General features: G+C 39.5%; 5 protein-coding genes across 8 annotated transcripts; 3 read left to right on the top strand and 2 right to left on the bottom strand.

Annotated features, from left to right (window-relative positions):
- The first annotated feature begins 6,860 nt into the window (after window positions 1-6,860).
- Window positions 6,861-62,159, top strand: tmtc2a (transmembrane O-mannosyltransferase targeting cadherins 2a). The gene is made up of 12 exons (XM_028570781.1): window positions 6,861-7,254; window positions 31,449-32,064; window positions 44,330-45,164; window positions 45,698-45,812; window positions 46,589-46,674; window positions 47,423-47,607; window positions 47,758-47,836; window positions 48,995-49,116; window positions 51,977-52,058; window positions 54,537-54,651; window positions 57,313-57,376; window positions 61,269-62,159. Exons 1-12 carry the CDS (start codon window positions 7,172-7,174, stop codon window positions 61,461-61,463), a joined length of 2,577 nt encoding a protein of 858 aa, XP_028426582.1. The 5' UTR covers window positions 6,861-7,171; the 3' UTR covers window positions 61,464-62,159.
- A 5,135-nt stretch (window positions 62,160-67,294) lies between these two features.
- Window positions 67,295-69,547, bottom strand: parp11 (poly(ADP-ribose) polymerase family member 11). Its single transcript, XM_028571293.1, has 7 exons — window positions 69,233-69,547; window positions 68,998-69,103; window positions 68,838-68,907; window positions 68,640-68,703; window positions 68,302-68,435; window positions 68,060-68,211; window positions 67,295-67,969 (listed from the first exon to the last, which is right to left on the bottom strand). Exons 1-7 carry the CDS (start codon window positions 69,332-69,334, stop codon window positions 67,671-67,673), a joined length of 927 nt encoding a protein of 308 aa, XP_028427094.1. The 5' UTR covers window positions 69,335-69,547; the 3' UTR covers window positions 67,295-67,670.
- Window positions 69,548-69,601: 54 nt separating this feature from the next.
- On the bottom strand, window positions 69,602-74,345 carry LOC114550185 (protein mono-ADP-ribosyltransferase PARP11). 3 transcript variants are annotated; one of them, XM_028570792.1, is made up of 8 exons: window positions 74,240-74,345; window positions 73,798-73,922; window positions 72,834-72,954; window positions 72,567-72,642; window positions 72,142-72,214; window positions 71,664-71,791; window positions 71,269-71,420; window positions 69,602-71,173 (listed from the first exon to the last, which is right to left on the bottom strand). In XM_028570792.1, exons 2-8 carry the CDS (start codon window positions 73,912-73,914, stop codon window positions 70,857-70,859), a joined length of 984 nt encoding a protein of 327 aa, XP_028426593.1. In that variant the 5' UTR covers window positions 73,915-73,922; window positions 74,240-74,345; the 3' UTR covers window positions 69,602-70,856. The 3 variants fall into 3 exon arrangements, with proteins under 3 accessions (XP_028426593.1, XP_028426591.1, XP_028426592.1); XM_028570790.1 differs by having other exon boundaries at window positions 74,158-74,345; XM_028570791.1 differs by having other exon boundaries at window positions 74,013-74,345.
- A 509-nt stretch (window positions 74,346-74,854) lies between these two features.
- LOC114550184 (sodium- and chloride-dependent betaine transporter) lies at window positions 74,855-91,888 on the top strand. 2 transcript variants are annotated; one of them, XM_028570789.1, is made up of 16 exons: window positions 74,855-74,938; window positions 75,282-75,480; window positions 76,122-76,256; window positions 76,625-76,765; window positions 77,015-77,135; window positions 77,806-77,859; window positions 78,518-78,647; window positions 81,030-81,164; window positions 83,158-83,261; window positions 83,356-83,480; window positions 84,189-84,301; window positions 84,373-84,510; window positions 85,190-85,292; window positions 88,211-88,311; window positions 89,736-89,882; window positions 90,437-91,888. In XM_028570789.1, exons 2-16 carry the CDS (start codon window positions 75,291-75,293, stop codon window positions 90,599-90,601), a joined length of 1,902 nt encoding a protein of 633 aa, XP_028426590.1. In that variant the 5' UTR covers window positions 74,855-74,938; window positions 75,282-75,290; the 3' UTR covers window positions 90,602-91,888. The 2 variants fall into 2 exon arrangements, with proteins under 2 accessions (XP_028426590.1, XP_028426588.1); XM_028570787.1 differs by having other exon boundaries at window positions 74,872-74,938; window positions 75,277-75,480.
- A 10,752-nt stretch (window positions 91,889-102,640) lies between these two features.
- On the top strand, window positions 102,641-112,281 carry LOC114550498 (sodium- and chloride-dependent GABA transporter 1). Its single transcript, XM_028571295.1, has 14 exons — window positions 102,641-102,881; window positions 104,069-104,200; window positions 104,929-105,029; window positions 106,016-106,125; window positions 106,263-106,395; window positions 107,915-108,049; window positions 108,137-108,240; window positions 108,330-108,454; window positions 109,065-109,177; window positions 109,696-109,827; window positions 110,166-110,268; window positions 110,623-110,723; window positions 111,683-111,850; window positions 112,186-112,281. The coding sequence occupies exons 1-14, from the start codon at window positions 102,641-102,643 to the stop codon at window positions 112,279-112,281; spliced, it is 1,794 nt and encodes a 597-aa protein (XP_028427096.1).
- The last annotated feature ends 5,476 nt before the right edge of the window (window positions 112,282-117,757 follow it).

Below are 117,757 nucleotides of genomic sequence, written 5' to 3' on the forward strand. Positions count from 1 at the left end.
CTTACAAGTTAAAATATACTATTTGAAATGCTACAAGTGACAATTTCTTGTAATTACCTTACCGACAGAGATAGAGATAAAAAGAACCGGAACTGGAAATTCACTCAGTTACTCTTCTGTTATTGTCTTTTACACTACAAGGAGATGGCCTAGGTCAGTGATTCCCAACCAGGGGTGCTTCTGCACTAGCCAGGGTAGTTTAGATAATAAAAAAATATAAATTATGATTCAATTGAGAAAATACATCCGCTTATTGAGTCAGCTAACACTTTTAACACCACGTATTGCGGTGAAGAGTACATGAAAAGTAGTTAGCGATTAGAGATCACTTAGCTTAAAGCAGCCAAATGGATAGATAGAATAATCCTGCTAAAGTGAAAGACATTACTGAAATACTGTAGCCAAACTTAATGGATAAGGAGTTAAAATAGTTAGCTAAAATGAATGGATAAATGGATGAAATAGTTAGCTAAAATTAAGTGATAAATGGTTGAAACATCCAGCTTCTGCCACTCCAAGCGGTAGCATGAATGCAGACTTGACCAAACCAGCCTAAACATTGACATTTCATTATATAAAAAAATCTAACAATATTTACTTTTATGTCATTCATAGTTAAATAACAAAAAGTTTAAAATAAATTCAAATGGGTCTGTCTGACAACAAAGATGATCTCTTTTATAATGAACATAATGCTGTCATATTGTGCCCTGTGTGTCGCTCAGTACCCAGCAATGAGTCAGTAATGGTCATGGCAGCTGTGCATGTGAACAATGAATTAGCCTGAAACGAAAAGGAATATGATGCACTTTCCCACTGTGCCGTACTTGTATAAAGCACATCTTCTACTATACTGCTTCTGTTATTTATTTTTATACTATAGCTGCAGCAGCCTGCACATCTATAGGCCATCCATAGGTCTGACAACATTGTCGGTGTGAAACTGTGTCCCAGAGCTTTATTTTTATCTCGGTAAAGACAGACGGAGAGGCTCTCCTCTGCGTCTGGACCACGTATGGATCCGGCACTGTTTTACACTGACAGCCTGCTCTAGTGGCCAAACCGGACTGAAACGAATGCAAGCAATTCAAGATGTGAACTGGGCTTGTTTTGGGATACAAATGTTGCCGGGTTTTGTTGTGGCCGAGTGAGTCACGTCCTGTCGATCTGTCTCGTCCTTGGTACTTGCATGCGTGCTTGCGCACATATACAGTATGTATATATAAACACACCCTGGCACAGTCCTCTTTCATGTGCCCACACTGAAGACAAGAAAAATGACACGATAAAAGCCCTGCTTCCAATGCACACAAACAAACATGCCAACTTGTGGGAAAAAAAACAGCAAAAGCTACCCAGGCGTTGCAGTAGGTAAACTACAATTTCCTGACTTTGCACTTAAGGCAGGAAAACGGGTTACAGGACGTGATGAAGGATTGGAGACAGAAATAGGCTGCATCATGCAATGCATCCCCACCTCAGATGACTTTTCATTGCAAGGCAGGAATGAGAGGAAGTGGAGGGGAAGTGAGGGGAGTGCGTCAAACACTTTGGTCCTATGCTGTGATCTCTGTTTCTCACGGTGGTGTTAGGATATGAATCAAGTTCCTGCTACTCTCCTTGATTTGAAAAATGATCTTGGGGTTTCTCCTACATTTGCAGTTTGTATACTTTTAAACATCATCCAATCAAGTAGTTCTCAGCTGGCCGATGTTATGTTTTGGATTTAAAGAATGCAATTTCTTCCAACTTCTTAATCAGTGAACTCAAAATAATCAAAGGGTAAAATTTGGAAGGGAAGTGGGAGGCTTAATCAAACAACACCATTTGCAGATTAGGGAAAAAGGAGTGAGAGAAAGACGTGGGTCGGTTGAAATGATCAATTTGGTGATGATGAAAAAGCCATTTAAACCCGCACACTAACCACCTTTACTTGTACATCCACTCTCATACACAGTGTCCTAATGTCGTCCATCTTTCAGCATGGTCATCATGTTGTCCCTTTTTAACTGCCCCTGGGGATTTTGTGTTGGGCCTGGGCAGACAGCCATCAGAGAGCAGGGTGCCAGGAAGTAGCCCTGGCTGCCATCATCATGCCCCTTCAGTCACAAACAGACTACACTTCTCTGCCAGATGCCCTGCTTGTGAGGAAGAGTGGATTTGGCTGGACATCTCGTTTTAGATTGAAATCTGCTGTTATCACATCAAGTCACTGCAGATTTATTCTCTGAAGAGCCACATTTACAAAAAAATTTTTTTTTTACACCTGTCAGCGATGTATCTGTGGATGCGTAAACAGGCGTGTCAAGCTGTGTAATTGTTTGATTCTGAGCCTCAAACAATGTCACCCTCAAGAAACACTTGACGGAGAACGGACAACTGCTGTTTTCAATGTGACACACATCATCACGTCATCACGTATATATCCAAGAACAGTACTTGTCCTCCTTCTGATTCACATTTTCCATTAATCTTGTCCATTCTTTTGGAATGTTATTCAGATAAAATATCAAAAACAAGTCATGAAAAACAGTGGGAGATAAACTAGAAACCCTGTCCTGTATGGTTTGTAGAAAGTAGTACTCCAATTCTACAGCTTCAACCTCTAATACAATTGCAAATTAAATGTAATGCTTCATTTCCCCATGGCTTAATGTGATTTACATGATTAAAACTTGCTTTGTTTGTATGTTGATTAAATCTAATAACCTGGATGAAGAATAGACATCCTGAATCTGTAAACATCTTCAGTGAGCTGTGATTGAAGGGCAACTGAGACATTTTTACAGTACATATTGTAAAATATATGTCCTGTAGTAGGCTATTTACATCATGTTGGCACAAACTGCAATGTGTAATGGATGCGACAGAAGGAAACTGATGTGGACCACCACACAGATTAAGAATTTCTAAAAGGTTTTTCCTGTCATTTTGAGTAAACCACTCAGTATTTGTATACTACCCTTTGCTGTCATTGTGTTTAACGACTTTCCTGAGGTAAGAACATGCTTTGAGTTGTATAAATTGGTTTTATTTTACAGTATCGCTGAACTAATTTAAGCAGTCAGGTTTTGCATTCTTCCCCGTTTTTATTCCCCCTCCACAGGGCAGCTTCAGACTCTGAAACACATTGAGTTTATTGCACACAGTAGTGATAAACAGTAAAGGGCATTTGAGCTGCTGCATTTGTGGTTATGATATGGTGTTTTATTTAATATTTTTATGTTGTTTTATTTTATTTTATTTTTGTCTATTCTGAAACAATGCAATACGCTGACCTTTTAGCCACGATTCAAGCCATTTCACAGTCCATCATTAACAATAGCACTCATTATCCTTTCCTAATTCAGCGCCAAACCCAAACAATCGTTCCCCCCCCACACACAGTTATATTTCTGATCTTCCTGAGCAGAACGAAGAGGTGACGCCCTTGCGGATGTTTCACAAACTAGGGTGGATTTGATTTGGTGTGTGATGTCTCCTGATTTTAGGTTGCCGAGTTGATATTAATACCATGGGTGTGCTATTTTGTAAGGGCAGGGCCCGGTCCTTCCTACTGTGATTATCCGTTTCCTGCGTGATGTTTATCTGCTGCGGTGAAGAAGCAGTTTTTCCGGAGTAAATAGCACAGGAAAATTACCATTACTCGCTTTGTGTCACTTAAAGGGGAGAGGAAGTCTCCTAATAACCGGGTCGATAGAATTACAGTTTGTTGTTAGAGATTGTCCTGTTGGTCAGTTTTGTCTCTTCAATTAGATGAGTGAACTTAACAGGAGCATTATCTTGTAATCTGAAAAAAAACATTACATATAGAACCATGCCATTAGGTATTTTGCATAACAACCCTTGCACAATGCATAATAATGCTTGAGGGAATGGTTTGACATTTTGGAAAGTTTGCGCATTCCTTTTTTGCCAAGAGTTACATGAGACCACACTTGTATCTGTGTATGTGTGTGTGTGTGTGTGTGTGTGTGTGTGTGTGTGTGTGTGTGGGTGTGCATTAAATAAAGCTTAGCTTAGCATAAAGAATGGAAACAGGGGGAAACAGCTAGCCTGGCTCTTTTGGAAGGTAACAAAATATCCGTCCGTCTGTTCATTGGTAAATACACTGACCATGGCATACATTTGCAGGCATACATAGACTAAAAAAGGCACAAAAATGAATTTGGACAAAATCACTTGTACATGTAAATGGACTGTAAAGTTGTACTTCTTACATTTTTCTGTTAGATTTGTGTGTATGATTATTTTTTACAATCTTCAAATGTTTTATAACAATATTTTGAGTGATCATCAATAAGGATGTGTACGTTTTTATAAACCTAGCCAGTGTCTTTTTTTCGTGTATTTTGGGTTCCGGACGGTTTTATACTTTGCCAAATTGACAAAATGGTAAGTCAGAGTTGTAGCTGCGTTTGTTCTGAAAAAAAGAACTCCATACATGTGGTGAGAGGACAGATTTAAAGTTTAACAAAGACAAAAATGAATGCATAGAAAGCTATGCCAAATTGACCCTAGAATCCAGATGGCTAATAAGAAGTCCTGTTTCCCCTGTTTCTGTATGCTAAGCTAAGTGCAACTAATACTCAATAAAAGCATGAAGGCCCGTTCTGAAGGCCTCAACAAACAATAGTTTGGTCATATCTCAAGTCAAATATGCAAACATTTGCTTTGTTGACGAGCAAAACAAAATGTGGCTTGAATGAGAAAAGCCACATGCTTTTAATTATAATGACTAAATGTCACTGCCATAACAGATGAAAAAATATCAAGAGAAAGAAGAAAATGCATTCATCTATGAATGTAAATAGAGCCCTTAACTGCCCCTTTTAGACCTCTTCATCTAAAACCCAAAAATATGTTTTATTTAGGACCGTTGCCTGTTTACATCTAACAATATATTCATTACAGCGCACAGGACGTAGCAGGTAATCAGTCAGAGGGACTAAACACTTCTTCTCCTGTGGTTGTAATGTGTTTGTTTTTCCCTGGGCCTGTTTATTCTCTCTACAGGAACATGTTTTCCCTCTTTTCCTCAGCTAATCTCTCTCATCACTTGGGCCGACTCCCCATGGGGCAGAGTAACGGCGCAGTATGTATCTTGTAGGCTTTGTGTGGGTTTGTTTGGGTATATATATGTTATGATAACGTTAGTGTTAGTGTGCATCTATCCTAATCTCACAAAAACAACAACAACAACAACAACAACAACAAGGCTGTATCTTAAGGTTGGCTTACAGATAAAGTGTCAAAAGATGTCAAATGACTGAGTGTCTTCCTACAACCCAAACACTCATTTGTTGCCTCTGGACACTGATGAATGCTATAGAAGCGGAAGCACCTCATAAGTTTCAGGTAAAAAAAAAACACAGCAGTCTGCCTTTCAACAGGGTTCCGTGAGGTCAAGGCCAAGTTTTTCAGAGTCAGGGTGGCTGGGTGCCTCTGTTACAAATGACTACTCTTGCCCCGTAATGCTCCGTCACTGTCTCACCCATCAGTGGCCGATGCCCTTGTGCTCTGCTCTGTTCATCCCTCTCCAACCATCTGTTTTACTCTCTCCACTGACCGCACTGGATTTCTTTGCCTGGAGCCCCGACTGAGGGCCAGGCATTGATCCAGCTGGTAGCGAGCAGGACCAGGCTGCACGCTTCCAAACTGACACCCATGTGCATCCCCACCATAGGGCGAGGTACAACAGTTCATCAATCACACCTCCCAGTTCAGTCTCCCTGTAGAGACGAGGGGGGGGGGGGGATATTCCAATGTATTACACAACCAGACATCCAATGTTCATCTTACCAGTAAAAAATAATTGTGTCTAAAACAGCCAGGGGTCCTCAATGGAATTATATTTGGTCATAATTGCACATCCCCTGGTCCTACAGAAGATATATATATATATATATATATATATATATATATATATATATACAGTACAGGCCAAAAGTTTGGACACACCTTCTCATTCAATGTGTTTCTTTATTTTCATGACTATTTACATTGTAGATTCTCACTGAAGGCATCAAAACTATAAATGAACACATATGGAATTATGTACTTAACAAAAAAGTGTTAAATAACTGAAAATATGTCTTATATTTTAGATTCTTCAAAGTAGCCACTCTTTGCTTTTTTTGATAACTCTGCAAACCCTTGGTGTTCTCTCAATAAGCTTCATGAGGTAGTCACCTGAAATGGTTTTCACTTCACAGGTGTGCTTTGTCAGGGTTAATTAGTGGAATTTTTTGATTTTGTTGCCTAAATCATCTCCTCATGGTGAAGGCTACCTCTGGTAAAATTGCCTACATCCTCAGTTGAACAGGTCATGTGATTCTACACCTTTAGTAAAATTGCTTATGTCAAGCATGTGACTTAGGCAGTTTTATTTTTTGTGTTTTCTGAAAAACCTGAAAAAATGACTTAGGCAATTATTTTATGAAGGTGACTATATATATATATATATATATATATATATATATATATATATATATATATAGAATATTAGTTGTTTTATACATGTTATATCATAATCTATTCATATATTTTTGACATTGTAAATATTGCTTTAAATTATTTGAGTTGAGTTAATTAACCAGGTTCTCTTTGTGCGATGTATGTTTAGGTCATTTATTTTAAATTTAGCAGGTGAAAATACATTTTACAACTCAAAACTGAAACTCAAGGTTAATATGAGACTTACATTTCATGAGACTTCCTGTACACGATTGAGTCTTATATATTCTGCTCCATCAGTAACGCATAAAAACCACAATTACTTATCGCCAACAACTCCCACCTTTTCCCCTACAGTGCAGAGCCCAGTGCGCATGCTCAGCCTCCCTGAAAACCACATGCGTCTCCCTCGCTCTGCTCTCTCCAGTGCCAAGGCGGAGAGATGCGCACACTGAGGACACCGCAGCACCGAAATGCGCACAGCTCCGAGCCATACCCGGCTTTAGCTTCACCTCCCAACACCCCTGACCCGTCTCTCAAAACAATGGGTTACAGGGAATATGGCTAACTTTGACACACTTTTGCATGTCACGGGAAATGTGCTGCCGAGCGGCTGAATTGAGAGCACAATAACACACACAGAGACTTGAGAGAAGAGGGGGACCTGATTCCAGTCATTTCTATCCCAGCTCCTCTCCCACTTTGGTTTTGAGAGATGATCACGGAGCTGGTGTGCACCGCCGTGGCTGTGGGTCTCTATCTGAATACGCTGGACGCAGATTTCTGCTACGATGACAGGTAGGTTTCGCCTACAGAGCGCAACAACATCCCCATCCGCTCCGCCACTTGTCATCTCCCCTTGTTACCTCCGCACAGAAGCGGAGGGGGGGGGGGGACGACGGCCGGGTCGTTGCGCCTGCCCGCACGGTTTGCATGCATGCTTTTGTCCGTAGCCTGCAATAAATCGCTGCTTATTCTTCGGCTGTAGTTAAAGACACAAAGACAGCGAGTGTGAATCGAAACGTAGGCTACTGAAACATGCGCGGTACAAGTGTAGTACTGTGACCAGAATATCCCTGCAGTGGTGTATTCCTGGAACTTGGACTGCGCTGCTCATTGACTTCATGATGCTGTATATTGCTCTTAAGTGTAGCCTATGTTTTGTCCCTAATGTTGTCCTAATGTGTAGCATTACTTCATGGACTTAAAATTAGTATTCTTAGCCTTTATAGGCCTACTTTTAAAATGAGATTGACAATACCATACAGCGCACATCACATGGTCCGCGTCCATATACTAACTAACAGCAAGAGGTGAAATCCAACACGTTGTGAAGTCCCCTCGCCTGCTGCGCACATGCAGCGGCTCAGATGCTCTTTGTGTTGATGATGAAGCACTCGTGCCTGTTGGAACAACGCCCCGCATCCCGGGGGGAATTCAAGCTAATTTAAACCGGGAGTTCCATTTTGCAAACAGCTGAATAAACATGTCAACACTGTCATGCTGTGTGGAGGAGAAAACGGTGCTGCCCTGATGGAGGCTAGGCCTACTGTAGAGGTAAAGGGAAAGGGGATCATCATAAGAAACTTTCACTAACAACAACCTAGTTTTTAGGTCAACGTGTTTATGTGTCTTACAAAAAAAAGAAAATACAGTTTAGTTATATCATAGGCTTATCATAGACCTGTAGTTTCAAACCTGAGGGGTCAGGACCCTCTGGAGTCCCAAGACGAACAATGATAAAAGAGAAAAAAGCATACAATGTTTGCTACTAACAATTATTTTCATCATCAATTATCAAATCAATATGATCTGATAATTTAACCATTAATCGATCAGTCATCTATAATATGTCAGAAAACGGCAACAATGTCCCTCTAGTGTACAATGTGACTTGAGTTTTTTTTGGTTTTGTCTGACCAACAGTTGAAATCCCAAAGACATTTAGTTAACAATGATGTGACAGAGAAAAGAATTAATGTCTGTGCAAACAGCTAATCGTTTTGGCCCTATAACATGCACATTTCTTACACAAAGAATTTTCTCTAATTGTTGGCCTCATCTGTCTGGGCCTCTGGACATCATTCAAATGAAACAATCACTATTTGGTCAGGTTGCTGCTCCGTGATTCATGTCCACACTGAGGGCGTATAAACTGTGACGAGTTGTCACTGAGCCAAAAGGGTTGGGAAAGATTGATATCTATATGGCTAAACCAGCCTGTTGTGTTTCACATCCACCAAAATAAAAATATATATTATAAAATGTTTGTTAGGTGAGTGTGTCTGCCATACATCTGTGCTTGTGAGAATAATAACCCTTCATGTAAAAGTTCAGCACCACAGCTGGTCCCCTTTTAAAAAAAGAGGAACTGGACAGGTAGTTCTTCATCGACTCTGAAACACTGTATATGGGCATAAGGGGTTTTGGCTCCTGCAAGAGTTCTGTCAAAACTGATATGAATTCATCTTTCATTATCAAGTATTAAATCACAGGTTAAAAACTGGAATATGCAAGGTATGTGCTAGATCTCTCTGTGGATACAAAGAATGAACAGTGAACAGTTCGCCTCCCTTATTCGTCCACAGCTCCGTCAGTGGTTGCTGTCTGGTAAGGATCTCCAGACACCCCTCAAAGGTCAAAGATCCTCCCTCTTTACTTTTCAGCACCATCAGTGACCCCTCTGTGTGTTACGCGTGAGCAAGACAGAGTGTGTGTGGAAGTGAAGGAGGAGGAGACGCTGTAAAGAAACATAGGGTGGTGGGAGAAATGAGCTCCGTATGCCGTCTCCAGTTCCATCACACCTTGTCAAGTATCCCTGTAAAGCGGCCAGCGGGGTCATTCATCTATCAGCCTTGTCTTTACGTGTGACCGGGACACCTAGAGGTTGTCAGAAAGCCCATCGGTGACAGATTATCCGCGGCGCTGCCCTGCCCGCTTCGGCCTACGCTCGCACTCCATCCCCTTAGTGAAAATTCAGTGTCCGCCAATGCTGCGTATCTATCAATGTCACAATGGTAATTTAGGCTCTTGGGGACACACTTTGGCGTTTTGGTTCTGCGATCTCAGATGGAGGAGGTTGAATACCAATCAGAGGTCTGACCTTCCCTGGTCGTTCATCAAACGGCATCCTTTCTCGGGGTCAAGAGTCATGTGCTCCCGGTCTCTTCCCTCGGGGAATAGAGGAGAGTTATGAGCAAAAGGTTACAGCGAGGGAAAGATTAAAGTGGAAGAGCGTTGCACTAATCGTGTCTGGAGTTGTTCGAAAAGATCGTCTTGGTTGTAGACAAATTCCTTCTTCTACGTTTGTCTTTTCTAAAGCTGCGCTCTCGGGAGCCGAGACAGTCCATCTGGCCTTTCACCCTGTAATCAAATTCTTGTCACATGCAGTTCTTAACATCGAAGACAAGATGGCGGAGCAGATAATTCTAGGCACTCCGACTTGTGGGGATGTTCTGGTCAGTCTCTGCTTTTTCAATCATGTCAGGTTTTTTTTTTCCTGGGCACGGCTCAGGACCTATCCTAGCGCTCTCTTGGCCAGTAGTAATCCCAATGAAAAGCCTCTGTGTGTGAAATGACTACGTTTTATGGGAGCTGGGAGAGAACTTGAGCAAGGCACATTTTTGATTCGGAGAAACAATTAAGACATGATCTGTTGGTTTACAGTTTCTCAGGTTTAGACAAATGTAAAGGTAGACTTTATCCTTTTTTGAACACGCTATTTTCAGTGCTGATATTTTCACATTTGTACAGTTTTAGATTGATTGCTTGAGAGTTGTGGTCATAGATTGGAAAATTTATTTATCGTAACCTCTGGACTCTCCTTTGAATACATATCATCGAGGGTTTTGACAGGTTAACAAATGAGGCTCCGCGTGATGCCGACATTTCAATGATATTGGTTTTTAACAACACCTTTTGACGAATCGACCCAGTAATGGATGTCTCTACTAGGAATACTTGGACATTATTCTCAGACACCAGTAGTGCAGGAAGGACAAGTGACAATGGAGGCAATATTGTTAAATGAAATGCATCCTAAGTGGCTTTCAGCATTCAGAGTCGTCTATCCCAAAAGATCTGTGACCCCAATCACGGCACAGTTCCCTCTGCGTAATAAATGCATCATGGTCTCTCAGGGGATTGAAGTGAAAACATCTTCCCTATTTGTTTCAAAAGAGAAAAACAATTTAATGTCTGGGCAAGGGCCTGGGTTTGGAGGATTTTAGTGAGGTTAAAATGTCACTGACTGGCACATTCCCCTCTATAATTTGAGTTTAATTTGAGTTTTAATTTGAAATTTCCTCACCGTTAAAACTGAAAATGTTCATCCCTAGTAAGGGTTTAAACAATTAAATATGCCACACAAACAACACAGAGTAGTGACTGGAGAGAAGGACCACAATGACACAAAGTCTGTTGGTTGCAACATCTGTTACTTTTCTAGCTCAGTTTCTGAGGTTGACCGATAAATGCATCAATATGGGATTGTCTTTAGGTGGTGCCCTTTCATCTTAGTGCAAACCATAGGGCTTTGAGTTGAAGTGCTAATGATTTGCCTATATGGATGGTGCACACATAGTTTAACCCCCTGGATCACCTATAAATATGAACAATATCTTCCTCCAAAGAGCATAAAACAAAAACATGGAAAGAGCTGTTCTTGCTTCCTTCTTTTTGTCCTTCATGTAACTGTCAGTTATCCCACGTATGAATCTATACATAGCACGTATGTTCCGTAAATAAGGAGCATTGTTGTGTCAGGAATATCCACGTGCTTGTATCAACTGAGATAAGAAAAGCAGTAAATTAAATCAGTGTTTCTAGTTGTTTCTTTGCCATGACCACTAACTTTAGATGTATTGTACCATTTAGATTTATGGTAATATAACCACTGTTAGGCAGGTTATATGAGAAATCTAATCATTTTGTAATTAGGCTACTTATAAGATAGATAAAATAATTACATGACTTACTTATTACTCAACATTACTTTTGTTACTTGGCCAAGTTCCGGTAAAGTTGCCCTTCAACTCAACACCTCCAAAGCCAAAACATCTACATGTAGCATCTTCTGTATCTTTAATGCTTTAATGACTATTTGTATGTTCTATATATAATTTACATGGCTATGCGGTTACCCTCAGCTCTGTGAAGCATATCTATATATTATATATCATTACCCCTGCTCTAAACCTAAGTTTATGCGTCGTAAAAGGGTTGTAAACATATCCCATATAAAATATGGACGTAGTCTCCATGATGTCACCCATAAGTTTATACTGAGCCAAAATGAAGCTCAAAGTGGGCTGGGAACCGACAGCTCTGGCCATTGCCATCTTGGCAGTGCCTGGTGTCGGCTAATGCAAAAATGAGCAAAGAAGAGGAGCATGGATGGAGCTGAGGCAGGCTTAATCAAACCTAGAGTCCTGCTCGCCTCCTGTGACGTCAGCCACCTGTCACTCAAAGCAGAACACCCTAAGTATGCAGAACCCCCCATAATTGTCATGCTATAGAGGGATTTTGTACCAGGCTGTTTAATTCTGCTGTAAATTTGGGAATTTTAAAATGGGGGTCTATGGGGATTGACTCCCTTTTGGAGCCAGCCTCAAGTGGCCACTCGATGAACAAAATGTTTTGGCTTAATTTTATTTTTCCGCACTGGAGGTTGCAGCTTGGTTGTAATGTACATTTGTTAGCTTGACAAACATTTGGTACAATTCATGCATGTCTTTGATTGTGTTTCATCAAAAGGACCCACGTTTTCTCTGTTTATAATAACTGCTCATAATTGTTATCGCTTATGGGTTGGCGCGCCCAAGGCTCACTGTGATGGTTTTCAGCCCACTGTAGTAAATGTTGCCAGGAATCTTTGTGCCTCGATCGGAATAATTATCTACAAAATGTGCCCTAGTTGTTTTGAGGCTGTTTAATTTACAGTATGTGCTCGCAGCAGATCAATATTGAGGGAAGATATAGGCTAATGAAATGAGTGTGACAAATCTCTTTGACTGTGTGCAGTAAGGAATACAGTTGAGGTGAAAAAGCTTGTGTCTGTAAAGAGGTATTTTCACTGTAAACATTTTAGATATGAGTAACACCGCCTTAAGGAAAGTAGAGAATTGAAGTGAACAATGTGGTGAGTGAAAGTGATGAAGAAAATGTTTATGAAAAGTAATTTGAGATGGTTTTAAGGCATTTAATCAGATTTTCATACATAAAGGATAAACATAATGTTTTTTTAAGGAGAAATCTCATGAAAAGTGCGGTTTGGCTGCGAATAAAAGATGTCGCCATCTTATGAACTATCCCGATGTAAGCAGTAACACGTTTTTTTCCTCATTGGCCATGAAAAGAGTTTTGCTATTGATGTCTTGTTTTTGCAGTCCGTAGCCTCTTTAGATTTGGTGTTTGAGGGATCGAACTATTAGTCAAACAATAGGAACGCATGAGCAAACAGTCTCATTTTGATTACTTGCAGATTTAAGTCACGAAAGCACTTAGTGGTCAACTCTGCAGATGTTATGGCTTTGAAACTGCTTTAAAGCCAAAAATGAAGGCTTGAACCCAGTATGTTGAATAGGGTGAATTAAAATGTCTTTTTGGGTTTATAATGGTGTTTGGTTCTATGTTTAAGAAAAGAAATGGCAGTATATGTGTTGAAGACAGAAGATGAAATAATAAAGCCTATCCTCTTGCGCTGGGATGTGCTCCAGCTTTTGCAATCCTTAAAGGGGCAGGAAAAACAGTCTTCTGGCAAACAGAAGAGCTTCCATGGCTTGTTCCTCATAATAAAAGGGCATTGAGGCATGCACAAGGCAGATTTACTTTTATCAGAAAACATTTATGAAAGGTATTGTCATAATAAACTAAATCTCCTTCATTTTGATATCACAGTATTTTTTTATAGCCAAGGGTCAGAGTTTGAAATAGCTGCTGCCCAAGGTTATGCTGAGCGATTTTGTGTGTTCTTAATTGCTATTAACATTAGTTGTATTTGTTTTGTGTAGCCATGTGATTAATTCTGGCGGTACTATTGTGCGCTAGTCATCCATACATAGATATAAACCCACTTTTGGAAACGCAAAGGCTGGTAGGTATGAATGTAAAAATATGTCCAACACAGATGGCACCATTCTTTATTAGAGCGATTAAATCGATCGTCGTTCGACAGAAAATGAATGGTTAACATTTTGATAGTAATGGTTTAAGTTATTTAAGAATAAAGAAAATAAGTACTTTGAAGACGTCACCTTGGGGTTTCCAAAATAAAAAATAAAACACAGTCTTTGTCAAACACTTAGACCAAATGATAAATCAAATGAACGTAAAGAAAGATTACCAGATTAATGCAGCATGTACAAAAGAACAAGTATTATAGGCAACTGTTTGGTTAATTCCTCTGTTATCTGCAAGTAGCAAGCATACATGACATACTTAATAACTATATAACGTAATACCAAGCTTGCCTCTGGTAATCACTACTCAGACTTGGAGAAGAGATGGGCTATATTTGTTTGGGTTTTTCCTCCTCCCATTGGGTCCCAGTGATGCACGATGCTGGTTGAGGCTGCTGCTAACCTTTGGCTACCCCTTATGCCTCACAGGCCACAGTCAACCCGCCCAACTGCTAATACATGACCGCCAAACCTCAGTCCCACGACCCTCCCTGTATACACACCATATGTGGATCCCAAAACACTGGTATCCACGGACAACCGGGCTTACAAGTTGCCAGCGCCCTGCAAGATATACTGTACATGTCAAAGCTGTAGATTTGTCATGGAACACCCATGCTAGATTTGGGAGGATGACAACCACAAACCATAGATAAAGGGGTGAAAACATAGCCTCGCAAGTTTCTTATCTGGCCAACCGCATGCATGTTCACATGCTCTCCTCTAACTGAGCGCCTTCATAACGGTTCAGCAGCATGGGGTTGAATTTCTCCCTCAGCGCAATAAACTCACTTTGTAAGCAAAGCTCCTTATTGTGGCGTTAGATTACACTTAGAGGCTGGCATCCACTTTCTCTCTTTAAACTACAAGGTGGACTTCTAAAGCAACTTACAGCAGTTGTGGCGTAATACAAAACCAAACCCGAGCAGGGGATCACACGAACCGCAAACAGTTACCCATTTCTACCTTTTGTAATCAATAGCCATTAAGTATCGTCTTTCAGTGACTGTGGAGTTTTTTTTTTGTCTGTAGCCCAGAACAGCTGTCAGAACAGAAAATCAAACGTGGTTTTTTTCCCTGCATCACTTGACAAAGAACTCATATTTCGCTACAGCTCGTATCAGTTCTGACTGTGAAAAGCACTCTGAAGCGAGCTCTGAGCCAGTTTTCGGGTTTGTTGGTGCCTGTGGAGGGGTTTGTGTTTTTCATGTGCACATGACAGCCTTTACCTGGTGATGGTGAAGCCAGTAGTTGATGGAGTAGATGATCAGGATGATGTGTTGACAGATTGTGTTAGTTTTTATTTAAATGGGTGGGTAAAATAGTTTTGGGCGAGCTGTGATAATTTGGGCTACTTTTGTACCATTTGGGCAGTTTCCACCAACAAAGTTTGGCTATTTTCCAGTAAATCGACTGTGCCGTTAATTGTATCATCATTCAGTAGTGTCCTCTGTGTTTGCCTGGCATGTGACATGCTCATTTCTTAGCTTTAGGTGCTGGTAGGCAGATTTCATAACCTTCGAAACAGAGCCGAGCCAGCTGTTTCAACTGTTTGTTGTACTTTACAGACATGACAGTGCTATGCATCTTCTAATCTAACTCTCAGCGAGAAAAGGAAATAAGCATATTTCCCAAAATATGGAACATCTCTTTTAATCTGGCTTTTGCTTAGCATATTCAAAGTTTCGCAAATAAAGACCCCTACAGCCTGTTGGATTCTTTGAACTTTAGAATACACCTAAAGTAACTGCTGGTCGAGAATGAGCTGCACTAACATTTTAAGCTGCCTGCTGTTATCATAACCTGAAGCAATAATCCCCCCCACCCCCAAGCTCTATGCATTTAGCTGAGTTGCGAGAAATTGCTGCTGAAGATAGTGTAAGAAATAAATCTTTTTGTATTGCAAAACTAGTTTTTGTTTGTTTGACAAAATTCCTATAATATGATGAGGTAAAAATGAGTCCTGCAAGCTGTGATAAAACTCCCATTGATCTCAGCATGGTATACTGACACTGTGTTGTTCCGTAATTGTAATATAAGTACCAGTAGCTTCACAAAACCAATAGAAATTCATTAGATTGGCAATCTCGGCGCTGAACCCTAGCTGAGCACTGCACACTCTCTTTCCATTTTCACGCATGGCTACTCCAGCTAACTCTTGTAAAATATACTAATATGCATAAGGTTTTCTGGCTTTCTATGTCAGAACAGGGCCAACAGTGTGTGGGGGTAAATCGGTTTGTGCTTCTCACCTCATAAAAATCCTGAGCGGGGGAGATTGAGAGAGATGGTGTGAAGGCTTGAGGGAATTAAGATTCAGGGGAGGTCAGATGACAGCCCTGCTACCTTTACTCAAGGGAACCGTTATAGTGTTTGGTATTGAGATGTAGGAGTAGTGAAGTGATTATACTAGAAGCTTTGTTGCCCAAGTGCGCTACAGCTGGTATTTTGTTTGCCGTCAATGTCTTTGTAGCATGAAATTGGAGACCTTACAAAGAAAATAGCCGGAAAATAACCTGCAGGAGGTTATCGTGAAAGCGATATATTGTGAGGGATTTTAGATGCAGTGATTTATGATCGTATCTTCATTTGTACATGTATAAAGTTTTAAAATACTGTAAAACATGCATTCTTTGGGGCTATAGTATGTTCATATTTCATTCACATCCACATGATTTATTCTGCGGCGGGAGATAGCCTTTCTCCTTTTCCTGTTTCCTCTTGATAAGCGCCCAGAAGCACAGAACTTCACCGGATAATACAGATAGAGGAAGGGTGGCGGTCTAAGTACAGCTGTGTTGTTTAGAGGTTTTGTCATTGTGGCACAATAGAGTGCTATTTGGAGGAGTGATGAGGAGATGATAGTGATTATTACAGAGAGTTGAAAATAGAAGGAATTGGCAACAGTGGTTGAAAAACTGTTTTGTTCAAAAACAGGGAATCTGCATGGCTTGATGCTAAGCTGTTGAGTTTGAATTGAAATTGTAATTTCCTGCTTCACCATACAGCGTTTGGTTTTGTGGTACACCATTTCCAGCCCAATCGAAACACACCAATTCACTCAGGTTTGGCTCAGTAGCAAGGTAATTATTCTGTGTTTAGAACCATAAAGCACACCATCCTTCAAGTTAAATATCCTCCTTCATTATCTAGGCAGGGTCAGGAAACATTTAAGCCAATTTTCCCATTCTGATGGCCTGCCCATGTAAGCATTGCTCATTAGTTAGCTCCCCCATCTCACGGATGGGAACTGAACTCCTCATTTTTGCACAGTTAGTCTCAGGTACTCTGAGCTTGCTGGAGATAAGGTGAATCGCTGTTTAAGTAAACATGGCGGTCCTGACTGCTAGCAACCCACAGTGGAAGTCAGCCTTGATAAATGGGATAAATCTGCATTTGATAATTGCTGTTTTCCCGCTTCTGTCAGCCTGAGATAAACCAGCCACCTTATTTATCTTTCTACAGAATGTAATTTGTTTCTCACCATCATTTTGATATTTATGGATTACTGGCTATGGGGCAGGCTGTATGGTTATAGTGCTTTCATGATGAGCTATGACAACACTGTAATGCATTTTTGATGTGTTTTCGGGGAAACCACTCAGTTTAAAATATTTTTTACCCTTTCAATGTATTATTTTCATATTTTAATCTGGTGGATTGTATTGAAGGCCACTGAATTATGCATGTTTTGCTTTTGATACATGGCCAGTGTACATGAGCTCTTTGATGCATTTTCACTTTCATTTTGATAAAAAAAAAATCCACAACAGAGAACTTGGACTCTGTCAATACATTGATTAGTTGCACCTCGCCTAAAAGAAATTCAGCATCCAAGTAATTCTTTTTCATGTGGATTTGACTTAAGGAAACATCGATAGGCGCTGTCCCTTTGTAGATTGGTATCTCTGCTCTGTAGACATGGCGAGCAGACAGATTAGCGGTCACCACTGAGTGCGACGGTGCCAGCTCATCCACCACGCTGGGTGCATTTCATCAAAATCCACATTTTTTCCTCCAAGACTCGCTCATTACCGTGATACCACATCCAGTCAATCCATTACTGAGGTGGCTGACAGCGACAATTTAATCTACACTCTGTGGTCTAGCTGTTTTTTTTTCAGTGAGTAGATGCTACGACCAGCAGCATCTACTCACTGATAGCGTTATCAGCACAAGGAACAATCCATGTGATATCCCTGTTGCACACAGGAAATATGTTTATCCTATTCCACTCAGACATGGAGTCGGAGATGCATGCTTTCTTTTATTTTCTGGAGAGATGGCCTCATAGAGGGACAATACATCAACTGTTTTGGTTTCGCAGTAGGGAAGTTACAGGAAAAGCTTGACATTTTGTGAAATATGCTTATTGCTGACAGATAGATGAGAAGTTTGACACCACTCTCATATCTGTACCCTAATGAAGCCATCACCACTAGGTGGTTTACCTACCTTAGCACAAAGGAACTGGAAACAGGGGGAAACTGCTAGCCTGGCTCTGTCCAAAAGTAACAAAATCTTCCTATCAGCATCTCAAAAATTTGGTTTGTCGGATTTTGTTAGCTTCAGACAGAGCCAGGCTAGCTGTGTCCCACTGTTTCCTGCCTTTGCTAAGCTAAGCTACCTGGCAGTTGAACTTTTCCTTTAAGCATGTAGCCTCGTGTCCTTTTTAACTGTGGAAATGTGGAGGAAGTGTTCTTTCCATCAGCGCTCTATAGTTGTGAATTATGTATTGAATACCAAAAAGAACAACTTGGCTAAAATCACTTGTAACCCAGTCATCCATACAAATGTCATGACGTTGTAGCATGACATCATGTCTGTCCCTCTAGTCCATCTCAGAGGGGAATATGGTACTTTTATGATGTTATACGATGCGTTTTATGGTTTCATAATGGAGTTTCCTGCAGCATTTTAAACAGGGCCGTATATTTTGAGACCCCTGCTGATTGTTTAAAAACTTGGATTATATTAAACCTTCTGCAGGGAATTGCATCTGACATATTTTGTTATTGCACTGGATTCTGTTGGTCTAAATTCATACGCTATAATTATTTGCGCTCGCCCTTGGACCATTGGTAGAATTTGTATTGCTAAGGTGTTTCTGAGCTGAGTGAAAACGTGGCTTGAGTTAAAGTACCTTTGAACCCCTTTAGCCAACTTTTGCATTGACCTAAGTTAAGGGTCAAATGGATGGGGTTTGACTTCATTGGTTCCAATTTGAGAGTCGAGTACAGCCAAATGGTTTCGTTGTACCAGCTGTGTTTAACAGATCACAGATCAGAATTTGAAAAGATCTTAGATAATTAGCACGGATCCTTGAAAAGAAGACAGATTTGGTTGGGGTTGGCCCCTGTGGTACCCCTCTTTAGCTATAGTTTCTCTCTGGCTAATGCTGGAATGTGACAACTGGTCACGGCAGAAGAAAGGAGGGCCTATTCTGGATTGGATATAGTGCTGTATGGCCTGTTAGTGCAGCATACTTGGCCATTACAAATGCTGCATGTGAATCTGGCCACTGAAAGCTGAAAACCTCGCTGCTCCTGAATCTGCGGGGTGTTTTGTTTTCTGTACTCATACTCATTCCTTACGTACAACATAAAGGCACAGATCCTCTAGATTCTCAAAATAGCTGCATATTAAAAGTTTTGATCAAATCACAAACCAATACTGGTGTAGCATTAAAGTATTTTTTTCTTTCTAATCAGAGACAGAAGACTTTCCAGCAGAAACAGAATGCTGCTTTGTTTCTCCAGCTGCTCCCTTGGCAGCATTGCAACACTCGGATCCTCCACTGGCTTTGTGATTTGTCATCAGCAATTAAAGTTGTCCTCATTATAATCTCCGCAGCAGGTCAAAATGATCCTATTTTCTCAAAGGAACACCAAAGTTTGAACAAAAGTTTGGTCTACAAGGAACAGACGTGTACCACAAAAAAATGGACTCTTCATATCCACATTTGATTAGCCTTCAGCAAAAGTACCCTTTACTATTTATTAATGGGGGCTACTTTATAGCAGAACAAGTGTCAGGGGAACACAAAAGTTCAAGTTCCAATGGTTTTCAGGGTCTGATACACAGATATAGTGAGCCTGCAACACTCTGGAGAGGGTACTTGTGGGTAATGTTGATGCAGTGTGTCCATAATAGGGCTGCATGACATGAGTAAAAATATCTAATTGCAATTATTTTGACTGATATTGCAAGGGCGATATGATTCACGATATTGGAGGGAATGATCATTTTTGTATCATTATTCTCATTTTCATTGAAAAATATTAAAATACAATAAAATAAAATGATTATAGTGTGATTTTTGCGAGTATCTGTACCAAACAAAGAATTTTTCTTTAGTCTGCAGGATCTGATTTGTAGGATGGGACGTCTCTGCAGCACGACAACACTTCATTCCGAATGGTTGGACACATATTTTGCCTTTAACAAATAATATGCGATTTCGATAAAATTGTGATTAATTGTGCAGCCCTAGTCCACACCTGGTGCTCTGCAAGTGTGTGAGTAAATTGGAACGTGTGTGCACGTAAATTATACAGCTGGATTAAGGTGAAAAGTGGGCCAAGAACATTGGCTGTCCTTTCTGAGCCGTGACTCCTCACGACCCATCAGCATTCATCTATTCCCTGTAGAGAGAAAATCAATGCCAGGCAACATTTTTGTCCTCTGTTCAAGCCCCCCCCTTTTTAATTCAAGTGTGGAAGTGGGGCTTCCATAATCATGAGCGTAGGTGGCTGGAGGTGCACGGTTTTATAGGCCACTGTGCCAAAGCCGCAGCTTCTCTGGAACTAGGCCAGTGGAATTGATTGTAAAAGCAGAAAGTAAGATAAATTAAGGAGGTAAGGGAAAAGGGAATTGGAGTTGTACTTGGTGCTAAAAAATAATACTTGACCATGTGCTGGTGATAGTGAAGTAGTCATGCCACTAGAGATACCTCAGGAGTAACCTCAGGAGAATATTTGGACAAAAAAATGACGCCCATTAGTCACTTTTTCAAAAAAGCTGTATATGCAGTATATGGAACAAAATGGATGGATGTTCATAATGGAACAAAAAGGTACTATCCATGGCATGTGGCCAAGCCAAAATTAAAGTTGTAATTTTTCATGGCATTTGGTCTACACCTCATAAAATGATGATGATGCAAATGTCCGAAATCTCAGAAATGTACTGCTCACTATTGAGTGACCATTATATAGGGAGTAGTGAATGAGTGGACAAAGGAAAGATTTCTGACACAGCCATGTACTAAATAGTACATTTAAATATTCAAATTCTAAAAAAAAAACCTTTATGTAGGCTGCATGCTAACAATAAGATTTCCCGGATTGAGTCCATGAAATTTAAATGTACTGTCACTATAGACTTAACTATTTCGCATTTTAAGATTGAATATTAGATTTTTTTCCTCATTCAAATAGTAGATGGAATTTTGAATGAAAGGTATCAGCCCTGTTGCTCATTTTTGCATATTATAGTTAGATTGTAAAAGTAGCAAATTAGGGCCCCAGCAAAGTAGCATAACTTTGCATAAATTCCTCTAGATGCAACAATGTTGTATCTGCAGCAGCGAGCTGAGATAGGGCAACATCTGTCTGGCATTTTAACATATCATCAGCCTACACACAGCTGGGATTTATGTATTGTTTGGCAAAGTCAGAGAATAGCAGTCAATCCGTTTTTTAATCAAGCGTCACATTTATCACCGTGGATGCAGGCGACTCAGGGAGGCCACCCTAATTACCCATCCACAGTCAGACACTGTAATCAACTGCCGAGACCATACTAGATGCAGAATTTGGACAGACTGATTGGCTGCTCATTTGTTTTGTTTTTTGTAACATGCTGGAGGTTGTTTTCTGGTCCCACTGGTGGGATGGATGGATGGAGGGTGAAAAAGTTGGCCACTGTTTCTCTGATAAGCGCTGGATGTGTGGTAAGGCCAATGATTTTAGAAACCCTATAAAAGTCTCCACATCCAGTGCTCCTGGATATTGGCTAATTTAAATGTGTTTCTCACTGTGAATGCTGCTGGGCACAGTACCATACTGGTTTTTATTTAAATACCTATGCATTTCACATTAGGGGCTCTACTGTATCCAAATGTATAAGGGAGAAGCAAACCTTTTTCAAAAGACCTTCCTGGTGGTCTCTGGGGTGTTCATGGAGGTGTGAAACTTTTATTTGGTGTTGAACTGAACTGAACTGAACTGTACACTTTCTTTTTTTTTTAAGTATTTTTCAGTTTGATTGCATTCACAAATATTGCTTTATTTATAGCACACATACTCTGTCTTGCAGGTCTGCTTGGAAACTTGCTTCAACAAGCTACTCTTCTGCAATGACTTAAACAGTTAAAAAAAGACTTCTTGTGCATCTGCAGTTAAACATTACGTTTTCATATTCGTCGCATAAAAACTCAATTAATTCCATAGCTTTTTTTGAGGCGTGAGTTCTGACCCACAGCTCTCACAAATCCCTCTTTTCTTTCACTGCGTTTGATATATTTATGCCCTGGGGAGAGTAGACCTTTAGTTTTATTGGCCATTGATTTCCCATAGCCTTCCCCCTGGTGTGGGCAGAGGATTCATCACAGCCTTTTATTGACACCATCACTCAGGGGACGCTGTGGTGGGCTTGGCCTCCTTTTTAGCTGAGGTGCTAGCATTATGTGCAACTAGCTAATAGGAACTAGCTAATGGGAAGTGATCAATCAATCAGTTAGATGGAAGAAAAGACTGTGCAATCAATCTGCTGAAAAATAGATGAAGGAGATGCACTCTCGATGATTGGTTAGAAATGTAGTGTATTAAGTAATGTCTCTGTAGAATATAATGTAATGACAGTGGACTTGTTTCCACACGTGTAATGTATTAAACCAAGTTTAATATCACTTGATCGGACACAATATTTAACTGCTCATCATTAAAGGCATAGTTTTCTTACTGAGAGTCAGATGAAAAGATGGATACCACTCTCATGTCTCTGTCTGTTAAGAGCTGGAGCCAGGAATGCTAACTTTTTGTTTGTCCATTTCTGTTTATGTACGGAATAATCAAATGGAATAATGTGTGAATTAGTGAGCTTGGAGTTTTTGTTAGGCTTATTTGTGAACTTTGGACAGAGCTTGGGTAGCTCAGTCTTTTTAAGCAAATTCTTACCTATTTAGCTAATCACCTCCCTGCTCTATCGCTTTATATGTAATGGACAGACATGAGAGTGGTAGCAATATTCTCATCTAATTTTTGTCCAGAAAGCAAATAATTGTATTTCTAACAACATTTCTAACAATTAGTTAGATTGCTATATAAGATATATCATTGTACAACACGTGTACACATGTTGCTTTGCATATTTAGGTTAGGTATTAGGTTTGGGATCGGTCATCAGTGGCTATATAACAAAATCAATTTGCAACTCAGACTTGAACCAATCAACAGATTGCAGAGTGCTTTCCTTTGCTTTTCTCGTACCTGAGAAGATAAACATGCAAATGGCTCTGTTGTCTTTGAGTTTTTGCTTTCTGATTTTAAAACTGAAAAAGATTTGGTGGCCATTCTGGCAATGTTGTCCAATTTCAAGTGTCCACATAAGTAGAACCGTGCCTAATTTCTAGATCTAGAGTATCTATTTGAAGCGGTCATGATATTTGGAAGTTCAGAGTTCTGAGTCAACAAATAAATTTAAAATGCAGCGCTGTGCGTCACCACTCTCCATTTACCATGGCACTCAGCTCTCAGCCAATGCTTTTCAAAGTAATATCCTGAAACAGAGCTTGTGGGTGAGACAATATTATGGAGCATAAAATGGGCATTCATTTTATTTATTTATCAATCAGTATATATTTTTTAAGCCATGGTCTATTTAATTCACGTTACACTAAGTACAATGAGTTGACCCTGGCCTATTTCAGAGTTAGTTGTTCTGCTAATCAGGAAACCGGCTTCACAGGGGGACATGAAAGCGAGTCCTTGGCCTGACCGAGGACAGACAGCCGACTTCCTGAAGCTTAGCTCAGACTGTTTCAGTCTCTTTGAAGCCGAGAGCCCCCGGAAGAAATCTGTTTCTCCTGATTGGCTGCTTGGACAGACTGAGAATGTAGAGGACACTTTATCTTAATCAGGTATGAGTTGACTGTTGGGCTCGTCTTGATGATGATGCCAAAACAGCTGGACTTCAGTGATGAAGAGTAACTCTCCAGAAGTGTGTTCTTTTGATCTCGCCAATTAAATTCTCAAACATTTATTACTTAGTTGGTTAAATGCTGCCTTTGGATCTGTGAGCAACACATAAAATAACCTTTTCAGTGTTAGCTGCATCTCTTAAGAAATAAATACACTGTGTCAAATAGACTGCTTTGTGTAGTTTGCTATGCTTTCATGCTAGTATCTGCATGAAGAGTTAAAAATAAGTCATTTAACTTGCATTTTTCTTCCATCACACTTCTGGCTGGTTATTTTGCACTCTTGGGAAAATGCTGGGAGCTGCAGGATGGGCTATTTTTAATCAATGAAAAGATAAATCCAGTGAACTGAGTAGGAGAGATAAAATGTAGGTTATTGCCTTGAATACAAAGTAAGTTGCATCTTCTGTGTCTCAGATTTATTTTCACTAATATATATATATATATATATATATATATATATATATATATATATATATATATATATATATATAAATAAATGTATAAAAAAGATAAAAATATTGGCAGTTTCTTCCCTATTTTTTCCATATCATCAGTGCCCAGCTATGTTGAACACCATCCAGCAGCAGTTTATTACTGTCCACACATTACAATTGATGGAAAGAAACAAATAATTGCATCTGAGTTGGGCATAAAATCTGTCAAATTAATGTCAAATTTCGTCTTCGGCAGCAGAAAAGAGAAGAGCCTCTGCAAGGCTGAGCATAAATCTTTCACAACTAGGCCACTGGCAGTATGAGTTTTATGAATGCTATCTGGACATTTATGCATTTTTCCTCTCCTTCCATATTCGTGCCAGTTTGGCGTGGGAAAGCAGCAGTGCCACTTCTGGTCGGCTTATTGTTCTGCCAGTGGTGCCGCTGACGTACGATGTTTGAACACACCCTTAATGCTCACTTCCTGACCCTTTCAGCCTACAGATATACAAACTAAACAGATACACAGAGTTGATAAAAAAAGGAAATATTTGATTAATGTGTTTATGTATTATGTGTCTGCAGCATCACATTTAGTGAGGAGAAGACATTTTTAAGGTAGGAAGAATATTGATGAGGACATGAACTCATAAAGCCAGAGCTCATTTTACTCTTCCATCTTCATCACTATCTCCTCATTGCCTGCCACCATGCTGTGGCCATACATTGGCAGGATTATAGCAGCTGATGATCAGCCAATGAATGAATCACTCAGGCCCAGCCAGCGAGCGTAACGGCTTTACTCATGATCGTTCAACCTTGCACTGTGATGGATGGGTAGGGACTTCCAGGATAAAAAAAAAGAAAAAGAATAGATTGCCATCTCCACGTGTTCAGTTGCCTCATGCGGTGCAGTACAATAAGCTCCCCCAGTGCAGTGACCATTGAGCTGAAATTTATGGGATTTTTATCCTCAACCAGCTGTGGCGTTCACTGGGAACAAAGCCATGAACAGTGTTTTCCTTCCAACTCCAACACCACATGGAATTACATATAGATTACATATTGTGTCATTCTACATGTGCAGAGTGTGTGTGTGTGGAGCCTTTTAGGCACATACACACCACCTTTAAATCAGATTACTCGTTGACCCCCGACCCCCAGTGCATGTTGCAGAAACTCTATGCACTCTATGATCACTTTCTAATCCTGTTAGAGTTGGATTAACACAGAGGTGATCTGGACCCTGACCTCCACCCACACATGCACTCTCTCCATCCCTCTTTAATACACTGCCCCTTATCCCCCTGCTATGGCTTGTGAGACAGAATCTAAATGATGATGAGGAAATCAATAATTGGTAGTGGATGCGATGAGAGCCTCCCTTCTTTCTGATGTAAATTGTTTTAAGAAGTCAGAAAAAACTTGATGTCTAAAATCAATGTCAGTAAATTATCAAACATTTTGTTATTGACTTAATAATTGACTAACAGATTAGCAGGGTTAAACGAGAGGGAATCTACTGATGGATAGCTTTAAATGACGTATTCTCCGTTATGTTGCTGAATTAGTCTCCTTCTGCATCTTTTTTGGTTTAGAAAATGTCAAAATAGTCAAAGAATGTCCATCACAATTTTCTAAAGCCCAAAGTGAAATCGTCAAATGCCTTATTTTAACACTCCAAACATTAAATATATTCACTTTGCAATGATTTAAGACATAGAAAACTGGCAAATCCTCACATTGAGAAGCTGTAACCAAAGAGTGTTGGATGTTCACGCTTGAAATTGAGTTCACTTGATTCATTGTTGTCTTACTATTTTTGCAGTACATTGTATTGATAGTAACAGTAAAACCAACATTGGGGGATAGAGAGAGAGAGAGAGAGAGAGAGAGAGAGACTGATCAAACCCCTTGAATTGACTGAGGGATGATATGCAACAAAAGATTCCCTGGAATCAAACTGAGGATGTTGCCGTTAAGGTGTATGGCCTTTTAACCTCAACACGTTGTCCACAGTGCCACTGTGATATGGATTTGTTTTGTCTCTTCAGTACGGAGGATTTCTCCTCTCACAGTGTTAATCATCTGCGTTCCTCCTACTCCCACACAAAGCTTGCAGCATCAGTGGTGTGTTTACTTCAGCGGTGCGCCAGCCCAAGTCTAGCATTGTGTAAATAGGCCTGTCTGCAGCAGCTCTCTGTCGGTGTGATTAATTAGCACTCAGATAGCTTAGTAAGGAGATAGAAATTTAAGAGATCTTGGACAGACAAGGGACACTCAAAAGGGCTGGGTACCACAGCAGACCAAATGAGTTACATTATTAAGGAAGACTAGACAGATAAAAAGGATAAAGGAGCAGAAAGGAAGAAATTAATGGTTATGTTAATAAGATGTATGGATGAAATGATATAACCTTTATAAATACTAGAAATCAAGATAAAAGAATGGTGGTGGGGAAGTTGGTGGCTAGAAAGAAAGACATAATTGTAGCAAACGGAAAAGGAAAAAAGGGAAAATGAACAAAGAGGTGATGATCCATTAAATATTGCCCAGCCCAGTATCCGTTAACAGCACTGGTTTCATGATGATTGGCTAATCCATCTCATTACAGCCGTCAGGGAGCAGGAGGATGCACTCTGCTACAAATGGTTGTATTTCAGCCAGTCCTGATTGCGTTAAGTGAAGGCAGTTTATACTGCAGATGTTTATTAGAGCGGAGGAGGCCGGCCATTGCACATGCTGCAGACAGGCAGGCAGGACGAGAGCCCAAATATTTTAAACAGACTCAAGTGCCGTGTTTTGCAACGCAGTTAATATTGCTGTTCCTTTAATAGAGCACACACAAACATTTAAACTAAAGGTAGTTTTATTGAGTCAGAGATTGGGAGAGAATAATCTACTGTAGTGCAGTGCTGTGTGTGTTTGTACATATCTGAAATCTGTAAACTGAACTTTACAAGGCTGCAATTACAAAAACAACTCTTTTCACAGGATGCAAATTAAATTTCTATAGTAAATATTGATATTGGTTAGGAATAGTTGTTTGGAATAGCCTATATAGCTTACATTACTATGTGCTCATGTGTGTAAATAGGTCTGCTTGTAATTTGGGACTTAAACTCACATAACCTGTGTACAGCTTTGTGAATGTACACTTGTTTAATTTGTAAGATTTAAACGTTGAAAGAAACGTAGCAATCCGATAAACAACGGCAGTAAAGAAGAATACTAGCAATCAATCAAAAATGCGCAATTTACATTTTTGAAGAATTTTCTTTTGGTTTTGCAAGTGTTTTATGAGAAAGAAAATGCATTCAACATGTTTGTTAGACCTTAAAGCGTAACTCTCGCCAAAATGCAACCTAGGGTCTTTTTGTGAATGTACCCGAGTCAAACTTTTGTTTAAAAGCATATTTAGGACGGAATCACCACTTTTAAGATTTACCGTATTTTCGTTTTTCGGTCAAATGGCCTTTAGAATGGGAGTAGTAGGGGCGCTTTTATGCTACCCTCAAAATAGCTATTTTTAAAACACTAAGAAGGCTTAACACAATATGAAACTTTGCTCGAAGTATCACCAGGTGCTCTACACACGAACAAAAGCATTGACAACATTGTTTGTGTTTTTCGTTTAGGTTTTCGTTTTAAAAATAGCTATTTTGAGGCTAGCATAAAAGTACCCCTACAACTCCCATTCTAAAGGCCATTTGACCGAAAAACGAAAATACAGTAAATCTTAAAAGTGGTGATTCCGTCCTAAATATGCTTTTTAAACGAAAGTTTGACTCGGGTACATTCACAAAAAGACCCTACGTTGCATTTTGGTGAGAGTTACGCTACATGCAATAGGATATATGCAATGCATGTTACTGTTAACAAAACTTTGTGTACAAGAAAATTCTACAGAGCACCTTTTAAAATTAAGATGATTTTCAGTAAGGAAACTCTGAAGAAGTATCCACTTACACACCTGCTGATAACCAGATTAACAGTAATTGTTGTAGGTTGAATATCCTCATCCCCTCAGTTACATGAATATATACAGAGGAGGGAAAATCTATTTATTCCATGGGCCAGCTCTTTTGATAGCTGCTGCACAAAGGGATGGAATATCTGCTGGTAGATTCAGCTCCACCTTAGCTGTATTTTTGGGAGCTGCAATGATTTCCTTTCCACCCTTACTAAATCATGGAGTCATCTTTAAAAAAACAACCTCTTCCTCTTTTTGTCCACATTTCTTCCTTTGGGACTGAAGTGGTATAATAATGAATATTGGCTTTTAATTCACCTAATCAGTGTACAGATCAGTCAGTTCCTTATATTTTGCACATTGTAATGTATATTTGCCTACAGTCCCTACAAGAGGCCAAGTGGGAGTCTGTAGGCAGCCACAGCACATGAAAAAAGCAAATCACTGGTGGTGAGATCACTGTTGTTGAGGAGGTGGTGGAGTGCTTCATTTGCATATTGAAAAGACACATACCCAAACACTGAGAGACAGCCAATTTTCTCTTCACTAAAAGAAGTGGTCAGGTGAAAGAAGACCTCACCCCATTACAAACGGACCTAAAAAAAAATTCTCCTTTCAGCTTTTGATGGAAATCCCTCCGATTTTACCTCCCCCCAAAAAAAAAAAAGAAGACGAAAATTGAAAAGACCAAGCCCGTCCTGTACTTTGAGGATTGTGAATAGAGTGCCTGCCTGCCTGCCTGCCTGCCTGCCCCACATACGGTGGCTGAATACAAAAGACCCCCCTCTGTAAGAGCAATCACTACGGGAGACCACTCTATCTGCACCGCTGCAGCGGCAGGTCTCAATGAAGCCGTCAGAGCAGCCTTTGCTGTCACATGCACGCACGCACAAACACACACACACACACACACACACACACACACACACACACACAGACACCTTGCATGTAGCTATTTATTCCAAACACACACATACACACACACACAACCAGTACTTTCAACCAATTCCCAAACCCTCATGGCCAATGCTTTCATTTTATCCTCCAGTGCCGGGCAGGGAGGGGAGATGAGCGGTTGGCGCTGATTTGAATATTTAAATTATTTGTCTCCAGAGAGTATTGAGATCCAAGGCATGCCAGGGGACTCAAGGGTGCTGGGTGGGGGTGAATCTAGCCATGTTTGGATTTGATAGTGTGCTGTTATTGCCTGAGGAGACCGTAAAGTGGAAAAAAAACATGGCCACAATTGTAGGTTTGGACATGCTATTTATTCTCTTTCAGTCTTTTATGTGAATTTTAAGGAAAGTCACATAGTCGGTTTAGTAATGTGAAAATGTCTCCAAGGACATTAATGTAAATACAGCATTAATAAAACTTTCAATGTTAATAACCATTACTTTTCAATACATGTTTATTGCTCTTATATCCTGAGTCCTCCTGTCATCTTATCATACTCCACACTGGAACTGTAAACTGTTTTATGAATAATAGCTTACTGTTCAGTACTTCAGTAAAAAAAAAAAGATTTGTAAACTGGATGATGTAATGCATTGGGTCCTTATAAATATCGGACAAGGGAGAGTTCTACTTTGGCTTGTTGCAACTCCGAGCCTGAGAAACAACCACTTTCCTTTCCCTGATGGAGAACAATCCTGGGAAATGAAGGAATTTATTATAGCTCACGCGATGACAGGACTGTTGAAGGAGAAAACAAAACATTTAAATTAGGATTAACACCTAGAGCAATTCTCGCTTTGACACCGGATTCATCTGCTTTTTTTCCACCTCATTGTCAATCTTTCAGTTTTACCTTTCCTGCTCTCATGCTGGGTACAGGCTGGCAGCTCGATTTCTCCCTCCCTCTTCTTTATGCACTCAGCACTAAGTTACAATCTCCAGACAAAGGAAGTCCTCGGCTGGCCCCCTGTCGTTGTCCTTTTCCCTCTCTGGTGCGCCATGCACAAGCACAGAAACAGCACTGATTGTAATCAAGCCCTGAGAAAGAAGATTGCCATTAGTCCAGTGTGATCAAATCTTGGAAATCCATTATCAAATAACCATAGGTTCTCATATTGCAACCTGCAAAAACAATTTGTGGCCTGGCACAAAAATCAGCATGTGTTGTGGTTGTCCTCAGAGGACAGAATGCATGGTTTCCCTTTTTATTATAGGTTTCTTTTATAATTATGTTTACATTGACTATAAAGATGATTTGAAATAAGATTTTCTTTGTTTGCTCGAGTACATGAGTCAGCTTGGTACTCGTTGGGTGGGATTGTCTACAGCTGAGTAGTCAAAAGCCCTTTTTCAAAAGCTACCAGCTGCCTTTGCACCAAGTTACTATTATCTCGCATCACAATTCAGATTTTTAAATGTTTTTTATTTATAATACTAATCTTGTGGGGGATTCTCCCATTCGACTCTGAGTTGTTGTGACTGCTATTCATCACTCTTAATCCCTGTGGTGAACCTCATTTGTTGCAGGCTGTGACTGTACACGATTGCAGCTCATGTCCCCAGTAATGATCCACTAATTATGAGAATCCACAGCAGCCTCAGAGGTGTGAAACAACCTGTGTGAGAGAGAGAGAGAGAGAGAGAGAGAGAGAGAGAGAGAGAGAGTGTGTGTGTGTGTGTGTGTGTGTGTGTGTGAGAGAGAGAGAGAGCAAAAATGCACACACGTCTGTGTATTTCATCATTACATTTGGCGTCCTCATTGCATTTGTCTATTAAATTTCACTTGTGATTTCATTGTCAGAAATGGGGAAAACATATTATTCCATACAGGCACATGTTGTAATGTGTGTGTCCAAAAAAACTCCATATAAATAAATGATTTATTCATACTCGCATGTGAAATTGCTATAATACAATGTTTTTTATTGATTTTAAAGCTGCCATATATATTTTATATAGAACTTAGTTGCAGTAAGTTGCTCTTATTTTATTTTGTTATAAATATATATTAACAATCATTTACATGACTACTTCACTCAGAATGACATAAGAGCCAACTCTGCAAGTCCCATCAAAGATTTATAACGACTTTCCGTTAATTGTTTTGGCTTTATGGCCCACAACTTTACGGTTATAAAAACGATCCAAAATAATAAAATTAATAAATGTAACCATTTAATATGTATCATATTAAAAAATATTGTTTGATGAACTCTTTGCAATTTTTTTTTCTTCTGCTCCTTAAGCCGAGCCATCAAGACCAACCAGGACCTTCTTCCTGAGACGCCGTGGACCAACATCCTGTATGACGACTTCTGGGGCACCCTGCTCACTCACAGTGGCAGCCACAAGTCCTACCGTCCACTCTGCACCCTCTCCTTCCGCCTCAACTACACCCTGCATGCCCTGCGTCCCTGGGGCTACCACCTGCTGAACGTGGTGCTGCATGGGCTTGTCACCGCCCTCTTCACGGCCTTCAGTCGCCCGCTTCTGGGTGGAGGACTGTGGAGCTTGCTGGCTGGCCTTCTTTTTGCTTCTCATCCCGTTCACACTGAAGCCGTGGCTGGTGTGGTTGGGAGGGCGGACGTTGGTGCTGCGTTGTTTTTTTTGCTGTCTCTTCTCTGTTATATGAGACACTGTGGACTTCGTAGGGACCCACGTGGGACTTGTCAGCCCGGGCGATGTGGTGGCAGCTCAGTCACCCGGTGCTGGGGCTGGATGCTGGGCTGCCTGTGGTGTGCAGCAGCCAGTATGCTGTGGAAGGAGCAGGGGGTGACGGTGCTGGCCGTGTCGGCTGTCTACGACCTTTTTGTGTTCCAGAGACTCCGGTTTTCCCAGGCGCTTCTTCTCCTGCTTGGAAAGGTAAATTAATGCATGTCATAGGAGCCGGTGTGTTCACTGGCTCTTGGCGTCTACCAGTTTCCTCTTCCCTCCCTCAGAGGCATACCTCATCCAGCCAGCTGTTAATGGTTCCTGTATGGTGGATTAAGTTTTGTGTGTGCGTGCTGTTTGCTTTTCATTAGGAGTGTAATTAGGAAAGCTGTTTGCTGGTGCAAAGCGCACAGTTGGCGCATAAAAAAGCTATTCTCATTTGTCATCTGCTAAACAGGAAGAAACTATATGCACAGGGGAAGTTTTCCACTTCCTCGCAACACTGCCACCAACTTCAGTTTGCTGCAGTAAATAGATACACATTAATGCAAGGAGATTTAGATTAGGATCTCAGCCTCATTATGTGTGTTTGTGTTTGTTTTGGGGAAAAAGAGCCATTGCACAGGAAAAGCTATTTTCGGGGTGAGTTGTTTTTTTTAAATTGAAGGTGACAAAAGGTATGTGCAGAAAAACAGGAACACGTCCTACTCTGGTAAATGATTTGTTCCACTTCTCGAGCAAGCTGTCCAAACATACACAAATGTACAAACTAGTGCTGTCAAACGATTAAAATATTTAATTGCGATTAATCGCATTAATGTCATAGTTAACTTGCAATTAATCGCACATTTTTATCTTTTCTAAATGTCCCTTGATTTAATTTTGTCCCATTATTTTTTCTCATTTTAATGCTTTTATCAACATGGAAAAGTGGATCGTCTTGCTTTGTGCTTTTGTTGCCTGGCTTTGAAGAGGGGGCGGAGAATTCACATCAGCTGTGTGCTTGGCCATCAAGTGTTTTTCAGACTGGATGTGCTGCGATGATAGCTCAGTTCACAACGACAAAACACACAGATCACTTTGGACTTTTTAAAAGTAAACTTACCATTCAGAATCTTATTGGCATCCATTTTGGGGTCATCAAGCTAAAAACGTCAAAAAACTAAACTATAGCCAGTCTAAACAGATGGTGCTCTTTAAAAGCGTCCACAGTGTCTACAGATCTTAGGTCCAACCGGAGAGAGTTCCAAAGTTTATGAGTTAAGGATGTTATTGATGTGGGTCTGACGTGGTGAAATACAACAATTTGACTACTACAAGCGTATGTTAGATATTTTGCCCTATGCATTCTTGCAGGCTCATGTCCATTCATTTATCGACATGAATCCCAACTACATTGATTATATGAAAATAATTCTAAAGTTTCAGCAGACAGGCATATTGTTTGTTTCCGTGAACTGCATAATGGTGCGTCGCTTAAAATGTTGCTGCTGCAAGGAAATATGGGGACGGCATTATCTCCTTTCCTGTTTTAAAGTTTTGTGCCGTCAGGGAGATAAAAAATTAAGCATTGAAGCACCTTTCCTTAGCAATCAGAGAATTGGACCAACTCTTATTGTGGCTGCCACTTAGATACGTTTGGTTCATTTCTCTCAGTTGGGAACCTTCCTAAGCAAAAAAAGACTATTCGACCGTAGCCCATACTTTCTCTGCAGGAAAAACTACAGGACTCCATTTTCCCCTTCAAACTCCAGTTATCTGAGAAGGACAACCTTGTCGCAGTGACTGATCTGATTAAAGGGATCAGTGTTTGACTGGAAAAGCTCCTCTCATAGGCAATCTACATTTGATTAGAGAAACTGCTCCTTAGCCAACATGATGGCCCTCATAAAATGCATAACTAGCGTAATAAAAAGTCCCCTTGGGTTTACTGAGCAAGGACAGTCTGGCTCTAAATGGTGTGTGTGTGCACGGGAATCTTTTTATAGTTGTTTTTTCTTGAGGAAACATCTATAAATACCTCTGTTTGTTGCATGGTTTTTATCCTTGTAGAATATATCACAAACGTCCTGTGAAACCTTCTGGTGTATACAAACTTCAGCGTGACTATCCTGTTTACACAGCCAGCCTCCGAATGAAAACATGTTTTACCTTCAAGTGTGTAAGGCTTTACCATACCTGTGGGGCAGCTTCTCCAGTAGTCGTTTCTGGCAGAATGATAACCCACAACTGTTATTAGAGGGCCTGCGGTGAGCGGTCCAGAGAAATCAGAGAGCAGAGAGAGAGGGAGTAATGTTTTTTCTTCTCAGTGCTCTGTAGAATTGACTTGTGTGTGTGTGTGTGTGTGTGTGTGTGTGTGTGTCACGACTGTTAGACCTTTGCACAGGTGCAAAACAACACGTCCTTTACATCTTTACATAATTTATTAAAGCTGCTAAATCATATTGGAGCATCTACGCAGCAGGAAAAAGGATGCAACTCTCTTGCAGATGATGAAGAAGACAATATATAATTATATAATCATGAGTACAAAGGAAAATGGCTTATTTTCCACTTCTAAATCATTTTATTCATTTGTTTTCCTCCTGAATATTTTTTAATCTGCCACCCTCAATGGCCAGAGGAAGAATACCAGTTCTTAACTGTGCGACTAAAGATCTTTGGCTTTTAGAGAAGCAAGATGTAAAACATGATTCAGGGCCTAACTTTTGTTTAATATGACATATTGGAAATTAAAATGAATTGCCTTGCATTGGCTGCACAGTATAGGTTTGTACTGACTGACAAACAGGTGAGTCAGTGGGGTTGAACAGGTGATAATTGTTGAATCGCCCACCCCACATAGTCTCAACCTAAAATTGTGAAATAGAAAGAAATATTGACAAGAAATCTACTGATAAAATTTCAATCCTTAAAATGCAGTATATGTCGGGATTATATTGTATCATCAGTTGTCCCCGTTCTTTTGTCTGCCCGTGTATAAACAAAGACCGTAGAGACAGAGCCTCGGAAATGAAACCACAACCTGAAAGACATCCAGCACCACTTGTTCCAGTCTGTTGCATTACAGTTTGAAAGATTTCATCACCCTCAGTGCTTGTCAGAATCCCATTTCCCTTTGTATTTATCACACAGGAGAGCTGGGATATCATCAGTTGCCTCCACCTCTCTTCCCAGACACAATAGCCCTGGGCAGCATCCCTGTGCCAGCCTGTCAGCTCCTGGTGCCAACCCTCCAGCGCCCCACCGCCACCTCCAGCACATCTGGCTCGTTTATCACTCTGGCAATGCCCTCCTCTTTTTGCCCCGGTCACAGTTATCTTGGCGGGGAGCTCGTTATGTGCCGGGGCCAGCCACGGGGGCAGTCGTTTCCTCGATTATGAGCCAGACGTCTCGGGACGCATGGGAAAACAAAAGGGAGAGGGATACCGAGAGAGAATAAGCAAAGGGAGAGGGAAACTATGCCCTCACTTCCTTTCCTTTATCTGTTCTTGGTCTTTCTCACCTACTGGACGACTTGGCGTCTGTATCACATGCTATGCGATTCAATCAAAAATGTTCCATTTCTTTCACAATAAAGCAAAAGATCACATTATCTCACCGCTGGCTCTCAGCAGCCACAAACAATAAGGCAATGCAAATCAGCTGCAGCTAGCGGAGGGGACAGATGCACTTCAGCCATCACTCCATTTCTCATCCTATTAACTCCCTAATCAGACTGAGATGAGATTGGAAATGAGAAGAGGTAGGGCGGAGGGAGAGTTAGAAAGTGATTGATGGAGACAAAGAAAGGTGCGGTGTTAGCACAGCAGCCTATTGAGAAGGCTCAATGAGTCGCACACGCTAGCATTATAAGAACATCATTGTGTCTTTGTTCTTTCCACTCTTAGTTTGTCAATGGCTAAAACAAACAGGTTGATGAAAGAGTCTCGAGGCTTTAGACGAGGTCCAGGGATATAGTTTGCTTTAAAAGCTCTAAATCAAAGGTGTGACATTTAATACAGTTCCTCCAGTAAAAAGGCTGGATTATATGTGAGGACTTTATCTCACTCTCCCTAATTCTCCATACTTCACGCCTTTGTATTTTCTTACTGAAACTTCAGTGTGTTCACCTGGAGTTAAATGAAGGATGACAGATATTGCATTTTATGTGAGGCACATGGACAATAGAAGTAACCAGCTGATGTGGTGCCAAATTTCCTTGTAGCAGAAGCATTCGGCTATGAGACTATGCCCTTCATGTTCTGCTGCATGCTCTTTATTTAGCTTGCGTTCATGGGTATACAATGCCAAAAGTACGACATGTTTAAACTTTCATCTTTCATCTTATCTTACACAAAAAAAAAGCAGTTTCAGCAAACCATCTTAACAGCACAAACCTGTTTTGAATAGCTCGATTCAACTTATTATAGTCCATAAATGGGATTCATTCATGTGGTTGCCTATAGATAGTTGTTGCTAAGTGTTAATTGTTATAACCAACATGCTAAAATGTGCAAAGTTATTTTCCTTCCAGCCTTTTTCTCAGTCACCATACAGCTTCAGACGCATTACCAGTACCCTCTGGGCTGTAGTGGGGCCAACACTGGTTTACATGTAGCACGGGAAAACCAAGACATAGCAATCCGATTTGTGATCCAACCGACGGTGACGCATATGTGGCATTTTAAATTCCCAATGCGGATTTTATCCGGACACAAGACATTTGAAGTAACAAGTGTAAACGGGACCTTAAATAACTTTTACATGCCAATTAAGAACTCATCTGTTTGTGCAAGTGGTTCTTGAAAGAGGCCCATTGTATTTTCGTACTTGGAACGCGTGTTTAAGCTGTTCATAATGATGAATCTTCAATAGCACAAATTAATTGATGAATGTCTGTCAGGTAACTACAGCAAAGCCAACAAAACTAAATCAGGTGCATGACATTACATCAAGCTTATTCCCTTTCACACTGATGTCCCTATATTACTCAAACAGGAAGCTCTTTTAGTGTCAAGTTAACACCGCCGGCACCCCCTGCTTTTATCAGCTGTCTTGGCAGACAACACGCGAGGCTTCAACCTGTGACCCGTCTCATTACAGGTCTCTGTGCCAGCAGCAGCAAGGCTTTCATGGAGAGAACTATGGGGTAATTAGGTCACTTTATCAAAGTCAGCCCTCTCAATGCCAGCCAATGTTGCTGTCTGATGACTTGGGTGACTTGCGCCAAGTCAGCAGAATCTACAACACATTAGAGAGCTGCATGCATGCCTCATTGTACCTTTCATCACAATTTAGCATGTCACTGGTAATGCATCAAATGTGAGCACTGCTGGATGTGTGTTGGGCAAACAGTGTGTCCAGAACTTTGAAGGCCTTTCCATGCACACGTCACTGAGAAAGAATTGCTCCGCAGTAGGTTGATGTAGCTTCCACCTCAACTGTAATGCAAGATTTCTTTCCAAATTGATCTTTTCAAGAATACTTGGCAACTAAACGTTACGGTTGGCATGATGCTTGTTTAGTTTGTCTCTATTTTGGAAATACAATAAATCTATGGTTATTATAATAACCAACATTTTCTTAAATAGATTTTGGAGGATAACAAGATAACTTTTGCATTAAATTTCTCAAACAAGTAGTAGAAAACCCATGCACAATCAGCCCAGTATGCTGGAAAGAGTTATGAGCCATTTAAATTGGACATGACTTTAACTAGAAAAGTCCGAAAGATTGATCCCCTGCTGTCCTGCGTCAGTCCACAGCCGCTTTAAACAGTGATCGTATGCAAGTCAGCCGTATCCCGCTGTTTCTTCAGATATGTTTTAAACACTCTGCACACTACAGTGTCAACAGTCAGACCACACACTTCTGGGATTAATAAAACCGGAGCTATTAATGAATGGCACCGTTAAAAGATGAAGGCTCGGGAGTTTAATACTGCATGTTTATGTGTGGAAAGAGAGTGACGGAGGGAACGAGAGAAGGGTTAATTTGAAAAAAAAGTGGATAATAAACTGAAAGAGAAAAAAAAAGTACAGAGAAATTGACGTTGAATTTCCAAATGAGTATCCAAAGTGGAGGCGATATGTGGAAGGTTTCAAGGGCTTGGAGCGCGCGGGATGTTGCATTTGACAGTTGGCTGGGGATTATGCCAGCCGTCCTACATGGATCCAAACAGATCGCATGAAGGCCAATCAATCATAGCTAGAACATGTTCCCAGGAATTTAAGTTAGTTACAGGGAAATTAGAAGAAAACTTAAAGTAAATACAGAAAGTAACCCCCTGGATTAGCTATTGTGGCTAACTGCGTTTGGATTTCAGTCCGGGGTAACTTTCCATGCGATTTTTTTTTTTTTTGCTGGACTTTGTATTAGCATCAGCCACAGTTCAAATGGCCATTGACATGGGAAAAGGCATGTATACATAAATGCTTGAATTTGACTTAACCCTCTTGTTGTCCTCGGGTTGAATTTGACCCTGTTTGAAAACGTTTTTAATATCAGATATATGGATTTATTTCAAGCAAATTGCACAAAAAGTACACACATGGTTCCATAGAAATGCTCTGAGTATAATTAAAAATCGGTTTAAAAAATGAAATTGTTTCAAAACAGTATCCTGACTAAACTTTGACATATACCAGTCCGGGATTCTCTCAACATATGTTCCTCTGATTTTAACTGTTAGTCAAAATAATTCATAATTTCAGCTTTTTTTAACTCCAAGAATAGATATAATTTCAAAATTAAGTGTAAAACTAAGGCCGGCTACAAACTGGATGCATGGCGTGAGCGTGGCGTTTCTGTTGCGTTCTATGTCTTTGCACAACAGAAACGTGTCTGACGCGGCACTGCTGCTGCTAGCCTTGTCTGTACGTGTCTGTTTCCCATTGATTACTGCACTCAAGCAGTATTATACTTCATGTTAAACATAAATATATACTGATTTGATAACAGCAAAGACAACGTCGGCAGTATTGACGGCAAAATAGGCTACAGAATATTTTGTTCTATATTGACAGGTGCAATATTTGAAAAGAACATTTTTATTTATTTTGGTAATGCAACACCATACAAATATATACATGGTACAAATGTAATACATGTATCATGACAACATGAAAATACAAACAATAGAAAATAAAACAACAATGAAATAAAACAAATAAAAGGCAGCCAAAAAAGGAACCTGCGCAGCATTCTCATACCCATTACATACACACTGTTACCCACAAATATAAACACACATTTGTGTGCCTGCCCATCCATAATCAATATTTGAAAATAAATAATTATTTATTATTATTTTTCTAAATTACATTTATATCTGCATTTATGTCAAAACCTATAGACGTTCAAAAATCAAAATGTCATTTATTAAATGTATTTGTGTCAAAATGACATATAAACATCTTTTCCTATTTTATTTTGAATGGAAACGCTTCCAACACGCTTGCGTGTCGCGTGTAAAAATAGGCGTTGGTTCTATTTTTAGCATGTACTCGCTTTCGGCCCGGCTTCGAGCCGCGCCTGAGACATGCGTGTCATGCAGGCAGTGTGCAAGCTCTAACCTCTTAACATGGGAGCCGAAAAACAAAAAAGGACACGCCACGCAGCAGACACGCTCACTCCACGCATCCAGTGTGTAGCCGGCCTGATAGGTCGGTGTTAGTGATGAATCTGGTGGTAAAGAAAAAAAATAAGAGCGCAGAAAAAGCGACAGAAACTTCAAAAAAGCGTCAAGAACGTTGAAAAAAAGAGTCTAGAAAAGGGTACATTTTCGATCGATTTATCAGGGAGGACAGGACAACACAAGAGTTCATTTAAGTTTTCTGGTTGAAGCCAAGAAATCAGCCTGACCACTTCAGGTTGGTGTAAAAGGCAATTAGATGTTTTTCATTGAGTTTATATAAACAAAGTTTTTCTTTTTCTTTTTACTTACAAGGAAATGTAGAAGCAGAAGAGGCCTTTCTTGTTGTTTTAGTCGGGCTTGTCAAATGCAGGTGTGACTCATAACCTTAATTAGGTCTGAGCTGGTGTTGACCTTACTGGAACACGTGAGTGTGGCAGGGCCATCGTTAGTGGGATCAGTTGCACCTGTGCTTCTCCTGCCAGGACTCAGTGTGCACCATATTATGCTACGTTTATACGTGGCCGGCTATTTTCATAAACATTTCAACCTCTCCGTTTTCAAAAATAACATTGTGCACAGCTGTCAGTTTTCAGAAAAGTGTTCATTTACACGTACCTGTGTGTGTGTGTGTGTGTGTGTGTGTATATATATATATATATATATATATATATATATATATATATATATATATATATATATATATATATATATATATATATATATATGCAGTCAATGCCGTCAAGAGCATGCCAAAACTGTAGGTGGCAGTGTAACGAGAAACTCAAGCCCACGTTAGCCAATCAGAATCCCGAAAATAGCAACAACTGCAGCAAATCACTTCCTCGGCTGCCTAAACTGTTTGTCTCAGTTTACATGCAAACGTGCAAACAAAGTTTTCCAAAATTTCCACTCTGGCCGGAGTTTTTAGAAAGAATCGCTTTCAGGGGCGAATTCTCTGTTTGCGTGTAAACAAAGGGCACAAACATAGGGAAATGTCTCAGTTTTTTAAAATAACCATGTACGTGTTAACAGGGTATAAGAGGTCCAAGAAATGTCTACAATTTAGTTAGGCCCCGTTTACACGAAGGGAAGACGCAGATATTTTCCTGCGGTTTGGCCTCTCATTTACACGAAAACCCCGTTTATCACAGAAATTGATTATTTCTAAAAACTCCGGCCAAAGTGGGATTTTGGAAAACTTCGTTTGCACGTTTGCATGTAAACTGAGACAAACGGAGGTTTAGGCAGCCGAGAGAGAGAAAAAGGATGTGATTGGTTGCCATTGTTGCTATTGTCGGGATTCTGATTGGCTAACGTGGGCTTGAGCTTCTTGTTACACTGCCACCTACAGGTCTGGCGTGCTCTTGACTGCATTGACAGCATATACGGGTACATATAAAAGAACACTTTTCTGAAAACTGAGAGGTTGAAATGTCCGTTTATGAAAATAGCCGGCCACGTGTAAACGTAGCAGTAGTTTTCAAATTTAATTCCCAGAGCAGATTCATAGATACCTGTAAGTGCCCATTTTATGATTCATCTTAGGCATTAAGCCACTGTACTTACTTAAAATGTATGTACAATTAGAGAATCAAAATAGTTGTAAATTACCGCAAAAGCACAAAATCAGCTCATTTTAAGGGCTGTATTAGTCAGTATGTGCCCTGCCAATATTCCTGTGGCCTTAGAAAGACAATGTAAGCTGGAATTGTTTGAAAAATCTATAAATCAACAGGAGATAGAATAGAGCTTAAATGAATTTTTAGAGCAATTAAACGGTGTAGTTGATTAGGGAATAATTCAGTTGTTAGAGGGCGGAGGTTAGTTTATTGGAGATCTATTTTCAATTGACCACAGAAGACTCTACTGAGAGAAGGAAAGTCATACCAGACTTTAGCAATGCAGAAAATAAAACCAGCCATCCTTTTACTTCTTCCATGCTATTCATCAACCTGTTGCTTCTAAAATCACACACATGCTTGTGTTAAGTTGGCTAAAAAACTATAGTTATTTGCTGCTGAGTGCGTGAATGTGTGGTCATCCATCATTTAAAAGCAGATGCAGCCTCCGCTCTAGCATGCTTGCTTGCAGTTTGAGTTGTGTGATTGATCGGGAAGTCAATTATGGAACGATTTAGAAATAGACCAGGCGGGGACGGGTAAAATGAAGCTCACTCGCTTTAATACCACAAATGACTCTCTTGCTGGAATTGGCTTATCTTCTTATACCAAGCAGAATTGGATTTCTCAGACAGTTTCCTCCCTTGACAGGCAATATGCGCTCATCCATCAATAAGCACACCCCCCTTTTTGTGTAAAAGGCACTCTCTCTTATCCTTTGTGTACCACCTTTCAGCATCCAAATCAATATCCAATTTTTTTCCAGTCTCATTTCCTCACTGCTTCTCCAAATGTTGTACTCCATGAACTGGCCCTTTTCAACCTTATTATCGACAAGTGGCTCTCTGTACCAAGCTGTACCTACACTTCCTCCCTCAGCCAACCTCTTGAGAGAACATGCTTTTCCATTTGAGATGTGGAGAAATCAACTGGAGCCAGTATAGGTCACGCGAGTCAATGCTAAACCTCTTATTTTAATCCTAACATGGGTTTGTTATGGATAACTTGTGTTTTCCATCATGGTTCTTAAAATAAGACGCAAGCTTATACTCTTTCATGCTCATTGTAAGAGAGGGAATATTTCTCTCAAAAGTTTATTAATGAGACAAATGAAAGCTTGTTCTTTGTGCTCTGCGTAGTTCGTATCTGTCTATTGTGCAATTAATTTAAAGCAGATTATACAGTGAGTCTAAATTATTGCTGTAGTAGAGTAAACTCACTAGAGATCAAAAGAAAAGTAGGGCTACACTGGATCAACACTTTGAGTTATAGAAGCTAATACTGTATGATAACTACTTGACTACTAATATGTTAACGTCTCCTGTCCTGGGCTATAATACCACACAGTATAAACAGCATTTACATTATGAAGGCATGCATTTGTGTGCGCACACACACACACACACACACACACACACACACAGCTCTAATTCCCCCTGGCCAGGTTCAAATAGAGTTCATATTAAGTATTACTGGTGCTCAGAAAGAATAAATGGGCTCGGAAATTAGGAAGTGAGCAGCATCATTGTGCTCATCACACATGATGTTTTGTCGTTTTTTAGTCCATTAGGTAAACTCTGTTAGTAACATGAATAACAAGCACTTTTTGCTCAGGACCATGCCAGGCTGTCTCTGTCAATAAGCCTGTATGACATTTTAGTTTAATCGGTATTTATTGAAAGAAATGAAATCAGATGTACTTAATCTTGAGCAAAACACAACACTTAATCAGATTTAAGCAGTAATTGATTTCAGAAAGCATATCAAAATGTTGTTTTGAAGAAATCTGACGGAGCAGACAGAAGATGTATCGCTGTCTTACGGCTACGCATTCCCGTTTCTGTAATTTAACAAGCCAGTGATCTAAGGTCAAGAAGTCAAGGATGTGATCGCACAACCTTGTCATGTCTTTGCAACTGTAACTCAAACTGTAGACTTCCAGACACATATATAGTCCAATTAGAGCAACTGAAATGAATTATACTGTAGTTTTGACCCTGGGGAGTCTGGCTTTGAATCTAATTTGCACCAAAGACTGATTTTCCTAGAGAGTCACCAACCAAATGTCCTCTATGTCTCCTTCCAAATATGTATCAATACAGCCATTAGGAGTTTAACACGATTTTATGTTTATAAAGGGACCATTCAGTAGGGGCCGCTGCAGTGACAACCGGTTGGCATGTGATAGTTAGTTTAAAGGTGTTGCGTGACAGAGGACCTAATGGTGATCATGCTGCAGAATTAATGCTCTTATGAGATGTAAACAGCATCTACATACCAACACAATGAGTCCTAAGCTGATTACCAGTCACACTCTGAAATCCTGACAGGCAATGAGGAGAGACTTAGAGAGAAAGCCTCTCATGCTTCAAATTTACTTCAAAGTTGACCTGAACTAGGTCAGAACTGAGTGGAGTGTGGTTTACGAACATATGGAAAAATAGTAGAAGAAAATCTTCATTTCACGTGGTAATTTTTGTCTCTTTTGTTTGGTTTTTACCCTGTTATCCTTTATAAAATGTTCTTAAAATTTTCGAAATTATTGGCAAATGCAAATGTGAAATTCAAAATACATAATGTGTCTTTCCCCAGTTTGAATGACATATTCCATTAAAAAAAGATTATATCTTGATGTAAACAGTCACATTGTTGCTGACTGAAAGTGACATCCAGTACAGCGCACAGCTGTCCAAATCCAAATGAAATGTTTTTCACCAGTTTGAATATGTCAAATTTCTCTATTTCCATGTAAATAGAGCTGTGTTGATTCTGGCTATGGTGCATTTTAATTTTAAGAAGTATGCTAGCATTACAAAGAACTGTATAATTGTACGTGAGTGCGGTTTATGCCCCAGGCAGCTATCAAAAACATTCCAGAGATTGCTTTGCACAGTTTCTTTTTCTATATGGGATGGTGGGATAATATATTTCAGAGCTTTTTATTTTCTTTTTTTCAAAGGTGGCTTTATAAATCAAACCCTAACAGCTCACACTGAAATACTGGAACATCCTTCTTAATAACTTGTTGTCTACAGAGACCACCAATACATTTATAGGACCACTGTTGCTCTGATCCAGACCCATAACTTGACAGGTATTAAAATAGCCTTCTGAAATGAAAACCAATTCAGGTGCTCTGGAACAAAATATTGTGACTTTGACTAAGCTCTTCTGGACTGAAATGTTGATTTAGGTGTTTTCCTTTAGCGTGACTTTTTCTCTCTCTCTGCTCTTTCAGAAAAAGAACATCAGTGTTTTGCTGAGTCTCGCCGTGCTGGCTTCCTGGGGAGTGATTCTGCTGTCTGCTCGCCTCTACTGGATGGGCAATAAGCCTCCGAACTTCTCCAACTCTGACAACCCTGCAGCTGACTCGCCACATTTTCTCACTCGAACACTAACATTCCTCCACTTGCCGGTCGCCAACGTCTGGCTGCTGCTCTGCCCCGACAAACTCAGTTTCGATTGGTCCATGGACGCTGTGCCCTTGGTTAGGTCCTTGGCTGACTGGAGGAACCTTCACACTGTTGCCTTTTATGGAGGATTTATCCTCCTGGGTTTGTTTGGCCTTCGTGGCCCCGCCTCCAAAGCCAAGGAAACCAATGGAAAAGCCTATGTCACTAATGGGAAATCAATCACCAATGGGAATGGTTACCATGCCCCTGACACAAACCATAACACAGACCAGGGGCCGCCAAAGACCACCCTGAACGGGTCAGCTGGACTCCACCACTGCCCTCCACGGACGCCCCTGCCCCCTACAGAACACCTAGTACTATTTTCGTTAGGCATCCTCTCATTGCCTTTCATCCCAGCCACAAACCTATTCTTTTATGTAGGTTTTGTCATTGCAGAGAGGGTACTATACATCCCCAGTATAGGCTTTTGTTTACTGGTTGCTGCTGGTGCAAGAACCTTGTACGTCAGACAGAGGACTAGAGGCTGCAAGGCCTTACTGTTGTGTCTCTGTACAGGACTAGTGCTGCTGAATGGACTCAGAACTGTTCAAAGAAACAGTGACTGGAGCAATGAGGAGAATCTCTACAAGTCTGGGATTAGTGTGAATCCTGCTAAAGGTAAGAGAAGGGCGGCGTTTATCCTGAGAGATGGGCAACAAACTTCAATACTGTTTAAGTACGGACAGAAACCTCTGCGTAGGAGTATCAAAAACTGTCAAGCACCAAAAGCTGATTTAAAGAAAGGCAGTGTAACCTTTGAATGAAGAAATAACGTATTATTCGTCTTGAATGAAAAGTTGGATTTATAATCATAAGCAATAAACACACACATTTAAATGCACTCACATCTCTGCTTTGGGGACTGCAACACAGTTAAGTCGGCAGAGAAATCCACAATATGACTTTCTGCTCCTCCACGCAAAACTGGATTTGTAAATACACACAGAAGTCATTCAATCAATCAATGAACGTAAGCAATACTATTTACAAATTGTAACAAAGGTGTTTGTGATAATTTGTCATTGAATTACCTGATTTATTCAACCTTATTATTATTATTGGCAAGCAATAGCACTATCTTTAAATGAATACCAGCATTGAGTTTTTCCGCTCTGAAAGTGCAACTTTTGACTGACACGTGTCTCCCATAGCCTGGGGAAACTTGGGGAACGTACTGAAGAACCAGGGCAAGATGGCGGAAGCGGAGAAAGCATACAGAAACGCTCTGCACCACCGAGGGAACATGGCTGACATGCTGTATAACCTGTGAGTGTTAAAGGCGACCGCTCCCACTCCTGTTTGCAAAGTCTTGACACAAACGAGTTGCGATTCCTCCCATCCATCACTTGATGTTGCAGTGGCAGAACAAGAAAGGCGGAAAGGGAGAAGGGGAACAGGCATACAGAGAGAGTGACAGACATGAAGAACCTAAAAAAAAAAAAAAATAGATCTAATACATGAGGATAGAAGCAAGTGAGCCAAGTGTGATGCAAGAGTGTAACAAAGAGGAAATAACTTTGTCCCTGGTGGCTCTTTGTACTTTCTGCTACTGATTTGATTAGTCTTGGTTTGCAGGGCCTGTGGGAGGACACAAAGCCGCTTCCAATCCTGCAACATAAGAGTGTCAAAGGTGCCAAAACCTCAAAGCAGAGCCATGTCTCCTGCTCTCATGCTGACACTGTTTTTCTCCCTACTTCTCTGTTCCCTCTCAAGTTACGAGTGTCAGGAAGCTGGCAAAGCAACATAGGGAGAAGGGAAAACAGAATGATGATGTTCATTCTTTGAAACTGAGGTGCTATTTGAATATGATGGATGGTTGGGTATATTGGGAGTAATGCATTGGTATATTGGGTAAGGGATACAGAAGCTGCTACAGTTTGTTGTTTTATTTCCCAGCGTTCACCCAAAGTCCCCTTGTCACTTTGACGCGCTGTCATTTTAGATAAACCTCCACAGATTCAAAATAACAAGACAAATCTTAGTCATGCAGTTTATGGTGTTGTAAAATGTCTCACGCTTTTGTCTTGTTTTCTGTCTATTAGTGGCTTGCTGCTGCAGGAGAATGAGAATTTTTCTGAGGCACTGCATTATTACAAACTGGCCATTGGGAGTCGGCCAACACTGGCATGTAAGTGAACTTAAAAAAGAAAATCTCATTTTGCAGCGGTGGTCATGATCAGGGGAAGAGTTGTCAGCGATTAGATGTTCTCGCACATTACTCGATTTTGGTATTTGGTGTTTATTTATTAGTCAGATGTGAGTTAAATGTCCCTTATTGGACCACCATTATGGTCCAATTTGAATGCTGAACTAGATATTCTTATGCCACGTGCTCATTTGGAGGGCCATATTCAGGTTATTTCAGCTTGACGGGGAAATGATGAGATTCAATCTCACACTTGAGTGCTCGCATGTGAGATGAGGGTTTGTCTTTTACTGTACCAAGGACAATTTCATGAAAGAAACAGGGCAGGCTCCAGACTAGTTTTCCAAGTTGATAAGTTATCTTTAATTCTTCCCCAGCTTCATCTCCTTTTAGCCCAATTTCTTTTTCTTACTTACTTTTCTTATGGTAATATAATCTGCCTTTGACCTCTGTCCTGTCTCCTTTTTGTTATATTATTGCATGTCCATCTTCCCCAACTATCTTTGTATATAGTCCACATCTTCTCCACTCTTAAATACAGAAGGTTTTCACTGTCTTGATTATATAATAAGCAAAGAATATGCATTTTTGAGTTTGACAGCTTTAGAAAATGACTTTAGTTGTTTGGATTCTAATGTTCAATGAATGCACAATGAATGTGTGAGGGACAGCAGGATCTTATCTTGTGTTTTGGAATTTTAATTTAATCAACATCTTCTCCTCTTCACAGCAGCCTACTTGAACACAGGAATCATCCTGATGAACCAGGGCAACCTAGAGGAGGCCAAGCGCACCTTTCTGACTTGTGCCGACATTCCAGATGAGAACTTGAAGGACCCCCACGCCCACAAGAGCTCTGTCACCAGCTGCCTGTACAACCTGGGAAAACTGCTCCATGAACAGGGCCAGCAGGAGGTTCGGACTACAAGTTTCACCATTTAGAATTTAACAGGAAACCGTTTAGATCGCAAAGCCTGTTTTCACAAAGAGTCCCTAGTCAATTACAAGGCCTGTATGATACTGATGTAAAACAAAAACTAAGTTAACCTTTGTCCTCCGCTTCAGGAGGCCCTGTCTGTTTATAAGGAAGCGGTACAGAAAATGCCCAGACAGTTTGCACCACACAGCCTTTTCAACATGATGGGTAAGTTTCACCCTGAATCTTTGTTTGAAATGCAGAAACTGAAATTGCAGGAAAACACATTTAACTACTTTGGTGACACCTACTTTGAAATGTTTATTAGTATTCTAATGAGGTAACATAACCATTTTATTATGAAAAACAACGTCATGCTTGTTTTATAACGTAAGTAAAACAATGTAGACCTGAGACAAGTTTGGCTTAAGTTCCAGCGATGAATTTTACATGTTAGTTTCCATTTAAGATGTTTGTTTTCCATTTTATCTGAGCTTTGAATTATATCAACAAATTGACATCAACTTATTTCACACAAAAAAAAAACCTCCAGAAGACTTGGACCACCTGTTTGAGTCCAACACTGTGCAGACTTTGTGTTCTCTTGCAGAGGATTGAAGCTAATCCGTGCAATAAATCACATCGCTCTCTCTGTTATTATAACACTAATAACATTATTGGAAGCTCATCGTGACAGCATAGCTGAGATTGTTGGGAGATGTCTGCAAATATTTCTTGGCTAAATGAGAATGGGAAGTGTGTTTTGTCAGATGGAGGGAGGGGCTGATGGAGTGTTTGCATTAGTGCGATGTCCAGGGGAATGATGTCATTTTACCCCAGGGGCCAACAGCATGTCCTCAGATCAAACCAAATCTCACAGAGGTTTAAACAAAACAATTGTTCTCTCAGAGAAAACTGTGTTTACTTCCCAACACTGGGGTATTTATTCAGCATGTGAGGAATGCTGACCCTATGGATAAGAGGCAGAGTTCAGTTCATCTGTCCTGCACCTGTTAGGGAGCGATTCTTTGAGAAGCATTGTAGAATGTGGCTTAAACAGGTGGTTCACAGGAAACTAGTGTGTCAATAATAAAAGTAAAAAAGGATAAAACAGCCGTATTTGTTTTTTTAGTTGAAAAATAATGTAGTAAAGTAGACCCTATAGACCATTATTATATTTTGGAAGCATGAAATCATGTATTTTCGCTGCATTTATTGATATTATTATTTCATAAACTCGTATGACATCCGAAAAGAATCATGTTCTGTATGAGGATTCCTGCTTCATGCAACACCTTGCAGGCCTTGAAAAGCTTTCCGTAGTTGGAAATTGATTTTAATCATTATCATCCTAAATAACTAATCTTGATCTGTGTTGTGTTTCAGGAGAGGCCTACATGAGGCTGAACAGGCTGGAGGAAGCAGGCCACTGGTACAGAGAGTCCCTCAGGGCCAAGCCTGACCATATCCCTGCCCACCTCACTTATGGCAAACACCTGTCCATCATTGTAAGTCCCATTACTGACACACACAGTAAGAATCATAAGGCAGGCCAAAGCATTATCTTAGAAACAATTGCAGTGGTTAACAACCTGGCAGAGTGTAATTAAACATGGGCCTGAAGTGGCAGCGTGGAGTGATGAATAATGCATATTGAGTGACTTATGGGAGCAAGCAACCCTTCCTATCGATTCCTCCGCAGAGCCTGGAGAACTGTGATGATTGTTATGAGGCGTGAGCTTCCGACTCTGAAAGGTGCATGCTTAACAAACTACTCTCCCCTGATCAGAAATCAGCTTGAGGACTTGTGATGCATTCATGGATATAGTGTTTGACCTTGAGCACAACTACTTGGATGAAAAAAGGATCACACAGTGTGAAAGAAGAACTGATTGAAGCGATAAATATCTTTCCGGTGGCCTTGGATTGACCCTGATCCAGAACTGATGCCAAATAGTTTTAATAAACCAGTCAAATAGTGGCTTTAATTCACGCTTGACGTCTGAGGGTCACAGACGTGGGGAGTTTGTCTGCTGTGGATGAAAGCAACCCCTATGTGATTGGATGAGCACCAGATTATGTTTGTTTTCCTTCCCTCACTCTGTGTATCTGTATGTACATGTGAGTGTTAGAAGACATCAAGGGCACGCAAGTTTTCCCAACTTCTCCCAAATGTTACCTTGCCCTTCTCGTGTTTTTTTTTCTGCAGGGAAAACTCCCACTTCCCGTCCTCCCGCCACCTCTCCCATTCCATAAAAACAAAAACAGGTGTATGATACAACAGATGTGTTCACAGCTGATTTAAGTTTAGATGTAGGAGTTGAACTGCGTGCTCTCTGTTACCCCCCATGACATGTTTGACCCCTTCCCTTCCACAGCCTTGGGTGCTGAGGAAACCAACCTACAGTGCCTTACATACTCGCAGCCGCAACCGTCACAGGCTTTAAACCTTAGTTCTGATCATTTCCTCTCTTTGTTGAAAGATTTGAAGATATACACAGCACGCACATACGCACATACACACACACATACATGTAAAGAACAATTTCAAGATAGCGTCGGCCAGTGTGGCTGGACATCTGCTGTGCTACCTCAGGCTTAGGACTGCAGATCCATGCAGGGACTCTCAGAGAGCCCCCCCTTCATTACTACAGGGCTTAGTGAACAGGAGATTGGATGGACCCTGGACAATGGGCCAGTGGACAGGCTTATAATGCAATTACTCCCCTTCCTTATTGAATCACTCCATCAGCTATATTTTGGGCTGTGCTGCTGGAGTCAATTGACAATACAGACACAGGGATGAAAGGTCAAACTGAAGTCTTGTCCTGTGGTTCACCCCCCACATGTGCTGCAGTGCAGTTTTTTCTTGAGTATTACTACACATCAACTTTCAAAGTGTCCATCTCCCCTTTATTAAGTCCACGCAATAATAAAGCTGGAACCTGATAGTGGTGTTGACTCATCTACATAGCAAAATACTAGTTTGCCTCCTAAAGCCACTAATTTGCCTCATTCTTCCTCCCAAAGTCAACGTGCTTACATATAAGTTGAGTGTAACATTGGAGCCCTGCTGTCTGTCAGAGAGCTCTTGCTGGAGTCAGATGGGTGTAATGTGCATTAAGGGAAGTTGTGGTAAGTCAACACGAAGCTGATTTATTAATTTGAACTCAGCTGTGTATTTAGATAGATTCCTCACTGATGCTCAATAATGCAAAAAACGATGTTACACAGCAATCCATCGGTTAAAAAAAGAGCATACCACAAATGTGTCTTTTGATAGTAGTAGTAAAAAACATAATTAACATTGAGTAGAAACCTTCCATAAATCTCTTAAATGATGACTTTTGATGGATGTCTGGGGAATGGGGTTAATTGAATGTAAAGAGAAGAGCCAAAGAAAATTGTGAAATAAGCCATTGAGGCCCGATGTTCGCTCATTCGTTTGGAGCAATTGCGGGCATAGCATGGGAAAAAGGTAATGAAGCAAACCTAATAGGCCCACTCCTCTCATATCGATGACAAGTCCATCGGCAATATGGAAGCAATCAATGCTGAAGCATGAAACAAAAGAGGTGGGGAAATTGAGCTTCATGCACACAGAAGCAATATGTTTCTCAGTTAGGTTGCAGGCACACACACACACACACACACACACACACACACACACACACACACAAACACACACACACACACACAAGCACACACCTCGGAGGTTTTTCTTTAAAGGTTAGGCATGGATGGTGGGGTACTGTATTCTTTATGAGCATCTGTTTCCTGCTGTTACCATGCTTCAACTGATGCATGTCAGTGCATTAAAATAACGCATAGCAGATACAGTAAAATACAAGTGATTTTTGTAGCTGTGTGTGTCTTTGACTCAAGATGTCCAGCTATACAGTATCCGTGTTATATACTTCTGTTGTATATACTGTTGGTATGCAAACCATTGACTAAATCTTAACCTGGGAGATGCTTAAAACACTCATGAATGAGGTGCAAAATAAAATGAATCTATGGCCCTTGTAGTCCAACACCGGAGCAGATCCCGGGAGTTTGCACTTCAGGACGGCATCCCAGCCTGCCAGAGCATACAAGCAAACGTGTTGAACCAGCCATATATCTTATGGTTTGCTTTAGGTGTTTGGACCCCACTATGCATGCCTGCAGGTCTAGTATATTTATATTTGTTATGAGTGGTTAACAAAAAGCTTGTGATCAAAGTGTGCCTTGTGCCATTGCAGAAAAACTAAATATACTAAATACAGATAACAAAATATTACAGGCAACAAAACACAATCCTCGCACATAACAAATCTTTAACTTGAATATCTAGGTAATCATCAATTTCCTTTCTTTTCCTTTTAGGGGCAGAAGACAGAAGCAGAGAAGTACTATCTGAGAGCCATTCAACTGGACCCGAAAAAAGGAAACTGCTACATGCACTATGGTAAGAAAACATATCAAAAGGTTTCCTTTTGAGAAATGGCAAACATTTTAGCAAAAACGGAATCATAAAAATAGAGATGCCAGAGCTATGAGAATAGAATTTAAAGTCCTTTTCTACCAACTATAACATGCTTGATTTTCATATAATCCAATCCTATGCCATGCTGCCCTTGTAGGCTTTACTGTAATGATCAGGCTTTACTGCCATAAGCTGTCCTCAGGATGATTATTAGGCAGGGGTCTTTAGACTCTTTTATCCAAGACCTATACTTTGGAGTGTCACCCTCCGACCCAGAGTCATTAAACACACCAGGTCCTCTTACGACTCATGTTGTAAACCACCTTGGATCCAAGTTCATAGCTTATTTTATCTGATAATAGTTTTGGAAAGAACCAAAACAGTGTGGTAATTATTAGGAAGTCTCAAAGACCCTGCTATTTTGATCATTTTTCAAAAAATAATAATCATGTTTTGGCAACGCTGGTTTTGCAGATGGTGCAAACACACATACCAACAGGCATGTATGCTATGTTTATCTGAGCGAAACAGGATCAGAGTACACTGTTTACTATTCGTAACCGAGAGTAAAACATGATACCACGTTCCGCCTGTGCTGCTGTTAATGCGGTATTTTCATATCAGTTTGGAGAAACAGGCTCCTTGCTGCTCCATGTCCCTATCTTCAGGGTATTCATAGGAAATGAAATCTGTCCTGAAAGCACCATTGTGCGTTGTCCCTTTCTCCTCTTCCTTATCTCTCTCCTTTCCTCCTGTTGCTTTCTCTGCGCTGGATATGTCGGGGTTCAAGTTTAGTTTGGTCCCCGGCGAGGGGCTGCGTTGCTGTCTTTGGACCAAGCTGTTTCCGCTTACACTCTTTTTCCCCCTCTCTGCCTATCGGGCTATTTTCTTTTTTTCAATGTTATCTTGTAGCTTCTTGCTATAGGTGATGTTTATTTGCGCTGGTCTCCTCCATTATCAAAAATCTGGCTGGCTTTAGCTATCCTGGGTTCACTGGATGAGCTCCAGGTGTGAGTGTCTGAGGAGTGATGGTATCTGTCCACATTATAACACAACGGATGCTCACACAAAAACACACATATGAGAGAGCGCAAGGAAGCAAGGAGACATAGTTTGATAGCTACAACAAGGCCCCCTTTTCCTGCCATTGTTCACAGTAACTCATTTGAATGCAAACAGTCCCTCATATGACCCGGTTCCAAATAGTCTGCTTTGGTGTGTAATGGCTTGTTTTTGGAAGCTGCACTGAGGCTTATGCAGTTAGCTTTCACTAGAAGAAAAGCCAACAGAGGAACACCTTAATGGAGCCTCCGCACATTCCCATCTTCCTACATTCAGTAACATCTGCGGCCAAGCTCAGCGTATTTTATAATTTATAGCCACCGAGGCAGGCAATTGTGGGTGCCGCACCAGGTGGTCAGACTCCCACAGGAAAACACATGAAATACCTCCCGTCTCATCTGTGTTCGCTAACGTCAGCGAGCAAAACAAAAATATTCTCTCTCACTTTTCTCTCGCTGTCTCGTCCTCCTTGTTGCATTTCCTGTGGCACTCTTCTCTTTCACTGCCTCCATTCATCATCCTTTGTCTCCCCACCGATCTCCATCTTTGTCAGTCAGAGCTTCTCTGCAAGCTTTCGAGGAGATGTGGAGATATTTTAGTGGTTAAGTGAAAACTGACATGCTGGTGGTCACCAAATTCATTCATTCAGTTTTCAGATTTTTTTTTTTTTGGATATCTGTGCCGAATTCCATGGCAATCCCTCTGATATTAGTTTATTATATTCTAGGGCTGCAACTAACGATTATTTTCATAGTCGATTAATCTGTTGATTATTTTCTCAATTAATCGATTAGTTGTTTGGTCTCTAAAAATGTCAGAAAATGGTGAAAAATGTGGATCAGTGTTTCCCAAAAGCCCATGATGACGTCCTCAAATGTCCTGTTTTGTCCACAAATCAAAGATATTCAGTTTACTGTCACAGAGGAGAGAAGAAACTAGAAAATATTCAAATTTAACAAGCTGCAATCAAAGTTGTCTTAAAACAATTACTCAAACCGACTAATCGATTATCAAAATAGTTGGCGATTAATTTAAAAGTTGACAACTAATCGATTAATCGATTAATCTTTGCAGCTCTATTATATTCACACACAAAAAAAACGAATAAGTCAACCTCTTGTTGGCCCTAGAGGAAAAATCCAGGATCACAAAAGTCGTTGGGGTTCATCAATATATGTACAAAACAATATTTGTTGAGATATTTCAGTCTGGACCAAAGTGGTGGACTGATCAACCAACCGATAGAACGACATTGCCACCCCCAAAGCCATACCACTTGCATGGCTAAAAAAGTACTTAACAAAATGTCTGCTCCCCCTAGTAGTAAATGCTCTCTCTCTCTCTCTCTCTCTCTCTCTCTCTCTCTCTCTCTCTCTCTCTCTCTCCCCCTCCCTCCAGGTCAGTTTCTGCTGGAGCAGTCTCGTCTTGGCGAGGCGGCAGAGATGGCGGAGAGAGCTGCAGAGCTGGACAGCTCAGAGTTTGATGTGGTCTTCAGTGCTGCTCACATGCTCAGGTTGGCTAAACTGCTGACATACAACAACCGCTTGCAAGTGGAGTTTCCCTACTTAAAAAAAGAATACAGTACAGAAACATTTGAATGATCGTAGATGTCAAGAAATGTTGTGGTTTTTGGACTTCTGTAGTTACACCCGTTGCTGCTGTGCCACTTCGCCATTTGTGGGTTTATTCTTTCCCACTGCTGCCATTTAATAACCATCTTTGAAATATAAATTATACCAATGTTATAGAATGGTAAATGTCCTCTCTATGGAAATAGCTGCCATAAAAGCTGTTATGTATTACATATATAAACAGCAGTACGGTTTCAGTCCATCATAGTGATGTTGCAGTCCAGGGCTTGTAAAGAAGCCATTGGAGAATTTTCCTTCAGAGTTTGGCAAGCACGTGCACAGACAGCGTATGAGTCTTAAAACGTGTCAAAGGGACTGCAAATTCTATTCCCAGGCAACTCAAGGAAATATTGGAGCAAGTGCCTTCATTACTTTTTGCTCTACATATCTGGAAAAGTCATTGCTGCTCTCTAGCATCCATCTAAATGCAACACCACAAAGGATTTGTAAAAAGTTAAGAGTCTCAGGGTTTGGCTGAGTTTTATTTTTTGGAAAGAGCAAATCTAAATGACAGATCAAACTGGTCTAACTGGTTATTTTCATCTGAGAATGTAAAATCCAAATGGATTAGGATTATGGTTTAATGAATGGGGGACACACCTGCCATAAGATGGATTCATTGATAATAAAGGTAAGCTACATATATATATATATATATATATATATATATATATATATATTTATATATTTTTGTATACGCAGAGCTTTCGCCGTAGCCTACGTAAGTGGCCTGATATTTATATTTGTGCGCTGGTGTGTGCGTCAAGCCGGCGTGTGTGTGTGTGTGTGTGTGTGTGTGTGGGGAGTGTGTGTTAGAGCGAAGGAGAAAGTGAGAGAGTGACGGCGATTAGCTTCGGAGCGAGTAGCGACTCTAGAGTCATAGTGAGAGAAATAAAGTTAACCCTCTCCTTGATTTCATGTTGTTTATGGAGAAGGAGAACCAGGAAATGAGTCAGGTGAAATGCAACGCTACCAAGCCACGGACTGAGCGACGTGCATCGCTGCGATGTGTAGTTACATTTTTTTCAAGAGGTGCACATCAGGCTACGGCGTAGGGTCCGGCGTAGACGCAGAGGGGTCTGCGGGGGTACGCCGTCGATTCGACGCAGAAGCATAAAAAGGCTTTAATAATGACCCAATAATCCAGTTTGATGGAAGGCTTTCATTAAAATACTTTGCATGTTACCAGCCCTATATTCCATTGCAGCCAACCACTCTTATGTTTAAAATATTGTGTTGGGAATTTGCTAATGAAACGGTTAGTTTTTTACATATTTTGGGGTGAACCATAATGGGGTTTTTTTGCTCAATTTTACTTTCCTTAAAGCTTGATCTCCTGAATCTTTCTTGACTCTCCAACACTTGACCAAACAAAGACCAAGGAAGCACACTGGAAGATAATGACTATGATAGTCAGTCATGAACTCCAGTGAACCCCTGATAAAGTGTTAGATTCTCAAGGCATATTTTAATTGAGTCACAGTCTAATAAATATTAATTACCATGTCGGTTTCCTTGACTTTATTAACTTTGGCACTGCAAAGTCTGGTACTCTTTGGATAAAATTGTATGTATGGAGCAGATTAACTGATGCTATTTTATGAACCCAGGTGTAACATGTACAGTAAGGGAGGACTGGTTGGTCAAGTGTTTCTGGCATTATAGAAACCTCCATATATCTCTCTTCATCATACTCTGATAAGTAATAAGTAAGGTGTAATAGACATTAAGATAGTCAACGTCCTAGCAGGGCAATCAATGCCCCAATACGAAATCTAAGATGCATTATCACACTTATTACACAGCTAAAAAAAAATCACCTGACACAGAACATTGTTTTCTAATGATTCTATTAGAAAGTGATGTTACAAGCCTATATGAAAAAATATTTCAACATTGCTTTAGCCGAAGAAGGATCTGTTACACCCAACAGAATTTTGGTATGGGCTAGTGTTATTTAATTAGAAATGAATTACGAACTGTAAACTTTTGTGTCATCCTATATTTAAGGCTCTTTTTCAAGAGAGTCCTGTGCACAAGAAAAGAACAAAAAAATACAGTATAAGCATAGACACAGAAATTCACAACATGCAACTTACATATCAAAAAGAGATTTTAATTAAGTATAGAATTTAAAACCAGTTTTCTAAGACAGAGATGCTAAAGTTTTTAAATATCCTGTGGAGATAGGTCTGGTAATGCGGAACTAAATATCCCGTGACCTGACTTCATAATTACTGTAGAGAGCAGAGGTGGCTAGGCGTGTTTTTCAAGCAGAGACTTACAGTATAGTGTGCTGTGCAACCATCCCACCTTTTCATCACCTGTGAGGATACAATACAATGTTCTGTGCCGGAGTCCTGATCATTGTAGTAAAGTTAACCTAATATTAACATGCAATGAATCTGACTTTTCCAATGAAAATTAAGCTGTACGATAAGGAATGAATACAATTATCGCTAATTTGAAATTAGTAGAATAATTATTAACATGATATGCCACATTCTTACTCTTCTTTTTTCTCTGTTCTTCTTTCTCTTCAGACAGGCCAGTCTTAATGAGGCAGCAGAGAGACAGTATGAGGGTGCAGCCAGTCTCAGACCAGATGTAAGTACCTGGACTGGTGGGCCTGTTAGCACTTATCATGGAAAAGCACACACACACACACACACACACACACATACACACACACACATACATACATACATACACATATACACACACACACACACACACACACACACATGCCTGCACTGTAAATTCAATTTACGACATTCTGCGTGTTACCCATCATTCTGACATTATATTATAGTGCTGTTGTTCCTGGCAAACAGAGAATATAAAATGGAAACTGGGTTCTGCTCGTGGCTGTGTACGGGTGCCTCTATGTGCTTATGCAAACACAAAGATCCCAAAGACAGACGAGTTCAGTGGTAAACTGTTGCCAGTTATGGAATTCATACATTCAGCTTCAGAGTACATACTTGATCATCACAGTATAGTTTAACAGACAAAGCCTTGAGGGATATCATGTCTCTCAATGTCAGCACATGCGGTGGAGGAAGTTGGGAGCTATTATATCCCGTTTCTGCCAAGCATCAATCAGTCACTTCAAAGGGAAAGGGTCTGGGAGAGGTAGAGTCATTGGAACCCCTGTGTTTTCAGACAAGACCTAGAAGGAGCTTACTGCAGTCATTTGTCATGTTAGTCTGCTTAGTGACGGTCTGCTCTGTGACTTATGTTGCCACAGGAGAGATAGGATTAGACTTTCATCTTCATGCCCTTCACTGGAGGGGCTAGTGTTATATCACCACACCCTTCATAGCAGTGTTTCCCTATCTTTTTTTGTTTGACGTACCCGCACAGCCCTGTCAGGTGAATACACACCAGTCCTCATGTTCCTAATGTGTTCATTTGAATTGATTATAAACTGGATGGGATTTAACACTTTGAATTATGTAAAGCAATAATGCTTTCATACAATTGAACTAATTTTAAGGTCAATTGCAAACTTGCAGAGGCAGAAGCTGGACCATTTATCCATGATTTTAACTTTTTTTTTAGCTACATTTTATTACTTTGATCCAAATATTTCAACTATTTCCATTCATACTTTTAGATAACTATTTCAGTCCTTGATCCATTACAATATGTTTAGCTAACTAAGTCAACTTTCCATTCATACTTTTCATTCAAGTGTTAGACCTCTCTGCTAGCTTGCTAACTGGTTTGCGCTCCCTCTCCCGCTCAATGGCAACGTTGTGTTCAGGTGTATATTTCTTTTATTTTTCACATTAGTCCAGCTGCTCTACAATTTTTCCACGTACACCCTGGCAACTGCAGACAGCCCCAATATGAACACGTACTGGCTGGGAATCAGTGCTTTAAAGCGTGTGCCAGCTTTTAAGAAAAGGTCTGCCTGTCTTGTTTATATACTGTTTAAGCCTTAAAAGATGAGCAAATCCATGGAAGATGGGAATACTGGTTGTCCATTTTAATTTGGAAACTAATGTGTTTATATTTTATTCTGTTAAAAAACAGAAGAAAAAAAAGCTACCTCCAAGTCACAGTCATTACAATTCACAATCTGGAAGCATTCATGATTCAGAAATGCCGAGGGCTTCTCTTGTCATTTGTCACGAGTAAAGTGCCTCTTGTCTTTGACATTTTCCCTGCACACGTCTGCTTAGTGAATGACAGTCTCTCAAATATCAACTTAATCCATAGCTTTCAGGTCATGAAAGATTCATTTCTTGCTCTACGTGTTAAGAAAGGAAACGATTATGTGCCTCCGGAGAAAGGTAGTACAAGTACAGTTTTTCGTTTTGCACACATAGACTGAAATGCTTTATTTACACTCACATAGAGGTTAATTTAAAATAATACGCTATATTCTGAGCAGAAAAGGCTACTGACTTTGGAACATTTTAATTCCAAGGGTAATTAGAACAATTTGGTCCCTGAAAATGAAAAAAATGACAATGTGATGTGTTAAAATTAAAATATATAATCATTAAGATTTCAATGCTGGTTGATTTGGTTACACTTGTGGTTACCATGGTAACAGAAAGTGTGTTTTAATATGACAGCAAACCCTCCATGAGCAGCTACAATTGTCAGAATTACATCAGAAGGGAAACGGGTGTATCTGTTGCACAAAGCAGCACTTTTTTTAAGATTATTTTTTTGGGGGGCTTTTCCCTTTATTATGTAGTGACAGTGGATAGACACGAAAGGGGGAGAGAGATGGGGGATGAGACGCAGCAGGTCGGATTTCAATCCACGCCGCTGCAGGACTCAGCTGACATGGGTGAGCTAGAGTCCGCCCCAAAGCAGCACACGTTCTTACTGTGATAAAGCTGAGTTACCTTGCTGAGGAGTTGAAGGTGTGCAGTCTTTCGCCTGCAACTCCTCACTGTTAAACTTTTGAAATGAAAAACATTTGCATATTCTTAAATTCGGGATGTCATTTTAAGAATTTTTGACAACCTTTATTCAACAATTGAAGGAATACATTGAATGTTTAGTGGCAAAAACATATCAGCCACAAATTATTATTCAAAGCAAAGTATTTTTTTTTATGTCAACAGGGGATCATATACATTTTTAAGACAATGTAATTGTTAACTGCAGCTCATAGGGCAGGGTACATTTTAAAAGCTGATGATCCGATGCTTAAAATTACTATATTTATCCAGCTGGCTGAAGGTCAAGAGCTTACATGTGTTTCATCACTGTGAGTGTATTGCAGCAAGATCAACCCAACTGCAGAAATATTTGTTTCAGTCAAAAGAAAGGCAAAAAAAAGGAATTACTCTCACACAAGCAAGGCTCCATTTCTCATGATTTAGCCCAGTTTGTGTACTGCATATCACCCAGTTGTTTGAAATGGCAAAGGTACCCCTCATTTATCTAGCTTAGTGTGTCTTGGCTGCAAAGTCCCTTAATGGTACAAAAAGCAGAACAAGGGTTTGAAGCACTTTGAAATATATCGGCTTGATACAATCATTGTTAGCACAACGTGAGAAAAACCAACCCAGTGAAAAAGGGGTGGCAGTACTGCACTGCAGCTCCTCTCTCTCTCTCTCTCTCTCTCTCTCTGTAAAACTGCATTCATTAATTCAATAAATTCTCCAGCGACTTCCAAGACACTACTTGAAATACTCCAGGGTCCGTAAACGTTTATTTGTTACATTAGGTGAGAAAAACATGCTCCCACTGACTCCCAAGGCTCGTCTTTTAAGAAGTGGAATGTAAACGAGAGAATTATCAGCGTCAAGAAAAGACAGACCGATGTGTTTGGGGAGAGAAAATCTGTGAAGTAGTTGCCAATTTGCTAACCATATGTCATTCAGCAAGGACTGTGGTCTGGGAACAAGGCCAGGTGGGGGGGGGCGGTGCCGTCAACTTTTAGGATGAGATTTGGTTGGGTGTGTTTGTTAGTTATGGCTTGCTGAGAGTCATGGTTTATGTAGATTTCCACGACTGGTACGCTATTCAGGGCCAGGTGGTTTCACTTTGGAACCTTCAATGATAGTATTTTATTAAATAAGACTCCTGAAAGACACCTTTAAATCATATAAAATACTTAACACACACCCACAATCTTTAGCTACCTATCACTGTAGCACTGTCGAAGGACACCCTTTTGTCTTTGTCCATGCCTGCTACTGTGCTCTGAGATTGCATTAGGGTTAATTTAATGCATATTTGATTTTCTAATCAAATTTCACCAGAGCCCTTGCCTTAATCCATCGTCCATAAAAAAAATAAAAACCTGGCAAGCTTCCAAAAATGCGTGTACGTCTCACATAACCGTCTGTGTCAAATGTAGAACTGAGAAGGGCAAGTTTAAAATAGTTTGCCCGGATAAATAAATCCAAGGTCGACAAAGTTGCCAAAAGTACAGCTATCCTGTAGGTCCCCACTCACTGTAATGAACGCACTATGTAATACTCGGTCTCCTTTTTCTCACTATGTCTCATTTGCCCTCTCCCAGTATCCGGCTGCTCTGATGAACCTTGGTGCCATTCTCCACCTGAATGGGAAACTTCCCGAAGCAGAGGCCAACTACCTGCGCGCACTCCAGCTCAAACCTGATGATGTCATTACCCAGTCCAACCTGCGCAAGCTGTGGAACATCATGGAGAGGCAGGGACTCAGGACTAAAGCGTCGGCTCGGGATGCAGAATAGCGACCTTTGAACTGGGAGAGTTGCTGCACTGTTCCCTTCATGACGACGCAGAGGGTGCTCCAGAGAGTGAAGCAGGACAGGAGCTGGAGGCTCAGAGCTCTCGCTACGAGACGGGAGAGACTCCTTCTTTAGAGTTGTGGCCTGCGACACTTGTGGAAGACAGTTTAAGGCTTCGCATGTTTGGAATTCAAGGGTGTAGGAGGTCAACCAGATAACACGTCACAACCAGTGTCGTATGGTGGCTCAAACGACTAATGTCACCTTTATTATTACATTTTATATAGCGATGCTCAGCTGTTAAATGATGCACTGAACTCAAAGGCAAATAACGGCAAAGTCCCAACAAAAACATCTTGAGAACAAAGGTCTCAAAAATCACCAGATTATTATTCAAATGTCATTAAAAACGTGTTTTAAAGCACTTAATTTGAATAACGATGCAGCAAGTAACCCGGATGGGTTAATGATGCCAGCTGGTTTGTGTTATTTTTTGGGGGGATTACTACTGCATTTGTGAAAAACCTGTTGTATAAAAAAAAAGCTGAGCTGAGCAATGTCTAGTCCATATCCACGACGTTCCACTTCCATGGTTGCTCCGTTGCCGATGGGAATTCTGCCAGATTTCACTCATGGAAGCCGGATATCCGTTGCCTTGGGCTTTCTTTGTTTTGGCATTTAAAACTCTGGTGGATTTATGAGGACTATGGTTAACTGCTCCTCAGATCTCTGCAGGGTAAATCCAGACAGCTAGATAGACTATCTGTCCAATCTGAGTTTTCTGTTGCACGACTAAAACAACCTTTGTACGTACACGTTCCACCAAAACAAGTTCCTCCCTGAGGCTATTTTGCAGAGGCGCCGTTGCTTCGTACGGCGCTCAGTGCCGCCCAAGACGATTGTGATTGGTTTAAAGAAATGCCAATAAACCAGAGCACGGTTTTCTCTCAGTCACATCATGAGAAAAGTCCTCAGTCGTGCCAAGCAAGAACTGAGTCTTGTGTTGTGTTTCTTGTGTCAAATGAAGATGTTTCATTTCATGTGATCAAAGGATCAAACTTAATTTATTAACACACGTTATTGTATGTGAAAAATCCAACAATGTGCCGTTGATGTCACAGTAGCCCACCCTCTCTGATTTCTCCACAAAGACAGTCTAAAGAAGGCAACATGACAATTCCATGAAAATGTGTTTTTATATGTGTATTTTCTCTCTCTGCTCAGGGACATCAGGTTGTGGTTCCTGTTACATAATGGCTTTGTGACACAGAGAGAGTTTCTTAAAAATTATGTTTGGTGTTTTTTTGATGACTGTGATGTTTGGTTAAATTATAGAAAATGTGTAGCTGAAAATGTGTTGTGTTTTGTAAAAATAAATGAAATTTTTTTCCATAATAAAAACATGACTTTTGCTGTCAGCATTGTGATGTCCTCTGGAATGCCTGTGCCTCTCAACAATGTAAATTCAGTCTGCCAACCCAAATGGATATTTTGGGTTGATATTTGGCCTTTAATCCTGTCACTTCACACAAGGGTACACCTCCATCTGCGTCTCACAGCAGAGAGTGAAGAGTGACGAAATCAAAGTGTAGTCTCCCATGAAGCCGATATAACTTAAAATATGTGAGTGGGCTGTGTTCAACACAGCAGTTGTTTACTTCCCTAAAGCCTTTAACAATATTACCAACTACTTAGCTTGAAGGTGCTCTAAGCGATGTTGGGTGACGTCTTTTCTTGTTGACGTTTGAAGTATTGGCAAAGAAAACGGAGGCTAGCTCGCCCCTCCTTCCTCCTCATCCCGTCCCCTCTCCCTCCCTTCCGTGCTTCCTGAAACAGTCATGAACGCACTAACCCCCCAACCCCCAACCCACACCCTCAAATCCTTCTTGTCGGTTATTGGCTGGAACACTGTTTATGTTTTGTGGTGCAGGTTGCCGCAGTTCGTTTTTGTTGCCGTTTGTGGAGCCTGGGCTGTCTACTGAGACTGCGTTTTTTTTTACAGTGTGTTCAGGGGACAGGCAGCTGGAGATGAGATGTTTGCTGTATGTGACAAAACATTTTGTAGCCTAAAGCACGCGTGACATCGCTTAGAGCACCTTTAAGACTCAAGTTTGCAATGAGCTAATAGGAATCTCTTAAAACAGGCAACAAACAAGGGGATAATATGCCACAAAACAGCCCATAACGTTCAACATTCCATAACTACAACAATTAAATATGAAAAATTCACAGTCCATGTGCCACAACATCCAAAAGAAAATAAAGAACATTAAGCCTCTCCAAAACGTGACTTACAATTTATACCAATGCTAATATTGCACATAGATGTAGCAGCATAAGATTAGAAATTGGCAGCCAGCAGACACCAAGACATCGCCCACAAGCATCTCTGTAGGCCATGCAAGCAGCCAAGACATCAACTTATGATATTGATGATACAGTAACATCATCACAAGCAGCAAGTTAGTAATTTGTAGCACACAGCTAATATGACCACTGGCATGCGGTCACTATAAAGCTCACAGATTATTTCCTCTTGTAGCTTTTGAAAAGTTACATTATGATACTTCTTGCAGGCAAGCTAGTACAATAGACCTTTTTCACAGCATGAAACACACCGGTGTAGTTGATAACAGTAACGATGGCTGCATTCCACTCATGGGAGCCAGTTCCAGGGAGCCATTGTTTTCGTTATTAATTACACCTATGCCTCTCCTGCCATGAAAGGTCAAAAGGCCTGTTGTGAAAAAGGTCTATTCTAAATTACATAAGCAGCAGCAGCAGCATAAGTAGCAGCAAGTGTTTACGGCACACTTAACAGAAGATTTAGCAAATGAGCAGAGTGGCAGCAGTTAGTTAGAAGAGATAAAGAGCAAGCAGAGCACTGTTAACTGCCTATGTTTTATGGACACTGGCTTTACTTCCTTGTTCAAAACTGCCTTCTTCGTGGCATGTTCAACAAACAGATATCCATTGAGAAGAGTATGTCATGTAAGTGTAGTAGTGATGCAATTGTCTTCCTGAACTAGTTTGCATTTAACTGAGATATTGTTGTGTGTTTGACATGTTTAAATGTTTAATAAAGTAGAAAGGAAGTAATTTCTCTCAAGTGCCGTTAGCTAGTCTTGGTTTCATTGAAGACAGAAAAGAATAGTGCCACACACACACACACACACACACACACACACACACACACACACACACACACACACACACACACACACATCTCTGAGAGGAACCACAGTAATTAGACTTGGTCTTTTCACAAACTCAACATGTTGATATCATCTGATCAAGCCGACATCAAAGAGGTTCTAATCACATGCCAGGCTTTGAGCACACCAAGCTGTAAATATTTAAGAAGATATCAAACTTGATTCATTGAGTTGCAAGAACTCACAGCCCCAGTTTCACACATTTCAAACTAGAAGTTAGCACAAATGAAAAAAGGAAAAATGTAGTTATGTAATAATAAAAACACTGAATCAAGAATGTTATGCATAGAAACTACCTTATTTTGAAACACCATCTGCTAGAATCATCACTGAATCTGCCCATCTCACCCACAGGACCAATTATATGATCAGAGATCAGAGATGATGGCCTGGTTCTGGAAAACAGCTCCAACTACAAAAACTACCAATACCATACCCGTAAACAGCCACATAAACATGTGGCTCCATACAATATTGAGCCAAAATAAATTAATATTTAAGTAAAAAAATAAAAATAGAGACAAGTGACTGTGATTTCTTTGCCCCTTGTTACAAATTAATCAATTGGTGTGTGAATATGTTAGAGCATAGAATGATGAAATAATAAAAATAATGAGTGTGTCTATGTGCTAGTGTGTGCATGTCCCTGGGGATTGTGGAATGGCAATGTTATGAGTTTTCTTATCACTGTCAAACATTCCGTCTAATGTAATAATAAAATATTGTATTATATATTATGGAGTCAAATGGATTCCACTGGATAGTAATGTGATTAATATGTCTTATCCAATTAACTACACAGACAGGAGTATATGAACATCAGTACATAAGAAATCAAGTTCTAGGAATATGAAACCATGCTACAGCAAATCAAATTCAGGGTATGTCTCAAAAATGGATGCAATGGATGTAACATTTCGTATCTGTATTTCTCAGGTCACACTAGCTTCAACCCTAATGAGGAAACACTTTGATAACCTCTTTTTCTGTCTGCCTGTGGGGTTGAACACCACCAGGAGTGGTGCCAAGGATCCTCAGTTCCAGTCTCCTTTAGCACACAAGAGAAACAATACAAGCAAGTCATCCTGTCTAATTGCAGCTGAGGTACAATTTCCCTCAGTGAAGACAGTCTGTACTTACTGTACTTTACACCTAACTTCCAATTAAATATAAACTGCCTTTTGTCATTCAGAAGATAAAAGTAATTCACACATGATGGCGATATGTGTTTCATATCCGGCAGACATGACTTCTGACAGCGGAGCAACACCTGGGCCTACTAGTTAAAGTAAACCCCTAAAACTACACAATAGGGAAGGAAGTTAGGCAGGCCCATGACACATGAAAGGTTTCCTCCCACTGCTCCACACAACGTCTGCATGGCAAGCATATGGGAGTAGTGGAAGCATTTGGATGGTGCCTTATGTCTTGGTGTTTCCATGAACTGAAGTTCAGGGGCATTACATGTGGTTTAATTAAACAGTTGGGCATACATCGCGTCACTAAAAGCTATTTATTGCAAAGACACTTGACCCAGATGCACATGGAGGAGGATGAAGTATAAAAAAGTAGCATGAAATTAAAATACTCCTTACAATTGTACTGAAGTAGAGTACTTAGTGAATATACTCAATTACTTCCCACCACTGAATATAACCACTGGCTGTGAGCCTTGGGTAACTAATAATGATGATGTTGGAACAGGGACTGCTGACTCACTCTGAAGGTAGTTTAGTGCAAAAATAATGGCAAACGTGCCATTAGAAACCCGGAAACATAATGTGGACCAGCCAGTACTGATCTCTGCCAAGACTTCGACCTCTATGTCTAATGATGCATGTGTCAACAGCGACCTCTGCTGACAGTTTCCCTTTAGTACAGTTGGCTTCATTTCAAGATGTGGAGAATGAGGGCGAGGTGAATAAACGCCCTTAGAAAACACAAGCCTGTGGTAACACAATAATATGGAAGCCCTGAAAGGCAAGGTAAAAAAAATTACCTACGTACAAGATACTATCTCCTAAACTTTTTGGCTAACAATGTTCAAAAAAAAAATTTTCACCTTACCTTTAAGGGCTTTCGTACAATAAAGTTCTAGTCAGATACGAAAAAATACTGATACATTTAATTCTCTATCTATTATTATTATTATTATTATTATTATTATTAATTTCACTTATGTTTGCAGGCAGGAATGGAAATGGAAAGAATGTAAAGTACACCACAGACAGTGATGCAGGTGAATTATTTGCATAAGTTGTGAATGGACAGATTTGGGTGTATTGAAATTTGACACCTGCAGAGAGCAGTGCAACAAGTTTTCTGGCTTGTGTGAGTTAAGTTTTGATTTCCACGCTCCTGTTGAAGGTGCTTGGTAATAGATAAAGGTACTGAATGTCCTGCTAACAAAGTCTACACTACACCTGCTCATTTGAATACTCTGACTGTAATCTGAGTGTGTGGTGTAAGTGGGGCTAGAATCGTTAGCAGCTGCCCTGCATCATCATGAAACCACAGTTATTAGGCTTTTTATTCAATTCAATTCAATTCAATTTATCCCAGTAATATTACAGATAATAAAAAAAAATTGGAAGATGAATAAAGACATATAGATTTTGTTTGGTTGTGACAGCTAATTTATTTATGAAGCTCCTCTGTTTCAGGATCAAAGACAAATCTGCGAAATGTGGTCATGAATGTTATCTTATTGTAAACAAATGTGACAAAAGTCAACCTGTATTAATGCATTTTAAAAACTACACTTCGTCGGACCATATAATTTCCATGATAGCTGAATAGATATGTCATTCACATTAATGCAGATTCTAGCTCCTTTTAAAAATGTTGTTAAAAAAGTGTTGTAAAAATATCTTTGAAGCCATCAAAAGTTACAGTATGCTGGAAAGTTTTTCACCCAGACAGTGTAAGGTAGACATGTTGATAAAGAGATGATAGAGATGTTGATATTGCACATCCTCTAGATCCTCTCTTGACTTCATCTGTACTGAATCAAATACTCTGGATATATTTGATTTGGATCAAAAACAACAAAGATTTTAGGATGTTGGATATTATCCACACAGCTGTGATGAGAATTTTCAGAACTTCCATGATCAGGTTTTTGGAAATAAGATTGTCCAAAAGTTGATTTTCCGATAATCACCCGAGCCAAAAATATTATCTTAGTATTTTCCCCCTGTAGACCTTGCGTTTCCCTGCCATACAGCGGCAATGGATCCCTGCTGGCCGTGCTGTATTTGTCTGCAAATGATGCATGTCTTGCAAAATATATTCCTTAATAAAAACAAAGAAACTCAGATCAGTCAGACCTACATTTACGCTTATTTTGTTTTTGTTTATATACTTTTAAGTCATTTAACTTACCTCTGCCATACGAGCTGCCATGTTTTCCAGATAATCCTAAATCAAAGTTATACTTGCAAATGCTGTCAACATTTTTGATTTTGGTCCCATGAAAGAGTCTTCTCTCCTGAATTTCTTTGACACCTTGGATTCTGATTAACTGTTTCTTTTTCCTTTGATACAATAAAAGAGAAGGAGCACTTTGATTACAAAGAAAGGGAAATGATGAATGGGATGAAGGGTAGGGAGGGATACGTACTTACCGACAATATATGTCCCATAGGTCGAAATTCTGTATCCTGCTGATTGATACAATGGATTTGTTCAAGAGCCCTTCGGTCTTCATATAACCTGCCACAGTCTGATACTCAGGGCAGAGTTCACTCAGAGCAATTAACTGTAAAATAACATATAATTATGTAAATAAATAATAATTAAAAATACACATGTAATAAGCATTTTAATGTTGTAACGCTAACTCTACTGTGGTTCTAACTTGGTTTTTGTCTGTTTGCCTGTTGTAGCTCCATATACTGTAATTACTTGGTCACAACTTGCTTTACTAAATAGTATTAATACATTGATTGTCAGTTATTGTCACCTGGTATGGACAAGTGGGGTCAACCTTTTCCCAAAAGACAGGAGGAGCACTGAAGCAAGAGCAACTGTGGGAGGAAACAGAAACTAGTTTCCACTGTGCTGAGTTTCACTTTCATTTGGCGAGAAACCATACTCACTTATGTCTCACTGTCGAGTGTAAATCATTTGTTACATTTGTGCATTTTAAAAATCATTTTACCTTCTCTCAATGTTGTAGCCCCGCTGGATTCTTCTTTGCCTTCCTGTTGCATTGTCAGTCTGTAACATTGCTGTACAAGAACACAGAAGTCATGTCAACTAAGTTCTTTATAGATAAATGAGCAATCACTTGATGTGAACAAGGAAATGTAGTCAGATACCTGAAAAATCAATCTTGCTGTGGCAGTTGAGTGAATGTGTATTTAACACCGCTTTTGATTTTCTTATGTAATCATTTTCAATATCCTCACTTCTCAGGGGGTTATCGGGTCATCCTGCAGGATGGACAGGAGGTAACAAAAGGTTAGCTATACCTCAGGCATTCTACTCTGTAGACATGGTTGTGATGTGATAAGATATTTAAATTCAGATAATAAAGAAAAGTTCAAAATGTACCTCAAATCTGTGCCACCTTCCACAGTCTGCCAGGTAATACCAACACCAGGTGGTGTCTGATGTGTCCATGTATTCCACTTCTTCATTGCCGCACATTGTCATGTAAAGAAATTAAATAGATATCACAACAAAAGCTAAATAAAGATGTTTTTACAACTGGTCTTCCTCTCTCTGGTGTGCTCAGGGAGCTAATAACGCTGACATCGGTGTTTCTCTTTAGATGTCATTCATAGCCACACCTCTGAGGTAGGCTGGCTTTTCTCATGTTGCAGTGGAAGAGCATGTGCCATTGTTACCAGCACAAGATCATTTATCATCAGTCTTTTTCTCTGAAATATGTTCAAAAAGAAATAGTTTAATATACTTATATTGGAATTGTTTTAGTTTATTAGTTGTGACATATGCAAACTACAGACACACACATATATGGCTTCATACACCCCTACACTAACACACAGCTGTGGTGTTATGTGACTGTTACGCCACCTTGTGGCACACACACACACACACACACACACGCACACGCACACGCACACGCACACGCGCACACACACGCACACGCGCACACACACACACACACACACACACACGGCAAAGCAATATTACATTTTGTGGTTAACTTTCATTACAGTACTATACATGTGCTGGCTACATTCAATTTTTTAGATAAATTTACACCAGGTGAAAAGCTAACCTGCTTATTAGCAGGTGATGACATCACACACAGATGGTTTTAAGTCAAATGTGATGCTAGAACTGATCTTGTTTTGGTTTTGAATGAAACGCATACAAAATCCAGCCTTGGCCATTGTCAATTCTCTTGAAGATTGAGGTCAATGGTCAGAAAAGATACACAGAAACATATTGCTCAAGGACCACAACTGAACACGACATCACAACTTTATGTCATTGTGACAAAATTACAAAACCTTTCATAGAAAGGGGAAAAAGTCCACTGATGCTAGTTTAAAAAAAAAAAAAAAAAAAAGAAGAGGTAGAAGCGTGTTTTTTTTAAAAAAAAAAAAATAATCCATGCCTACATAAAACGTTGTACTAGGTACACACAGATGCTGATGTCCGTAAATGACAGGTCACGTTGCTGAAAGAGTGAGCAGGAATAAACATGGTGTGGTTTTTGGTTTCGTCATTTGGAATTATGTCTACATGACTTGTAAATAAGCCCATGCGTGGCACTGTGGATGTGGAGGGGCTGTAGCCGATGGCAGGACATCACTTATAACCTACAAAGTGCCACTCTTATTTTAAAACAACTGTGCACAGATATTGAACAAGCAAGCGCAGATTTTTGCATTTAATACAAAATTTGCCACAAAGACTGATCTTTCCTCAGTATTTTCATCATTTTTTACGTCAAAGAAACATTCCGACCACAAGGTTCCCGTCTTAGAATATACTGTACAGTACAAACTGTACACAAAGTCTTTATTGTCTTCTTGATTTTTTTTCCCCAAAGGCACTTTAGATGACCCATGCTCCAGTTAGGCACTAGATCCGACTGGAACGAAAAGGCAAACGTCCATTAAGCCTCTTCTTTTTTCAATTTTCATCCCATCATTTGATTATGTTTCTGAAATATTTCCATGAAAAGTCTTCTTGTTAGGCTTCAGTAGAACTCAATCAGATACTCTGGGTAAATCTGATTGCTGTCAAAAATGACATAAATCTTTGGATTGGCCATATCGTCCACACAACTATCATAAAAGTTGGTGAAGCTGGCATCCTTGGAGGGCGGTCTGCAGTACATAGGATGACCGACCGTGTATTCTCCAACAAGCACTCTGGCCAGGAACATGGTCTTGTAGGACGGCTCACTAGCAAATATTGGTGGGGCGAGTCCGTGTCTCTGCAGGGTGGTGTGGTGCTTCCCTGTGGTGTGACAGAATTTACTGGAGTATTTGGCATCCCGGGCAAAGTAGCTCCCTGTGGGAAGAAAAATTTAATAAAATGTTAAACTCAGGCCCAAAAAGTGTGGTGAATTGTTTCATGATGTTACATCACAACACAGAAGGATCTACCTTTGCCATAGACATCGCCATGGCTTCCTGTCAGCCGCCAGTCAAAGTTAAATGTACATATAGCTTGTATGTTGCTGTGTCCCGTGCCATGAAACAGCATTCGCTCCTCAATATCCAATGTGCGCTTGACTTTTCGCAACTGTGTTTTCTTCCTTAGGGGAGAACCAATGAATGACAACACAGAGTACTGATCATAAATCTGTTACTGGTTTAAGATGTTGCTTCGAAATTACTTAAATGCTTCAGTAAAAGTGAGAATGCTCTCAACTGGGTTTCATTCTGTTGATTTACTTTAACAGAAAGGCAAGCTTTGTCTGTCAAATCCCAATCACGGCAGAATTCTCTGCTAACACAAACAAGCACTTTCCACTCACAACAATACAACAATTGTCTACCTGCAGAAGAATTCCCATAAGTCCAGGTTCTGAATCCTCTGGATAGATTTGATTGGATGATCCATAGTCCTTTCATACAGTCTGGCGACTTCTTTAAATTCATAGGTGTCTCTTCCCAGCTGGATGAGCTGCAAAAACACAATCAGGCATGGGTTAAACAGTGAAAGTAATAGTGAGCTACACTGTCAACGTTTGGCTGGAAAGTAAAAAAGAAATAATGGCCCAAAGAACAGTAAAACAACTGCAGAGTGAGAATATGTTTGGTTTTTATGTTATTGTAAATACAAAGTATAATGTAAAAACATTCATATGTTATTTCAATAATAACCCTCTGGGGAAAAATGCTAACCCTACTCACTACCACAATATGTGTGTGTGTGTGTGTGTGTGTGTGTGTGTGTGTGTGTGTGTGTGTGTGTACACACACCACATTTTTAGTGGAGGTGTGTGTCACAGTAATGTGTGTTATTTTACTCACCTGATAGGGCTCATCTGTATTGATTCTCTCCCAATGACACGGAACAGGCAAGGCGAGATTATCACAAATAAACCTGACAGAACAAGAGAAAGAGAGACAAGAGGGGTAAACAACTAAAGTGTTAAAGCAGTATAAGACAGGAAATTAAGAATGCAATAAAGAAAGAAAGCCTATTCTAATGCCTGATGTACTTGCTCCTTTTGTTTTTGGAGAGATCAAACTTCAGGGTCAGCTGCAGGGCATCTCCATATCATGGAGCTGGTAAGAATTTAGACTTTAAATCAAGGATTTCTGAGGCTGACACATGCTTGAACACTGACCTTTCATTTAAAGCATGGTTTCTTTACTCGCAGCCACACCCTGCCTGCTTCAATATAAATGTCTTTGTTTGATAAAGGGATGAATTAATTTTCAACAAATTTTACCTGAAGCCAGTTGCAGAGTGGAGGGAGCGTTTGATTGGCCGCTGCTTCCCTGTCGTTACATTTATCTGTCGCATCACTGGTGAGGAATTCAACAAAGATTAGAGCCACTCTCATGCACAATTTCTGAAACAGGAATAATTCTGACTCAAAATCTTTCCAAGAATTCTTGACTGCTTTATCTTTCATAATTTTGAGGGCTGAATATTTTCTGTCTGATGAAGTACCTTTTGTATAACTTCAACTAACTCATCATCATCATCATCATACCTGAGAAGTCCAGTCTGTAGGTGTACTTGGCTGTGTAGAATTCCATGACACCTCGTTGGTTTCTGTTGTAGCACTGCTCAATCTGAGAACTAGTCACAGAGCAGGCTGCGCTTGGATCAATCTGACAGGGAAATTGAGAAATATAATTAGACTAATGAAACAAAAAGTTAAGTGGCAGCTATTTAGATAATCAATTAATCATTCAAGTAATTTTTCAAGCAAAAGGGCAGACATTTGTTAGTTCCAAGAACTTTGTTGTGAGCATTTGCTGCTGATAGGAACTTGAGTATTGTCTCTTGGGCTGTTGGTCAGACAAAACAATTAATTTGAATATGTCACATTAGACTTAAGTAAAGCATTTTTCCCCACGGACTAACATTTTAAAGCCAAACAACTAAAAAATGAATCTGCAGATTAATCAATAATGTAAATTATAGTTCATTGCACTCCTAGTCTAATGTTTAGTAATATCCCAGAGCACATGGTGACATCATGAAATGTTTTTTTGTTCTACCAACAGTCCAAAAGCAAAAAATATTACATTTGCAACAAAATAAGGACAAGTAAAGCAGTGAATTCTCACATTTGAACAATCAAATGGTTGGCATTTTGACTTGAAAAATAACTAACAATTAATTATATTTAGAGGTTAATGGGTGATTGGTAATTAACAATGCAATGGGACTGACAGTAGCCTCTAACTGCCATTTTTGGTGCCACCCCAAGACTACAAGTGGGCATTTTATTGATTATTTGATCTCAACCAACAATGAAGAGCTAGTCTGTGACATTGCACCGAGTAGTCTTTGACTGACATTAAAGCCTGCAGACTTTTGGCTCTCAGTTGCACACAATTACAGACCCAGGTATGACAAAGGTAAGGGTAATAGGCGGGGAAAACAGTGTAAGGACTGTAAGAATGTGTGTATTGTAATGTGTAAAGTTGTCATGTCCTGTGAACTACCTCAAACATATGCCACACTCCACACTCAGCCAAGTAGAACCAGCACCAGTTGGGCTCTGAGGTGTCCATCTCCTCCATCTCAGTGGACTCCTCCTCCGACGCCCTGATGGCTAACATAGCTAAATCTAGAATTAATAAGTGAAAAGACGCGAACACACTTAGGCAATTAGCAACTAAAATAGAAGGTATGGTGATGTTTTATTCGTGTGACTAACCTAACGTCAAGGAGATGTTTTTAAGCCATAGTTGTGATGGCATTTCATTCTGTAAACAAATTCAAATAATACAGGAAATTGCCATATCGAGCTAGCTATCATTAGCGACTGCCGCACCCGACTCGTCTCTCAACGAGTGTCTTACCGGTTTCCAGACTGTCTCTAACTGGGTCCCTGTCCTTATCGCGATATAAATCCTTCATGCATTATGAATTACAAAAACTCACAGAGTCCGAATGAGAATGGATGACTGACGCTACAAAACACTTTCGTCTTCCTATGCGTTGTTTACTTTTATTTCCTGGTTCGTCACGCACAAAACGTCAATGCGTCATTGTGATGTAACTCCTCCCTCCTATCATGCAGAGTACGCAGGATCTCTATTAGAAAAATCAAATGGGGGGTTTAACCATATACTGTCTATCTATGGGTTTAACATGTTGCTGCTTCCACTTAAAACATGTTTTTTCGGTTATGAACTAAAACCAAACAGCAGTGGTGGAATAGTTTAAACGTATGTCGTCAATCAACTTTACTTTTTCCCCTTCATTGCATGCCATATCGTAGGGATCAAGCGTATGCATTCACTTTAGAAAAAAAAGTTGTCCAGTTTTCCTGAATTAATATAATTATATATAATTATCATTATTTCAGAAAACGTTTTGAGAAAATGTTCTTTTCTCAAGTGAATGCATTACGCTTCTGCACGCTTACGTACAAAATATTGTATGTTTATGCGTGACTTAGACTAAATGAAGAATGCCTATTTGACGTGTGTGTTTGTGTGTGTGTGTGTGTGTGTGTGTGTGTGTGTGTGTGTGTGTGTGGGGGGGGTGCCCATCAGGACACACCCACCCATCTTTGTAATAAAGCTTTTCTTCGAACTTCGCGCAGTCAGTCAGTCGTTGCCCACTGCAAGTTCACGGGTGAGTTACCTGCATTCATATTTATTTTAAGAAGCTAGGAATATTGAGGCTAATTGCCTCCTTATGTTCTTAGTGTAATTTTTGCAATCTTTAGTACAGTTCGTCGAGTTATTTCTCTAAAAGTCGTATGCAGTTAATGGCATTTCGAGTTTTGTGGCTATGATTTAACCTGAGAGGACTACTAATATAGCTTACTGCAGTGTGAGCTTTTAGAATATAGTTGAAAACTATTAATTAAATTGTAAATGCTTCTGGTATATATCTGCATATATGGGCGAGCTGGAGAGAACATAACAGACATAACAGGTTTGCATTTTGTGTTTATTATGTGTGCATAGAATAGACTGAGACCATGACTGAGGAAACAGCCACAGGCGCTCCTGCTGGAGTCTCGGAGCCAGATAAAGGGGCACCTGAGGAAGGGGTTCAGCCTAGGGGGAAATGGGCCAACAACATGGAGTTTATATTCTCCATGGCTGGAGAAATCATTGGCCTCGGGAATGTTTGGCGTTTCCCATATCTGTGCTACAGCAATGGAGGAGGTGAGGGACCGGGTTTGGATATAGGCTATGGGGGATTTTTGCTGGCGGTAGCCTAATATAAAATAAATGGCTGCTGAGGTTAAATAAAGGTTATATAATAAAATGTATTGGCTGTAAGTGTGTGTGTGTGTGTGTGTGTGTGTGTGTGTGTGTGTGCGTGTGTGTGCGCGTGCTTGCACATGCACGTGCACGTGCATTTGCATGTCTGTGCACATATGCATGTTGCAATGTGTTAATGCATGCATGTTTAATAAAATGGGAGAGTAGTGGAGAGGTCACTCAAAAATATTGTATTTGTCATCATCTAAATTGCAAACTGGATTCACTCCAAGAATGGTTTACATTGGCGTTTTCATAGTCAGAAAGCATTTCATAATTTTAAATTTGAGTTTAATTATTCTGTACAGATGCCAATATATTGTTTTACTTTAGTTCTTTAACAACTGTTCATGATTCTCTAGGCGGGGTCCTTGAGATTTCTCCCAAGAAACATGGGAATTTGTGTAATACCACTATAATTTCTTTCATCACCTCTTTCACCCCACTTAACTAGTTGCATAATCAACTTTTAATCTTGGTCTGGAACCCCTGCTTTACATTACATACAAGTGACTCTTCTTCATGGCTATATATGCCTGCAGGTGTCTTCCTCATCCCCTACTTTGTGTTCCTCTTCTTCTGTGGCATCCCTGTGTTCTTCCTGGAGACGGCATTGGGACAATACACCAGTGAGGGCGGGGTGACCGCCTGGAGGAAGATATGTCCCATGTCCGAGGGTAAAAATAAGGCTTAGACAGATTTGATCATTGGGCTTTCTTCATTGTTACTGGAAAGAAATATAGCTTTTTGCATGCTGGAATACACTGAAGATATTCATGTAGTAAGATATTAGGCATACCTTTAAATCTTTCAGTGTTTCTAACCAGATCCCCCAAACAAAACCAGATTAGCCTTTTTAAATATTCTAGACTTGTATCAAAGTTTTCTGAGAACCATCAATTTTTTTAACTAAATAACATATGTACTTACATGTGTATCTCAGTGTTGGAGGCACTGATTAACTGTAGCTGTTGCATTCTTCTACAGAGGAAGACAACAGCCAGACACTTTTACAAAATATTAAAAAACTCATTGTGTCCTGCAGGGTTGGGGATTGCGTCCCAAGTTATTGTGGTCTATCTGAACATCTATTATATCGTGGTGTTGGCCTGGGCTATCTTCTACCTGTATCAGTCCTTCAAAAGCCCGTTGCCCTGGTCCACATGTGACAACTGGTGGAACACTGGTAAGCCATGTTTTGTGACTCAATCAAATCAACGCTGGCTTGTTTAAACACATCTGTATTTGACTAGCAGTGTGCTTATTGTGTCTATGCAGGGAATAGGAAATAGTGGATAATAGAAAGATCAAATTGTGGCTTAACAAGTTTCAGCTTATTGGCTTTCTTAGAGACTTGACAGGAAGCACAAAATAAATTTTAACATGTTGAAGCATGCAACACCCAACTCAACTTTATCTCTCTTTCTCCTTTTAGAGGCATGTCACAGTCGCTCTAGTGTCTTTTCCAACCCCCATTTGTTTAAAAATGGCTCCAACTGGTCGTTTCTGTACAACGTCACCTCACCACCTGACGACTTTGAGAATTTCAATTACACGTAAGTTGCATCTTTATTGTCAAACTGTACTGGGTGAACTATCACAATTTATAATTTTGTGACAAGTACTGAATTCATCATATTGATGCGCTACATAAAAAGAATGGTAAGAAACAGGGATTAGTCTTGGCTTTCATACTGTAGATGTAGCAGCTTTGTGACACACCCATGCTTTCATGTGTTTAGAACAGGATGTCCTTACATCTGTTTCTGTAATAAAAACTTTGAAAAACATCTGTTTATTGCTTATTTGGGACTGTTTGAGGGTGAAAAGTACACCCAATAAATCAAAATGACTTATCAGTGGGGTGTCAAATGGTAGAAAAATGCCATATTCAAATAATAGTCAGACATTTCAGGAAATACGCTAATTTGCCATTCTGCTGAAAGTTAGATGAGAAGTTGAATACCACTCTCATACGGTAATTATAAAGCTAACAGCCAGCAGCCGGTTTAACTTAGCATGAAGAAACGGGGGAACAGCTAGCTTGGATCTGTCTCATAGTGATATTAACACCCATTTAAATTTGTCCGTGTGAGACTATTTAGAAAATAAAACTACATTGATTGATCACCTATCCAAAGTTAAAACAATTAAGAAGCATTGTTATAAATTATTATTTGATTTCAACTAACTTCCACTTACTTGCTTGTGTTTTAATACGTCCAGGAGTGAAATGGACCATTTGCTGAAGGGCAGGTCACCGGAAGAGGAGTTCTGGATGTGAGAAACACACTTACTCATCCACTTATCTTCTTAAAACATGAGAAAACAGCTTTGACGGTAATATCATCCTCCCCAGTGTGCTTGTCTTTGGGTTGAGCATTCCTCAGCAATAGCTTTTAATTCTTCCCAGATACCAAGAGGCCATCTTTACTGTTGAGGTGCTTGGAGAACATGATTTTAATGAAGAAAAAACACCCCTATTTTTTTCTCATTTGTAGATATTTTTGAAACGTGGCTGCTGCTCTTCACATGATAGTCTCCAGATTTTTTTTTTTGAGAACAGATATTGAGAAATCAACTGTGCTGCATGATGAAAACAATATGTGCTCTGTTCCCTGCAGCTTCCATAATATAAACTAAAGCCATCCAAAATAAACCATGACAGATTTTGACGTATTTACGATGCAGATGTTTGCCCTTTTGCTGTATTTGAATGCATTTCCACTGTCATGGACATGCTAAAAGGAAATAAAGCTTTCAGTGCAGTCATGATGCATTTGTAGCAGGCTGTGTTTATGTGAAGCGGGAAAAAGCTTTTGAATGAAGAAACATGTGTTTACATGTGTTGCACATCTGTGCACCCATCATTCTGCATGTTGTTTGCAGAGGATGCAGTTGTATACATGTGTTCATGTGTCTGATCTCTTCCCCACAGTAACCGTGTGTTAAGGATGTCAGATGACATGTCCCTGGGTAAGATAAACTGGGACCTGGCTCTGTGTCTCCTGCTTGCCTGGATAATATGCTACTTCTGCATCTTTAAGGGAATCAAATCGTCAGGAAAGGCGGGTACTCCTTTTGCATACATATACAGTACCTGATATTAAGATTGCATATATATGACTTGTTTAACTCATCTTCCTTTCTTTCTATCTACCTTCACTCCTATGTGATTGGTATAGATGATATGAAGGAAAATAGGTGATTGATTTTTATCCAGAGTCATCAGTGCAGATGAGGTTATAATCCTTAAGATTTTAATTTAGAATTTAATTAAAGTATTTATGGCCCAACATTGTTTCAGCAATAGCCATTTGATGTACGTGTTTGCGTTCTGTAATTGCCTCTCTATGTACTATAGTAGTTGTAATGTTTACTGGCGGAGTCCGACTTTCCTGTCTGGGATTTAAATTGTATGCCCACTCTCCAGAGCTTCACAGGAAACAATGCTTGCACGGACTGGACATGATGTGGAAGACAAAAGCTGGGGCATGTGCATAGATGTGTAGTGTTTGGGTGCACTGTAAACTAGGGTGACCAGATTTCCGGGAGCTGAAACCGGGACACTTTGCGTGTGACCGTAGTGCTTGTGCACGCGCACACGCTTTTTAACGTGAACATGTGCCAGCCAAGATCAGACATAGACAGTAACTTCATTATTTTGATCATAGGCTCCTCATCTAATAATAAATGTTTGGTTTTTTTTTTCCGGTAAAATTAACAAAATTGCAGCAACAGCCTTTTTCAGTTCAGAATGAGATTTATGTTGAGACTTTTCTAAAAAAAGATTTTTGAAGTGTTATTTATTCCAATAACACCCAAAAGAATTAAAATGATTGAAAATTTTGAGCATTAAACACTTCATTTCCTGCATTCTGGTGAATTTTTATGCACCTATTTCTACCTTTTTCTGAATCAATTCTTCAAATATTGTTACGTAAAGAGAAAAATAGATTACAATCCAAATATAAAAACATAATGGAATATATTGAAGTAAGGCTAACAGGCATTATGTATTGCTTTCAAATATGTATTTTCCTTTGGATGGACTTTTCTAATTATAGCTGAGTCAGCACACATGTAGCCTAGGCATCATTTACTCCTCCCTCCTGTTTTGCTCTTTTGTTGTTAATGTAGGCCTATTAATAAACCCCTGGACTGTAATATTTCAGATGTGTTTGAGCAATGTCCAAAACTTTGTGCACATTCAAAATACAGTATATCTGTGTTCTCTGTGATTTGGAGGAGTCGTGATTTTGAGAAAAATAAAGTTATAATAGGCTATTACAAGAATAAAGTCACTATTTCAGAAATCTACCTGCACCATAGTCTGGTTTTACGTGATTGCTGTAGCTCTCAGACCTTCTGACAGACACAGAGCCCTGTTTGGGTGTCTGAATGAGACAAAGAGTTTAGCTAGGGAAGTGGCCGTACGCTGCTCTACATCGGAGGTGGAAAATCGAATCTACTGCAGAAATACACAAACGCAACACATCTACCGAAAAAGTTACATTTGGGAATACACTCAAAACATTCGGGGCTCAAGCCCCAGCAAAATCGTCTTACGCCGCTCCTCTTAAAACCGGGACATTTTAGCTTCCCGACAGGCTTTTGTCGGGACTCGGGACATTAACTTCAAAATCGGGACTGTCCCGGTCAAACCGGGACGTATGGTCACCCTACTGTAAACAGATGCAGGAGTTTCTCTTCTTCCATTGCCCATCTGACAGAGTAGCCGCTCAAGGCAAACATACTTGCAGTTACCACCAGTAAGTTAGTGTCGGCAAATCAACCAGGAGGGAAATCTTAAGGATTTGAACTTTTTAAGCTCTATGGAGTGTTTCGTGGTTCATTCTCACCACACTCAGCATCATTTCCAACTAGCGGCATGGAGGCGTTTTCAAATGGAAGACAAAGTTAGCAACTAGCTTGTGAACACAGTGGAGCATTTAGCAGCTAAAGAGACAGAAATGTCACTCGTGAGTTGGTGGAGACCTAAATGGTCTGGCTGCACGAGTTCACATTCTGTTAGAGGAGAAAACATGCTCTGGCTTGTCTGCGCTAAGCCCCAGATGTCATTGGCAGTGCCATTGCAAAATAAATAGCCGAGATAGCGACAGGGTAGCAGAATGCCTGCCATCCGGCACGAGAGAGATGAGCCAGATGGTAGGGTTTACAGCCATACTGTTACATCTGGTAATCCTAGCGGAGACCAAAAACAGAGCCAAAAAGAGACTGTATAATGGACTTGCATACACTGGATGTGCAAAAAGAAAGCTGTTTGCTAACACATTTGTCATATCAAATTTAAAAGGTGAGAATATGCCAGTGTTGTGTTTTCTGCTTGTTTCTGCTGCCTAAAGAAATCATTTAATACAGGTTTAATGTTTTTTGAGGGTACATATGAAATCATGACCTACTGTTTGTATATTTTTTTGTGTTTGTAGGTAGTTTACTTCACTGCTACATTCCCCTACCTGATGCTGTTGATCCTTTTCATCCGTGGAGTGACACTCCCAGGAGCTGGCGAGGGACTGAGATATTACCTCACTCCTGACTTCAGCAGGATCACTGATCCACATGTAAGAACTCACGCTCATCATCAACTGTCGTTAACAGTGTTTGCATCTGGAAAACAACATTACAAACACGATGCACAGTACAGAAATTATGTAAAGTAAACGTGCAGAAAGAGGCATTAGAACTCAGAGCGTTGACCTCACAACCAACCAGAACATCATCTGTCTCTTTGTTTCTCAATGCTTATCTCTCTCTCTCTCTCTCTGTTAGATTCCTCTGTGTTCGAACAGAATGAATACAGTGTCCTGTTATTCTTTCTCCCCCCACGCCTCCTTTTCTCTTTGCCTTAAATCTTGTATCCGGTCCCAAGACAGAGTCTTAACAAGAAAAGCAAACCAGGATCATTTTTCAGTGAGAAGTTTGTCAAAGAAAGCTTCCCCCTCATGTACAGTAACATCATCACACAGGAGTAAAAACCAACTCTTTCCATGGGGAATTTCTAACACATTTTAAAGGTGTATTTACCTTATTAAAAAGTCAATTTAACTTGCTTTAAGCTGAAACTGAAGTCAGCAATTTACCATAATTGAAAATGAATGATTTTATTTACAGAAAAATGAGCACACTGTATTACATTCTTACAGCAGATCTGCTTTTTATTCAGCATGGTGAAGTAATTTCTAAAACGAAAAGGGAAAAAAAAAACAGAGGGTGAATTGTGGATGCATGCTCTTGCACAATAACAGCCTCTGTTTCTGCAGCAACGATTTATGAAAAATTACTCTTTCTCCCACAAAACAGATCGTCACCCCTCTCCCTTCCCCTTCACCCTGCTTCTCAGTCTATCTCTACGTCTTCCTCTTGACAATTCACTGCAGGACTTCAGGGGTCAAATGTAATCACCAGAGGGCAGTGACTCTCAGACAACCCCATGTCTTTGAGGGGAGTCTCTTCCTTTTTGTTCTGTGTGCATGTGGATGTGCATACATATGTTTGCATGAACATTCCTGTGAGTGGTAAAGATATTTGCTTGTGGAAGTTATGTTTTGTTTCTTTTTCACTCTTTATCTCTTTGACTGGACTCCTATGTTGCTAATTTCAATCAATCATTTTTTTATTTGTCACATTTGACATTAATTTTGACACAACTCTAATCCCATCATCATTTGGATGCATCATACAACTCAATTTGAACTCTGATCATCTAAATTTTCCTGTTATTGTAAGAACATCTAGTCATACAGCTCTGAACCATTGTGGGAATCTCAGCATGTAATCATGGAAGGAAGAAAAGGGAACAACTGTGAGAATGTTTTTTGGCGTATGTCGAAAGCAGGTGAAAGCGGTTATGGGTCAAAAAGCAGATTAATGCTATGCTAGATGCTCTTAAAACCAGATCTGAAAACAGATGTTTCTTATGAGTGCTGCTTTAGCATGCAAATGTTTTAGCTTGAAGCCCAGATGAAATTGAGTTCTGGCCTGCATCTGGGGTCTGTTTAATGTGTGCATGTGTCTCCTTATGTCACTGTGTCTGTGTGCGTGTGTGAATCTGTATCCAGAACAGGAGAGGACTTCAAAATAAAACGCATGCTTCTAAAGACACAACAGCTTCCTCTTTGTTCAGATGTAAAGATCCTTTGCCACGGACTGAGGCGTTCATTTCTGACCCGAGGCTAGGGGGGAAATCAGGCCCACCACAGGGCCAGAGTAGGGGCCTGTATATTGCTTTGGAGCCTTGCCCATATTTTACTGGGCGAGACTCTAATGGTAACCAGATGCTATGAGAACAAGGGCCCGCAGACTGACATTCATGTCAACAAACCCTCCCCCACCACTCACCAACATGGATTGACACAAACACAAACGCATATGTAGTGCACACTCAATCACATCTGTGAATGCAGGAACACAACAAGTTCTGGCAAGTTCTTTTTTTTATTCCTCTATAAGGAAAGAAGTTGATTAAAAGCATATGCTCTGGGTCATTTTAACAATTTCAACATTCAGTGTACAGCAAATGTTTCAGAAGCCAATGTCTTACCCACTCCACTGTAGATATGGCGTGATGCAGGGACTCAAGTGTTCTTCTCCTTCGCCGTGTGTCAGGGAGTACTGACCGCTCTGGGCAGCTACAACAAATACAACAACAACTGCTACAGGTCAGTGTCCTCACACACAGCGCATCATCACATGTACAGTTTCACATTCATGTGCTCTTTGACAGTGCAGGCCCTTGTTCTTGGTATGTTGTAGGGATTGCTTGGCACTATGTTGCCTGAACAGTGCCACCAGTATCTTTGCTGGTTTTGCTGTGTTCTCAGTGCTGGGATTCATGGCTCACGACATGGGCGTACCGATGAGTGAAGTTGTTTCTAGTGGTGAGTTCTTTCCATTTGTTGGATTTGAAATATCTCAAAACACTTGCTGTATTTCATTTTATGCATTGTTGGACTGCAATTAATATATCATTTTCAATATTGATTAATCTGCAAAATAATTTTTTGGGGCATCTTCAAATGTCTTTGTTGTTGTTTTGTCTAACCAACAATCATAAAAGATTATATATCATGTACAGTATACGACAAAGCATTACATCCTCATTTTAAGAAGCTAGAAACAGCAAGTGTTTGATATTAATAAAAAGATTGATATAAATTAAATTAATATAATTTGTTTGATTATCAAAACAGCTGCCCATTAATTTTGACTAGACTAATCAACTAATTGTTGCAGCTCTAATGCATGGTGGCTTTAATTCTGGCAGTGACAACAACAACCAACAATGTCCACAAGATGGCATCTTATGTTCACACGCAGTTAAAAGATTTTTTTACTTGAATGTTTCTTTTTGTGGCCGGTGGCAAAAGTCCTACCTTTTCTACATTTTTATCCGGACAAATTTTATTGTTGTTATATGTCTTATGGTTATGTTATTTTTTTGTGGTGTGACTTTTTATTTTTAAATCTTGTTTTGGAAAGCATTTAGCAAGATGATTGAAGGATAACAAATGTTTCTCTTTCACGAAATTATGAAGATTGCAGCACACTCTCATGTGTTCATAGCTGCATTCATGTGCTTTCTACAGGTCCTGGTCTGGTCTTTATAGTTTATCCAAGGGCTCTGTCGTTGCTGCCTGCATCATCGTTCTGGGCTGTGCTCTTCTTCCTCATGGTCCTCTTCCTGGGCCTGGACACTCAGGTATTGCATGTAATGCATCAGTGTTTCAGCATCACATTACATCCACAAATAATCTGTGTCTGTCCTCACAGTTTGTGTGCGTGGAGAGCCTGGCCACAGCCATCACAGACATGTTCCCACGTCAGCTGAGAAGGACGGGCAGCAGAGAGGTCCTGGCTCTGGTCATTGCTGCTTCCTGTTTTCTACTGGGGCTGCCCCTCATCTCTGAGGTATGCAGCAGAGAGAGAGAGTAACGGGATGTTGGATTGAAGACGCTAAAAGTACTGTGTGATAGACAGCAGATCCATATACTACTGTATGTCAACTGAGTCAAATATCTTGACAGCTGTTGGATGGACTGCCATGAAACTTGGCTCAGACATTTCTGTTCTTCACAGCAAGAATTGTAATAACTTTGGTTATTCCTTAGTTTTTCATTTAGCACCACATTCAGATACTTTTTAAATATTTTATTTTAAACTTTAGTTCATGACCATATACCTTTAAAACAGCAGCTGTCCTTTGTGTTTAGTGCTAATTGGCAAATATGAGCATGCTAAACCAAGATAATGAACATACCTGCTAAACATGTTAGCATTTAGCTTAAAGCCTCTGCATAGCCTCACATAACTGCTAGCATGGTTGTAAACGCTTCATCTTCCTTATCAACAAACTAACTCAAACAAAGCATAACCTTGCTGTGTTTTTATTATAATTTATTTTAAAATGGGTGGTGTAAGACAAAGGGGAATTGGTAAAAGTGTTGATAGAACATACACTTTATGCTACACTTGATTAAAGGGTTAAATTTCATGATGTATGACATATATCGTAATCTCGTGCTCTACTGGCGCACAGGAAATAGCAGAAAAGTCCTTTTTATTTTGTGTTTTTCTCCTAATGTTTCAGGGAGGGATAGTCCTCTTCCGGCTGATTGACCACTACGGTCCCAGTGGAACCACTATCCTCATTATTGCCTGTTTTGAGACCACTGTCATTGCCTGGGTGTATGGTAAGTCACGCCATTGGCCGTTATCACTGCACTACATGCTTTTTATTATGCACTGCAGCAGTGAACTACCGCTGCACTGTTTCTCAACACACAAGTCATTTACTAACTTTAAATGATTTCGAAAGATCTAAATATCTAAAGCCTTTTAATTTCAGGTCTAAAATTTTGCCAACAAAGGAACGTGTTTCATATATGTAATCAACTTCCTGTATCTGTACAATCTTATCTGTAAGAAGCCAGCTTCTGATAGCTACAGTTTTATTTTTACATTGAAAGAGCTCTACCAACAAAAGAAAGGACATTTTGATGAGTTGAAAAGATAACAGGATCCTGTGTTCATTTTTCTTTTAGAATATGTATATTGAGTCCCCCCCCCACCACCCATACTCATAATAATGCATAATTCACCACATATACTGCAGATACACTCTTCTTAGGGTATCTGTGCTTTGTGTGCACTTTTTTCAGAGGCTTCAATAAATCTTTTCTCTTTTTTTATGAGACATCCATGGTGCCCAGACAATGAATCCTAACGACTCGGTGATCACCTGACTTTACCTCTAGCACCATCATTGGGTCAATTTGTGTCCCAAATTAAATACTTTGGTTTATGACCAAATCTCTGCAAAGCTAATATTCCATCAGCCTCAAATGCACTTTGTATTTAGTAAACTGAAATACTGAATATAATGATAGATAATACATGCACAATAAAAACTATTAATGTCTCCTGTAATAACTGAAAGTACTGTATACAGCCATGCACCATCAAAACCAAGGATATTATTATGGTAATGGTAAAACAGGTATATGTGAGGACCTATTTAAAGTGATGGTTCGGAGTAATTTCACCCTAGGGTCCTTTGCACCATGACCTCAAGCCAAACAACCCCCCAGAAGCTTTTTTCACCTGGGTCGAACATTGGGAGAGTTAGCATTATTCCGTTATTATTTGTTACTCCGAACCATCTAACCATCGTCTATTAAGAGTAGACATAATTACAACTTCACAGAGCAGCATGCAAGGCTGCAGACTCTTATTCCTATTTTCTTTTAGTATTTTAGTTTGACACAACCATGTTTGATACTCCTAACAGCCTTGTTAGATCACTATAACAATGATCTAACTTAAAACCCAGCTACAGTACATACCAGTTGTAGTAAGGAGAATAATCAGACTATCAGGTATTTCTCTGTGTTTTATTTAACAACTCCGTCCATCTGTCAGCTGAGCGTAGTGGCAGTTTGTAGAGTTTATCTTAGACTAGATAGAGATGAGTGCTCTATCTACTGGACTCAAACCAAAAGCAACACCTGCTGCAGTATTTAATGCATTTTTTTTTTTGTTTCTTCTCCTCAAATGTGTCAGGATTTGTCCAATGCCTATACCACAAATATGAATCCTCCATTTCCATATTGCAGTCTTCCTCAGCCCATCATTTCTAGTAAATCTTCTTCCCACACCTTCATTATCGGCAGTCTTACTGGCTAAATTACAACATGTGGGTGGAGAATTCCTCTCTTCTTATAATTGTCTTCACAACTCATCTCTCAGAGCATCTGCATTGCATTCTTTTCTCAAGACAAGCAATTTTCCTTCAAGGAACTGAAGCCATATTCCTATTAAGGGCTCTCATGAAAAATCCTGACCATTAGGGTTAAGAATCTGGGTCCAGGCAGTGATGCAGAGTGAGATATTGATCCATTTCTGCAGCTGCTTCCTCATCCCCACTTTGAGTTGTTTAGCCATTTGTTCAGCCTCTCTGCCTCTTCAGAGTGAGTGTTACGTGTGGAGAAACTTCCTCACCCAAATTTAAATGAGGCCACTTACTTTCCTCCTACACCTACATTAGTTTCAGGGGTTGATTGGTGTATAATTTTTGGAGCCATGTCTGCTTTCCTAAATGGGTTCGACAACTTATTCCTCTATTGTGCATTTGCAAAAATCAATCCGTGGATGTTGTTCCATCAGCCATGTCATGCACCTGACCAATCTCATATCAGTCTGTTTTTAATGTCTCTCCTTCTTTCTGTAGTTCTTCTTCTCCTCTCTTTTGCAGCTCAAGGTGAGCAGCTTTCTCATCTCCACCTCAGTCCTCCTCCTCCTTCACTCCTCCTCAGCTTCCGACTGCGGTCTTCCTTTTCATTTCCCTGGATATATGCTTTTTGTTGGTTTGGTTCTTCTTCCTCTTCCCTCTCTCCTTACTAGTTGTTCACTTATTTTCCATTGTGTGTTGAAACGTCACATTACATGTTTCCTAGCAATAAATCATATGACACATCTGACACTTACATTTGATAGTATGCAACAGAAATAAAAACCAAAATGCTATCTTAGATTATGTTACTAATGCTGTATCTCTAAATGCATAAGTAGTTAAATTAACTATAGTTAAATAAATGTAGTTGAGTATAAAGTACTCATGTAGTGGAGTAGTGAAGTATTAAAATGGAAATACTCAATTATTTTTAAAGTATACTTTGGTTCCTTCCATTACGGGTCATACAAACATATAATTATAGACAGGTTTAGGAAAAAATGAGACTATCCTCCCCTGAAAAACGCTCCCATAGGTCGTTTGTGCAAGCAGTATATTACTCATGTTAACTTTTATAGTGGTGGCGCCATCTAGTGGCCTCCCGTAATTATTACGGGAGCAAAGCAGGTTACTCCCTGCTTTGTTGGATTCATTTTAATTTAGCAAAAAGGACCCCCTGTTGAAGATCTCTGTATAAGAGGGTAGGAATAAACAACCTATATCGTTTTATCGAAAAAGAAAAACAAATACCACTGGATGTCACAAAGTTGAGGCTTCACCATCTCAGTCAAGGCCCCCATGTGTTTAAGAGTGCTCCCTGTAAAACAGAACATTTTGTGCCCTTTGATCGACTAACACCTCCCATCCATGACTTTGCAGGTGTGGACCGTTTCTATGACAACATTAAGGACATGATCGGGTACCTACCATTCCCCGTGCTGAAGTACTGCTGGCTGTTCATCACGCCGCTCATCTGTGGGGTGAGATACTCACACCTGTGTCACATCTCTCTTATTGATTCATCTAGTCTTAATGTCTATTTCCCCTCATGGTTTCATGTGTATTCATTATCTTCTACCTTATATCACTTCTGAACACAGATCTTGTGCTGCCCCTTATCTTTGCTTCTTCCTGTTCCCCTTCTCTCCTGGCCTTTCTGTCTTTGCTGAGTGTTTCACATATTTCATTTTGTCACATCAGTATTTATGCTTGAGCTCACATATGGGAAAGAGAAGGTGAGACTGCTGCCTTTTACCTGCTGAAAATGTGAACGCATCTGTTTTAAAACACACTTCACTGCGTGATGAGTACAAGATCAGAAAGTTCAGCAGGCATATTCATTCTTAACGGGAGTTGGTAAGTCAGTTAAAGGAGCATACTGGTGTGTTTAAGCCACACAAATCATATATAATTTATAATACACAAATGCTGTCCATTTTCTGTTTTGTTCTTTTCTGCCTCATAGTTCACAGTATTACCGTGTAGCCTAGTTGAAAGTGTGGAGGAAAATGGCACACACTGGTCTTTGACTTTCAGCTCATTGTTTTGGCTTTCTGACCTCTCTCTCATCAACCTGAAGTTATATAATAATATAACAAAACTGAAACCTTGAGACAAATGATATAGAGAGAGAGAACTATTAGCAGAAACTAAACCTTTGCAAGTTGGAGAAACGTTAATTGCATGTGCCTATTTACCTGATTCAAAATGTTTTAACCCTTGTGTTGTCCTCCCGGGTCAAAATTAACCCTCTTTTAGACACTGTTTTTAAATTTATGTTGCTTTTTCCCCATGTTATGCTTGCTTTTTTTTACTTTTTTGTCGCTTATTTCAACGTTTTTGGCATTTCTTTTCTCCATTAACAGCAGTATATTCACCAATAGACCTATTTATTTACACTAGTTTTACACTTTACACAGAAAAAAACAGAAATGATAAATGATTTGGACTAGTGGTTAAGATCAGAGGAATGAAGGTAATGGATTATCACAGATCTGCCAAAGTTTAGTCAGGATAATGCTATGAAATTGAATACAACACCCACAATTCAATGAAAGTAGAGATGTGATCCTTAATTTCACTTGTGAAGAGGGCTGTAGGGAACCATCCAAGTTATTTTGGTGGCAATTCGGTTGAAAGAATCCCAAATTTCTGATATAGAAACTTTGAAAAACGGGTCAAATTTGACCCGAGGACAACACAAGGGTTAAACCATTTAAGTTTTTCACCATTTGATTCAAGTGTGATTTAAAACAGAGCATTTCACATATTCATATTCACTTTGAGAAAGCTTTCATTCCACTTCTTTCTATTTGTTAAGATTTATTTCTCTTGCACCACAAAGCACACCACCTCACTTGTTTTACAGCTAAGCCCTCTCACATGACCATTTCTTATCCCCTAGGTCACAATGGTGTATGACCTAACACAATCACACAGTCTCACTGTGTACAGTTATAAACCCGGCATCTGGGGTGACGTATTTGGAGCGCTACTTATCATCACTCCACTGATGTGCATCCCAGTATTCTTTTTTATCTCAATGTATAAGGTGGGTGAATTCAAAAGTTGTCAATTTTCTGAGCACTTAACTGTTTTACTGTGATGGATGCTTTACTATGTTTCATAGTCTATATCCTCAACGTTCCACTTCCGGGATTGCTCCGGTGCCGCAGGAAATCCCGCCGGATGCATGTCTTTTCCCCGATGTCCGTTACCTTCCGCTTTCTTTTTATTGGAATTTAAAACTCCAGGGGATTTATGAGGACTATGGTTAACTGCTCCTCAGATCTCTGCAGGGTATATTGAGACAGATCTGTTAAATCAGAGTTTTCTCTCGCACGACTTTAACAACCTTTGAACGTACACGTTACACCAAAACAAGTTCCTTCCTGAGGCTATTTTGCAGCGGCTCAGTGCGGAGCTTACTATTGTGATCGTTTTAAACAAATGCCAATAAACCAGAGCACGTTTTTCTCCCATCATGGAATGCTGTGTGGACTAGCCAGACCCTCCTCCGCAGCGTGTGGAGGAAGGTCTGGCAAAGACTAATGACTAATGTTTCGTAATATTGTGTTTTAATTGCATTTCCCTCCTAACAATCAGAATGACCAAAAAATGACTACACCATCCAGTGATCTGCGTCAGGCTCAACCACACAAGCCAATTCTCACACTGTGTAACCACGTCATCTTCAAGGCACAGGTGAAGCCAAACAGGCATGTGGAGGAAAACGACAAGATGGTGATGGGGGAACTCAGCATGGTTTGATGGTCACTGGTGAACAGACCTGCAGCAAATTAGTGCATAGATGTCATCAATTTAATTGTACAAATTTGTCACAACAAAAAAATTTAAACATATATTTTTTTCATCAAATGCAAAATTGTATAAAAGTTTACACGTTTCATGAGTATTCAGGGACAGTTGTGTTTTTTTATGTTGTGTTTAATTTTTTGGTACATTAGTGTTTACATCATTTTTAGAATTAATAATAATGCAATATACTTTTTTCTATACACCTATAATCCTATCTACTGTAAGGGGCTTACAAAAGTACTTCACTGATTAAGCATTTCACTGTAATATACTGTAATACTGTGGGACTCTGAGTGGACAGAACCAGAAATACTCATCTTTTTTTTTATTCCAAGCATTGTCTTAATCCTCGTAAAAACCTGGCACCTACATTGCCCACAATGCAACCTGAATGCTGACAGTTTTGTCAAAAATGTCAGTGTGTTATGCTAGTTAACGGCTAATGTAGCCTTGAGCTGCTAGCCTTAAAGCAAGATGAGGATCTGACTACAGAGGTCTAGTTAGCTCACTCTTTCTTTCAGATTATTTTCATTTTCAAAGCTGTAGTTATCAGACCCAACCGACGCTGCCTCAGGTGACATCACTTGAGGCAATTTCATTGCAATTCATGCAGCTCCTTCTGGTGCCACCAAAGACAATAATGCTACACATGCAGTAGTACTCACAAAGACCTGTAAACAAACTTTGATGTATAAAAAAAGGTGTATTTTCCCTTTAAAACATTCATCTGGAACATTTGAGTTATTGCATGTTTTACATGCAATTGTAAATTGTAGTAGCTGTTTTTCATGAAATGCATAATGCAGACAAAACTTGAATGCTGCAATATCCATCCTAATCAAATGCAGAATTTGCATATGCATTGCTGAATTAGTTTTTTCTTACTAGCATGGACATTAAATGTTTGTACGTGGCACAACTTACTTCTTTTGTCATTGAGGTAATTATTGTGTTTATTATTGATATACCTCCATATATCTTCAACCAAATGACCATCTAGTGCACAATTAATCCCATTAAAAGTATATGTATGCTAAATATCCTGGTGTCTGTTTTGATTCTGGTCATAGTAGTTTATGACCAGAGTGGATCAACATTCAGTACACGTTCAGGATGATCAGCTCGTCAGTTCAGTGAACGAATCACGTTTCCTGTTTTTAAGAAAACAATATTTCAAAGGTCTGTGTGGCTTTCTACATTCTTTTTGTCCTACAAAATAATAAAATAACTTGGCTCTGTGTCTGTGTGATGTCACAGGATATGTGTGATTGGTGAACATGAACTTTCTCCATCATAATGCCAAGTTCAGTCATCCGTGTGATCCAAACTGGCATTCAATTAACTGACAATTCCGGCCAGTTGCCTCCCACCTCTCCTGACCCCCTAGCTGCCTCCAGCCCACCCCAGACAACAGGGAATGACCTCAGTCCTGCTATGGCCCACCATTGGGACACATGCATCTTCAAATTGACATTGGTTTCCTTTTTACTTTTAAGAAGATAGAAATAGATAGATAGATAGATAGATAGATAGAAACAACTTGAAGCTATTAGATGTTCCTAAAGTGATAGAAAACAGCAGTATGATTATGTAAATTAATGCCCCCATTTTGTACATTGATGGTGCTAGAAGCTGCAGGTTGCCCGAGGGCGGAGATAGAACTGTAGGTTCACAAGCGCTGCAACAATTCCAGTATGAGAAGAGAGCCAAAGTTATTGTAATGGAAAACCTGAACAATTGGCATGGGTACCAACAATTGACTATATCTACACGTCAATCAAATACAGAATAGTTAACTAAATGGGACGTTATTAGTGTTAATGGAAACAGCGATTATAATGAGATCAATTTCTCCTTTTATGTAACGTGTTAAAAAAAGTGATGAATAAATAAATAATGTTGATTCTAAATGAAAGTTCATTTTTTTTAATCTTTTTGCTTTTGCAGCCATTATGTACCTAACAATACCTTAGAGTTGGTACTGCAGCTACATTAAAGGAGTACTCCAGCAGTTTAGTATTGTACTTACTACCTATTGTACTAACATTTGGGGACTCACAAGAAATTGATTTTAAAAAGAAATGGTCAAAATCAAAGCAACAGAAGCCTGGATAGTCAAACTCCAGAAACACTGAATCCTACATTCCCATAATGCAACATGATAGTGTCTTTCATTAGGCCTTCCTTGACTGGTAAACGCTGACATATTTTGAATTTCACATTTTCAGTTTGTAAGTCGGGCTGTCTGTTGGATGGGAACTGGTAAATAGGGAACCCCAAGTTAAAAAGTATATTCCCTGAAAGTAAGCCTAAGAGAAACCAAATATTGTTTTAAAGTCACCTACAGTATTTTTTTGTATGATTTAATATTATTGCCATGTCTTGCAATCTATAGGTTTGCCTAGCGTCTCCCTGCAAAAGTGTGCAGGGTAATCAGGGAGATTCAGATCACTTGGACTCAATGCATTTTTACCACTTGCTTTGGTTTCATTTGCTTTGGTTTAAGTTATTTTTTCTTTCAGTTTTCAATCAGTAAAATAATATCTTAAGTTTGTTTTTTTAAGTCTTTGTCCAATCTTGAGTCACAACCACAATTATCTTCATGCTGATGAAGTACAAAGAGAAGGAAGAACAGACGAAAACAGCGAAAAGAAATCACCTTAATGAATCTGTAGACATATTTGTATTTGCCCTTCAATGTTTTCCTTTAACTTAAATAGCATATTATTTCTGTTTGCCCTTCAGTGAGTCAGAACATCCTCCATGTGATTGTATCTACAAAAAAAACATCATGTTCAACTGAGTAAACCGCTTCCTACCCTCGGCTGGTTTTGACTCCAGTCTGCATTTGTAATTATAATCAAAAGACATTTTTTATTCAAAATGATTTGATCACACTATGTTTTCAGACAATCTCAGAGGCAACAGTCTTGACCACTAGATAATCTTTAGTGATGATGAGTGTCTGCCTTTGTGTCTCTTTCAAATATTCAATACTATGTTTGCAGATGTAATTGTACAACATTTTAACAAACCTTTATATATTACAAATATGCAAAAGGCATGAAATAGAATACTTGTTTTTAACCTGGGTATCACACATTATTGGTTTTATATGCTGCTGCCAGGCTCTGTGGTTGTGTAGGTATTACCTACACGTGGACTGGTATAAAGCTTAAAAAAACTGTTGTTAGTTGTATTTTTTCCTTTAAGGTGCTTATAATATTTTATGAAAATCGCATTGGCTTTTGTTCTGCATGATCAGATGATGGATTGTCTATGGGCAGTGTCATATTGTCATTGGCTAATTAATAACATGGAGCTGAATGGTAATTGTTATCTTGTCAGGTAATTAGTGATATCTTAACCAGACCTTTTAATTGCATATGCAGTAGGCAATCTGATTAAAAGACATTACGTGTTAAACATATAAGCATTAGCTGATGTTAAAAGTCAGGTAAATACTATTTGGTAAAGACACTTTTGGTTTTTAGACAATACTTTAAGGCATTCAAAGAAGATTTCTTCACTTCTTTAATATCAGCTCATAGGTCGAGGTGTCTATAACAGCTTTTTGTAGAATTTGTCTTATTCAAAGCTACTTTTGAGAAATTAGATTCTTCTTTTTAATTAGATGCTTCTTTGGACGTTGTGTTTCTTAACACAATCCTAACTTATTTTCAAGAAAAATCTGCAAAAGAAAATGCAAATAAATGTGCATTTTCATCCACTACTGTTTTAGGAATATTATGAGTTGGGCAAATCAAGAAACGTTCGGTGGTCCTAATTCTCCAGTTGGGTGCCATTAAAACTATTGCAGAAGAGGGGGGCGCAAGTACCAGTTGATAGAACGATGGGAAATAATATGTAAAACATGATGACAAAATGGCATTTATATTTGTTTCATGTGTTAAATACATGTCAGTGAATGACATTGTTGCCAGGACATGCACCACTCTGTGTTGTAGTTATAGCCATCCGTATCTGGCTATATATCTCCAGCAGTGTTTAATAAAGCTTTTGCTATAGTTAACCGCACTCAGCAACAATTCAGTTCCCACAGGGCAAGAGGTGAGAAAATAAAAATTAAAAAAGTCTGCCCTTATCTTTCAGTCAACCGTTTGATCAAAATGAAAGGCAACGCTGAATGCATCACAGTAACATATTGCAAAAGTTCCACATAACATTGATTGTATTTCTGCTTGATTGCTTATTTTGGGCTTTTATGGTGACAGTGTCTTGATACAATTTATTTTGGGGCATATTAACGACAATGACTTAGCGTATAACAAGGTTGCAAGGATGTGAGACAATTGGGATGATAAAACATGACTCAGGGGTAATAGAAGATGAGCAAAATTAAACGAATTAGGTGGTTGATAGATCTCCAGGGAGGAATAGCACACTCTGCAGTGATGCCAATGAAACTCCACTGGACTCATGTATCAGACAAACTGTAAATGAAGACATTTCAAGGCCTTATCTCTTTAATTTTTATCTCCAGCGATGGGACAATCTTCCTCTGCATCATTTTTCAGTTTCTTTGTATCTTTTCATCTCATTCCCTTCTTATCTACCCAGGCTCTACTGCAACTCGTCAATTTTTCACTTTTTTTTTTAAATCTCGCTATCTTTTCATTCTGCCTCCCAATTCATTTATATACCTTTTTTTCCTCATTCTTTGCAGTGATTTATCACAACATGCCTGCCTCATCATCTTTCATCTTTCCACTCTTTTTCTCTCATAAAACACAATCATGCTCTCTCTGATGTGCACCTCGCCCCACGTTTGCCATTGTATGTATGCGCCATGCACTGTCCTACTGCATTACAGGATGAAAATGTTGGTAATATTAGCCTCCTATCTACGCATGCCAATCGCCTCTAGGTGTTCCGTGCTTTATAATAACCCCCGCATTGATTCACAGACACTGACACGTGCTGTGAATTAAATCCTGCTCACAAGGAGGCCTCAAAGGCAGCACTTTATTTTCTAAACAGTTGCTCATTTCCGTTATATGGTTATTTTTACACTTCATAAACTGAATCAAAAAACTATGCAAATGTACTACTTTTATAATGTATTGACCACTACACTTTCATTGCATAGATTGTCTTATTGCTGCTATGTTTAGCGATTTAATTGTGGCTTTATTACTCTATGAATCTAGGGGTTCTGTGTTAAATGCTAATGTTAGCATGCTAACAAGCTCACAGTGATTATGCTAACATGCTGATGGTCAGCAGGTTAAACATTTACAATGGCACTGTCTTATTTAGGAATGTTAGCATGCAGATATAAATTAGGTAAACATATTATGTGCAGCTGAGGCTGATGGGAATGTCATTTGTTTTGCTGGTATTTTGTCATACAGTAAAAACATTTCAACCTGCTGATGACACTAGAGGAAAAGTTAGGGATCACCAAAATTATTAATATAGAATGTGTGCCGGCCCATCCAGTAGATGTTTAGATATTTTTACGTTTAAACTTTGATTTGTTAGTGGCTTCAGACGAAAAGTCAGGAGGTCACAGTGTTATCATTATGATACATCATCTAAGAAACACATACACAATGTACATTATATACATTTTACATCAATCCATCCAATATTTGTTGAGATATTTCAGTCTAGACCGAAGTGGTGGACCGATTAACTGACAGACCGACATTGCCTGGCTAAAGCATGGCTAAAAATCCCCCAAGGCTAAAATTTAAAAATTATGCACAGATGATCTATTCTGTAGGTCAAGTTTGAGATATGCTGACCACTGTTTTGTTTTTCTCTTTTGTTTTTTTGCATCAAAAATCTTGATTTGCTGAGTCATTTATTACATGTATCATAAGGTAGTGCAGCTCTGTAACTAATCCAATGAGGGAAATTAATCAAATATGTAGTATGTGAGAACACTGGCAACGGGGTTGCTGCAGAGACCTTTCCCTAACACACCATTTATCTATTGTTGACAAAAAATAGACTACGTTAGACTCACCTTATCTATTCAATACAATATCTCTACAATACATCTACTGCAACTGTATTAGTTTAAGCACTGGTCCAAATAAATAATTACAGATTTTTTTCAAAAACTGCTCACATGATTCATTTTGAATGTGGTATATGAGCCATTACTCCTGCTTTTTTTTAAAAGCGTGTTTGGATGTTGCTCCAGGCACTTATTACGCAGTGACAGGACAAGAGCTCATGCATACAAATGACATTGCTGCTAAAGTTTACCTCTGGCCATACCGACTCAGCATATCTCAGAAGTATACATCCCAAGTTAAGTTGCTGTTGCAAAGTAAAGAAAACAAGACATCACAATGGATTGAATGGTGTCCTCAACGCAACATGCTACACCTCCTAAAAGCATCTCCAAAGGTTATTATGCAGTAAATGACACGTCCAGATATGTGTTCTGGTTTGACATTATGTCAAGGTGAAGCAATTGTCTTATGAAGCATTATAGTTTTTGTTTTCTCCTGGTGTATCTCTTCTATTTCACAGCCCATTTGTGTTTGGTCTCGCTGCCCTAACTGCTCCGTATTAAGAAATATATGCGGGAGGCTTGCATCTGCAACAAAGGACATCTTAAATTCTGACTGTGTCAAGTCAACAAGCATTACTGCAGGAATGTAATGCTGTTAAATAGGACTTTGGACAGAGCATGATAATCTCTATGAAATTCTAGCTTTTAATCGCTACCTTTTCCTCTCTGTCTCTCTTCTAACTTACCTCTTCATTCTCTCTGTGCTATTTTTCTTTCCCATTTCCCATTTTTACAATAAATCATCTAAGGAGAAAATATGACCAGTCAAATTCTGACATAATCCTCAAAACTCTGACAAACTTTAACTTTTGCTCTAAGCCATTCTGTCTCTATGTCATTCTATCATTCTATGCCTCCGTCTGTAACCTATAATCCCTCCCTATTATTCTCGGCTGTGGATGCTCTGGAATCATAATTAGGCTGCATTGATCTGGGGCCGCTGTAAACAGATTGACGAAAACCAGCTTTGACAACTTCAATCTAGCCAGCTATCATCGTTTGGGTCCACATGGACAATAAACCCCACCAGAGATCACACTGAATCTTTTCTTAATAGGAGTGGCTCGCTACGGGTGTAATTAAGCTTCTAATATGATTAAATCTATCACTTTTGAAACCCAATATCTACCACTTGTCCCTACCCACTGGCACAGCAATGGACATTGCTGCCAGGGGCATTGTGGTAATGTTCATTAGTTTTTTTCAAATTGGCTGGTGATAGAATATCTGGATCAGGTAATGTTAGGAGTTTACCTGCCAGGAGAAACAAGAGAGTTTCATGCCTCATATCTAATTCCATTAATATTAATGAAGAAAGTGTTGTACTGTCACTGGAGTCATTAAAAAAACAATATACACAACCTCTCTGGAGCCACTGCCAGGACACAAGTACACATGTTTTTTTAAATTGAGAAAATGGCTCCATGGTGTCTGCAGTTTAACCAGTGACAAAATACCCTAGCGAGCAATGCAGTTAAACTGAATATGTCCAAAATCATTCCCTATTTAAGTACATTTCATTATACTTGATTGCAACTTTGATGTACTTGTACTTTTCCTTTCAATCTAATGCAACTTTATACTTCCACTACACTACATTGTGGATGCAACTCTTGTAATTTTCCTTCCATTATGTAAATTTTACTGCTTTAGTTACTAAGGACTTTGCAGAACAAAATATAATCAATTAATACATTAGGTCAAGTTGTATTAAGTTGCAGTAGACAAATCAAGTTTACATTAGTAGTCATTACTAAAAATCATTAGTAAACAAAAGTTATTTTTTTTTGGAGTCATGTTGTCGAAAATAAGCATGTTAAGTTAAAGCTTTAGTGCGTAACTTTCTTATATTAATTAACGTCCGTTACATTCAAGCCAAATGAGTTGCTACCAAGCTAGTTAAGACTATCAGCTCCTCACAACTCTCTCTTTTATCTCAGTATGTCTGTGTTCAGAAGATTGTGTTGTCTGGTGACTTTCCCACGCAGAAACTCGAGTGAAGATAATTACCTTTTCTGAAGAGTCCATCATGTCTTTGTAATCCTCCGTGTCCTCCTTGGCTACTAGCAACTGAGTGGGGGAGGGGTGGGGGTGGTGTGCGATTATTAAAGGCATGTAGCTTATGGGCGCGCTGACAGTTTTGTTGTCATTTATGGAAAGCCAAAAGGGTCAGACATTACTTAAGATTCCTCGTGGGGGCGACAGAAACTACGCACTATAGTTTTAAACATGCAAAGTAATATTACAAAACTGCAGGCAACTTCTCACTATTACATTTTTTTTCTTATACTCTAAATATTGTTTTATCTTTATGACAACCTGATATGAAGAACAATGCATACTATACACTTATTCCAACATCTCCTGGATTTCAACAGCTGATAACACATTACACTCTGGTTAGATTGTAACACATAGAGAGCTTCACTCAGTTGAAAATCTCCTACTACCCTGTGTATATACCTCTTACCCCTGGGTCTCGGTCATGGTGCAACAATATATGTACATAAACATGAACACTAAATCAACCATACTAAACTAAAACCCAGATAACATAAATGCACACCCAAAACATTAACAGAACATTATTAAAACACACTTAAAACTAACTAGGAGAGAAACCGTTCAGAACGTATATTTTTTTCCCATGAGCCTTTGCATCGCTTCAGCGCAGAACAGTTCAAATGACCCCGCCCCTTCCATACATAAACTTAACATCCTTAGTTATCTCTGCTTAATATGATCTGTGCACTTCATAATTAAGCTAATTATTACAAACAACTAATGTCATTTAGTAATGAATATGTTTTTTAACAAAATGTAAAATAATAAATAGTGACCACTAAAAAGTTTAATCACAACTAAATCTTGGTTTACAGTGTATGTGTTTTACTTACAAATAAAAAAACTGACCATAACATCAATGGTTTATGGTAATGATAGAAAACTTCACACTAGATATTGCTGTTACTACCATACCTCACCCTTTCCTGCTTGTTGTCCAGTGTTCACTGTTCAGCAAAAAAGTTAAGCAAAGTAAGCAAAGTCTTGTTTGGATGTCCCTTAGAGGCGCCAGCTGGGAGTATTTGGCACCTAATCGTGTGTTTATTGAATTGAAGTGGCCGTTTACTACAGCAGGCTCTTTGGATTGAATTTTCTGCATCTCTGTCTGCGTATACTGTATGTGTGCTGGTTTGCATTATGTTCTGGGTACAATGGTCCATTTGGCAGCTGTATGGGGAACCTAGCAGAAGGGGTTGCTGTATGCCTGAAGATGCAGGCCCAGATGGAGCATTGCTTGCAGGCATATGGCATGGCTACAGTCACATATCACTTGCACACACAGACAGCTGCATATTGCAAAAATATAAATTGTATTTAAAGTTTGATGAGAAATAAAGATTGTTTTGCACTCATATACTTTGATATGGCCTACACACTTTCCAATCATTTAAGTGAGGACACTGAGGATGAACATTTGGTCTCTTTATGTGCTGATTGCCGAGTCTGATACTGGCATGACCGCATTTGTGGTCATACATTTCCAGGATCTTTGCCAGCAGCCATTGCTCGTTTCATTTTCCAAAACTCCACGAGCTCTTTCACTGATCAGGCCCTTCTCTGTTGGGAAATACCATGGTAACGGCACTGGCAAGAATTGACCTCAGCTACCGCAACAAACACATATGCACTAAGCACAAACACACACTACTGCTGACGCTAGAGTTCCCCACAAGAGTTGGGCGATTGACATATCCCCCATGGCCTCGGGGCCTCACTAGTTAGAACTGAGCAATCAAAGCAGACCCACAGATCGAACTTTATTATCAAGCACTCGATAGCAGTTGCAGGAACAGCCATAGGTCTCCAAAATACAGCATAGGCTACAGGAAAGAGTTGCAAAATCAAAAACGGCTTTTCGGGCAGCAGATACATTGTGGCTTCCCATGGGCCAGGAGAGCCGGCTTGAAGCTTTTCATACTTGACTCAAAGATGATATTTCTTCCTTTGGATGTTAAGTTGAAGTTTCAAGACTTTGTGCTGTAGAGAACTAAAGCTGATGACCTGACAGAGGACTTGGAAATCTCTCAGGTAGGATTCATCTCATTCCCTCTCCTCCATCCTTTAAAACTGTCTGTCATCGAGAAAGTTATTAAGTTGATTTTGTCCACAAATCGCAAGGTCAACAAAGTTGGTTTTAGTTCAATGGACTGCCACAGACCATGAAGATAATTATATTAATCAATATGAATTCATTAACTGGATGAAACCTTTTTAGTAATTGTTGAGAGAGACAAAAACTTGTTTGCTACTGAAAGTCATTATAAAATAAATTGCACCTTAAAAGTCTCCACTGTCAAAAAAACCCAACAGGGTTTACTTTGAATCGAATGCATCACATCATCAAAGGGAATCTGTAATGTGTTTTGGTATTAACGGTGTGCTTTTGAAGCAATTACTCACCTAGGCAACTATTTGAAAGAACATTTTTGATCATTTAATAGCATAATGCCCGATTGAAGTTGATTACTTTTGTACACAGTGTGGAACATTCCACAGCAGGAGAGAATAGTTTGATCTATGCTGATCATAGTAAACATCACTGTCACTGTTTCAAATTTATCATATTTTTTCTAACTTTTTCCAATGCACTTTTTTTTTTGTATTTTGAATCATCTGTGTCCATAGCATATATACAGTACACTTTGCCAATACTTGTTTTCATCAACATCATCAAAGGATAGAAGGCACAAGTGATGCATCTGCGAAATGTTGCAGAAGCTTTTCATCACAAGTAATTGCAATTGAACATGAATTAATATAACATTGAATATACATTTGAATGCTTTGAAATAGTCAGTAAGCACAATGAATCAGGCAGACCAAAAATTAGTACTGCAGGTTTTTTGAATTTAGTATGCAGAAGAGTAATACAATGAGAAAGCTCAGCAGTATCCTACTGTTTCACAGCGGCCCTGTGTGTGAAAATAAGCAGTGACATTTCCTTGAAAAATATCTTTGTTCTTTCAGTGAATGTTTCAGCTAACAGTCTCGAGCAATGGCATGAAGTGATATGGACAATTTTTTTTTTATGGACAATTTTTTGGGTCAATCAATATTTGTAATCATGAACAACTTCCTTCCAATAAACCTCCTGACCACGTGATGTCATCCAGGCATGAAATGAGGGAGTATTCAATGAACGGCTTGATATATACTGATAAAAACTTGAATCAGCAGTTAAATTCACATTACAGCTAGACGTCCAATGTGTGTAAGCAGTACAGACTTCTTTTGTGGACATCACATAGTGGAACCTTTGTGGTATTTGTATTCAGGTTTTTTTCATTTCTTTTGGTATTGTGGTGACTCACCATGAACTTGACTGCGGTGGACTGGAAAGAGAGGTGAGGTAGGGGGTGCGTCAGTATTGATGAAGATACACAGTGCAGTGTTCTCAAGGATGACCTTGATTGCGCCACCTTCCTGCTCATATCAGTCCAGTGGCGCTTGTTCTGTGCTACCTTTTATGGCTTTAGTTGGCTTACCCACAAAGACCACGTTAAATCAAATAATAACCTTTATTGTGTGTAATTATTATACATTGTTTCCCAAGTAAATGAAAGGGCTGTAAAAGACCATAAAAACGCCTCAACATCAGTAAATTGTAAGTTGAGCTGTATTCCTCTCCATGAGAACACCGTCACCAAAGCAACAAAAGCGTTCACTATTACCAATATATAATTGGTATTCTCCCTCTGTCTACAGCTTTTCTGCACATTCATTGTCCGCACATTGTTCTCAATCTGTCGAGTCAATCACCAAACTCAGTGTGAGAGGCTCAGCTGGACAGGACCAGAGAGACTTTAATTTGTCACTATAGCAAGCCGTGACGACTGAGGGACTTACTGACCCCACTGGACTGTAGTGGTCCCACCATGGGAAAGACTGGGCAGAGTACAGTGGACCTAAACTCCCCAACAGAAGTCAAACAAGCCGTTCCCTTTGAGGACCTGGACCCTGTGGTGCCCTCTGCAGATAAAAAAAAGAAGAAAGAAGAGCCACCTGACAGGGGAAGCTGGAAGGGAAAGTTTGATTTCCTGCTGTCATGTGTGGGATACGCCATTGGCCTGGGAAATGTCTGGAGGTTCCCTTACCTGTGTGGCAAGAATGGTGGAGGTAAGTTCACAATTCCTGGGTACCTGTGACTGACAGAATCAAAAGATCTTTAGTCAGTTTAAAGTTAATTCTGATGAGATACTTAATACCTTTAGAGGATATACTCATTCACCCAAAGCCACAATAGTTATAAATACATAAATGTGACAAAAGTTGGGTGAGCATTACTAGAGTGGGCTTCTACTGAGCCCTCTGACAGGGGAACGTTCTCCATGCGTCTAGCATGTTGCTATCTGGCTATCAGCCGCATGCTGCTCAACCCATCTTTGCCCCGGTCACGCCTTTCTTCTAACCCACGGCCTTTTACAAGAACTGGCTGCAGTGCACTTTAAGTTAGTGTCCAGCTAACATGGTGCTGTGGTAGTGATGGTCATCGTATTTGCCTTTTGGCTTTATGGTAAGTGCTGCCCTCCCTGAAGCTAAATCGAAGAATACCCATGCAAGTCTCTTTGTTCCCTCTTTGCCTACATGTACTCTCACAAACCTCAAACCTTTTCATGCCATAGTCTAAATCTGCCATCTTCTCCAACACCATCCACTGTCCCTTTGAACCCTTCCAGTGTGTGGCTAGCAGATCTGAATTAGTTGCCCATATGCCCCTGTCACTAGCCCTCGGCCAATATACTTTTGATTGACTTCTTGAGTAATACTGATCAATGATTATTCAATTAATCAATGGATGAGCATGTTTTAATAGGTTATTTGATTGACGTTGCCCTCTAAGAATACACTTTATAAGAATAAGATCTTTAGCAACCATTAACATATACAGAAACCTTTTTAACCACATACTCTGGCGAGTGTATATTCTCTGGAAGATGTGTGTCTCCTGCATGCAAATTGTACAATATTTAACAAGACTGTCTTCTAGCATTTTTCATATAATTCTAATAATATAATAATAAAGTAGCTCTTCAGGCAGGAGCCATGGTTAAACAAATTGCAGAAAAGGATGTCATTCTTACCACAGTATTACAGCAATATTTCATTTGTCTGTTAGCTACTAAATTGAAGAAAAAGAAACTTAATTTGTTCAATTTGAATATTTAGTTTTCATTTTTATTGAGATATTATGCACTGCTAATCTAAGTTACATCAGTTTGTTGAAATGCAGTATTACTCTGGCATGTTTATGATATTATTGCAATCCTTGTAATTACTATCTACATTATCTTATGATCTATTAGGGGCCTTTCTGATCCCGTACTTTTTGACCCTGGTGTTTGCTGGGATACCTCTCTTCCTCTTGGAGACGTCTCTGGGACAGTTCACCTCAGTGGGAGGGCTGGGGGTGTGGAAGCTCATCCCTATGATGAAAGGTAAGCTGTGGATATAAAATAGGGAGATATGGATGTACATCTGCTGTTATATCATTTCAATTTATAGATACATTTTAAGTTATTGACATGCTTTTAAGCATAACAGACTAGGTATGTCACCAATAATATGCACCTACCACCTATTAGCACTAATTCTCTTTTTGTGCTGAACCAAAATCTACCTCGAATGACTTTTTGCTCAATATTTCCGCTTGACATCAGTCTCTTTCTCCGTGCCATTGCACTTAAAAAAAAGACAAGGATATGAAGCTTCCAAAGAGGTGCAGAAACACACAAACAAGAGGAAAATAGTTTTGTGAACAACTTTTTTCATTTAAGAATCTTTTCCAGCCAGTTCTTGGTGGTAGCAATTATACCACTGCCTCCTAGCTCAAAGAGCTCGAGTGAAGCACAATTTATCTCCAGCCAGCAAAGACAGCAGCAGTGATAGCGAGTGTGCCGCTGTGCCAACTGATACCCAAAGCCAAGAGCAAGTAAACATTAGAAATAATAAAAACAGCAACGATGAGGATGATAAAGATTATAACTAACATGCTGAGTGACGCTGTTTGAGGAGAAATCTGCTGTACAGTTATATATATATATATATATATATATATATATATATATATATCATATACATATATACATATACATTTGACTACGCAGGCTGACCAATAAAACATTGTATTGTAAAACGCTGATGTCTGTGTCTCTTCCTTCTTCAGGTGTTGGTTTAGCTGCAGTGGTTCTGTCCTTCTGGCTCAACATCTACTATATTATCATCATTGCCTGGGCACTCTACTACTTATTCAACTCCTTTGGTTCGGTATGTTGTATAATCAATCATTAGACAGGGATTTGTATCTTTCACTTTTTATGGACAAAGAGATGAACTGAAATTCAAAGTCAAAGTCAAAGTATCTGTATCAGTCTCCTCAAGGAGAAATTCATTTTGGACACTCAGAGAAATTGCTGCCAGAGTTACAAGAGAGACACACAGCACACACAGGGTTAAAACAATTAAAAGACAAATGTACAGTAAACATTTGGGCTACTCAAAAAGATATGCAAACTGCAAGTTGCCGTTTTCTATACTTGTGCAAAAAAAGCCATCCTTCCTACATTCTTTAATAATCAGCAGATTAATCGATAATGAAAATATAACAAAATATATACAAAATAACAAGTCAGTGGCATTTTAAGTAGTGCAGGCATGCTTTATCTTTCCCATTTTGACTACGGAGTCTGACCTGTTTTGAAAAAGATTCAGAAGAGACGTAAGTGGTAAAATTAAAGCTTTTAGGTTTTCTGGTCAATTTTACTGTTCTGGTTTACTCTCATGGTTCTCAGCAGCGTTGTTTCCAGCAGCCGCTGTCAAAATTCTGATAAAGTCAATGTAAACTACCTACCGACTAAAGTGAAATTGTGTCACTGTTGTGTTTACAGCTTCTTTTTGCTGACCCCAAGTGTCATCAAAAGTATTTTATTTTTTTTAAATGGATGGTAGGCATGATTAAAATTCAGTTTTTATACCTGATTACTGCCGGCAATGCTTTCATCACCTAATGTATATCGATAAAAAGTTTTGTTTTAACACCTCAACAATGTCTGTCTTTCTCTGTCTCGGCTTTTCCTCACTCTGCTTTTGTATTTCTCTGTGTGAGCGCCCTGCTCAAAGAAGCCGGGTGGAGGGAATTTAAAGACTTTGCAGGCATTGTGCAAGAGGCTCTTTTGGTGGAAAAATAGAGGATTGAGAAGCAGGGATGAAAAATGTATATTGTTTTCATCATATTCATGTGTTTTTGTGTGCAGGAGCTGCCTTGGCAAAGCTGTGATAACCCCTGGAACACAGATAAATGTTTTTGCAACTACACTCTGACAGATACCACCAACCTGACCAGTGCTGTCACTGAGTTCTGGGAGTAAGTGAGAATATGTTCCTGCCGTACAGTATGAGTGTGTATACAAGATAACCTGTACAAGAATAGGTTGAAGCTATTTCTGGAAGCCATTTGTGCTTATCTGTGTCTGAATTTAGTGTGTATGTGTGTTTCTGTAGGCGTAACATGCACCAGTTGTCCAGTGGTCTGGAGGAGCCAGGAGAGGTTCGCTGGCCCTTAGTGGGCACTCTGGCATTGGCCTGGGTCCTTGTCTATTTCTCAATCTGGAAAGGAGTGGAGTGGACAGGGAAGGTCATACTTAGTGCTTACTTTTTTCCCTGTTCTTGCCCTTTCTTTTCTCTTCTTTCCCTCTCCTCTTACATTCTTCAAACTTACAATTCTCTCTCTAGCCTCAGACTGATTCTGCTACATTACACAGTCTGCTTTATCTGAGACGCTTTTTTTTCTTCCCATTTTTGCCTATTCTAGGTTTTTATCATGCAAACAGGACAGGACACAGAGCTGCTCAGGAGGCAGAGCTGATGTTTCTGTTTTCATTCTTGATTGGTGGATTAAAGAGAAAATCGATTCAGAGAAAACATGAAGTATAGGCTACAAAAGAAAAAGAGCAGTGTATAACTTTGACTTTGGATCAGACGAAAATATTTCAACAATTATTAAACGGATTTCCATAAAATGTTATACAGACATTTGTGGTGCCTAGATGATGAAGACTATTGACTTTGGCGATCACCCAAGTTTTCTTCAAACACCACAATTAGGTTAATATTAGGTTCATTTTTTAGTGAAATGTCTCAACAGCTATTGGATGGATGGAAATTTGGTACAAACATTAATGTCAGTTGGATAGTATTCATCATTGCGAAGGGCTATTGATCGGTCCTAGAATTAGAAAAAAAGAGGACATTGATCCCAAAATTCAGAAAAAAATCCATTTAAATCTCTTCCCCCTCTTTTGATTTACTGTGCTAAAAGAGTCACATTATGAGTTCACACCAAAACGGGACAGAGGAAGTGTTAATTGGCTCCACCGAGTTGAACAACAACCTAAAATATATTTGAATTATTTATTAATCATCATATGCCTTAGTATTTATTTATTCTTCTCAAATGTTGACAGATTGTTTGTATCTGTCGTCATCCTGCTGGCCACACCCCATCTGTCTCTCTTATAAATAGACATGGTTGCAAAATGTATTATTTAATCCCAAACTGATGGATGATTTAGAGGTGTTAGCAAAAGAGTTAGAAAAAGAAAAAGAAAATATATATATATCCGCCTACTGCCTGGGATTTTTAAATTACAGCAAGTCCAAGCCATGTATGTGAGCAGAAACACATTTACACATTTACTGCCAGTGGATAATTGGATTTTAATATGTGGCATCTGAGAGCAGTGAGAAAAATGAATTCCCCCAAGGCCCCCGGCCTTGATGGACATTACCAATTAAGCATAATGATTATGCTACAGAGCTGTGGGCCAAATTCTTAAGGCTCCGGCAAGGTTTTCTAGCAAAGAGAAGCCATGGAAATAATTTAGTCAAGACATTTTTCACACTGTGTACTGTGGCAACAAGGGATTTTGCATCTATTGTTGACTTTTAATTATTTAAGAGGAATGGTTTTGGGATGTTTGCAATTGTGATTAACTTGAAAACAAGATTCAACCCCCGTCTTAAAACAGGCTTACTTCCATTTTAAGTTCTGTATAATTTAAACGTGGGTTTTTGGCTTTGACAGAGTAGAAATCCAAAGTATATTAATGTGAATACATAAAAAAGAAGTTGCTCTCTATTTCTCTTTCTCTTAGGTGGTGTATTTCTCAGCCACCTATCCCTACGTCATGCTGTTCATCCTGTTCTTTCGTGGGGTCACTCTGCCTGGAGCCATAGACGGGATCCTCTTCTACATCACTCCAGACTTCAAAAAGCTCACCCAATCTGAGGTAGACAGCTTGCACACATCCGATCACACAAACATATTCATAGGCAAACAGACAAAGTGAATATGGGCGCATACATGTATCTGACAGGTGTGGCTGGATGCAGCGACTCAAATCTTCTTTTCCTACGGACTGGGCCTGGGCTCGCTCATCGCCCTGGGGAGCTACAACCCTTACAACAACGATGTGTACAGGTAGGGACATGCAGTCACAAGCTTTGTAAATCCTCATAACTGATATCATGTTGTCATCCCAACTGTTAATTGTGTTTCTTTCTCGGCAGGGACTCCATTATAGTGTGCTGCATTAACTCCTGCACCAGCATGTTTGCTGGCTTCGTCATCTTCTCCATCGTAGGCTTCATGTCCCATATCACTAAGAAACCTGTCCAGGAATTAGCAGCATCAGGTGCAGTAGTGTATTGAATTGTTTGGCAAGGACTTCTTTAAATTCAATGAGGTGTGAGTCAGGAAATGTTGTATTGTATTTATGAGGACTATGGTTAACTACTCTTCAGATCTCTGCAGGGTAAATTGAGACAGCTAGCTAGACTATCTGTCCACTCAGAGTTTTCTGTTGCACGAATAAAACAACATTTTAACGTACACGTTCCATCAAAACAAGTTCCTTCCCGAGGCTATTTTGCAGAGGCACCGTGGTTCTGCCCCGTGCCTAGTGCCGCCTATGAGGATTGTGTTAGGTTTATAGACATGCCTTAAATCACAGCAGGTTTTTCTCCCATCCCGGAATGCTGTGTGGACTAGCCAGACCCTCCTCCGCAACGCTGTGGAGAAAGGTCTGGCAAAGTGAGACTAGAGGCTTGTAAACCAGGTGCAACTCAAATTCAAAAAGAAAAAAACAAGTAAATAGTATTGTGATGTTTGTGTCCTGTTTCTTATGTTTTCTAGATACGTAAATACCGGTATGTCCATGCTTATGAATTTCATTAGGCTGCACTATAATGTCATAAGATTAAGCATTTGATATTTAAATGGAATGTCTTCTTTGTGACATTTAGGTCCAGGTCTGGCGTTTTTAGCTTACCCTCAGGCTGTCACCCAGCTGCCCATGTCCTCTCTGTGGGCCATCCTTTTCTTCTCCATGCTTATGATGTTGGGCCTGGACAGTCAGGTACAAACAGCACCCACACACTTGCTTGACCTGCTGCTGAACAGAAAGCTGCTGTATAATTAAATTAAATTAAAAATTAAATAATCCATTAATGATTTAGATCATGTCCTATACACTTCCGACCAACACTGAAGAGTTTCTCGTGCTCAGATGGAATTATTGTCAATTTAAGTGAATGTTACTAGCAACTGAATAAATAATGGAAAAATCTGCAAACGTGCAATCCTAACTTGTCTCAACTTTAGGCTAACGACTCAAGTCTACATTAGTTGCTACTGGCATAAAACACCCAAAACTCACAAGAGGTTGTTTTGCAATGTGGGTAATGTAGGGGCCTGGTTTTGACATAAATAATATAAAAAAGACAATATCTCTGTTTCTGCTGCATACATTTTGATTATTTTTATTTTGACAATGTTACAGGAAAGAAATGCTAAATTTGTGGGGTGGGGTGTTGTCTTTAAATAACAAACTGCAGTACATTCTGACCCATGTCTCTTAATAATGACATGTATTAGTTCTGCACAGTGGAAGGCTTCATCACAGCTCTGATGGATGAATATCCCATGGTGCTGAGGAAGAGGAAGAAGATCTTCATCCTCATTGTCTGTTTCATCTCCTTCATCATTGGCTTCTCCAATGTCACACAGGTGCAGTTGTGTACATCTTTGTGTATTACATGCCCTCAGTCCATGTTGATTCTCTAGTATGAAAAAATGGTTTTGGTGAGTTTATTAAGGTCACTGCCGTTGACTTGTACTACAGAATGTGTGAATGCATTACTAAGTATTATGAGAAGGCGGTTGTATTAAACCCTCAACACACACACACACACACACTTACCTGAACATTTGCACTCTATGGAAATGAGCCCCCTCCTGCATTATACATAATGACAAAACGATCTCACAACAACCAGCGGTATACTCATCATCCATATATTTTATTCATTCATTTGTGTGTCTCTGTGTATGTGGAAATCTCCCAGGGTGGTCTGTACGTGTTCAAGCTGTTTGATTACTACTCGGCCAGTGGGATGTGTCTTCTCTTCCTCGTCTTCTTCGAAACCGTTTCCATAGCCTGGTTTTATGGTAGGAAATCTATTTTATGATGTCAACACTTAAACTAAACACTGTAGAATGAAATCAAATGTAAGCACAGCTGAAATAAGCTGAGACAAAGCTGGATAGAAAAGGACTATATTGGGCCAAGTCACCGAAGAAATCAAGCATGTCGATTTCTTATATACACTGAAGCTGTCCAAGAGGAAATTACATCTATCTGCTCCACTTTTTGTCTTCTGACTCTCTACCCAATCAGCTTTCCCTCTCTTTCAACCCATAAGGCTTTGTTCTTCACATTAACACACACACACACACACACACACACACACACACACACGCAAACACACTCCTTTTATTTGTCCTCCTCTCTTTATGCCACAGGAGCTGAAAGGTTTTATACGAACATTGAGGACATGATCGGCTATAGGCCATGTGGCTGGTGGAAGCTCTGTTGGAAGTTCTTCACTCCGCTGATCTGCCTGGTAGGAGTCGAATGATTATCAATTTAACCTCCATAATATGCAGCTTTTCTAAGTCGAACCATCGCATGGTCTTCCTTCTCCCTCACGGAGATTCATCAAGCTGCAGCAGGAGCCAATAGGTAGAGAATTGATGACATTGCTGAATTGGTTTCCTTTGCCATGTGGGGATTTGTACTTGTGGACTGTCAGACTCTCAGGGAAATCATGATGATGGCTTTATCTACAATACTGTGGTTAAAAAGGAAGTGTAATGTTAAAGGAAGCTATATGGAAAGAAAGGGTATTCTGCCACAAGTAATAAATGCAGCTTAGCCGGTTAAAACTGGGCTACATTTGATTGAAAAGTAAAAAGCCATATCTCGACAACTGTGGGATAGATTGCTATAACATTTGGTACACCCATCGTCCCAAGCATCAGGTTTAAATGTTTAATTGTCCAGTATGGTGACATTAAACCTCAGTTGCGCTTTGTATTTTATGCAAATTAGCAAATGTTAGCTGTTAGCATACTAACACAATAAATAAGATGGTGGGTGAACACAGTAAACATTATACCCGCTAAACATTATACACGCTAAACATCAGCATGTCTGCATTGTTATTGTGAGCATGTTAGCATTCTCTGACATTAACCTTTATCTTAAAGCACCACTGAGCCTAAGTACAGTCTCACCGTCTAGCCACTAGCTGCCACTAGCATGGCTGTAGACTCTTGTTAAGGTATCAAGGGTAACACATAACTGTTGTTCTGAGTGTGATACAGGTCCATAACATAATACAACAATGTAAACGCTGTTTCAAACAATGTTACATACAACCTAGGCTTTGAAAAACGTCTACTTTTCCAGTGACGTTAGCCCAGTTTTAACGTTTGTCAGCATACAAATCACCATTTTAGTGATTTCATTCTGATATTGGTAAAGATTACATGGACTAAAGAACATAATTGTATATTGTAGGGGGTGTTTACCTTCAGTGCCTTTGAGATGACCCCTCTGACGTTGGGGAAGTATGTGTACCCGCTGTGGGGCCAAGTGATTGGCTGGTTCATGGCTTTGTCTTCCATGATACTGATCCCAGGCTATTTTATCTACATGTTCTGCATCACCAAGGGCAGCATCAAACAGGTAAATATATACCTATACTCTTATAAGTCTCTCTGTTTTTATTGTCTACTCCCTGCAGTTAAATAGTTATGTAGGATACTACTATGTGGATCTTCAAAGGGAGAAAAATTGAAAGTGAATAAAATAAACAGTAGTACAGGTGATCTACGATGCAGGAAGGCAGGAGGTTAGACGGCAGGAAGAGGCAGAAATCACATTTTGCTCACTTTTCACACTATTGTTTTACAATAAAGTTTTGGTCCACCTAACTTTGCACGTCTGAACTAACCTTCAAGAAAATCTGTGAAGCATTTATTGCTAAGGTGAGACTGATGTGACTTTCTTTACTTGACCAGCGTTGGCGGAAGATGACAACTTCCCAGGAGGATGAAAAGCCATCAGGGCATAAAGAATTTACACACATGGGGAACATGGGCGAAGCTCCTGTCTAGCCAGGATTGTTCATGTTGAAATAATTCCCCTGTATGCCAGGACTTTCAGTAGTCAACACTGAAATTTGACATTTGGACAGATTGAGCCTTGTGCCGCATTTTTCTGTGATGTTTTCCTTTATATTAAATTGTGCAGAAAAATTCATCTGAACAATAGAGTTATGATGGATCAACTCAGGAGTGACATTGGATATTAATGAACACTCCCCCTGTCAATGATTGGCCAAATTAATGTGATAAAAATGGTGACCTTGCCCTTTTTCTTTTTTTTAACCATAGATTTTTATTACCATGCCTTTTATCTGGGGGGTACAAAACACATTGTATAGTTAAAAACAAATCAGGAACTATGTCAGAGGAAACATTTCAAATTTTGAAACTTATAATTCTTCAAAACTTGAGTTCCTATTGACATGTGAACCAAAAAGCTGTGTAGGCAGGTCAGACTGCTCCAGACTGCTCCATCTCCACAGCACCTGATGGCATCCTGGGAGAGTGAAATAGGAGTAGAATTTCAGAAGACTTCTTCACAGCATTTACATGACATGGAATGAGAGTTAATTCAGTATAAGGTCATACATAGACTCCATTATTAATGTGTGAAATTGTACTTTTTCTGCCCATCCTTATCACTTGTATTCAATGCAAACAATCTGATGGAACGCTGGCCCGTATGTTTTGGTTCTGCACCGGACTCTAGGTTTTGGTCAGAAGTGTTTCATTGCTACTCAGATGTTAATGGATTTGAGGTCACAAGCGCTGGAAACTCTGGAACAAAGGGACATCACCCTGTTTGGAACCTGGCTCACAGAGTTCTCTAGTTCTTTATGTATGGAGAAAATCTTATATGAGATGTCAGGGAAAGCAAGTTAAACATTTGTCTTCATATACTTTTCAAAACACACTATAATTGTATAAACAGATGACCATCGAATCCTATGAAGAAGAGTACACAATTATTTTTTTTTTTGCTTCCTTATATGTGAAGGGAGGGATGGGAGGAGGCAGGAAATGTTCCTGTTTGTTAACCACTTCAATGTCTTGTCTTTTTTCTTTCTGAAAAAGTTATAAATAAGATATTTAAAAATGAAAAATGTTGCCGAAAAATCCGGCAAATAAAAGTAAGAAAATGAGGGTCACTTTTGATAAATTTAGAGGATAGATTTCCTTTTGCAGTAAGAGTAAACTCTGCCCGAAAATCGAATGCTATAGAATCAGCATTGAACCTGTGTACATATACCACATTTATGTATGACTGTAAATCTTCCCCCTTACTTGTACAATGTCTCTACTACTCAACAAAATCACAGTCTTTGTCTAAGCTTACCTCAAATGTTTGAATGTTGTTGTACAGAAGCATTGAAAAAATAGGGAAATCTGTTAAAACTTGATTTTACATGTAAAACTGTAAAGCATCAACGATTATTTGCTTGTGGTAGCTTGAAGAACCAACCAACCAGCCACTGGGATATTTTTGTCCAGCAATAAATATATGGGCCACAAAGTTGAAAAAAACAAAAAAAACCAACATTTATAATGTATGTATTGATTAAAGTTGTACAGGCTATTCACCTTAGACAGTTTTTCAATTAACACTGCTTTGAGATAAGTTTTGAATGATGTTTGATAAAAATATGTTATGTTACCGTAGAATGATCTGTTTTGACAGTTTGAGGAATATGTCAAATGAGGTGTATGAAGGATTTGCTCTGACTTTACTCCAGTGTCAGTAAGAACATGTACAAAATAAACTGCATCTGGTAACTCCAGAGATGATGTAATGCTTGAGCCCCAAAAGCTTGTCCTGTTGGGATAAACCCTAAAGTTTGTGGTCTGACTTTACTGTACAGCCATGTGTATTCAGAGCAGCACTCTTGGTGACATGGATGATGAATTCTTGAATACATTCATTTATCACAGTGGGTGGGAAAAGTTACAGGAGTAAAGCCTAGGATGCAAAAAGAATAATCCCATAATCCACATCCCTTTTTGGTCACTTAGGGGCAGCAGAAACAAGCTGTAAACAAAACGCTGACATATTATATCCTTTTTAAAATTGCAAATTTACACATCCAGCAGTACAGGTGTTTTTTTTTTTTCAACCCCAACCCTTTTTTTATTATGGTGCACCTGCTTAGCATGTTATCAGCCAATTGAATAGGTGTTAGCAGTTGTTATCACTATAGAGATAGGGCCCTACTCTATCTTGGCTAGCTGGCTCAATAGGCCATTATCATCCATTGACAAGCTGGATCCTCGCTATTTAACTTGTTGTACATACAGTAAATTTTGATTCAACTTTCTGGTGAAAAATAAAAATGTTAGCTGATATGAGCCTGGGTTCATGGTGTGTAATGCATGATAAAAATGACATTTCAAAATTCTATCATAATATTTCCACAGCAAGTCTAAATAAATTTGACTTATGGCCAGGCGGCTTTACATTTGTGAAGAATCAGACAATTCAATCAAACAACCAAAGCAAACCATTGTGGTGAATAGACTTAAATCATCTTTAATAGCATGTTGATACACTGCAAAGACAGGTAGAGAGGGATTCAAAGCCAACTGAGGGAGGTGATGGTACATATCGGTTACACTCAGTTTCCACCTGTCTTACCCTAAAAATGTCCTTTTTTAAACTAGTTGGAGCAAACAGTGTTGAAGAGCCAGACAAGCTCCACACGTCATTCATGAAGCAGTGCACTGGTATGGCAGAGCCCTTTTTTCAGTTTCTTTAAGAAAGTTAGCCACTACTGCTCTTCCATGTCATATGCTGCACTCCCAAAATGCTACATTGGTTTGCTTTCAAACATAAAGTCATGATTTTCAGTGTGGCTCATATTCATGTTTTTTTTTTGCACACCCAGGATATCTATCTCTCAAAATGCTTAAACACATTGTCAAGTAGGAAAAACTGTGCAACCATTAAGAAAGGGTAGTGATAGACAGGGAAACAAACATAGCCACGATTTGCCATTGTAAATCCATTTTCTGTTTGAAGGGCTGTTTGCTGTCATAATTAATATTTTTTAGTTCAACCACAAACAAAAAATGTGTCATCTTCATCTTTCACTAAAGTCATGTCAGTCATGCACAAACAATAAACAATAAAAATGGGAATCAGTTCAATAGGCCTCTAAACTGATAGCATGCATGAGAAAAGAATCACATTTATATGTGAATGTTGATCAAAATCACAACAATCATCCATCAATGTTAAATCCATAATATCAGAACTTTCTATGTTATATGCTGAAATGTATTACGCAACCTCCAAAAGTTTGTTCATAGCCAGTGAAAAATATTAAAATTGTCATAATAGCTCTTCATTCATGTTGAAAGCGCTAGTTCTCCTCATTGTGTTATTGAAATATGAACAAAAGCAATTACCGGGACAAACTGGAGAGAGGTCACATTGGTTTACAGGAAAGTTAGGATGCTACTGTGAGCGCACACACACACACACACAGACAGACAGACAGACAGACAGACAGACAGACAGACAGCCAGACAGCTGTTTCTGCAACCTCTGTATTTCCACTGGGTGAAATCATGAGTGAAAAAGGACAGAAAAGATGAGATAGAGACCTCCCCGCAGTGGCTCCGTGATTATAAATCAACAAATCAGACAGGTGGGGGTCAGATGGGAGCAGAGTTAACCGAACATCCATTCCACAGTACCTGGCGGGGCTTATGTTTAAAAGACGGACGCATTCAGCTGCCCTATTTCAGAATGAAGGACGTGTGACAGGGCAATAGCATTTTGAAGGGCAGCAGTAGCTTGCTTGTCCTTTCTGACACTGCTTGAATGTGGTATTTACAATCTAGGCTGGGGTAAAATGGAAAGAGATCAGATAATATGTTGCTTTTGTCCCGTTCTTATTTAAAGCAGGCTAGCCAACAGCACGAACAATAGGCTACCATTAATGCCAGCATTTGCAACAGAAGCTGTGTGTGCGCGCCTCTGTAGTTTTTTTGCCTTTTCGAAAATGTCAGACTGAAAGGTTAGGAAGGAAGAGAAAACAGTCACAAGGAGCTGAAACAAAACCTGGGAGTTGTACCGACATAAATAGACAGTGTCTGGATGTTTTGTGGGTGTCCTGCATTTATCCACCGACGGAAAACACACAATGGTGGAATATGTTTTACACAAATGAAAATAAACACAGATCTTGACATTTAACAGTTGTAGCAGAAGCATCTTCATGGAAATTCATGGCGATTTACTGAAAAAGCAAAGAAGCGTTTCCTAAACAACATATGACAGCACAGTGTACATACAGTATATTACATGTGAATGGTGAATCATTGTAGTTTTAGAAAAGTTCGAGAGCAGTTTCAGCAGCTTAAACAATTTCAACATATGAAAAAAAAAGTTCCCTCCATCAGCAGATAACATGTGGAACGAACTCCTGGGAAACGTTATCGATAGGCTATTAAATATGGAGAGTAACAGACAAACAACAATCAACAGGACCATCCTGGGCTGAATTTTTGGTTTTGGAAGCAATCCGTGTGATTAGTTGCTTTTGTTTCCTGCCATACTCCACTGTAGAAAGATCTATGGAGAGTGACAATTGAGTGAGAGTGTTCTGATGATAGAGAGCCACAACACGACAGAGGAGCGGATGACAAATGCAGCTTATCGGAGGTCGTTTTTTTTTTTTTTTTTTTTTTTTTTTTTTTTTATCAAGGGGAGCAGAGAAGAAGAGAGAAGGCTCTCCGTCACATAAATAAATCAGCAACAGAGCACACAGGGAGATTTTTTTTAAAAGAAATATCAGGTTTGTTTTTCTTTTTTTTTTGTGTTCCTTGAGGGAGAAGTGTGACTATTTTCTCAAAGCAAAAGAAAGGAGTTTTTTCTTTTTTTTTTTTTTTCTTCTAGCCCTAGCGTTTAGTCAAGTGCAAAGAAGTCAGTGTTTAGTGAAGGCTAATGTATTTTGGCACACGTTTTCAGTAAGTGTCAACGATGCACGCACGTGCACATACAGCACAGTAGGCATGAGGTTTGGGATGATAAAAGCGAACAGAAGCGGAGGGTCCTTGAAGTGTGTCCATCCATCACAGTCCATTAATGTTGGTGTTGGTGTTGCTGATGAATACCAGAGCTAGAAGTAATCCATCCAGAAATGGAAAATCTGTTTTTTCTCTAGCAAGAGTTAAAACTGACAAAAAGTTATAGAAATTTGTTAAAACTACATAATATTTCAAAATACATGTGGAATCAAGTAAAACTTTATATATGCACTTTATTTCTCCGTTTCTCTTTTAAAACCTTAATTTTTTATTTTCGTTTATTTTTTTCCTTAAATATGCATATAGGTGAGATTTCATTTTTTTCCATTATAACTCTTTCATCTGTATGTATATATGTACATTATGTACTTTTAAATAGGTAGAGAAGGGGTAGGGTTCGTGTGGGAGAGTGTGTGTGGAAGTGTGTGTTTTCAGGGAAAGAATCCTAATTCATTTA

The sequence above is a fragment of the Perca flavescens genome, chromosome 23 (genome assembly GCF_004354835.1).
Source record: "Perca flavescens isolate YP-PL-M2 chromosome 23, PFLA_1.0, whole genome shotgun sequence".
Taxonomy (NCBI): domain Eukaryota; kingdom Metazoa; phylum Chordata; class Actinopteri; order Perciformes; family Percidae; genus Perca; species Perca flavescens.

Bases quoted from the DNA above. Each gene is read 5' to 3' on its own strand.
- parp11 (XM_028571293.1), bottom strand. From the start codon at position 69,334: ATGACAATGTGCGGCAATGAAGAAGTGGAATACATGGACACATCAGAC. The intron at 69,104-69,232 runs GTACATTTTGAA...GCAGGATGACCC, and splicing joins GAAGGTGGCACAGATTTGAG to GATAACCCCCTGAGAAGTGA. The intron at 68,704-68,837 runs GTAAAATGATTT...TTCCTCCCACAG, and splicing joins GGCTACAACATTGAGAGAAG to TTGCTCTTGCTTCAGTGCTC.
- LOC114550185 (XM_028570790.1), bottom strand. From the start codon at position 74,215: ATGAAGGATTTATATCGCGATAAGGACAGGGACCCAGTTAGAGACAGT. The intron at 72,955-73,797 runs GTAGTTCACAGG...TTTCCCTGTCAG, and splicing joins GAGTGTGGCATATGTTTGAG to ATTGATCCAAGCGCAGCCTG. The intron at 72,215-72,566 runs GTAAAATTTGTT...TTGTTCTGTCAG, and splicing joins CACTCTGCAACTGGCTTCAG to GTTTATTTGTGATAATCTCG.
- LOC114550184 (XM_028570789.1), top strand. From the start codon at position 75,291: ATGACTGAGGAAACAGCCACAGGCGCTCCTGCTGGAGTCTCGGAGCCA. The intron at 75,481-76,121 runs GTGAGGGACCGG...ATATGCCTGCAG, and splicing joins GTGCTACAGCAATGGAGGAG to GTGTCTTCCTCATCCCCTAC. The intron at 76,257-76,624 runs GTAAAAATAAGG...TGTGTCCTGCAG, and splicing joins GATATGTCCCATGTCCGAGG to GGTTGGGGATTGCGTCCCAA.
- LOC114550498 (XM_028571295.1), top strand. From the start codon at position 102,641: ATGGGAAAGACTGGGCAGAGTACAGTGGACCTAAACTCCCCAACAGAA. The intron at 104,201-104,928 runs GTAAGCTGTGGA...TTCCTTCTTCAG, and splicing joins GCTCATCCCTATGATGAAAG to GTGTTGGTTTAGCTGCAGTG. The intron at 109,828-110,165 runs GTGCAGTTGTGT...GAAATCTCCCAG, and splicing joins GCTTCTCCAATGTCACACAG to GGTGGTCTGTACGTGTTCAA.
- tmtc2a (XM_028570781.1), top strand. From the start codon at position 7,172: ATGATCACGGAGCTGGTGTGCACCGCCGTGGCTGTGGGTCTCTATCTG. The intron at 45,165-45,697 runs GTAAGAGAAGGG...TGTCTCCCATAG, and splicing joins TAGTGTGAATCCTGCTAAAG to CCTGGGGAAACTTGGGGAAC. The intron at 45,813-46,588 runs GTGAGTGTTAAA...TCTGTCTATTAG, and splicing joins GCTGACATGCTGTATAACCT to TGGCTTGCTGCTGCAGGAGA.